The sequence below is a fragment of the Adiantum capillus-veneris genome, chromosome 21 (genome assembly GCF_014529385.1).
Source record: "Adiantum capillus-veneris isolate H3 chromosome 21, ASM1452938v2, whole genome shotgun sequence".
NCBI classification, from domain to species: Eukaryota; Viridiplantae; Streptophyta; class Polypodiopsida; order Polypodiales; family Pteridaceae; genus Adiantum; species Adiantum capillus-veneris.
In genome coordinates this window covers 85,821,766-85,965,944 of record NC_140951.1, presented here as the reverse complement: position 1 = coordinate 85,965,944, position 144,179 = coordinate 85,821,766, and the positions used below count along the sequence as shown (strand labels likewise).

At 43.1% G+C, this 144,179-nt stretch overlaps 1 protein-coding gene and 1 pseudogene across 3 annotated transcripts; both read left to right on the top strand.

Moving 5' to 3' along the window:
• The first annotated feature begins 13,940 nt into the window (after nt 1-13,940).
• On the top strand, nt 13,941-14,435 carry LOC147431283 (small ribosomal subunit protein uS19 pseudogene; annotated as a pseudogene).
• Nucleotides 14,436-50,883: 36,448 nt separating this feature from the next.
• On the top strand, nt 50,884-124,309 carry LOC147431282 (uncharacterized). Of its 3 annotated transcripts, none has more exons than XM_086493889.1 (9): nt 50,884-51,020; nt 51,357-51,438; nt 51,547-51,659; nt 121,643-121,688; nt 121,788-122,607; nt 122,685-122,786; nt 122,952-123,017; nt 123,103-123,168; nt 123,635-124,309. In XM_086493889.1, the coding sequence occupies exons 4-9, from the start codon at nt 121,654-121,656 to the stop codon at nt 123,953-123,955; spliced, it is 1,410 nt and encodes a 469-aa protein (XP_086350015.1). In that variant the 5' UTR covers nt 50,884-51,020; nt 51,357-51,438; nt 51,547-51,659; nt 121,643-121,653; the 3' UTR covers nt 123,956-124,309. The 3 variants fall into 3 exon arrangements, with proteins under 3 accessions (XP_086350015.1, XP_086350016.1, XP_086350017.1); XM_086493890.1 differs by lacking the exon at nt 50,884-51,020 and adding an exon at nt 51,043-51,125; XM_086493891.1 differs by lacking the exon at nt 50,884-51,020 and having other exon boundaries at nt 51,132-51,438; nt 121,646-121,688.
• The last annotated feature ends 19,870 nt before the right edge of the window (nt 124,310-144,179 follow it).

Sequence of the window (144,179 nt, the reverse complement as noted above, 5' to 3'; positions counted from 1 at the left end):
GCATGTCTCTCATGTCCCTAAGCATTTTCATATAGGGTTAGACTATTTGTTGGTCATTGACTGTGGAGAGCCTACCTGCTACCAAGAGGCTATTGAGATGGAAGATAGCGTGAAGTGGGAACAAGAAATGCAATTTGAGTATAGCTCGATGATGGCAAATGAAACTTGGGAATTGACAGAGTTACTAGAGGGCAAACAAGATTTGCCTTGCAAATGGGCGTATAAGAAGAAGTACAGGGTGGAAGATCCTGAACCTAAGTATAAGGTTAGATTGGTTGCTAAGGGTTTGAAGAAAAAGAAAGGCATGGATTTTGATAAGATTTTCTCTCCTGTAGTCAAGATGACTACATTGCATATTGTGCTTGAATTAGTAGCAATTGAGGACTTGGAACTTGTCCAGATGAATGTGAAGACAACTTTCCTTCATAAGGATCGCAGAATGTCTACATGAAACAGTCAGAGGGTTTTGAAGTCAAACCTAAAAAGCCTATGAGGGCAGAACAAGCGTGTAAATTGCATAAGGCATTGTATGGACTAAAGCAGGGCCCCGGGGCAGTCACTTATCAAAAGACCCCTATATCACGTGCGTTCAAGAGGTAATTGATAATACCCCAATATACATACTATACTTACACTATGAGCCTATTTAAAAAACCCCCACCCCCCTCTGTATGTATACATTTTTATACATTTTGGTCTTTTAATAATCCTCTCCAGTTAACTCACGTGATATCATACACATTCTAAAAAGTGACCGCCCCGGGAGCAGGGCTCAAGACAATGGTACATGAAGTTTGACAAATACATGCAGTTAGAAAGATCATTGCTTGTATACCAAGAAGTTGACTTATCATCTTGATACTCTATGTTGATGATATGATCATTGCTAGGAAGTCTTAAGATGAGATTACCATCTTGAACAAGTCACTTAGCACGCAATTTTTTATAAAAGCTTTGGGAGATGCAAGTAACTTTCTTGGTATGCATATCAAAAGGGATAGAAAATGTGGAATACCAGAGTTGTCACCGAAAAAGTATATCCACAAGGCCTCGCAACATTTTAATATGCAGGGGGGAGGCTACATTGAGTACCCATATGCAGGCATATGAAAAACTTAGCAAGAATGATGCTCCCAAATCTTATGCTGAGAAAGAAAAAATGGCCAAGGTTTCATATTCTTCAGCAGTTGGTAGTCTTATGTATGCCATGGTAGCCACGAGATTGGACATTGCTTTTGCAATGGGAGTGGTTAGCAAATTTATGGTAAATCCAGGCTGAAAGCATTGGGAAGCAGTGAAGCACATTTTTAGATATCTAAAAGGTACGGCACACAAGTGCTTATGCTTTGGGAATAGTGATGCATCCATTGTGGTTTGCATAAATGCGGATTGTGTGGATAGTCGAAGATCCACATCTTGCTATGTTTTCCTATTTATTGGAGGAGTCGTGACATGGAAATCATGTCTCCAAAATTGTACGTCATCTTCCACCATTGAGGCATAGTATGTGGAAGTTTGTGATTCTAGCAAGGAAGCTATATGGTTAGCTCACATAGTGGGAGATCTTGGCATTATGCAGACTCCAGTGCTACATTGTGATAGCCAGAGTGCGATTGCTTTAGCGACGAATAACCCTATGTTTTTCTCCAAGTCAAAACACATAGAAGTCCATTATTGTGTGATACAAGACATATGGGGTAGCAAGTGCCTTGAGCTAGTCTAGGTTCATATGGATAACCCTGCAAATGCTCTCGCAAAGGGCCCACCCACCGAGCCGTTTGCACATTGCATGGAGATGATGGGTGTAGAGTGAATCCACTTGGATGCTTAATGGTTGTACATATGTACATGCTTACACATAGGCCGCGGGCCACGTTGGCCTTCAAGTGGGAGATTGTTAGGGCTCACGCCAATTGGTCAGACACTCATCACACTTACCGTACTAACCTTATCTATTCTTTTGATCTATAGAATAATGAGTAGTGAAGTAATTCCAAACCCTCATTCAGAGCTCCACCCACATCGTGCTCATGTCTACTTCTTCTTCTCCCTCGCACTCCACATGCACTGTGCACTCTTCAGTTAGACATTGATGTGAAGTATTGAATTGAAATTTTCTTTGATAGATTAGTTTTAAAAAATCCATTGATTTAAGAGCCTCATTTGGGTCCATCCCATTGAATTACTTGAGAAGGAAAATTAATGTATTCACCAAGGGGTTATTGGAGCATTCTAGCCTTCCCCCTATAGCCTACAGGTTCACAGGAGCAGGGAGGCTCATAGTGTGTTCTGCATTAGGGCAAGGCATGTGCATGATCGATTGAAGGGAGGTTTCTCGCATCGGCGAGCAGCGGCCTACTCTAGAGTGAAGAGGTGAGTTGCCCTTCCATGTACTCCCCTCATGGCTCTTTATGAGCATGGAGGTGATGTATGACTTTTTGTTTATAATTTATCACAATTCACTCTCTTGAGTGAGTACTACTTTTAAAAAAAGAAAATTGTTTGAAAATGCCAACATGACCTTTCATCTTGTTTGTGTTAATGTATGTGCATGCGTGTAGGTAGTTGTTTTACTTAGTGACAATGATTAGTATAAAAACAACTCATTCTTAGAATTATTTATGTACATGGCTATAAGAATGAGATCTCATTCTAGTGTAAAAATACAACAACTGATCTAAAAAGTATGTCCCAAATAGTAGTAAAAGTGAATGATGTCACAATACTCATTTGCTTCAAGCCAAAAAAAATCCATTAAAGGATACAGTCCTCACCTGCATCCATCCAAACAAGACAGCAGATATGTTAGCCTTGGATGTGTTTTACAAGTGTGAATGGATTATATCAGTTGTTATCCATCTCCAACTTACAATTTTTTCAACTTAAAACTATTGTTTGAAGTGTTCATGTATTCCAGTTCTTTATTGTTTTGAAAAAAATTATCCCAAATATTTATGAAAGTATTTATAGGTATGGTTTCTATATAGCCCCGTTTTTTAGACTTTTTAAATAGATAATAGCATACATATGATTCTTGATTAGAAGAATACCACCCCTTCTGATCCAAGTGTCATAATCCCCCAATCATCCCATAGATCAAGTTTTTTTAGTTTTCAAAATATATTGCAAATTTATCAAGCTCAACTTCGTCTAGCTTTTCCAAGTACCATAAGTCATAAAAAGTCTCTAAATCCATAGCTTTAGAAAAAAATTCCATTGATAGTTTCAAGGTAACCAACTTGGCTAAGCAAAACCAAATCCCATACGAAATCTACCGTTCCACAATTAGTATGCCAAATGAGATGAAGACCTTCTAAATTGAGTCAAGTTGTCCTTATCAAAGTTGAAACACTACAACATCAAAGGTAGCCCCCATTAATACGCTTGTATCTTGCTACGAGCTCGGTATTTAGAAGGAACAAGAGTAACACCATGGTGTGCAGTCAAGAGACCATTAGTCGCCCCAAATCCACCATCTACTTTTCAAGGGTATATTACACCACCCTACTATTTTAAAAACCAATTTTCAGGCACCGTAAAGCATGGACAGAGATTCTATGGTAGAAACCAAGCGTGTGTGTGCGTGTGTGTGTGTGTGTGTGTGTGTGTGTGTGTGTGTGTGTGTGTGTGTGTGTGTGTGTGTGTGTGTGTGTGTGTGTGTGTGTGTGTGTGTGTGTGCTGAGAGTGGGCAAGAGCAGCATGTAGCAACACAGAGGAGTGTTGCCCAGAGAGTGGGGGAGAAAAGGACTTGTTGCACGGTCTGCTTCTTAAGGAGGAGAAAATACTCACCCCCCCCCCCCCCCCAACAAGGAGGGGATTTTTAATGTCTCCGGACCGATACTAGGCACTGGTACTCGTACCTTTGTGTGTGTGTGTGTGTGTGTGTGTGTGTGTGTGTGTGTGTGTGTGTGTGTGTGTGTGTGTGTGTGCACGTGTGTGTGTGTGTGTGTGTGTGTGTGTGTGAATATATGGGTGTCTATGTTCATCTATATACCGCCAACCTTGACGACGAGCTATCACCATACAATGAAACCTTTTGTTATGGTTGAATAGGTCTGAATGAGTGTCGACAATCACATGTCATTTTTGTAGTGGTTTAATATAAAATGGTATTGTCCATTATACAAATATAGTCACAAATGTCCTATATATTGTTGGGTTTTCAATCTCAAATGGTACCCGTGGGAAACTTCTCTTGAGGCATGTAACTAACACCACCAATTTAGCAAAGAGTTCCAAAACGTTGTCTTGCACAAGCGGCATCTCAAAACGCACCAGGCGGGTGAAGCCAAAAGCCCATCAACGACAGGCATATAAAAACACATTTTGCTATAGTTGTTGGTAGCTTTTAGCATATTAAAATGCTCCCTTGATGCTATTCTCTGAGTTAGTAACACACAATTTGAAACGCTACCCAACAATAGATTCCCTCAATGGCATCCACCCTAGCCATGCACACAACATATATTATTAAGAACCTCGCTTAAACAACAAGGTGAAAGGCTCACATTGCGATAGGTTCTAAATTTAAGGGGGTTTTACCTTTCTAAAGAAGGGTTAGAAAAAAGCTAAAGTTTAAACGAATTGCAAGTTGTATACCCTTCCACTTTGTATAGAATGAAAACGGGAGTTGTTGTACCCAATGGGCCTAGCTTAGTTGGAAGAGGGTTGGACTTGCATCACCACAGTGGTGGGCTCAACCCACACTAAGCGGCACCATTGGCAGTATCTCAAGGCAAAGGATGGTCTTGGGTACCCCGCCTGATGCACGGTGTTGGTGGAATAAAAATGCTGATTTGTCAGTACTTTTTTTTTTTTTAAACGAGAGTTGTTGTAAGGGCTTCAAAATGAAGTCAAGTCATTATTTAAATGAGAGGGTTAATTGGCATTCTAAAACAATCAAAGGAAAGTATTGTCCATTATACATATATAGTCACAAATGTCCTATATATTGTTGGGTTTTCAATCCCAAATGGTACCCATGGGAAACCGCTCTTGATGCATTGTAATTAATACCACCAGTTTAGCAAAGAGTTCCAAAATGTTGTCTTGCACAAGTGACATCTCAAAATGCACCAGGCAGGTGAAGCCAAAAGCCCATCACTGGACAGGCATATAAAAACCCATTCTGCTACAATTGTTGGTATCTTTCAACATATTAAAATGCTTCCTTGATGCTATCTTTCAACATATTAAAATGCTTCCTTGATGCTATTGTCAGAGTTAGTCACACACAATTTGAAACGTTGTGAACAATAGATTCCCTTAATGGCATCCACCCTAGCCATTCACCCAACATATATTATTAAGAGCCCAGCTTAAACAACAAGGTGAAAGGCTCACATTGGGATAGGATCTAAAATTAAAAAGTTGCAATACCCTTCTAAGGGGGGTCTACATTTCTAGAGAAGGCTTAGGAAAAAGCTAACCTTCAAACAAATTGCAAGTTGTATACCCTTCCACTTTGTATAGAAAAAAAACGGGGGTTGTTGTACCCAAGGGGCCTAGCGTAGTTGGAAGAGGGTTGGATTTCAATCACCTAAGTGATGGGTTCAACCCCCACTAAGATCCCTTGAAGGCAAAGGATGGTCCTAGGTGCTCGACTTGGTGCACATTTTTGGTGGAATAAAAAACCAAATTTGTCAACACTTTTTTAAAAAATATTGAAAAATGAAAAGAAAACGAGAGTTGTTGTAAGGGCTTCAAACTGAAAAGTAAAGTCATATTTCAAATGTGAGGGTTGATTGGCATTCTAAAACAATAAAATGAAAATTAAGAAAATAAAAAAATAAACAAAAGGACCTGTTGACAAATTAAAACAAAAAATATTATAATACTTTTCATAAGAAAAGTTAGGTCTAGTAAGCATAGAAAATAACAAGGTGAGGAGGCACTAATGCATGCTAAGTCAAGAGGGGAATGAGAAATATGGAGAGTAAGTAGTAAGTCTAAACGAGTGCTTACAATCACGTGGATTTTTTTCATATTATAAATTATCCATGCATTATCACAAATGGTTTATATATTACAAAGGCCCGGTTAAACAATATAGTGAAAGGTGCACATTGGACATTATCTATAATAGTGAAAGGTGCACATTGGACATTATCTATAAGGCAAAGGGCAACTCAAGGGGTCATGGACCTAGGCTAAGGGCCTTGACGGCTTAGATGTGGATTTAGGATCTAAACTAGGCTAGGGCTAAGAGCCACATAGCTTATATATAGGGTGGTAGGGAGGTGGATCTCTGAAGCCAGTTTCCTGGGTTCTTGCAGTGGTATTACAGCCAGGTTATTTTTGGGGGAGGGGAAAGGGAGTGGTCCTGGAGTCACTTTGTCACTTTTACATGCTCATGCAATTGGGGGAGAAGGTGAAGGCCGTGTGCAAGACCTCCTAGGTGAGGAACGAGTTGAGGCTCGACCTCCACCAAATTGCGAGCATACCACGGCTCGTTTGGAAGAGCGAGGACATGGGGGTGAAAACCTGTACAGGGTGCAAGCCTAGCACAACGTGGCCTCTCTTTCTCTCTCTCTCTCTCTCTCAATCTCTCTCCACCTTCGCTGCAACAGAGCCACCATCGTTTTTGGGCTGGAAGAGGGTACTCCTTTTTCATTGTGTCGCTCGTCTCTAGTGAGTTTTCAGGCCAATTAATCCAAGGGAGGGTGCCCCCCCCCCCCCCCCCCCCCCCCCCAATCTTCTTCTATTTTCCTTGCGCAAGAAAAAACCGGGCACAAGAAGTACAAGCAACCAAGGCCAAGGATCAAGGGCATCCCAAATTTCAAAAAACTTATTGAAATTACAGTGACCTCAAGCCAATTGCAACATACTCCAAGAGCCCTAATTATTGATTTTCAACATAATCGACAATTGGAGGGATATACACCGATGTGATTAATCGGCCAGCAGTCGCATACTGCAAGCACTAAAGTGGTGCGATTTTCATTTTGGTGAGCGGATCAGACAAGGCATGCTCTTCTCTGACAAGTGCAACATGTTGGTCAAGAATCAAGGTGCGTTGACGAAGGCTACGGCCTTCTGTTTGGCCTCGATATCATCTAGTGGTGGTTTCTACTTGGTACGGCCAAGGGCAATAGCTTCAATATCACTACTTATCTCCGATTTATTGAATAAATTAGCAAGGCTAATTACTTGCACTTGCTAGGGTTCTTTGGCGGTTTGAAACTGTTCTCAATTGACGATTTCTTTAAGGTATTTATTTCTTTCAATTTAGTAAAACTATCCATCATGGACCCCATTGTTTGACTCTTTGGACATGGAGCTGCCTAAGAATCGTCTTTTTGATTTTGAAATTTCCTCAAGGGAATCGACTCCTCCTCCGAGAATGTGCTCAAACTTCTAGAGGATACTAGCAATTTACCTGAAGCAAAGGAGTACATCACGCATCATGACCTTCAAAAGTTTGATGATCGATTTCAAAATTGAGGTTCAAGTTCAACTACTGATTACTCATTTGGAGCAGCTTACGGTGTTGATCACCTCATCCATCTTGCAAGATGTACTCACTTTCATGGTTGGGTAAAAGGTTGAACAAGTCTCGGTCGATGTGGCCAAGAGTAAACTTTCACTTACAGAATTTAAGAGAGCGAAATTACAAAAGTATGCTTTAATTGCATAGGACAATACTAGATAAAACATTGTCTCCATGCACCGAACTCATAGGACCTTAATGAATGTCATTAATAAGCTGTCAACTATATTTTTAAATGTCATTAAGTAGGTATCTATTTGTTCAGCTCTTTGTATAAGATACAATAGACAGATAGATATAACCTATGTAGTCTACAAATTGCAAATGTTGCTTTCTGCTCTCTCTCATACGGGTTGACTGCTACATACACATGGTAAATCAATAAGATATGGTATACATATGCTTTTGCAAGCACGGCCTTCTAAACCATGTACACTTTCTCCTACCCAGTGCATGATAGTTGAATATTTGTGAATGCAACACAAAACTACAAGCACAGTCATTTCTTGAAATTCTTACGGTAAAGCAAGGCTTCTAGCAGCATGGCTCCATATATATGTGTCTGCATTTTGATGCATAATTATTCCACAACAATCACAACTTGCCAGAGTGCAGGATGCTCCGACTATTGATGCTAGGGGTGATGGTCACAAAAAATTGGTAAGAAACTTAAATTTAAGTTTGAATTTTGAGCTTGTTTCAGTTTGTAGGATTTTCTACAATGTCAACTTAACAAGCAAATGTTCCTTCAGCAGAGTTTGGTAATTTTCTACCTTTGATAGCTACGCCTCAAGAGCTATCTCTTTTAATATTGGGTAATTTAAGGAATCTCAATAAGATGCACGATTCGACAAGGCCGATTTTCTCAGTGGAAACTCGACAAGATCAATTTTCTACTACATTGACATTACTTTGTTAGTAGGAGAAGCTGTTAGATATGAACATCCACTCCATCCTATCTTATCTTCTTCGTGTATTTATGTGACACAAGGCTTCAATTTAGGTTACAATACGTAAAAGTTTCCAAAGTTTGGAACATGCTTTTAGCATACGGATACCTATTTGTATTCGAAGGTCGGTATGAACCAAGCCCCGAGGGCATACAAGGTACATCTGACAACTCCAAATTTATCAGCATGCATGGCTAGGAGCCACATTTAGGCGAAGGCAATTGCTCTCAAAGGGGCGACAAGGTTAGACGATTTTAAGTTCTACTTGTATTTTTGTCTTTCAATTTTCATTTGAATAAGGTTTCTTTGTTGTGCAAATCAAGGTGCTTTAACAAACTTACTTTGAAGCAAGGCTTCTGTTCCATGCCACAATACTATCTATTGATTTAGGGTCAAGGATAATGGCACACAAGTTCGGCAATAAGAGGATATAAGCTCACAATTATGGTTTGCAATGACCAATTGTGATATATCCATGCTACTACACATCGTGCAAGGCACATATGGCATATGCTTACATTGGGGAGACCGTCATTGAAGTCAAGGGCTTAATCACACTATTTTTTTGCTATGCATGCATGGCATGCCAATATTGGGACTCATTCCACTAAAGCATAGTTTACGCTTCTACTATAACATTGTCTGCTCCGTTTAGAAAGAGTTGAGTCTGGTATCATTGCTTGTGATGGTTATATATGATTACAGCGATGAGCAATTTCTATGCACAAGGTGCTAGCAGTACATATGATTTTTTTGAGTAGCGAGTAGGCATGGCCTCCCTATCAAGCACATCGTTCATGGGACAACATGAATAGATTAAGAGAGCCTCCCAATAGGTAATCTCTTATTGAAAATCCAAGAAAATTTAGTCTAACTACTTTCTCTGGGACGTCAGGAATCACTTGTGTCTGTTCGTGGATGGTATGGTTGGGTGGTTATGAGCATGTGGGTGTCCACAGTCTCTTACGCGGGTATCTGAGCTCAAGGAAAGAGGGGAGGGTCGTGGCCATGCGTGAAGCATGCATGGATTCTCTCTCTCTCTCTCTCTCTCTCTCTCTCTCTCTCTCTCTCTCTCTCTCTCTCTCTCTCTCTCTCTCTCTCTCTCTTCTTTGGATCTCATTGAAGCTCCCACGGCAGGCAGGCTCACACAAGAAACAACCCTTGTATACAAGGGATTCAAGGTGGGGCCAACAAAGGAAAGAGGGCCATGGTGGGCATGCTCATGTGTGATGGGAGAAACAATCGATACATACAAGAGATTCAAGGTAGGGCCATCAGAGGACAAAGGGGGGGTTGTGGGAGCCGTCCCTTATAGGCACAAGGCACCACTGGCAAATTTGCACCAAAGATGGCAAGACTAGGACCAAAGAGGGTCACGCCGATATGAATAGCAAGTTTGTCTTCTTCAGCAATGATTGAAATGGCTTTTGCAGGTAGTTTTGATTCTCTCCTTCTCTCTCTTCACTACCTGTGATGTTGCCATGGAAGAAGCTCTTCTTTTTTCACATTTAGGATGCCCTATACTGGGCACCCCATCCCCAGATTTCTAGGAGACCTTTCCCATGGCCCATTTAGATTATGAAGCCTATAGCCTTGACTTTTGAGATTTTTTCAAGTACAATTTGCTCTATTGCAATTGATTTCCACAAGCCGAGATCATCCTATTCCTTCCTTGCAATAAACTTTCACAAGCTTTGGCATGGGCTGCAAATCAGGCAAGGCCCTTGGCAAAAAGCATACTCGAAACATTCAACAAATACTACAAATTGAATTTGGCAAGGCCAATTGTGTTATATTAATAGCTAGGATCTCATCGGCCCTGGAGCAAGGCTAGTTCGGCTTGGATTTTCATGGAACACCATGGCCAAATCTTCTCCAAGGACAAATTCAACATGCAATCATAGCATGAAACCATAACTGTCTCCTACGTTCCTCTGTAATTCAACTCAACATCCTGCATCAAAAATCAACTATGGTGCTAAGCCACCATGCAAAGGCAAGGAAGACTGGCAATGCTTTAGAATCTTGAGGAGAAAGATTTTGCTTCAGGGTGGTCAAGGATAATCAACAACATTTGGTAAATCATCTAGTTGCAATAAGGCAAGGTAAGATAAGGCCTGTTGTTGGCAAGGTAGAGCTCTTTCCATTATTCCTTTGCATGATAAAGGAGGCAAAGATGCTCAGCATGGTAGACAATTTGTTACGGTTCAAGAAGCCGGCATGAGTCTCTCTCTCTCCATCTTTGAGTTTTGGGTTTGAATTTTTGCTAGGGCATGGCTCCTATGCAAATTTTTTCTAAGTTAGATGCAATCAAAAAACGACCATGTTTGATTCTTCATAGACTTGAAGCTTATTAAGTCCGTTAAGAAGGAGTCTTACCATAGCCCGAGCGATATTTTCCAAGCAAACTAAAACCCGAGCAAAGATTGGGTACCGGTGTCGAAGAAGTCAACCCATCTTGTGCTCTCAAACCATCACATCAACAATAGTCGAGTACTTTCCACAAGAGAATGGAGCAACTGCTCTAGGTTGAGCTCCTACTTGGAACTAGGGGACTACGCTCCATACCTGCCCCACAAAGATTTCCAGCTTTGCTGGTAGTTTTATCCTTTCCAAGTTGGAGGGGATTAAAGCCATAGTCATTGAAAAGAAAACCATCAAGCCATTCAAGATCGACAAGTTTGCCACCTCCCTAATCCCAAAAAGCCACAACATCTTTCTAGAGGATCAGGTAGAGACCTTCTTGGTGACCATGCAAATAAAGAAAAAACCAATGGAGGGGGTGAAGGAGAGGGAAGGGAAGCACTTCAAGGAAAAGGATGTTGATGAAGAGGACGAGCATAGGGAGACACTATGCAAAGACGAGTTGGATGAATATCTTGCTACAATGGCCACAATATCTACACACAAAAGCAAGCTTGCCAACTACCTTTCCTCACTCTTTCACCTGCAAGTAAACTCCTCTCTCTCTTTCTCTCTCTCTCTCTCTCTCTCTCTCTCTCTCTCTCTCTCTCTCTCTCTCTCTCTCTCTCTCTCTCTCTTGCTTTCTTTCTGCCTCTCTCTTTGCACATGAACTCACATGGGAATGTGTGTGTGTGTGTGTGTGTGTGTGAAAGATGGAGTAATAGTGAACCACAACCTCCCTCCCCATATACTCTGAATCCATCTCTTCCCTCTTGCTACCTTGCCCCCTCTTTCTTGATCCTTTTCTTGGACCCAAATGTGGGTGTTCTTCCTTCTGTGTGTGTGTGTGTGTGTGTGTGTGTGTGTGTGTGTGTGTGTGTGTGTGTGTGTGTGTGTGTGTGTGTGTGTGTGTTTGAGTGAGAGAGAGAGAGAGAGAGAGAGTGCACTGCGCTGCCAATGCCTATACTTTGCTAATGAATCACTTACAAAAAAATTTGGCACACCTATGATCATATGACAACATGTGCTCGTCTTTGAATCTCCATGAAGAGATTTGTATGAGCTTCATCAATTTTCTGTGTGAGAAGGTATGAATGATGATTTGGGCATTCATAACCCATATGCAAGCAAGTCCATTACATGCATATATAAAAGCTAGGAGGTGCAACACCATGGGTAGCATAAAATAGAATAACTCAATAGGGAGTTCAAAGCCGGTCTCTCTCTCTCTCTCTCTCTCTCTCTCTCTCTCTCTCTCTCTCTCTCTCTCTCTCTCTCTCTCTCTCTCTCTAACAACCCCCATGCCCATGCAGCCAGAGGCACAGAACACGTAGAGAGAGAGAGAGAGGGACTAGTCATTGGTAAGAGCTGAATTCTTTCTCGCTCAAACACACACGTGCACACAAAATCACAACAAGAGAGAGAGAGAGGCGTATTGATGTCACAATGACAATTAGTGTTCGAAAAAATGTGAACTTAATATTATGTCCCTAAATAGAGAAGAATAGTGTAATTTTTTCAAAAATAACCGAGTTTTTTGAAATCTCCTTTCGGAAATTCATGGAAAGGAATTTTGTATGTTTGGGAAAATGATTTTTCCCTGACACTAGCGACAATGAAGGAGCTGTCCATCGCCAAAAGTTAAAGAGAAAGAAAGAAAATCTCTTGTGCCATTGCTTACTTTGGGATACGAATCCCTTCACGAAGATCGAGTTTCTCCACCCTGGACCTCCCTACACATTACCTCCCTCTAGGACTGCACGCTGGCACGCATCACTACACGGAGAATGTGATTCTTTGATGTGCTGCCACACTGAGGGTTTTACTCGTTGGTGCTCTCTGTGCAACAGTGTTTGGAAAAAATCAATTTTACAAACAAACAAAATTCCATTTAAGATAAATTCAAAGAAGAATTCCCTAATGATGTGCACCGTAAATGAATACATCTTTCATAATCACGTCACTCATTTTATCAACACGTGAGGCTTCAGTCAGTTCATGGATTTTTGCCCTTGAATTGCTGGCACCTCTATATGCTTGATGTAGTGATCGTGAAAATTCATTTTACCAAACAAAGAAAATTCTCTTTCTCGAACTATCGAGAGGAACTTTTAGAAAATTAGATTTACTTTTTGAGTTTTTCCACTAATTTTCTATTTTAGGAGGGAATTTCTCATCTTCCCCTTGCCTTCAACCAGCGTTTTTGAAATTGAAAATGGCATGATATTAAGTGGAGACACATTTTTCCGAACACTGCTAATGTCTCTCTAGCACCGCGCGCCGGCGCGCGCTGCTAGAGAGAGAAAGAGAGAGAGGGAGACTGCTATGGCATACTCCAAGCTCCTTCTTTGTCTTCCTGCTTTTCCTTCTACAGAATGCAGTGCACGACCCGGCGCGCGCTGCTAGAGAGAGAGAGAGAGAGAGAGAGAGAGAGAGAGAGAGAGAGAGAGAGAGAGAGAGAGAGAGAGAGAGAGAGAGGGAGACGGGGGCTCTTCGTCGTGTTTTCTGCAGAGGGTTGTAGTCCAGCGCGTTTCTGCAACTATGGCGGATGTGGAGGAGACGGGGGCTAGAGTGTAGTCGAAGAAGAGAACGTTTAAGAAGTAGAGGAACTTTTAGAAAATTAGATTTACTTTTTGAGTTTTTCCACTAATTTTCTATTTTAGGAGGGAATTTCTCATCTTCCGCTTGCCTTCAACCAGCGTTTTTGAAATTGAAAATGGCATGATATTAAGTGAAGACACATTTTTCCGGCACGCGGTGCTACAGAGAGAAAGAGAGAGAGGGAGAAAAGAGAGAGAGAGAGAGAGAGAGAGAGAGAGAGAGAGAGAGAGAGAGAGAGAGAGAGAGAGAGAGAGAGAGAGAGAGAGAGCTATGGCATACTCCAAGCTCCTTCTTTGTCTTCCTGCTTTTCCTTCTACAGAATGCAGTGCACGGCCCAGCGCGCGCTGCTAGAGAGAGAGAGAGAGAGAGAGAGAGAGAGAGAGAGAGAGAGAGAGAGAGAGAGAGAGAGAGAGAGAGAGAGAGAGGGGGGGGGGGGGGGGGGGGGGGGGGGGGGGGGGGGGGGGGGGGGGGCTCTTCGTCGTGTTTTCTACAAAGGGTTGTAGTCCAACGCGTTTCTGCAACTATGGCGGATGTGGAGGAGACGGGGGCTGGAGTGTAGCCGAAGAAGAGAACGTTTAAGAAGTAGGGGTAGATCTCGATGCCCTCCTTGACATGACATCTGATGAGCTGGTCAAGCTCTTTCATTCCTGTGCGCGCCGAAGGTTTCAGCGGGGCTTGAAGAGAAAGCCCATGGCTTTGATTAAGAAGCTTCGCAAGGCGAAAAGGGAAGCACCTGCTGGGGAGAAGCCCGAGCTTGTGAGAACTCACTTAAGGAACATGATCATTGTGCCTGAGATGATCGGTAGCATTATTGGCGTGTATAATGGAAAGACATTCAATCAAGTTGAAAATCAAGCCTGAAATGATTGGCCACTACTTGGGAGAGTTTTCCATCAGCTACAAGCCTGTGAAGCATGGAAGGCCCGGTATTGGTGCCACCCACTCTTCTCGGTTTATTCCACTGAAGTAGTTTTTGATGATGGCTATGAATTGTGGAGAGACTTGGAGTATTATTGACACCTTTTGCTAATCAAGACTTAAGAGCGAACTTTTTGTGTCAACAATGTTCGCTTCAAGGTGTCAACTCTTGTTGGATTTTGAACATGTAACCTAAGCTATTGACAGAGGGGTTAAAATTTTGTCTATTAGGACCAATTTAAATGAGCTTTTTTTGCTTTGCTCGATGTGCTTGATACTTCAGTACTTAATTCTTGAAGCAAGTATTTCCATTTCAAAAAGAGAGAGAGAGAGAGAGAGAGAGAGAGGGAGAGAGAGAGAGAGAGAGAGAGAGAGAGAGAGACTTCTGCGTGGGGAACTTGGAGGGACTTGGCTATGGATGAGGAGAAGGAGATTGTTCCAGAACTCCAAACGAAAAAAACGGGTTCCATGTATTTCAACCGTTTGTAATGATAAAACCCTAGTTAGATTTTGAGGTTGCATTTGGGAAAATCAAGAAATTTGCACAAGTCTTAGTGTAATTATGGCTAAAAGCTTCAAATTTTGACCTAAAAACTAGGAGAGTTTCAAGTTTTCCCTTATTTTCACTACTTAGGAAAAATGTATTTTTCTAGCCCTGAGGGGTAGAGGGAAATAGAGAGAGAAGAGGTGATAACATTCTCTCTAGAAATCCACGTTGGTGTGTGCCGCTAGAGAAAGTCTATCTTTTGATGGTTTAAGATCATTAACTGATTGAGAGAGAAGAAGAGAAAGAGAAACTCTAACTTCTTAGAGAGAGAGAGAGAGGCCAAGTGGGATATAATTGAGTAATGCAAGAGGCGGGTCCATCAAGTTCTTGTTCTTTATAAATTAGCCTCTCTAGCACTTCACACTAATGTGGTAACACACAGAGGCACAGAGAGAGAGAGAGAGAGAGAGAGAGAGAGAGAGAGAGAGAGGAGAGGAGAGCCAAGTGGGATATAATTGATTAATGCAAGAGCTAGGTCGATCAAACTTTTGTTCTTGCAAAAAATGAACTCTCTAGCACTTCACACTAACATGGAGAGAGAGAGAGAGAGAGAGAGAGAGAGAGAGAGAGAGAGAGAGAGAGAGAGAGAGAGAGAGAGGCTTGGCCTGCACACAAGGGAGCAAGGAGGTGATGTTGTAGCCAATTCATATCATGCTCGCAACATCTTACATCTTATAAAAGCTGCACCACTCAAACCCATTTAATTGCAATGCATAGTTCCAAAAGTTCTAGGAATCCATATCATGCTCGCAACATCTTACATCTTATAAAAGCTGCACCACTCAAACCCATTTAATTGCAATGCATAGTTCCAAAAGTTGTTGCACATTTCTACTATCCTCAAAGTCTTCTCTCACATGACCACCAAGGCATAATTATTAGAAGAAGTAATTGATAGTGTGACCTGCTCTAAACTTGTTCACAAAAGGTAGTAACAAATATGTTGCCTGGCCTATGCCTAAATGGTTGTCTCAAAATGAGAAGGCTTGCAAATGAAGTTGTTTAATAGTACGATGCCAGAATTCTTTACCACACATGCATACGACTATGATCTTTCTGGCAAGGCTATAGGCATTGAGCCTACGAGAAAATGTAATTATCCAGCTTACTTGCATGATATGAAGCTCATATTCCTTCACCCTCCTACAAACTAATATATTAAAACAAGACAAAGATTTTATATACGAGAGATTTTTGGTATTGGAGGGATAGGGTCTTCAAGTTGTGAATATACATTTTCTTTTTGAATTGTCCACCGTGGTTTGAGAACATCCATCAACTTTATTATGTTGGCGATCAAGGCCTAACCTCTAACAAAAAAAGTTTGAATTAGATAGAAACACATACTTTCACCCTCTCATTATGATGCTTAAAAGTAATGAAAACACCCTCAATGCTTTGTGATCGCTGATGTATACTTTTTACTGTGTTTCGCTCAGTTTAGGGATTGCTCGAGAAAACTCGCTCGGAGTTTGAGATTCCTCATTAAGAAGCAATTGTACATGGTGAAACACGGCTTCTCCACATATGAGGCAGCATGCAGAGTCAAACCACACCACATAGTGATACAAATCGAGATGCCAAGGGTGATTCAAGTCTTGGTAGACAAGAAGGAACATCAAGATGACATGTGGCAATTTTTTAAATTTTTTATTGTTTCAATGTGTTTTCTATCTTTATTCTATAGAGAATCATAATGTGGTAAGCAAGCTGTTTTGAAAGCAATAAAGTCAAGCAAGCTAAGGATACCTTCTACGAGGGACCATCAGACAATTTAAGGTACGCTTTGGGAGTGCAATTAAGATTTACATCAATTGCAGGCACTTTTATGATTCTTAATACGATGTACCATTCGGCAAGGTCAATTATCGATAAATGATCGACACGTTCGATTCTATTTTCTTGTGACATATACATGTCGACATAAGCATTTGTTGGCTATGAGCACAGAAGCTCCATCGTGTTTTCTTATTACAAAGATACTTATGAGAAGCAAGGCTTCAATTTTAGGCATATTGCATAGAAGCTTCCAAAGTTTGGAATATGTTATCAGCATACGAACTTGGGGGGACTTTGCAACATGTTTGAATGGTCTTTTACTGGGTTTTGGCATGAACAAGGCCAAAGGCCTTATATGGTACATACAACCGCTTTAAGTATCAAAATCCATGGCGATGAACTAGATTCGAACAAGATTGCAAGATTACACAAACAATCAATCTCAAGCAAGTCCCGATTTTAAAGCAATTGACCACAATTGGGAGACAAGGTTAGACAATTTCAAGTTCTTCCTATTCTGTGTTTTTAAACTTCAAATTGAAAGATCTTCTACTTTTTGCAAAGCAAAGTGCTTCAGCAAGGTTTCAACCCCGTTTTAAGTTACTACTCATTGATTTAGGATCAACTAGTACAAAGCACACAAGTTTGGGGGATTGGCAATATGGGGATATAAGCTCACACTTTACATATGGCAACATTGAATTGTGATGTATCCATGCTAGTATAGATTGTGCAAGGCACTTATGGTATCAGATCAAACTATGGAAGCTGTCATTGTAGCCAAGGGCTTATCACTCTATTTTTTTTATTAGCATGCATGACGTGCCAGTAGGTGGAATTAATTACACCCCATTGTTGTTTATGCTTTCGCTATAACACTAGCTTCTCTGTCAAGGACAATGTAAGATCTTGTTTGTTTCCAATTATTTTTCTTGATGCTTCTCTTGTCGAGGGTTTTGCAGGAAGTACCCATAGTTGTAACCTTCTACTCAGTAATAGTTGAGTGCAATATATTTCTTGTGTTCATTGCATATGATTGCAGCATTGGGCATTCTATATCATTGGTTACATGCACAAGGTGCATGCACTACACAATATGATTTTTGTATGTAGCAAGTAGACATGTCCTCGCTATCAAGCAACTAGTTCATAGGATAACAAGAATCTACCAAGAGAGTCTTAGGGAAACTAATCTTTTTTGTTTGCGGAATCTTTCTCTTTTTCAATGAGGAGCTATGATTGTTTCAAGATCCATTCGTGAAAAAGATTCCAACTTGAGAGGATTTGTTACTTGGTCTATAGCATTGATCGTGTATGTAGTAGCAGGAGTGGTTTTTTCAAGGGTATGACCCAGCTAATGACAAATCCCTTCATAAGTATTGATGGTCATTGATTTGCCTTGCAAGTTTGTGAATCATACTTGTTCAAGTTCTTATCACAATGGCTTTCAATATGGTCCAAATGAGAACGCTTCGTATATTAAACGTGCAAATGATGTACATCTTGTCATTGTAGTCTATGTAGATGACATGTCACTCATGAGGGACATGGTACTGATTTCAATACCTCATTCAAAATGTTAGATTTGGGGCTTTTGTGTCATTATTTGTGCATAAAGTTCAAGTGATGTGATGAAGGTATTGCTTTGTGCTAAAGAAAGTACATCGAAACTTTCCATGCAGATTCAACCTTAAGGACTGCAAGCCTATTGCTACTCTTCTAGTGACATATATTGGAAGCTAATCCTTTGTAATGCATGAGATTACTTTGATGTTACTTTGTATCGTTAACTTGTTACTTGCCCTATACATGTGCATTATGCGGCAAGGCATTTAGTATACACTCTCACATTTGCGTAGAGTTATACAAAGCCCCCAAGGTCTAGGCATTGGAAAGCACTTAATTCATTACTTAAGAGTCAGTATTTGCCTTGGGTTGTTTTATCCAAATAAATAATCATTATTGCCAACTTTATATGCTTTTTTGCACTTGAATAGGGCTGGTTGCTTAGGCATGTGGGTGTTAACTCGGTGCCTTGGGTTGTTTTATCCCGTTGTTGCCGAATTTATATGTTTTTTTGCACTTGGATAGGGATGTTTTCTGAGGCACACATGTGTTCACAAGTGGGTTTTGTTTCACAATATCTTGGATGAGAAAGAAGCCACCTTGTGAGGCTGAGAATATAGGATACCTTTCATTGCCACAATTGAGTGCTTTTGGCTTAGATGCCTAGGGCTGACTCGGGTGTTGGCTACCACCACTATCGTCACAAATAGTCAAATTGCATTGGCAATTGCAAGAAAGACAGAGTTTCATGCTCACATAAAACACATTACCATTATTTTTGGAAGAGACTCTTTGTGGAAGAGGTCAACGTGGCTTATTTGCCTATGCAAGTCAGCCCTTCAAATATTTTTACAAAGGCCTTGCCTTGTAAGAAGTTCATAGCCGGAGTTCAAAGCTTTTTGCAAAGCTTTGAGTTTACTCTCCCTTTGGATTGATCACATTAGGGTCTACCATTTTCCTATGCATGAGTGCTTGCTTATGTGCGTTTCATCACTCCTAGGGGATTTCTGACCTAGAGACCAAGAGATGCTAGTGATACATGTCTATGCATATCTATTCCCATAAAAACTATCTAAAAACAAGCAACTTCAATATCCCAATACCATAAGCGTAGCCTCTAAGTTGATAGAAAATTTGGGTTCTCCATGAACTTATTACAATTATAGCTTTCAATCTCCCCTTTTATAGACCTACTAAAGGAATTTTTCCAAGACGACTCTAAGGTTGGGTTCACAAATTCAATAGGAGAAGCAATATACATAGTCTATGGACACATAAAGTATCATTTCTATACTGTGCGCGAATGTCGCACATGTCAATGCAAGGAACTTGCCGATACACCGCGTGCGAGCCACAAATGGCTCCAAGCACACAACAAGCCTAAACTAGTAAGCTCAAAGATGCCGATGGTGTGTCACTCACTGCTCTACACTTGCTTTCGTGGAGGATTCCTTGTCGCGAAGAAGAAGGAGACGCCGCTACGTCGTGCTCAACCACTTCACCACCGCCGAGCCGTCATCGTAATGCTCGATCGCACTCTCTCTCTCTCTCTCTCTCTCTCTCTCGCATACACACACACAAGGAGATGAAGAAGAAGAAGATGGAGATGGAGCAAGACCACTCTTCAATTGCACAAATGAGAGAATGAGTGAATTTTAGGTTTAGTTGACTTTTATATGAGCTCACCCCATTCACACTTGGGCGCCCATGCTTAGCCAACTAATCCTTTGAATGTTCCAGTTAGAGTGCGCCTCTCATCGGCGATCACTCTTACCCTTTTCCTATTGGACCGACAAGCCCGGTACTTGACTCTACCAAGTAAATAATACAACGTCCGTCGTAGGTGATATGGTGTCCGTGAGCCGTGAGGGTTAACATGCCCCCCTTTCTGATGTAGATTTCGTCCTCGGAAGCTATTGAGTTGAAGCTCGTTTGTCGAGGTGGAAGAGCATTTGAGATGAATGTCCTTAGCCTTCTTCAGTCAACGCTGCAAAATCAAACAACATTGGCACAGTAATTGCATTCTCATAAGCAATTAAAAAGCATATGCAGTTGTAGGCAAACAATTTGATTGGTAACAGAATTTTAAACCTTTTGTCAGCAATAAACATTAAATTGCAATATAATCAAACGCATAAACAGCTGTAAAGGTAATAACAAGTATGGGGTCGCTAATTTAACGATCGAAAGGCACTAAAGATCGACTATTAATACCATGGGTAAGCTTCTTAATTTTCTCTGGTCAATTAAGTTGTTTCATCGCGAGAGCCAAGTATTTCATGTTCGAGGGCTGTCTAGAGGCTATACCTAGAAGACCTTGTAGTTAAGCTACAATAAAAGGAATTGCTCATGAAATCATCGCCTGATTTATTTTCTTTTCTTTGACCCCCCAAAAGTTTTTTCACATTGATTCAATTTTGATGTGTTTGCTTATTTTGTATGCCTTGGGTTTTTTGCTTTTCAAGGAAAAGCGTCCACATTGGGAACCTCTAGGGTTCTAGTACCATAGGCGATACATGTGATTGAAGTACCAAATCAAAGCTGAGATTTCTCTTTCCGCTTTAGATTTTGCATTGTGGCACTTTGATTTTTTGTTTTTTCGTTTTCAGCATTTTAATTTTATAACTTTGGGGGGTCATATAACACTGTTACACCTCCCCAGGCTCATCACACTAGTAAACTCCCTTTATAATACTTAAGCTAAAGGTCAATAGGGTCAAGCCCACTAGAAAGCCCCAGTACATTTCACACAATTCTGTATGAATCGGATTAAGAACCTAAGTAGCCATTGATTATTAGGAAGGCATTTCCCATGGTATTAAGAGAAGATCTGTAACACCTAACTTGGTCAAACTAGCTTAGTCAGACTGCTTGATTTTTTAACCTAGACAAGTGATTATGAAAAAAAAATACATTGAATTTAATGTTTGGTACTAAACAAAGGCACTAAATATTATGCTACCAATCACAATCAAAGCAAACAAACATAGATGCAAAAAAGATAAGGGGCATTTCTAATGGACAAGAAACACCTGTTTGTGTTGATGGTCGCGCTTGATTTGAAGAGTGAGTCGAGATAAAGATTCCATGAAGATCCAAATCCTAACAATAGCGACACGCTCCTGTATACACTAGGAAACACAAGGAATACCTCTAGGAGGCACATCAGTGGGAAAAGGTACCAACACTTATTGAACACAACAAAAAAAAAACATAAGGAACCCTAACCTAAATATTTGCACTCCCCATAGACAGTCAAGGGAATAGGATATTGTAGAGATTGGGGGGAAACCCTAAGGCTAAACCCCTATCTTCGTCGTCGAGATAAACAAAGTCATCATCCATGAGACCATATGTGCCATCCGTGTAGTCATGTAAATCTTCTTCTTCATCATAGGTACCCATGTTTACTAAGAAGGTCACTAGACGCGTATAGTCATCTTGGTCAAAAGGGTAGGCTTGTGCAATGGGAGATACACTCTCTACTAAGTATGGATCAGTCGTGGTCAAGAGACATATCAACCATTTTAACTCCTCGAAATTCCTCTCACATGCTAGCGTATCTACCAAATCCCATTCATAAGTATGGATCGGTCGTGGTCAAGAGACGTATCAGCCATTCTAACTCCTCGAAATTCCTCTCACATGCTAACGTATCTACCAAATCCCATTCACATGCAAGCACCGGAAAGACCATGTGGAACATTTGTGAAAAGTAACGAGGGTACCTCTCACCCAAGGCAGGAGCAGATGACTCTAGCGTACTACCCATATCTGTACACGCAAATAGATGATGGTTAGAGTGCAAATATTACAAGGGTCGTGTTCTTGTGCATAATGTGTTTTTATGATTTTGTGTTATGGCTCTTGCTCTTTTACTTTTTTATCTTGCTTTTGTGAGTATAAGGCTTTATATATACATTCCCTAAGATTGAAGATTGAGAGATCATGGAGGAAGGTTGAGGGGGAAGCAAGTGAATGATGGATGTCAACAAACACTCCCCCCTTCTTTGGGTAGATCATACCTTTTGGAATGATGTCGTCACCTTTTGAAACCAATTGTTCCAAGTTGTTATGGGTGAAGGCTTCGACCAATAGTTTTCGACCTCCCTATGCATTTCATCTAGTTGCAAGGGTGGTAAGGTACTCTCCCATGATTTTATTTGCAACATTGTTGTAAGCGGTGAACTTACAACGGGAGGTGCAAACTCTTTCTTGCTTGTATGGATATGTACAATGGTAGGTGGAGGTTGTGTTGAAGCTTCTATTTCTCTATAGGACCTACATGAAGAGCAAGAAGCTTCATTTGATTTCGTTGTTCCTGAGCTAGAGGGAACAAATCGTTCTTTCTTCGGTACCCAAACTAGCTCTAGAGCGGGTGTGTAACATTCCGTGATTTTTTCCTTTCCGCGATCTTCAATTAGTTTTGGAGCCACAAGATTGAGCTCACATGGGCCCGGTGACAAGTAAGAGCACAATTTACGTTTTGGCACCCATATTTGATCATTTCCTTCATAGTAGCCTTGGGCTTCCAATAGTTTTTTAGGAATCCAACGCAACATTTCTTTACATTTCTTGGGGCGAATGGGACGTCTCTTACCAGGCTCCTGTCTTTTAGCACTGGCTATGGTCGCTAAAGAAGCTTTGGAGACCCACTTGTATGTTTTCTTTGTTATATGGGGATGGGTCTTGTATGTCTCAAGCTTTATTTCAGCTACATTAGTTGAAGCTCTAGAGAGTTGGGCTATGGGGACATATGGTTCAAACTCTTGCACATGCAATGTTTTGGGTTTTATTTCCTTAAGAGGCAATATCTCAGGGACTATGGCTTGAGTGCCAGGGCTAAGAGTTGGTTTTTGTGTTGTGACACCCCCTGTCCCCCAATCAATAGTGCATTTGGTGGCTATCATCCACGTTCGACCTAGATTTATATTACCATCCATAGTTCCAACAAGCATGACCAAAAAGTCTTGAGCTACAACCCCATTGTCATAACTGACAGAAGTGTGCCAGATTCCAAAAACCGCAGTTTTTTTATTGTTGACACCCTTGACTTGGATAATACTCTCAAATAGAGGTGGCTTCCCTAACTGACACCACACCCAATATGATAGCAGATTATATTTAGCACCCGTGTCCAATAAGGCGTTATATAGCACTTTTCCATAGGTGTTGTTTAGCTCAATAGGGTATCGTAGAGGTGTGTCAGAGTCCAACCAATCCTCGTCGATTTCAATGTGGAATGCATGTGTGACTCCAAGGTTAGACTCTCGTTTTTGTCTTATACGTTGTTGTCGCTCCTTAGCCTCAACTTGAGCTTGTATCTTCTTCAATTCTATTTGTGCCTTGGTTGCCTTTTTTGTATGGATGGCACGCAGCTCCTCTTGGCTTAAAGGATCATAGTATCTTTTAAATTTTCTCCCATTGAGGAATCCAATGGTTTCAACTCCATCAATAGTCTCCACACGAATGGTTCCTTGTGGGGTGATCTCACATACTCTATATGGTCCTTTTCCCGCATATTTCAAATTTTTCTTTTCGTTACACACTCCATACATAAGGACTTTATCACCAACATTGATATCTTTGTTCTTTAGATGACAGTCAAACCATTTTTTCCTCCTATCTTTCTCCACAAGTGTATTTGGCACAGCTAATTGCCTCTCTTCATCTAGCCTTTCAAGGATATATAATCGCTCAACTAAGGGGTTACAATCCCAACCTTCTTGAGAAGCTACTTGAAGACTAGGAACGACAAACTCCCATGGCATAACCACTTCTTGGCCATACACCATCTTGAATGGTGTGCGATTAATGGCAACTTTGTACGCAGTACAATAAGCCCATAGAGCTGATGTAAGCTTTAAATCCCAATCTATGCGATGAGCTTCCACCGTTTTAGTCAAGATAGAGATTAAGGTCTTGTTGGTGCTCTCCACTTGGCCATTTGCTTGTGGATAATAAGGTGTGGACTTATGGTGAGCTATCATAAAGTTGGTAGTGAGTTCTTTTATTACTCCATTTATAAAATGAGTACCATTGTCACTCACAAATCTCAAAGGGACAACCAAATCTTGTAATAATGTTCTCAAAGAGAAACTTGGCAGTTGACCTCGCATCGGCCTTACGTGTCGCCTTGGCTTCTGCCCACTTTGTCACATAGTCAGTGGCAACGATAATATATCGAGATTGAGTGCTACAAGCTGCCGGACTAATTGGGCCTACAAAGTCCAAACCCCATTTTTCAAATGTTTGAGTCACTTTAACAGGATGTAAGGGCATCCTATCCTTTCGTTGTGTGATCTTATAACGTTGGCATTCATCACATCCTTTTGCAAAAAGTGATGCATCCTTAAATAAGGTTGGCCACCAATCGCCTGATTGCAACACCTTTCTAGCTGTTAGTTCCCCCTGAGAAATGTCCTCCGGCTATACCCATGTGGGCTTCTTGCAGTATACTCATCCTCATGGGCACAACGTCTAAGAATATCATCCTTCCCTAGCATGTAGAGAGTTCCTGCAATGAGAGAGTAAGGTTCGCATTCTTTTAATAGTTTTCGAGCTATGTCTTTATGAAGCTCTTTGGGTGGAAAACCATTAACTAGAAAGTTCACAATATTCTCACTACATTCAAGTATGGTTTTGACTAGGAATAGAGAAGTATCGGGCAACTCATCATCGACTCTAGTAGGGGCTTCACCATTGGGTATGCGAGACAAATGATCCGCCATGACATGTCTTTTACCATGTCTCACCACAACGGTAAAATCAAACTCAAGGAGAATTAACAACCATCGTGTAATTCTTCCCGTGGAACAAGGTTTATTTACTAGATACAACAAGGCTTGATGATCAACATAGAACACAAACTTGTTGGCCAGAAGGTAGTAGCGAAATTTCTTCACTGCATAAATCATACATAAACCTTCTCGCTCTGTAGTGGTGTAGTTTCTCTCAGCATCATTCAACTGACGACTTGCAAAGCTAATGGGGTAGTCCAGTTTATGTTCTCCTGGTTGAGCTAGAACACACCCAATAGCAAAGTTTGATGCATCAATATGCACATGAAAAATTACATTCCAATCGGACACTCGTAGAATAGGAGCACTAGTCAAGGTCTTTTTCAATGACTCATAAGCATGGTCAACACTCCGCAGTCCATTGGAACTCAATAAGAAGCTTGTACAAAGGACGAGCTATCTCAGCAAAGTTTAAAATAAACCGTCGGTAATAACCAACATGGCCCATGAACCTTTGAACTCCTTTATAGTTTGTAGGTGGTGGCAATTCAGCAATGGCTTTAATATTTCCCTCATCTGTGGAAATCCCATTTTTTGCCACTATATGCCCTAAAATAACTCCATGTTTAACCCAGAATTGGCATTTCAAAGGGTTTAAGGAGATGCGATACAATCTACACTTCTCAAACACTTTTCGTAAGCATGATATATGTTCTTTCCAAGAGGAATAAACACAAAGGTCATCTAGCAAGCTTCACAAAACTCCCTCAAATATTCTCTAAAAGCAGTGTTTATTAATCTTTGAAAGGTAGCCGGGACATTGGTTAAGCCAAAAGCCATAACACGAAATGCGAACACTCCAAATTCGGTTATAAAGGCTGTTTTAGCTTGGTCCTCCAACGCGATTGTGATTTGATTATAGCCAGAGTACCCATCTAAAAAGCTATAAGCTTCCTTCCTTGCAACTCTTTCAAGCACATGTTCTGAATATGGCAAGGGGTAATAGTCCCTCCTAGTGGCGGCATTGACCTTCTTGAGATCCACGCACACTCTGAGTTTCCCATTCTTCTTTGGCACACTATTGGAGACACCCATTTTGAGTGCTCAATAGGGTATATGAATCCGCATTCCACAAGCTTTTCAATCTCTTCTTGAACGATTTTTGCATATTTAGGATTCATGGGGTAGGGTCGTTGCTGAACTCGTTTAGCCATGCTATTCATGGGGATTGTGTGTTGCACCACGGAACGTGGAACACCTTTCATATCATGATATGTCCATGCAAATATATCCCTGAATTCCTTGAGAAGTTCTTTAAGTACACACTCCTCAGTCTCGGTCAGATCCTGGGCAATGAAAACAGGTTTAGACTCTTCTCCTGGGTCTGCTAACTCTATTTCCTTAACTATCGCTGGACCGTCATAGACTCCATTGCTCCCATCGATAGGTTTTCTTTGAGCCTTTGTATACACAACCTTACGTTCCTCTCTGGTATAGGATTTGAAATGTTCAGGTGCAGGGTGTAAGTTTGTGGGGTCATGTTGTTCTGTAGACTGTGATTTCATTTCCGATTCCTTTTGTTGTTGAGCTAACTCTTGATTTTGTCGTCTCCTTACAGTACGGCTCAACTTTGGCTTCTCTGTAGCCTCTAGTTGTGCGATGTCAATGGGTTGTGGACTACACCACATAACGCTTTGAAGGTATTCACCCAGTTATCTACCAACTTTCGATGAGCATCACATGCCCCTATATAATTAAGCCACTCTGCGGTAGATTTCTTTTCATTTATTCTAGCACGCACATTTGCTCGATATCGTCGCCTCTTATATCTCTTACTCTTCTTGTTTAATTCTCGATTACGGCCGATCTCTAGTGAAGAGCCACTAGATGAATCACTACTTGTGTCTTCTGATCCCTTGGATAGATTGTCATCTAGGTTACCACTAGGCCCTAAATGGTTTTTCCCCACATTTGCACTAAGATTTAATTTAGATTCTTCATCCTCGGAGTCAATTTCAACTGATGATTCTGACCCCAAATCGTGTGGGCTATAGTCTTGTGAGGCGCTACTGGTTCCAATGCCAGTCAAACTTTCATCTTGTAGGTCATCAGAAGCTATATGCATTGCTTCTAGCATGTTTAAGGGTACGAGTGGTGGCATTTCATCCCCCTCAAGTGTTACCCAAGTCGTCCCCCTATTTCCCCAAGTGTCTATGGTTGCTACTAGGTGGACCCAATCCACATTGTCAGACTCAGTCATCCCAGGTAGTACATCCATATAAGGAGAATCTTCCCCAACATCAGTGTCCGCTTTACACGTATAACAATACTGCAATGGGGCCGAGTGAACTGTGGTGTCAGATCTATGATCAATTATAAACCTATTTCCTAGAGGATATGCTCGACCCGTCACAAGATCCACTCGAATGACAGAATCTTGGAACTGCAGGTAGACACGGTTCTTAGACCAGTCATGCACAATTTTTTCTTCCCTCATGAAAGGATGTCCTAAGATCATCTCCGATGCCATAGTGTGTTTGGAGAAATCCATAACAATGAAGGTAATCCTTATTTTATGTCCAAAGACCTTGATCTTGAGATCTTCTAGCATCCCAATAGGTTTAACAATAGACCCATTGGCCATCTTCACTACTATGGTTGTGGTCGCAAGGTGAGGTCTTCCCATAGTTTCCCATCAATTTTTAGTCACAATGCTAACCCCAGCGCCACCATCAAGGATTCCCTTCACAGTTAATCCCTTAGTAGTGTTTGGTATGGTCGCATTGGATTCATCACCCTCAAAGTATTGTCCCAACTTGTTAACAGGTATTTCTATAACAAGGTTCTCATCTAGGTTGGGTTGTGGATCTAAGTGTTCCTCCTCTATTGGCATCTCCCCAACTCCATCCATCTGTGCAAATTGTGGTAGCCCAAACTTTAGTTCTCCATTGAGGAAGGCTCGAAGAGCTAAGACTAGCTCAGGATCTTTATATAGTTTGGACATGATTGTGGTTCTAACTTCTGAAGACATGAAATCCATCAATTTGGCAATGTTTAATGGCACCTTTTGGACTTCAGTCCCTTGACGTGGGGAAGATGGGATCTCCATTTCTTCGATAGGATAAGGTAGTCCCTCTGTAAACATTCTTTCCATCAAGAAGTGAGTACACCCACTTTCCCATTACTTTAAGTCACTTTCTTCTTGGATGACACTAGGTATGGCTAAGGGTCTATGGTCTTGGTGAGGTTGTTATAGCGTAGGGAACACGGTGTCTGTAATCTGGATTTGCCTAGGTGCTAGTTCTAGATCCCTTTGGGTATCTTCTACCAAACTCCTTAATTGCTTGACTCGCTCAATCTCCTCTGTAGGGTTTGGATAAGTTCCTATCTTCTTCTTGGATCCCTGCCATTGTGGCTCATGAAGATCTTCCTTGTTGGCTTCTATCTTAGTGGTTGTTTTGGTCTCCATGGTTTCTCCTGAATCAGAAACTTCTTCAGTGTCATTCATATATACGGGGTCGTCACCAGTCGCTATGTTGGTCTTTGAACTGGGGTCTAACTTCGCTGCTTTTTGCGATCTCTTCCTTCGTGTTTTCTTCTTTTTCTGAGATTGGGCAATTGATGCCGTGTCTCTTTCCTCAAGAATATAATTTTGTTTTTGGAGCACCGATCGTGTGAGTACGTTTACTGGTACCACATGTGTACTTTGTGATGGCTCCTCGGTAACTTCAATCAAGTTTAATGGCGTGATCTTTGATGCATTTGGATTATTTGGACATTGGGCAATCAAATGATCTATGCCACATCGATTACACATGAGTATTGGCATTGTAGACATGCTCGCTTGATTGGTTTGCATAAGTGTGGCGTTCTTTTGTAGCCTAATAGGACACTCGGCTACACGATGTGGACCTCCACACTCATAGCATTGAAGAGGTGGTCTCTTGGCAGTGTAATTGATATTTTGGCCTCTTGCCACAAGAGCAGTTACTTGATATACAAGTTTGACTTGTCCCCAATAGTCCTCCATGTAGTATTGTGGACTTTCTTCAAGTACATCCAGCCCATATGCAAATATTAGGATCTATATCTTCCTCACAGCATTCCAAACAAGAAATAGATGACTCACAACCCACTTGATTCACAGAAGTGATTCTCGGATGTGGTGGTTGCAGTCCTAGCACTGGAGGTGGTAAGGGTGTTGTTTGAACAACATTTTGGGCCCTAGGGACCATGCATTGTGATGTTTGTTCAAGAGGTGCGGCCGGCATCAATGCAGGCACTCGAGGTGTGTCTGTCCATGCTAAGGTTGGTCTATTGGCCATCGCACGCTTAAATACTATGCTATCCTTAGCTTGATGACCATACCTTCTACATGCATTGCAATTCCATTGAATTTTACTCTAAAAGTAGGGCATTCACTAGTACTATGCGGTCCATAGCATACTGAGCACCATTGTTGCTCCCTTCTTGGATACATATGATTGTTTTGCGGAGCACGATTGTCTCTAAGACTCTCTTGAATAGCCTTGTTGAGATCTACTAAAGTCATCTCAGATATCTTTGGATCCTTAGCAATAGGCTTTAGGGCCATTGGCTGATGCCCTGATGCTTGTGAGCTAATAGATTTAGACTCAACAAACACTCTTTCTCCTTGAATCATTAAATTATCCTCCAATTGGATCGCATTGGTGGTGACTGCTTCCCAAGTGGTGATACCTCTAATGACTAGGCCATTGTAGATATCCTCATGTCGTAATCCCCAAATGAATCTATCGAGCAATTGGTTATTGTTGACGCGTTCATTTGGATTACAATGAGAATTCAAATGCTTCAAGCAACTAATAAAGTCTCTCACCGACTCTCCTTCCTCTCGTTGGGCTTTCTGGAGACACCCCAAAGCACTCCCTCTCGTATGTATTCTTTCAAGAACAGTCTCCTAAGAGTAGGGTAAATCATTTTTTCTTCCACCCTTAGGGTTCTGTACCAATCCCCAGCCTTTCCACTTAAGGTTAGGCTTAAAGCATTGCTCTTATGTAGGTCATTGTGTTCTCCTAAAGAATTGCATATTTGTTCAAACACTTCGATATGCTTTCTCACATCCCCGTCTCCACTAAATTTTTGTGTGAGCTTGGCTATTTGTACTGCCTTACTTCTAGGCTCTCTATCAGGCGCATTATGCATATTCTCAGCAATAGATCGACCGATAGCTTGACCAAATGTTGCCAAGTCACCTAAGTGAGCAGGCACCGTGGGTGGAGGTGCTCCAGAGACTATATGTGGAATAGGTATTGGCATCGGGCTTGGAGCATAGGAAGCCCTTGGGTTCCACGTTGGGTACGATGTTGTGCCATGTGGTGGTCCATAGTTCATATGTGTGGCCCTAGGCATAGCAGACGTCGGATGTGACATGCTAATGCTAGCCGGTATAGTCCCATGGAAATAAGAACTTGGGTGTTGTGGTTGTGGAGCATAGGTAGTTGAAACAATGGGAGGGGTAGGGACTACATGAGTACGAGGACCCATGGGTGTATACAATTGGTACACACTTGTAGGTACTGTTGCAGGCATTGAGCTACCATGTATCGGTGCTTTACTAACAAATGAGGTCCATGGCATGTTTCTCGGCATGCCCATCATTGGGGTAGGCATGGTAGCCGTGGTGTCATCAAGGGAAAGATGAGCTAGACTTGGAAAGGTGAAGCTATCACTTGTGGGCTCAGATTGCACTGAGACCCCTGGCGAAACAACATATGGAGGATCCATCGGACTTACCGAGGGAGTCTCCATTTGCGATAAGTTCGGTTGTTTAGCCTTCCCTGTAACCAAGAATCTCATGAGACCCGTTGAAGGCATGTTGATCCCCTTGTTCTGTCTCTCTAACTCGATAACCCTATGGATGACCTCACAAACTCTTTGTTGTTGATCCTCCACACTAGTAGCACCCATTGTGGATTGTAGGACATCTAACCAACCCACGTGATAGGTGTGACCTGTGTATAGGTCGCTCTGAGTTTCCGTTTGTAGTTCGTACTCCCAGTTCTCATTTAAGAACACTCCATCTAGGATTGAGGTGCTAGGGGTGTCCTTTGAGCTAGATGCAATGTTGCTTTCTAGAGGTTGCCCTTTAGCAGTTGCTAAGTCAAGAGCACTCGATTGCTCTCTTAGCAAGGATATTGACATAGGGGATTTCGCTTTTAACTCTCTTCGTTGCTCCGCCTTGCATAGCTCTCGACTTCCTTTTCCCTCGCTGCAAGGATATATCGCTCAACCTCTTGCACTTCGGCAAGGCTTCTACCATCGGGTAATATGATCTCGGAGGGAAATAACTCTGAAGAGTCAGGAGGTGCAGTGAATGAAGTATTTACGTGCATATTCTCTAACGGTATAGGGTCTACGTTGGTCACGAATGGAGAATTTACTTCCCCACCCCCCTCATTTACATCATTAGCTCCATGTTCGGAGCGAGTGGCTCTACTAAAGGTTTCCTTTAGGCGGCTAAGCACGCTCGGCCCAGACCGCAAGCCCATGACATGCATGTCTTGGCTTGAGCTATCAGGATTAGGCATTGAAAAACCCTCCATGACATCGTAGTCAGAGGAAGAGTCACTAGCCGCTATGTTCGGGTCTTGGTTTGTACTACCTTGGGTCCCCGCCGAGGGCCCGGAACCTAAAGTAGGTGGATATTGAGAACTCGCATAAGTCGAAATTCTCTCTAGTTGCTCCGTCTCTAGCACATGACCAGAGCACACATGCATGTTCCTTTGGCACCCTAGAAGCGTCAGTGAATAACCTTGAAGGTTAACCGCTTACCTTTTTTAAGCGTCCGTTTTCACTCGTGTTTTTTACGTTTTTAATGTTTGTTAATGCTTTTTAATATTTGATTTAAAAAAAAAATTAAAGTGTGTGATAGCTCGACACGAGCGTATCACTTAGAGGGTCGTTGTGTGCTTTACAGCACAATTTTCGGGCATCTGAAGTTCCGTTGGTCCTCAAAAAATCGATTTTTAGCTACGTGTGAAGCTAAAATTCGTAATTTTAAAAGGCGACTGAGGCCTGGGCCTGAGTGTGAGCTTGGGCTTGGGTCTGGGAGATATTCCTGATCCCGGTCCTACCTTTACTTTTTTTAAAATTTATTTTTTTAAAGGATAAGGTCGTCGTGGCCTGCACGAGAGCACACACTAACACACTCTATTAACTCTCACAGATCTACTTCCTACTTACTGTACATAGAAAACTAACAACCTTAGTACACAGAGAATAAACACAGTACCTTTGAAAACTCCATTAACAAAGAAAACTAACAACCTTAATACACAGAGAATAAACACAGTACCTTTGAAAACTCCATTAACAAAAAAAACACACAGTATAACACCAAATCCCTCTTCTCAACACACACACCCTCCTTCCTTACCTTTCCTACAGTAGAAATTGCACCACAAAAGAAGCACAGAGTGCCATTCAAGTTTAGTATAACACCAAATCCCTCTCTCTCACGCACACACACACACACACAAGGCGATGAAGAAGAAGAAGATGGAGATGGAGCAAGAGCACTCTTCAATTGCACAAATGAGAGAATGGGTGAATTTTAGGTTTAGTTGACTATTATATGAGCTCACCCCATTAACACTTGGGCGCCCATGCTTAGCCAACTAATCCCTTGAATGTTCCAGTTAGAGTGCGCCTCTCATCGGCGATCACTCTTACCCTTTTCCTATTGCACCGACAAGCCCGGTACCTGACTCTACCAAGTAAATAATACAACGTCCGTCGTAGGTGATATGGTGTCCGTGAGCCGTGAGGGTTAACATATACTAAAACCCATCCTACCTACAATACTTCTACTATTGAATCCACTAAAGAAATCAAATCTTTAGTCCAAGCCTTTTTCCATAATGGGTTTGAGAGAGCTAAGCTTTGGAGCTCAATCAAGCTATGGTGAAAAATAGCACCACTTCGAAGCACACGTGTAACACACTTGTAGATGTTGGTGGGAAATAGGATCCCTAATGGGGGGGACATAGAGCCCCATCCTATCTGTAGATGCACGTAGGACAGAGGACCTCTATATTTTCACACGTTAGATGAACCATCTCTTAGGAAAAGGTAAAAGTAAAGAGAAATTGTCTTATGAAGTAAATCACAAGATATAACCGTTCATTTTGCCATGCAAGAGTAATATTTACACCTCATAATCACCGGAAACCACTCACATTGTGGGTGCATATGTAAGAAGAAGTTCTTTTAATAATTCAAAAGTGAAATTTAATAGTAAAATAGACATAAAAGTGTCCTTTTAAAGGATTGGAGAAATATCCAATTCTCCTAGTAGATGTCTCATTTTTAGGAAATAAATACTCAAGCTAGAAGCTCAAAGAACACTCCTAATGGTAAAATAAGAAACCTTCAAAATTCATCACTATTTGGTCATTGTAGGCTTCTAAAGTCAACCTAATATTGCACCTTATTGAAAACAACAACTTCTCTAGGTCAATCCCATAACAAGGATTTTTAGACCACCAACCTGATTTTCCCACAAACTTAATTAAAATTTTCATTAGATTTATGGTTGTTGAAGCCCCACAATTTTTATTCTAGACATAGAATTTGGTACAAAAATATCACATTTTTCTCATTTTGTTGACATATCATCGATGTTCATATGGCTACACTCATTATTTGCACTAAAGTATGTATTTTTGTGTAGTTTTCTCGTTCACGTTCCTATATACCATTAGGTCTCCCCAATCTCGGAAAAATTAAAAGTATTTCAAAACATCTTAAGTGTGTAAGTGAAGGGTGAGTTTAGGAAATGAAACGACACATGAAGTTAGAAAGTCAAAAGACATACAAAGGTGGAAAGTCAAAAGACCTTTTGTGTCCATATAAAGAGGTGGTCGACATCACATTGGTACATTTGTGTTTCTCTTCTGCTTCATTTTTCCTTTAGTGTGTTTTTTTCTTTAAAGTGTCCTCTCTCTCTCTCTCTCTCTCTCTCTCTCTCTCTCTCAATGTTGTATCCGTCCTTCTCACGTCCATATCCGTCCTTCTCACGTCCAACCAATACTGTTGCAAATCTACGTGCGTCGCCATTGCACCCGTTGCTACATGCTATAGACTAGTGCATTGTTTTTGTTGTTTTTTAAAGAATCTTTGAAGTAGAAATACCTTTATTTTTTTTAAAAGCCATTAGAAATACCTTTTGATGTCACAATCAGCCCCCCACTCTAGAAAAAATCAAAATGCTTTCAAAACATCTTAAGTGCATAAGTGAAGGGTGAGTTGAAGAAATGAAAAGACACATGAAGGCAGAAATTTAAAAGACTTGTTAAAACACATCTCAACGTCCTTTTTGATATACATTTTAATTTTTTTAAAGCCATTAGGAATACCAATAGAAAGTGTGAAATATTTCAAAAAATTTATTGTAGACAAGTATGAAGTACTAAAACCGCATGCATGAAAAAAATGGCTTACATAATGTGGTCTTTATATTTCCTTGAAAAGCTATCAACACATGGCCAAGTTGAAGAATTCTAATGAAATTTTTACATAAGTTACACATTTACCATGTTCCCCCTATCAAGTAGGCAATACTAAATTAGATGTATCTGTGTCCCAAATGATCTTGATTCTATTGAAAGCAACATATAACCTCAACATTGCATTGTTCACTCTATGGGGTATTAGGTGTCCCAAAACTCAAAAAAAGAAATTTTATATGATACGGAATCCATATGCTTCATCAAAGTTGTGTTTATATTGCATCTAAGATGCTAAAAATTTCACCAAAGTACAAAATTTGTCAATAAATCAATACAACCACTTTTTCATAAATAGGCCATAGCTTGAAATACAAACATATCCTATTACTTGAAGCATGCAAACACGTTAAAGACTACTATTGCAAGTCTTATAGCACTGTAAAGCTAACTAAGATGATTTTTAGGATGTTCTTTTGCTAATATTAAGAAATATTGGCAAAAATAGCACACATTTTTTGATATAGTTTAGGTTGAAAACTCCTTTGCAAGCACAAAATTGAATGTGGAATCTATAGCCCAAAAGAATGCCAAGTTTTTTTTCAGCTCATAAGACAAATTTGTGGATATAAAAGACTTCAAAAATCAATTTTAATCTCTCTAAATAATTCTAGGAAGTCACTGAGTTAAGAGGACGTAAAGTGTTTGAAGACACAAAAGTGTCCCATTACCAATCTAGTGTTTAAAGAGCTTGCTAAAGAGGAGCCTTACTATTTAAGAATAGTGAGTGGAGACACATCTTAGCAATCTTTCGGAGAAGTTGCTTGGCCCTTATACCTTCTCCACTTTAAAAGCTCACATGGAAGTCCCTACTCAAGTGATCCCTTCATCTATTACTATCTATGTGTGAAATTGGTGGACATCTGTAGTATGTGAGACACCTATTTTCTTCAAACTAACTCATGTCATTGGTGTTTTTTTAATGATGGTAGATAATAGGCCCCTAATCTTGCCTTTTGTATGAATAGGTGGATACGAAATTTGAAGAAAAAGTGCATCTTTGATCTCTTAATACTTGCTATTGGTTTGTACCTGCTTGTTAATAAAAAAAATATTTCTTTTGTGGCTTCTCTTAATTTGGCCTTTTTCTCTTTCCATAGTTGGATAAAATAATTTGAACAATGAGTTGTCTCTATAAACTAGTAGCTTATATGGGAGCCAACGCTTAGGTAAGGGTCACTCTATAGTTTAGAGTAAAAACTCTTAAAATTTCTACACATGGGATATTATCCCTTAGTGACCTCATAACTAGGAAAGGATGCCCATAGAAATTCCATCATAAAAATAAGATCTCCCAAAATCCTTGGAAGCTCCAAAACCTTACGAGCCACCCATATACCATGATGGGAGAATTGCCCATGCAAATACTTAAAGAAGCTTCCCTCTCGAACCCACCTACCCCTGCAAGAAAGCAAGGATGGCAAGTATAGAGCTTATCTTCCAAAACCTGGCAAAGGTGTAGCACTATTGTTTAAGAGTTCGAGCAAAGGATGTGAGAGCAAGCAAACTCATAATGAAGCTATTTGGCTCTTACAATGCATCCATGTGGCTTGCCATGGAGCAACACACTCAGGTCATTTCTAAGATTTTTTTGCTTTCCACATAGTGTGAGAATCAATAACACGTGGAAAATATCCTATTGAAGCCTGCCTTTCATATCTTTCAAGCTAACGCTTCTTGTTTGTTGTGGTGTAATGGTGGTAGGTAGGAGGGATCTTTCTTGCCCTGTATGGAATGCTTGAACAATTTAGAATCTAGTCTTGCTTATATATTCACATACTAGCACCTACTTTGGTTGTCATCCTATGGCATCTAATGTTAAATGAAACAATGGTGAGATTTATTCATCTCTATATTATTCTCATCCCCTTGTTAATATATTTTCTTGTCCAATGGTCTCCTACACATACACATAGACAATGTGACAAAAAACTCATCATATCTTGGGTTGTTAGGAGAACATAAGTATGGTACATACTCCTTACAAAACACATGTTTTTGATTACATATGAGTAGCTGTGTGGGGGAATTGCAAAAAAAGAAGAAGCAAAAAAGCAATCCTGCCATGCTTTAGACATGGTGAGGCTCAACCAAAAAAGAATAGAGAAAAAAAAATCTTTTATTGACTATAGATCCATTATAGAATTCTGGTAACTTAAATGACAATTGCTTCACTTACATCCTTTTCTCTCTAGGTAACTAGGCCTGACCAACTTCATCCTTCAGCACTTGCATAATAGTTTGTTGATATAAGAGAGATTTAGCATTGGGGATGCAGCTCGGATTAAAAGCTTGTCTAGCTCTATGAGTGGGTTCTTAGGGTTACCCAGATGACTAAAAAAATTAAGTGTGTTGGTGTTTTGATTAGGCATTGGTCAGCTGCTAATAGAGTTTGCAGGGCCAGCCGAATGCCATGCATAAGGGTTGAAGGGTATATTTGGGGCTCTTTGTAGGGTTAATGCCTTAGTGAATCCTTGATGGGAATGGTTATGTCCTCTAGCAAGTTTGGTGCCCCTTTCCTCATGGTTGTGTCCTCCATGCAACATAGCAGCCTTTTGGTGGATAAAGAGCTCCATCTCAATCATGCCGCTACTAGATCGTGGTGGTGCAGGTTGGAAGAGTGAGAAGTGCAATCTCCTTGGGTTGTATTAATTCATCATCTACAAAAATTTAATAGGTAAGGGCTTGAGTCATACTGAATCCCAAGCCCCTACATAGGAAGCTTTTGAAGAATTAAGCTTAGAAGTAATGAGAATTATAGATTAGCAATTCATAAGGATCCGTCCCAACACTTTTTTGGGAATTTTTTTTATGCTTACTTCATGATGCAACTACCATAGAAGCAGTCTTTTAGGTACTCCCTTAGCAAAGCAATTACACTACTCAATGAAAGGTTCCCAATGTGTTGACAAGGCACCTAATAACCCTACTTTTATCTATAAGAAGTTCATTTGTGAACAAACTCATAGCAGGCCATTAGGGGAGGACTTTGAGAATTGTAGTGAGAATGCAGAGGATAGACTTTGTAAATCAACCAAGTACTTGTAGTGAGAATGCAAAAGACATACTCAGTAAAATTAACCAAGTACTTGTAGTGAGGATGTAGAGGACATACTCTATAAAATCAACCGAGTACTTAATTTATATCATTGCCAAAAATCCCTACCTCTACCCTACCTAACTTTTGCATATAAAGCTCACAAGAAGGTCTATAGATGGATTACAAGTGAAGATACGTGTCGCTATTTAGAAATTCCCTTTTTCTAACTTGTATTTTAAAGTCTTGTATCTCTGCATTAAATAGTAAAGCTAGAATACCCAACAACCTCCACATATGATCATGGAATGTTGTAGAGTCCATATAGGAATGTTTCCTAAGCATGCCTCAACATGCTTCTATGTCAATGTCTGGGGACATTAAGAAATGTCATGAGAATATTCTTCATAAAACAAAAATCCACATCATGAACCATTTGAACACGATGCATTTAATTCTTCTCATGGCAAATTCATATCCTTTAAGAACTTTCTTAGGAAATGCCAGGAAGGCATATGAACCAACCATAAATACAAAATAGGGATCTCAAAAGACGAGGTTGAGACCATGCATCTCAACATTTCGCTAATAAATAACATCCATATACAAAATCAACAAGAAATCTATAGGCAAGCAAATGGAATGCCAATGGGATTGGCATGCTCACACACTTGGTGCAATCTATACTTAGATGCACTTGATAATCACATCAAACAAATGCTAAATGAAAAAAAAAAAGTTCATATTACAATATCGCAACAACTCTTTTAGTTTCTTTGTGTTGGAATAGGGTTTCAGGGAAACACATACAACTTGGAGAAGATGAAGAAGCTCAAGGAACACGATAGAGAGTGTATTTCTTAGTGCACAATTAAAGATAAGTTAACCCTAGAATGACAGGCGTATATGCAATGCATGGGGGGGGGGGGACTCCTAGTGAGGGAAAAAATGCTCTGGTAGTCCTAAGTGTGTTCACACACGTCACTACCACATAAGTATGGTAACAAATCCCCCTTGGGAGTGATGCAGTGAATGAGGGCTGGCACCTAGTGTAAAGGGATGTGCCATGCCCAAAGGACATGATCAATCCACCAAGGGGAGTAAGCCCAAAGCTTTGCAAAAAGCTTCCAACTTCTCAAAAGGCAATGCCTTTGTGAAAAGTTGTGCAAGGTTGTCTTGTGTCGGCACATAAGCCTCTCTTATCTAGAGTATCTCTTTGACATAGTGGTAATGCACCTCAATGTGATTTGTGCAAGGATGAAAAATCGGGTTCCTTGCAAATGCCACTGCGCTCTCAGTGTCAGTGTAGATGATGTTGGCAGTGTCCTGTACAACACCTAAATTAGCAATAAGGCATCTGAACCATACACACTCAACCGTAGCTATGAAGACTGCCCTGTACTCAGCCTCACAACTGGAAGTGGCCACAGTAGGTTGCTTCTTGCTCAAACATGATATGCATGAACTACCGAGCATGAAAAAAAAACCAATCATGGATACTCGTGTGTCATAACAACCAACCTAATTTGAGTCTAAAAAAACATGTAAATCTGGTAGCAATGATCTCCCTTCGGATAAAATCACCCAAGATGTAAAGTGCCACTTAAGTAGCGAAAGATCCTCTCAACATCCCGCTAATGCTTAGACCTTGGACTATGCATAAATCTGTTGAGCTGATGATTCGTAGCATTTTCAGAAACCCCCATAGGCTGTACATTTGCCTCATTCAAATTTACATTCAAGTTTCCACCAATAAAAAGAGGAAACAAAATGTCATAAATGTCATGTGATCTTACATTATTCTCTCGAGTACATAATAACAAAGGCTGAATAAAGTCTTCCACAAACGCAACATCTCGTGAAACCAAGATACATTTTGTTGGTGGATGGTATAACCTGTAACCCTTGCTTTCAGTACCGTAACCAACAAAAATGCATTTAACAACCTTATCAGCAACCAAAAACGTGCATGTGATCAATAGATGGCTTCTTATCATGCCATGCTTCATAAGGAGTCATAGATTGCAAAGCTTTTGTAGGACACCTATTAAGTACATAAGTAGCACACATGATGGCCTCAAGCTAAAATGAATGTGACAAAGCTTGACTCTTGACCATACATTGTGCCATCTTTGTAAGCAACCCATTTTTCCTTTTAGCAACACCATTTTTCTGAGGTGTATATGGCATTGCACAGTGGTGTTTTATCCCACGACTAGCTATAAATGCATTAAACTCATGAGACATACATGCCCATAGTACATTTAGAGACATTTTCAGCCATAGCCAAAATTTTCTTGAAGCACAAGAACACTTTGGACTTATCTTCAAGCGGAAATACCCATGCATGCCCGGAGTAATCATCAATGAAAGTCATGAGGTAATTGCCTAAGGGCGGAGTTTGCATAGGCCCACAAACATCACTTTGCACACGTTAAAATCTGCATGTAGCCCTTAGTGGACTATCCTTTGGAAACTTTGAACGCTACATTTTACCCAAAATACATCCTTCACAAACATGCTTCAAAGGTGCTTCAAGAGGTGGCAAGAGAAGCAACCATATCAAATTTCTGTAGATGTAGCAAATTGGCAAAATTTAGATGCCCAAAATGTGCATGCCAAAGTTTTGCATCTGAAATAGGCTTTGAATCCACAACTACATTTGCAAAATTCTACCCACACTTGTCATACAAAGTGAGCTTATACAACCCATGGTACAAAATACCAGATGTAACAATTTCATCACCAACATTGAGAATGAATTGTACATCTCTCATCCACAAATTTCACAAGACCAAGTCTAGCTAGTGCAGATAAAGACAAAAGGTTTTTTTTTAATCGCAGGTACACAAAGTGCATCAACAAGTGTGAAAGAACTACCATTTGAAATAGTCATCACAATCTTTCCAACTCCTTGGACCGGATAAGAGGCATTGTTGGAAGAAGTAACTGTTTTCCCATGAGAACAGCCTCGAGAAAGGTAAACAAGTCACGATGTGATGTAATGTGTTTTGTAGCACCACTATTAAAGTACCACACTTGAGAATCTGCAGCAAAGGACGTACATGCATCATGGACAGAAGGATCATAAGTGCATTTTGCACTAAATGCCCACTCTGCATCGAGATCAACATCACAATCTCCTTTCATAGAAGATTCTACACTCTTTCTTCTTGGCCTAGCTTTGAAATAATGGCAACGCATCTTCTTTTTTCCTTTTCACCAAAATTCCCAGATGAGGTGTTCCTAGTGGAAGCATTAGGAATTGGTGATTTTCCACCACTGAAGAACCATGAGAAGTGGCTACATTGTTGTTGTTTTTTTCGAGAAAAAGATCCTTCTATTAGTTAATGAAACTGCCCATAGGGCTACAATCACCTCTTCAAGAGAGGGCTACAACAACCATGATGGGGAGACTCTCCCAATGAAAAAACAGCATATGTATAATGAGGCTAAATCAAGAGATGAGAGGAGGGAAAAGCCACATAGGTGGACATTAGTGCCATTTGAGTATACCCTGGACCATGGTGAAAAAAGGCCCAGGACACTAGAGTCGAAGGAAAGCCTCTCTGCGCTCCCGCATGCAGTTGGAGCTGCCTTGGAGTCTCTCGAGATGTCCTCTGAGAGTGTGAATGAGCTCTAGCTAAAGATCGTGAACAGTCTCTATTGGTGGTACAGGGCGAGCCTCAAAGATGCGGAAGCAACAGGCCCGCCAAATGAACCAGAGTGTCATGCCACTGATGAGCTCCCAACACTCCTCTCTCTCACTGGACCACTCCTGTGGAGTAAGCTCTGTGGTGGCAGGCTGGAGTGTAGGTCACCCCCCCTGCTTCACTATCATCCTGCTGGTGGAAGATAGCTCAAACTAAAGTGCCGGGCCCGTGAGAGTGGACCAAGCAGTTGCCCCCCCAAGTGTACTGCTGAGCCGTGGAAAGAGCAGGCATCAGCCGAAGAACAGGGAGCCACACCTGCTGTGCCAAAGGACAGTCCCAAAGATAGTGACGCCGACTCTCCACAAGATGGTCACAAGCTGCACATGCAGTTGAGAGACCACTATGTACAAGCCAACTCCTAACTGCTGTAGCCCTGTGTGCGACCAGCCACACTGAAACAAAGTCACTTGCCTCGGCTGTTTGGAGTCCCAAAACCTCTCCCAAAAAGCTACCAAGAATCAGTTGTGAGACCCTCCTCCTGCCAATGAGGTGCTGCAGCAGCAGGGCGAGCCTCTCTCTGTGCTGCCAGTATGTGACGTCCCAGTCAAACAGTAACTGAAAGAAAGGGACACCAAGGTGGTCTGCAGAAGAGAAAGGGTCCCTTCAATGCCACTCTTCAGGATCCCACTATACTCGTGCTAGTGGACAACTCTCCCAAGCCCACAGTCTCCAATGTCTAGTCTCAAGAGCTGTTGGGTTATGATCGATGACACAAGTCCTCCCACAGATGCCCACCACTCAGATCCTCTGAAAACAACACTCTACCACCTGCGGGGCCTCTACTGCAAATCACTGTAAGCGTCCCTCACCCTGTAACTCGAAAAACAGGGAGGGTACAGTCTCTAAGCAAGCCAGAACTGAGATGAGAACCTCCAATCACGTGAAGGCTCCCATCCAGCGGGGCACTACTAGCTCTAGAGGTGTGAGCCGCTCAGATGGTACTACCTCTGAGATGTCATGGCACATGCTCTGCACCCCTCTCATGCCCTGTAGGCTGAAAGCCCTGCAACTCCTCTGACAAACCTAAATACTATAACCAGCCACCTAAAGAGCGTGTTGGCCCCATTGCCATGGGACCCCAGGAAACATGAGGCCGACTACCAACTAAGTGGCCTCTTTGAGTGCTAACCATGGGGTTCCAAACAAGGGGCTGTCTCAGGCGCTCCTCCGTGCAAGTAGGTTGACGCTGCTCCAGGCCTCGTCGCAAATGCTCCCAAGGTCGAAGCAAACTCACAGCGAAGCGATCCTCAAGTCTCCTGATCAAACCAACTCTGCGCATCTCTGTGACATCTGGTCAAACGTCTACAGGGGCCTCCAGCCTGAGGCACCCTAGCACAAAGCCGTTGTAGCAAGAACTCCTTCCAAGGATCCTCACCTGGAAGAAGTTCTCTAACGATGAACTTCTCAAGAAGGGCTTTGCTCTGCCGTGCTGGGTCTATGATCCCAAGCCCTCCCTGAGAACAAGGAAGAGTGATGACTTGCCAAGCCACTTTGTCCCGGGCTATCTGAGTGTCACGCCCTAACCAAAGGAAGTTCCTGATCAGCCTCTCTACCTGGCTGATACAAGAACTCGAGAAAATCCAGCAAGAAGTGATGTACCACATAGTAGCCAACAACACCTGTTGGCCACTACAACTCTGTCTGCTAGAGAAAGTCGTGTGGAGCTCCAATGTAACAACTTCCTCCTAATAGACAGGAGGAGGGGAGCACAGCCCAAGTACCGAAATGCGGTCCATAGGGGAATCCATTTGAAACCCTCACCTGGCATCCAATCGGGCATAGGAGCACTACCAATCGAGAAAGACACTGTCTTTCTCCAGTTGATCAATGCGCCAGATGCACAACAGAAGGTCTCTAGAGCCCGCTCACACCTGTGAAGGTTGGTCTCCTGGCCATCCAAGTACAAGGCTGAGTCGTCTGCAAACTCAATGTCCAATAGCTCATCTCCCAAAATAGGAAGTGCTAAGCCGAGTAAACCAACCTGCTGCAACACCAAAAACCTGCTCATTGCCTCAACATAGAACAGAAAGAGGAAGGGGGCAAGAGGGCAGCCCTGTCTGACCGAACGTGTGAGCATGAAACGATCACCTCTACCTCCTCACAAAAGTACCTGACTGTGTGCCCGTCTATACAAAGCTGACACCCCTCTGATCCAAGCATCTGAGAAGCCCATCCTGCGTAGAGTGCCCTCTAGAAAGTCCCAGTCAACTCTATCGTAGGCCTTCTCAAAATTGAGAAGAAGAATCATCAAATCCTCACCATGGAGCTGCGCTAGGGCAGAAGCCTCCCAAAAAGTAAAGATGTTGTCAAGGATACTACGCTCCTTGACAAAACCTGTCTGAGTCCCATGCATAAGGCTCTCTGAATCCTCAAACTCAGAGCCTTGGCAAGAATTCTGTAGGCTAAGTTGAGGATGGTGATGGAACGCCACTATCGAATCTCATCCAAGGAGCCACCCTCCTTGGGAATGAGGTAGATCAGGCCCTCACTCATGCTCTCATGCATCTCTCTTGTGTGCAAGATGTAATGAAAAGCACTACAGAGATCTGGGCCAAGCAAGTCCCAGTACTCCAAGAACAAACTGGAAGTCAAGCCATCCTCACCTAAACAGCTACCACGCGGGAGTGCACTAAGAGCCGTGTGCAACTCCTCAAGCTAAAGTGGAAGCTCAAGCCTTTGACGCATCTCCTCAGTCACAAGACAAGGCATCTGGTGCCCACACCTACTCCCTGCATGCATCCTGACGCTCTGACTGAGGCTCTGCAAACAGTAACTCACGGTAGAAGTCAGGCAACTGCACGCATGTCCTCTGGCTCATAAGCAAATGACCCGTCAGGCCTCCTCAATTGACTAACATTGGCATGCGTATGCCGAGGTCCCGTTGCCTCAAAGAAAGCACTAGTCACTCTTTCACCCACTTGCGTCCACTGAGATGCTTGTCGATGGAAAGCAAACTTATGGCGTCGCTCCTCTGTGCTAACAAGCTCCTGGTGAGCCTGTTGTAATTGCTCCTCCAACCAAGGATTGTCTGGATGCTGCTCCTGCATCCTCTGCAAGGAAGAAACCCCCTGTCGGAGACGCTGCTCCTCCTCTCTCGCTGCAGCCAGGCGAGCCAAAGACTCCTGGAGAAAGAATCGACTAAGCTGAGCTAGTCTTTAGGCCACTCTGTCAGCAGGATAATCCTGCATGTCTAAGCTCTCTTTCCAAAGAGCCTCCACTCTCTCTCTGAGTGTAGAGTCTAGCAAGACCCTCTCAGGGATGCGAAGCATCATGCTCCCCCTCCTTTGCCTATCTGCCACTGTGAGGATCACTAGTGCATGGTCCAAGAAGGAAGTCCCTGCCAACATGCAAAGGGAGAAGTCTGCACCTGTAAAGGGGGTCGCAAGGAAGGTTTTCCCTCTCTCACCAAGCAACTCATGGCAAAGGCGCTTCCAAGAGATCTCCTAGCAGCCGAGGATGGCCCTGCCCCCTAGGTTGACTGTGGGACTGGAGCGGGAGAGGGGGGGGGGGGGGGGGGGGGGGGGGGGGGGGAGAAGAGGGGCGAGGTGGATCGGCAAAGGTAGATGGGAAAGGAGGAGAGGCGGTGGGAGCAGGAGGCAGGGGGGGGGAGGGGGGGCTATTGAGGGTGAAGCTGAGGTGGAGGTTAGAGCAGGGACCTCATCCTGCTCAAGAGGACCAAATCGGTTCCCTGTGGGAACCCACTGCTGTTGGGCAGGCACCTGAGGACCACTCTGAGTGCCAGGCTGTCGATGTGGCCCCTGTCATCGTCAACCACGAACTTGCCGCCATCCCTCCTCCGTTGGAGCCCCAGGCTCGGGGGGTGGCTCTGCCTGTGTGCTCTGTGTCTCTGCCTGTGGTGGCTGTTGTCCAGCCCTTGAAGGCTGGGGCTGGGCCTGTGGTGGTCGCGGCCTCCTCCATGGACAGGCCTTCGCAAGATGGCCCATCTGTCGACAAATGAAGCATTGATTCGGGAGGCCCAAATAATCCACTCTCTCTCTAAACCAACCCCCACTCACCCGAGGAAGTAGGATGACCTTTGGGAGAGTGTGAGTGTCCCTAACCAGAACGCGAACTGAGGGAATGTTGGCCGCCTTGGCAGCTATTGAGGTTGCCGTGCGAGGTGTCTCTAGTACAGTCCCAATTGTTGAGCCTATCCTGGACAAAAGTGGTAGGTCCTCCCTCCGCAAACTAGGAAAGCAGATGGAGATGGGAATGTCTTCCTCCTCTACCAGAACATCTGAAGCAGGGTCAAAACCATGTCTCCACTGTAAAAAATGGGCTCGAACTGCTTGGATGGTCAAGGGGCTCATGGCGATGACCTTGGATGCCATCTCAGTAGTCTCAAACTCTATCTAATAGTAGTCGCGTCCGAGGAACTACACATCCAAGATCTTACCCACCTCTGTGAGAAGGTGGGCCTGGAGAAGATCATGCAGCTCTCCTCTGTTGGGCCTGGTGCTGAGAATCTTGCAGATGACGGAGGTCGCCTGGAGGCGCTCCACCTCTGCTACGAGGCTTGCTTGCTCTGTCGGTGAAAGAGCAAGTCTGATGGTGGGCTATGCGCAAGGTCGGGCGAGGGGGACTTCTGAGGAGTCCCTCTGCGGCGGAGCATGAGCCTCCATTTGTGTCTGATGTGCTGTGTAGGAGGGGGAGGGGGAGGGGGGGGGGGGGGGGGTAGCGATGGCAAGGAGGGAAGCGCACAGCAGTAGCGAGCCTCTATCGACTACATTGTTGCTACCATCTTTTCTTTGAGCAACAATAGAAGCTTGTTCAACTGCACACTGTTTAGCCCTATTTTTTCTTAAAAGTGACGAGTGCAACATGAATGTGCATAATGCATCAAACTTGACAACATCAGGATTTCCTTGGGTCATAAGTCTTCAAGACTAGCAAAAGTCTATTAAGAATCTGGCAATGCATCAAGAACGGTCTGCACAAGTGGACTGTCAGAAATGACCTCTCCTACAGAAATGAGTTTCTCATTAATATCATTGATACTAGCAAGGAAATTGTCCTTGACTCAAGCTCTTTATAGAGCAATGCAATTTTAGCCTCATTGCAACTTGCATAAAGGCCAACCAGAATATCCAAGCTTGTTACCTGATTTAATTGAGCAAATGTGAGGAGTAGGGGTGCGCTTCATAGATAATGCAATTGATGCATGAGCCTACGCATGTCTAACATCCCAACGAGCCTGCTCAGCCATAGGCAAAATAGCTCTAGCAGCAACAATCCTACCGCCAAAGCATGCAACATCCTCAAAGCACCTGTATCCACAGAATCTGGATATACATCAATGCCCTGCACAACATTCCAAACTTCCTTTGACACGAGAACATGTTGCATCATGTAACCCCACATTGGGTAATTGTCCCCATCCAATTTATCCTCAACAACAAACATCTTGAACACATCTGTGTTGTTGCTAGCCATGATGAGTGTCTACGCTTGATGTGAAAACTACCCAGAAAGAGGTAAAACGAAGTAGGACCGACACGTGCTATATAGCACAACCCAAGAAAAGACTGTAAAGGACCTATTCTGTAGAAAATTGCATTGATAGAAATTCTGCACGAAAGGACAAAATTGCCTGCACAGTATTGCCTATAGTGGAAATGGAGGCCGAAATGAGTCCGATAGAAATTTTGAGTAGACCGAGCTCTACGAGTTTTCCCGAAGTATTTTTTCGACCTGTTGATGCTCACCAAAGCTCACCCAAATCGGAGAATGTGAACAGGCGGTTGGCAACACTGACGACTATGCTCGGAAGGATGCAACCTGCTCCAATACCAATTGTTGGAAATAGGGTTGCAAGGAAACACGCACAGATTCGAGAAGATGAAGAAGCTTAAGGCACACAACAAATTGTATATTGCTTAGTGCATAATGAATGATAAGTTAGCCCTAGAATGATGGACATATATACAATGCATGGAAGAAAAAACTTCCTAGTGAGGGGAAAAATGCTCCGATGGTCCTAAGTGTGTTTACACACATCACTACCACATACGTATGGTAACACTTTGGTTATATACTTTGAATTGAAAATCATGGACACTAATACTTCCTAATGGAAGAACCAATCTATCCACAAGAACTCTTGATAGAGTCAACTATAGAAACAAGTAAAAAATTCCCTATCTAGAGCTTACATGTAACGATGGGGAACTCTCAAAAGCTTGGGTGGAAAAAGAGTCAAGATTTCCATTTATAACAATCATATATTTACATAGAAGTAGAAATAGACCCACACTAAGGGCACATAAAATTCTTCCCTCCCAATCTATTTTTTGTAACACCTCTTACAAAAAAATCATTGACCAATGCTTTTTTCCAAAAAGGGTTTGAAAGAGACTTACTATGGAGAATCACTAAGAAATACCTTAGTAGATGCAAAGAAAGTAGGTACATTCATAATCCACGAGGTGTACTAAAGCATGTAGAGCTTGGTGAGCACTAGGGACCCATATTGAGGGGCCTACTACCCCTAATAGCTAGGAATCCTTGGCGTGAGAAGGCTTGCAGGCCACCTACACATGGGAACCAACCCTTAGGTAAGGGTCACTATATAATTTAGAGTAAAAACTCTTAAAATTTATACACATGGGATACTATACGTTGCCGACCTCACAACCAGGAAAAGGATGCGCATGAAAATTCCATCATTAAATAAGATCTTGCAAAATCCTTAGAAGCTTCAAAACCTTACGAGTAACAACGGGCCATGATGGGAGAATTATCTGCACAAATACTTAGAGAAGTTTCACTCGTGGACCCACTTGCCTAAAGCGAAGATGGTGGCTAAAGAACTTATCTTCCAAGAACTAGTAAAGGTGGGAGTAGTAGCAACGGATGTGAGAATAAGCAAACTCATAGAGAAACTAATTGGCCCTACACTACATCCACATGGCTTTCCATAGAGTAACACACTCATGTCATTCTCTAAGCATTTTTTCTTTCCGCATAGTGTGGACATCAATAACATGTGGAATATCGTGTTGAAGCTTGCCTTCAACATCTTTCAAACTAAATTTTCTTGTTTGTTTTAGTGTGATGGTGGTAGATAGCAGGGATCTTCATTGCCCTTTATGGAATGCTTGACAAGTTTATAATTTCTTATTGTATATTTACATACTAGCTCCTACCTTGGTTGTAATCCTATGGCATCTAATGTTTAATGAAACAATGGTGAGGTGTTTCTATCTTTGTATTATTCTCCTCCCCTTGTTAAACTATTATCATGTCCAATTCTCTCTCTCTCTCTCTCTCTCTCTCTCTCTCTCTCTCTCACACACACACACACACACACACACACACACACACACACACACACACACACACACACACATGTCAATTTCATCTATAGCTTACTATTCTGAGAATGGATATTTGCTGATATTTAACACTACATGGATGGTAGATATAAGTTAAAAAAGATTTAAGTAGGACATGGATAACAATTGATAGGTTTGTTGACACATGTAATACATATTCAAGGCTAACAAATTTGTTGTTTTGTTTATATGGATGCAGATGAGGACTCTATCTTTACTTAGAATCTTTTTGGCTAAGCTGTTGTCCATCACTGTTGAACCTGACCTCTTTCACTTCAGAATAAGCTGTTCATGACTATCTTATGTGCAAAACACTAGAATGATACCTCATTCTCACTATGATGTACAAAAATGAATAAAAGACTGAGTTGTTTTTGTGCTAATCTTTGTACTTTGTCTAAAGCAATTGTCTTTTGAATTGTTATGTTCTTTTGTGTATAAGGATACGTCTAAAAACAACAAAACACACACACACACACACACACACATGCATGCACGCACGCACGCACGAACACACTGAACCCATGTAACTCCAACCATAGACCTTCCAATGGAAAAGACCTTCCAAAACTTGGAGGCCCAGCACTACCCCATGGTCGAGCCAAAATCTCCATTCATTTGAGTCTTCAATGTAACTACAAGTTGTGAATAAGTTTCAACCAAGATAATGCTCCATCATTGTTTTCAACTAGTTGTTGAGTGCATTTCTATTGTGTGGAAGGTGGCCGCGAAAATCTCCCTCCCTTTGAATCTTCATTGCCGATGCATGTTGTCCTTAAGCTTCCAATGATAAAATGCTCTCTCATTCTTCTCAATTGGTTGTCAAATGTGTTTCTACTATTTTGAGGGAAGTTGTAGTCTAAGCATGCCAAGATCACTCTCCCGTCGAGTCTTCACCACATTTGCAAGTTTTCTTTAAGCATGCTCCCTCATTGTTCCTAAGTGCAGGGGTCGTTTCTAGTGTGTGGAAGGTGGTTGGACCAACCACCTAGTCTATATGAAAAAGTAGAGACAATACTTTTGGTAGAATGAATCTTCCTCTAAGAACCTTTGTAGTGTGAGTTAGACCTTACCTTCAAAGGAAAATAACAATGCCTTTAAAGGGCCCTTTCTAGGGAGACAACCTCATCAGTGCTATCTCTTTCTTGCATTTGCAATCTGGAAGGTGAGGGTGATTCAACCAAGCAAGATGTTTCCCCTTTATGGATTGTTTCTAGTCGCTTGGGTTGTTAGATGAACACTGAAAGGTGAGTAGATGTAATTGCTCGCCCACATTGCAAGACAAAAATTACTTGAGTATAGTTGGTCTATGGGAAAGGTTTGCTTCAACTTAGCCTAGAGCTCGTTAAAATCCAAACTAGTTGATTTCAACTTGGTGAAAGGAAGAAATACCGATTAAAATACATGACAATAGTTAACAAATTCTACAATCTTGCATTTCTTTTACTAGTAGTTTTGGTTCATATCTTAATAGGAAGGAAGCATGGTTGTTTAGGAAACAAGACTTTCTCGTACGTTGCTTCCCATTTGTTACTGTTAATGAGCAACATCTCATGCAAGGGTGCAAAGTTTCCTCTTAGTGCAATAGCCAACTGGCTCTTCATTTTTTTTGGAGCATTTGGCCTAAGCAATGAGGTCAATTTAACCTTTTGGTTACAAGAAGTAATGGAGGGTAGGAGCCTGCACGTCCTCGTCACTAATTAACACCTCCATGGGAGGTGGGATCAATGGCCCACATTAGGCGTTGCGAGGCAGGAGCAATCTGGGCAGTCGGATCACATTTTTGAACTAAGTGTTTGTGAACTTGATTTAAACAGGGTGTGAACTTAGTGTGCAATACACCAAAATTGGTGTGAACTTGGGAGGGAATGTGCACCACACTAAGCGTAGATTCATGCGTGACGATTGGAACTGTAAACTTAACACACACATTCCTTTCAACAAGTACGTGATAGCTTAGCGATTAGAGTCAAATTCAAGGGTGAATAGTGCATGGGTTCAAGCCCCAAATTCTAGACCCTTGAGAATCTTTTGAATTTCCTAAAGAATCCAACGATCATGGATCAACGAGTGATCGTGAGTAGTCGATTCCATATGCCAAAGAGAGGTCGATTCCATCTGCCAAAGAGAGGTGTCAATTAGTGACATAGCCTGTAGCCATTAAAAAGATCAAAGCAACCTGAGAGAAAAGGGGAGTTGGGGGAAATTCTACAGCGTGGGGAAATAGAAAAGGGTTGAAGGGTCCGAAAGTGGAAAATGCCAAGTGTGCCAATGAGAGCTGGAAGCTTGAGAACTAGAAGGTTCAACGCTCAAACCAAATAGCGAGTACGGCAGAAGGCGGGGTTCGTGCAAAATCAATTTCACGATTGACCACATTGCAAGATTATCAAGAGAGGTATGTATGCGAAGATTCTCAATGATGAGAAATGACAAGCACCCGCAACAGTTTTCAACTTTTGTGAGGGAGAGAGACACACCCACAGTCCCCCCCACACAACTGGTTCTTCTCTTCCTACACATAACTGGTTTATGGAATGCACCCACAAGCAAATTTGTGTGTGTGTGAGAGAGAGAGAGAGTTATAGTTGAAACAGAGCTTTGCGAGAGAGACACGCACATAGCACAGAGTTGGTTTGGGGAGAGAGAGTGAGAGAGAGAGAGAGAGACCGAGAGAGACCCACCTTTACATACATGCTCACACGCACGTTATTCTTTTTTTTGGGTTCTGTAGTATCCTTCTCAAGTGCAAAAGAGGCAAAGCAAAGCTAGAAAATGATCTGGATAATGTGGGTCACTTCTTTCAGCGATCCATGGTGTGCCATCCTCATGGTTTTCTTAGTTGCTCTGTTTGGATAAGAGGAATATTTGAGGTATCTTGTTTCAAGGATTTGAAATCTCTCGGTTACTCATTTATTGAACAGTGCTGCTGAAAAGGGTATCGAGGTCCACCATCATCAGCTCTTTGTTGCAAACACCTTCTTCCTCTCTTGGTGCTCTTCTTTCTTTCAATAAGGGACTTTGCAGAGTATATCTGGTGAGTAGCTTCTCTTTGTTACTTTGCACACTGTGTCGAGATGCTACATGACCATTGCGCACCTCTCTCTTCATGCGCACATGTGTAGGAGAGAGCGCGTGCGTGCGCACGCTCACACTGAGTTGGAATATAGTGTCTTACTTAGCAGTTTTCTTAAACTATGAGCCGCAATGTAGTTGCAATTTTGTACCACTATGTGTTGATGTATGTGCATATGGTTTTGGGAGGGACTTGGTAAACATGTCATGGATTTTCAATTGCAAACGTGTACTATCTTGCTTTAGAACCATGTATTTCTTTTAAATTTCTTTGTCCAACGTAAAAAAAGAAAGATTGCTCCCACATGGTGCAATACAAAACAAAGTAATAGCTAAACTTCTTGTTTGAAGAGAGGCAAGGGTGTGATTACTTGGCTTTCGTTTTAAAAAAAATCACTTAAAAATGTCATGAAGATGGCATTTGGCTGTTGCATGATCGTAAATCGTGCCAACATAAATTGGGCTGTGTATAATGAATGAGTTTAGTGCGAACGAGAGGTTCGATTCAAGTCCCCCATGGCACTTTGAGTGTTACATTGGCAGGGCCCTTCTCTTTTTTACAAGAATCACACAAAGAGTATCCATAATATCCTATTGTGATCTCCTCATGTATCCGAGCATGTACTATACTTCGTGGTGATTGGAGATGCCCAAGCATGGCTTTTGTCTAATGGTATGTGGCTTTGACACATGATATCATTTTGAAGGGGGAATTTACACCATATGGTATATGGTTATGATACATGTGGAATGGAGATTTGTAAACGTGCTTGTAGGCCCCTTGTTGTGTATGAGTATTCTCTCAGTTTCGGGGCACAAGTTGCAATGCTGAGTGTCGTCGCTGGTGTCTCCTTTTTGCAGGGAGCTATAGTCACTTCCCCATCGGTAAGTTTGCTGCTATAAGTTTATGAAAGCACCCATCTAACGGGAATAGGTTGTACTAGGGATTATACTTTTATGCTTTGTAGAAGCAAATTGTCTTGTTTAGGAGAGCTACCTAGTATTTTGCCTTCAAACCTTGCCCTTGAAGGAGCAAACATAATCTGTAAAATATTTTGACGGTTTTGAATTTATCATAGTTGAAAAGGCCAAGAAAGATGTTTTTTCCAACAAAGTTATCGTTTTCGTCCATGTATTCTTGGGCTATCCGTTCCTATCTAGAGATGTTATGTCACTTTTCATGTTTATGTATGGGATCAAATAGAAATTCGCGAGTTGTGTCTTGCAGTGAATTGAGGTTTTAAATAGATACAAGAATCATGAAGGGGGTGGCTTTACAACACTTTCTTGGATACCTCTACATCACAGGAGCCTCCATGTACATACTTGGAGCCATGATAGAAACAGAGTGCTTGGACCTTGATTTTCATGTAAAGTGTAGCAAACGCTGTCGTATTAGACAAACACGATCTCATACTTGGTTCCTTCCACTTAGAGAATGTTCTTTACCCTTATGGAGTTGACTGAGTTGGAGATCTAGGGTTGAGGTGTGTTAAGGGAGAGTGAGAGACAAAAGAAGTGAATAGCACCGTGATGGCTTCTCAAGCAACCCAAAGAGAGCCCCCAATCCATTTGAGAGTGGTATGTTTCGTAAATTAGATCCTATTCTAGTAGTTTGAAAACTTCGTCTATGACTTTGGAGATCAAGGCTGGCAACAAATTTGGGTGAACGTTGTTAACAAAAAAGAGTTGATACTCAGAAAATCCTTGGCTGAAGGTTGCACTCCAGGTGGCTCGATGCCAAAACTGTTTGGATGCTGGTTTTTAGCATTGCGGAGGGGTGGTGGCTGGTTTTGTGCCCACCCGTGAGTGCATCATGTGCATCGTGCAATATGGATTGCTTAAGAGAAGGTAACACAAAGGTGACAACGACAATTACAAGAGACCATCACGGATGAGATAGTTGTTTGGCCCTTGTGTGACAAGAGCTTGCTACCATTGCTTACCAAACTCGGAATTTGCATATTGATTTTTCATGCTGTCAAAAGATGTTAGATTTACACCACTATATTGCTTCACACAGGTCTAGGGCACTTCATTGTACGGCTAGTGTCTTCGGGTTGGCCACCCATAGTCTAGGTTGTACCTTGTCCGACTGCCCGAGTTGGGGGCCGGCCGCTGACTTGAGCTGGGCGCCCAACTTGGGCACTCCTATATATGGGGCGAGGGGAGTACCCATTTCATAGATAGACTGACATTGTATTGATACGTCTATCATGCTTTGGTAGTCAGGGGGGCTGATCGCCCCCTCTTCCCACACCAGCTTCTCTCTCTCTCTCTCTCTCTCTCTCTCTCTCTCTCTCTCTCTCTCTCTCTCGCGCTTCCGCACACGCGCACTCTCACATGGTATCAACAGCGAGCTTTCATGGTCTTGAGACAAGGTGCATCATCATTTGCATCAGGTTCTTCTCCCAGGAGTCAAAACAGCCAGCCGTCATAGCCTGAAGGGGTGGTGCCATCTTCTGGACAGCATCCATCGGGAAGGCATGCTCAGCCACCTTCGTTTTTGCTTCTTCCACTGGCGATCATTTACAGCCAGCGCTGGCCTTCCTAGGCCTTTTCGTCGCGGAAAACCCCCTCCCTACCACCTGCATTTTTCAGCCAGCACCTGCCTTTTTGGCAGAACTGCGTTTTCAGGGCTGATGTACCTGCGTTTTTGCAGATGAGTGGGAGCCCTAGCCTTGGCCCATCTTGGATCTTGCCTTCCTATACCCGGCTTGGCATCCAGTGCCTTGCCGGCCCTGATCCTCTTCGTTTCCATCAGATTACAACCATATATACTTTCTGTTTTCTCTGTCTTCAGCCTATCAGAGGTCGTGACTTTGATTCACCACCCTTCCCAGACTCTCTTCACCGCTCCGGACCATGCCGGGAGCGTATGAGCATGTTGATAATCGCTGGACAGCAGCGTTTCATCACCTTGCAGTTGTGTTTTTGGGTGGACAACGGCCTCTTGGCTTGAGTTGTTTACAGAGGATGAGGTTACCTCCTGCGAGGACACCATCTGGTGGTGGTCCATGCGGTTTCTCAGTGATTGCTGCAGTATACGGTATCGTCAACACTGGCTTGATCATACATGGGTGTACGATCCTTGGGAGATCCATTCATTCCAGCCATCATTCGCGGTTGCGCACTCCAGAGGCGGTGGTGACTTGTGATTTGCTATGGACATACCTTTGCACTCATCAAAGGAGTTCACACGAGATATGTCCACCTTGACACGTCAGATCACTTGCTTACACAGGAGCACCTACATGGATCACTTTTTGGACAGGTTAATTGCTTGGATCTACAGATTGGTGTGGGACTTTAGTTCTTTAGACTTTCTTGGAAATATTACCTGCAAGATGTGAGAGATCATGCATCATCATGCGACTACATCCGGAGTCACTCGGAGCTTGGCTTGGATGGTAGTGTAGTTTCTCTTCTACACTCTTGATCATTTGGATTGCTACTTCAAAGTTGCTTACACTCACCCTCGGTAACCTTACAACAGACTTATTCCCTGACTTGGGCAATAGGCCACTCCTTGCTCATTCACATTGAGAGCTACATCGAGTCGCGGTTTGGCGGTGGCATTGGCGCGGACTCTGGAGTTTGTTTTGGTTGACGCTGGGGGGATGGGAGGCAGGAGATACAAGCAAGATGGCGTAGACAGATTGGTGCGGCCTTTCCTCTTCTTAGAGATTATTCACAACGCAGATTGCTCAATCTGGCTTCCCTACTTCTACAAGATGATTACGGTGCAGATAGCTTGGTCTGACCACACCTCTTCTCAAAGGCCCTTCACGGTGCAGATTGTTGAGACTGGCTTTCCCCTCACCTTGGATTACCCTACCTAATAACCTATTGACTAGACACCATCCGATGGTGGTCCGTGCGGTCTCCCGGTGATTGTTGCAGCTTACGGTAGCTTCTACAGTGCAGACTGTTTAGTTTGGCTCTCTTTGTTTTGGAGGACGTTTACGACGTAGATTGCTACATCTTGCCTTCTTGGAGTTTTTAATAGCTTAGCCACTGGCCGGCCACCTTGGGTTGCAGGTTCATGCATTGACAGGCTTCTGGTCATACTCATGACGGTTCTTGTGCTTCCCCATTTTCTCTAGACGGTTTGACTATAGACACCACAGATCCTATTGGACAGGACACTTGCAGGTCTATTGGCACTTATTTTACGACAAGGAGTTGTTTTCACGCTTAGTTCGGGATCTTCTCGCAGTATCTTCACCTTGTATCGACGGAGTACAACAGTTTACACTTTACCATGGAGATCTTTCGGAGTTTGGGACTCCCCAGACTGCTACTACACTCATGGAGTATCCTTCAGTGGACATTGCACCAGACATCTTCATCATTTGCCTCACATCTTCGGCTTCACGCGGTATGTTGAGCATCAGGTGCTGAGAGGGGGTGTTAGATTTACACCACTCTGTTGCTTCACACAGGTCTAGGGCACTTCCTTGTACGGCTAGTGTCTTTGGGTTGGCCACCCATAGTCTCGGTTGTACCTTGTACGACCGCCTGAGTTTGGGGCCGGCCACCCACTTGAGCTGTGCGCCCACCTTGGGCACTCCTATATATGGGGCCAGGGGGTGTCACAAATTGATGATGTGGCATGACCACCCGTGGATAGTCAGGCTGTTGACGTGGCATTGTACGGCCAGACTGACGTGGCAGCGGTATGGACAGGCTGACGTTGCACGCTGTACAGATTTTCGAAAATCACGCTGATTGATTGACGTGGCACAACGTACGGATTTCCCACTTTTTGTGTTGACATGCTGACGTGGCCATGCGTACGGATTTTCGCTTTTTACGTTGGCTGTTTTTGTTGGTAGATTTGAGAGCTAATTGCTTTTGGGAACCAAGAGCTTTTGAGTTTTTGCTTTTGGGGGCTCTGCTTTTAGCATCCCTATGTAAGAATAAAAGGGACCCAAGGGCCTTACTTCTCAGGCCATCTAGACGCAGAGTCTGAGAGCTGAGGACCCACGGAAGTTGTACTTTGCTCAAAGATTAATTAAAAAAAAAAAACCAAAAGGGCACTAGTCTTTGGGGCCAATCTCTCTTGGCACGGGTCGATTCAATAAATTGTGAAGTGTTTTAAGTGAATATCTCTTGTGTTGCGATAGAACCTAGACTTGGGGTGCCCAAGTTTGTTATAGTGGTATCAAAGCACGACCGATTTCTCTTCTACCGGGAAATCAGATCCTTCTTCTCCCGGCACCTATGGATTCCGAAAAAAATCAGACGACTCCATCTACCACCTCTGAAGCGGGAGGCAGTACGAGAAATTCAAGCGGATTATCGGGAGAATGAGTACGGGCCACCTCCTCCCTTGCAGTATAAACTCATGGAGATGCAACGTCAACAGCAGGTTGATGAGTGCGCAAAGCAGATGCTTTAGTTTGCCAAGGATCCTCAATATGCCAAATTTTTGACATGGCACCCGATGGATGCAGTGCATACTTTTTGGCAGAAAGCCATTGAGACACCAATCAAACCGGCAATCAAGAAACCTCCTACTCTGAGGATGTTCTCTGAAAAAGAACTCCATGATGTTGTCGAGACCCGAATCAATTAACTTCTAGACATGAAGAAGTCATTGAAAAAGCAATTGAAGAAGCGCAACAAGGGGACTGACTACCTCGGTTACTTGGGCCATCAATCTTCTTTTGCAACTGCTCAAAAACAGAAGAAGCATGTGCGTTTTGAAGGACTACCTAGTTCTTCTTCCTACATTTTTTCTAGCTCTTCCTCTGCTGACTCGAGCGAGGAGGACAAGAAGGGCAAGAAGCGAAGCAAGAAACAAAGTTTTGGAAAGAACAAGAAAAAGGCAAAGAAGATCAAATTCCGACTAGTTTCTGACAGTTCTACGGAGGAGTCATCCTCTGAGAGTTCGGACTCTAACGATCACATGTTTTATGCAAAGAAGAAACACTTTTACAGAGCCAATTAGTACACTTTCTTCAAAGACAAAAACAAAGAGACAAAGGAATTTAAAGAGGGTGGACAATTAGTGAAATTTGAATCCTTTTCCGGATTCCGAGATGCTCCGCAGGCTTTGGCTTTCATTCAGCAGTTTGATATAGCCTTCTTTGGAGGACACTACTCAGAGCTCTTCAAGATTAGGAGGGCAGCATCGTTTTTGAAGGGAAATGCACGAACATGGTGGTCCACACTTAATCTCAGGAAAGAAACCCTGACCAAGTGGTTAAAGTTCAAACGGCTCTTTATTTCTTCTTGGTTGACCCAACATAACGAACGAGATGTGAGAACCGCTTTGAACCATCTTTGGATGACCAAGGGTGACACTTTAGACGCATATTGTTAAAGATTTTGGGATTCTTTTCTACCGACTTCTTTGTTTAAGGTCACTTTCAAAGGACAGATTGAGCGGTTTTGCTGCAGACTCCCTAAAAAGATCCGAGATTACTGCCTTGAGCAAAATCCGAGTCTATACAACAACTGATGGGACATGCAAAGAGGGGTCTCAATACATTTGGGTAACTTGACCTACCCCACTGATGAAGTTTTGACACAAAGGACCGGATAGAACTCGACAAACGACAATAGCAAGAAGAAGAACTCCTAGAAAAAGAAGGATGCACGACTCCAATTGACTGCAGAACAGATAGCAGACTATTTCAAAGAGGGGAAGTGTTTTGGTTGCAGGGAACAAGGGCACATCTCCGCAAAGTGCCCCAAAAAGGCACAACGAGGACAAACTGAAGAAAGGCCTGAGAGTTCTAGAGCAACAGAAGAACGTGGCAGAAAAGGCAAGATGAAAGCAGGATTGGTACCAGATTGCATGGGAACCGACCCAAGCCAGATGGATGAAACTACGAAACTTTGTCGTGCATGGGACAAAGTAAAAGATTAGGAAGCCCTCATTTTTAATCGATGGAGGAACCAAGGCCAACTTCATTTCACTTGAATTGGCGGCTCGACTCAAAATTATGCCCGACAAGATGGAGCCACCGGCAGAGGCAGTTCTAGCGGTGCTCGGACGGGATGTAGCCATTACACCTGTCATTGGCAAACTTCGTTTGCATTGTGAGGGATATTTAGGGCACGAGGACTTTTACATCATGCCTTTGGAATGGTGTGACGTCCTCCTAGGAATCCCTTGGTACCACAAGAACAACGCCGTGGTCGACTATCTGTCACGTGACACATCCAACCCTATGTGTCCGTGGACAAGCTACAACATGACAAGGGTTCAATTCAATCAAGTCAGTCTAGAATAAGAAGTGATCTGGCACTTTTGTGAGTCTGTTCGCAGACCGTGCATGTCCAGACACTTAGAATAGATGCATATCCTTTGGTTGCACACAACATGATCATCAGATTTCCATCAGAACCCATCATGAGCATTTTTACAGTGCATTGACCTATTTTTCCTATTTTTGACATTTTTCACTTATTATTTTTAAGTGACTTTTGTTGGGAACTAGGTAGGGCAATTATGCTAAGTTTGTATATATAGAAACCTAGCGCTAGCACTTTCTGGGAGTAGAGGCAGCAGGAACACTTGCTCAACAGGCACCTTCTCAACAAGACCCCACAAGACAACATGCCTAGCGTTTTCTGCATCAGCATTGACCTAGCATTTTGCACCAAGATCAGCCAGCGTTTTTTCATTGCAGCAACCTGGCGATAGTACGACCTCAGATCAGCCCTAGCGTTAGCAGAATCCACAGCGGCAACAGAATTCAGCCCTAGCATTTTTGGAGCAACATAGTAGCCAACGTTTTGCAGTTCCGTCGCGACAAGACATCAAGGACCAGCGTTTTCAGTTTTCAGCAGTCAGACATCGTAGAACAAGTCCCGAACCTCGAAGATGTCACCTTCCCGCAACAGTTCCTCGTCGCATGGTCGGATTCAGCATAGTTTGCAGATTCAGCTCGAAAAACACAGATTTCAGCATTTGCGTTTTCGACGCGTCGTCGTCGCATCATCGCCATCGACATAGAGTCAGAATTCAGCAGATAAAGATTTCCAGATTTCAGCCATTAGCATTTTCAGATTTCAGCCCATCTCGTCATCGTCCTCATTGTCGTCGACATCGTCGGCAAGTCCAAGCATTGTAGAAATTTGTGCAATCAATAGTAGACGGCTCTCGCCATAGAGAGTGGGGCCTTCGGAGGAGGGTTTGACAACATTCTGGTGTCGTATTCTTCTCTCTCTATCTCTCAGTCTCAGCACCTTCATTCACAGTGTTCACCACTTTGTTTGTGTCCATTGCACTCTCTCACTAAAGGAACGGAAGGCTCTCCCTTCCGTAAGTAAAAGGAACCCTTGAGCACAATTCGGAGCATTCATCTTGAGCAAAGTTCAACATTCACTTCCGCTGCATCTTACATTGGTATCAGAGCTTTTGCAGTGTTCTGTATCACTCAAGGAAAGAACCACAAGAACCACATAATTTTTTTTTGCTTGTTGCGGTCACACGTAACCCAAGATTTCTTGGGCGTGTCGATTCCTAATCGTGTTTTTGAAGAGTGACAGAAACCCAAAGAAAGAAGGGCTTGTCCAGCCTCCCCTTGTGCCTCTTTTCACTCATTGAGAGCGGACCGTGCACTTAGCGGCCGGCCAATCGACGTGAGGTGGGAAAAAGCAACCTTGGTATGAGCACAAGGCCGCCAAGGGGTGCGCCCGCGGAAAAGAGTAGAACTCGGGTGAAGAGAAGATCCTTCTCTAACATAGATTGCAAGTGAAAGAAGAACCTCAAGACCCTCAAGAACTCAAGAACCTCAAAGCACTCAAGAATCAAGAACTCAAGACCCTCAAGAACCCAAGACCCACGAGAACCCAAGTTCCGTGTGAACTTAGGAACCCACGACTTCAATGGATGGTCATCACCTGAAGCGGTATGGATACTTTGCATGGAGGTGATGAGCATGAGGGTGGCAAAGAAGAATTTTTCCCACCAGGCGTGATTTGAATGACAATGATAAGCATGATGATTTGAATGATAATGACAAGCATGATGAATTGCATGATAATGACAAGCATGATGATTTGCATGAAGATGATAATGACAAGCATGATGATAATGACAAGCATGATGATAATGACAAGCATGATGATTTGCATGATAATGACAAGCATGATGATAATGACAAGCATGATGATTTGCATGAAGATGATGTGATTGTTCACAAGGATGATGTGTTAGTTGATACTTTCTCTAGTGAAGCTAACATCATTGTAGAGACGATTAATCATGAAGCACCGATCTTGGCTCTCGAGTCGAGGTCTAAAGAACCCCCTCATGAAGATGTAACAGACTTGGACACTCCAAGTCAAGAATCAATCACCACAACACTAAATAGCCACTTCAAAACAATTCACAGATCACAATAGATTTGCACTGACCCGACGCAGTTCCGTGCCTAGAGTTATTGGCCCCAAAGACTGGTGCCCCTTTCGATATTTCTATATTGTATTAAATCAATGTCAAAGTACAAGAGAGCGGTTAGGGTTTCACTCTCAGACTTTGCGTCCAGATGCTCTGCAGAGTGAGCCCTGAACCGTTTATTTAAAGATTACAAGGATGCCCAAAAGCAGAGCCCCAAAAGCTTCCAAAAATAAAAGCAAAACTTCTCTCTCTCTCTCTCTCTCTCTCTCTCTCTCTCTCTCTCTCTCTCTCAAGAGAGTAAAATAAAGCAAGTATTCCCTTCTCTCTCTATCTCCAAAGCGTAGAGCCCAAAAAGCAAAATTGTGTCGCTAGGTTGGCTTTTTTTCAGCTCCGAAAAATCCAGAAACATCCGTACTGCTACCGGGTGGCATTTCAGCCGCCAGGTTAGGGTTTCAGCTTGCAATTAGCGTTAGGGTTTCTAGAAATTAGGGTTTTTACAAATTTGGGTTTCTGGCAAAAATTAGGGTTTGCAAGAATTAGGGTTTGTAGGAATTAGGGTTTACAGGAATTAGGGTTTTCGGCAGTTTCTGCTCTCGATAGCCACGTCATCACTTTGTGACATAACCCCCCTCTTGAAAGCATTGTAATTGCCCTCGATCACGCCTGCAAAACCGACAAAAGCCATAAACCGTCTTAACAGACACTGACTGTTAGTACCTACGTACTAGGAACACACATCTAGCACATGTACCAAATCAACAGTCACATCACAGGACATCACTAGACATCATAGGACATCACATGACATTCAACATTTATTCAGATCTTAGACCATGATTTATCGGCAATGTAGCTAGCAATCGCATCTAGATCCAATCGGGACCTCATCGATGTCCGATTGACTAACCCCTATTGCAACCATGTCTATTCGAGATCAATCAGACCAAAATGCTGCAGTCATTTCGTCTATCAGTTCCTGCACTTAAGAGAAGTCAAGAACAAATCAGTATCATAATCAGGAATTCCATTTCATAAAGTCATCCAGCAGAATACTGTCAACTCTCAATATCCCTGAAGCTCAAAGAGAAGAGACATCAATGACTTTAGTATCAAAATCAAGGCATCTGTTGACAAAGGAGCGGAGTGACTCCCCTGTTGTGCATCCCACTGCACCATATCTCCGGCCAAGCTGAATTCTGGGTTTCGTTTGGAGTAGACTATGCTAAACCAAAAGCATTGAGGTAAAGTTTCACAATCTGAGGAGTATCTGCTAGGTCCTCCTCCTCCATCCACTTTGCATCCAATGCAGGATAGTTCTTGAACTTAACCAAGAACCGCCTTCGGACTTTACCTTTATTCTTCGTATCCTTATGTGCCAAAATCTGTTAAGGAACAAGGATCTCCTCGTTTTCTTCCACTTCGGGTTGCTCATTAGGCTCCCCATGATGAGGCACATCACCCTTAAAAGGTTTCAAGAGACTCACATGAAATGCATTGTGAATCCTCCAAGTATCTGGCAGTTTCAATTGGAAGGAGACATCATATATCTTTTCAGTGATCTGGAAAGGTCCGTAGTATCGCATACTAAGCTTTGGAAAAAGCCTCTCCTTTCCCTTTTTCTTTCTTCGGCGTGCCTTCTCAAAACGTAAGAGCACCCAATCATCCTCCTTCAATTTCAAGTCGCGACGATGGCGATACGCTGCCTTTTTCTATCGTTCTTGAGACTTTTGCAAAGTCTCGCGAACCTTGGCAAAAGCTGTATCCAAATCTCGTGTATATTCATCCGCTTCAAAAATCTTATCTTTCGTGCTTAGGAAGGGTGGAACCTTTGCAACACTTTCAACAATCTCAAATGGCGTCTTCCCCGTCGAAGAGTGTATCGTGTTATTGTAGGCAAATTCCACCAAAGGTAAGTACTTTTCCGATTGAGTCTTCTGATTCGAGATACAAGACTTTAATAAATCAAAAACCACTGAATTGGCAATCTCAGATTGCCCGTCAGTTTGCAAGTGGAATGATGATGAGAACTGCAACCGCGTGCCAATGTTCTCCCAAATTGCCTTCCAAAACAAACTCGTAAATCTGGGGTCTCTGTCGGAGACAATCGTCTCAGGCATGCCATGTAATCGGAAAATCATCGTGACCATTCTGTGTTCTCGGGAGACCAAAAATGAAATCCATTGCAGGGGCGGGTGGGTATGGGTAAGAAGGCTGTAACAATCCTTGTGCTTTATACCTGTCAAAACTTGACCTTCTGGCATACTGCGCACAAACTCTTCCACATCCTTCTTGAGTCTCGACCAAAATAAGTATCTCTCTACCCCTTTCAAGGTGGTAGCAATGCCGCGGTGACCCGTAAATGGTGGACGGTGGCATTCAGTCATAACCTTTTCCCTCAACGGCTGTGCAATGCTCAACATGGTTTTCTTCATCAAGTAGCTATTCCGAATGGAATAGTCCGCTACCATCTCCCCTTTCTGTATTCAACGGAATACATCTGCAAAATCTATATCTGTGGCGATACTGACCAACCAATACCTCGAAGTTTCTATGATGTATCGCGGAAATAGCTAGAACCAACGGTTTTCGGGACAAAGTATTTGCCACCAATTTCTTCTGTCCATGCACATGGACAATCCGGAAGTAAACCGTGACAAGATGTTTGCTCACCGCATTTGCTTTTTCAGATAATTGCTTTCGTGACAAGAAGTAGCGTAAACTCCCATCATCTGTAAAAATTGTAAAACCGACTCCGAGTAGGTAATGTCGCCACTGAATAAGAGCATGGATAGCCGCCAAAAGCTCTTTCTCACATATCTGTACTGTTAATTCCGGCCTTGAAAACAATTGGCTCTCATAGGCAATGACATGGCCTTCTTGCATTAAGACCGCACCCAGACTATGACCACAAGCATCACAATATACTTCAAATGACTTCTGCAAGTTCAACAAAGTCAAAACTGGTCCTGTAGTCGATTTCTCTTTCAATGTCTGAAAGGTAGTCACCTCTGTGGGTCCCCACGAGAAAGGTACTCCTTTTTGTGTCAAGATATGCAAAGGGGAAGCAACCTCTGCAAACTTTTGAATGAACCGCCTATAGTACGAACACAGTGCCAAGAAGCTTTCAACTTCATGGACATTCTTCAAATCCGGCCAATCACGTATAGTCTCTATCTTGGCAGGATCCAGTTGCACTCCTGCTGTTGAGACAATGTGTCCCAAAAAGTGTATCTCTGGTAGGAAAAATTCACTTTCCTTTGCATTAATCACTAACTTGTGATCTCGTAATGCCTGAAAGACGTGAAGCAGATCATCTCCGTGTTTTGCCTCATTCTTGGAGAAAACAATGATGTCGTCAAAGAAAGTGCCAACAAATAGTCTGTACTCTCGAAAAATCCTGTCCATCATTCGGTTAAATGTCGCAGGAGCATTGGTTAAGCCAAAAGGCATCACCAAAAACTCAAATAACCCAAAAGTCGTCCGAAAAGTTGTCTTGTAGACGTCTCCCGGCGCGATTCTGATTTGATGATATCCACTCTTCAGATCAATCTTGCTAAAGCACGAGGATCCCTGTAATCTGTCGAGTATATCATCAATCTTCGGAATCGGAAATCTGTTCTTGATGGTGATTTTGTTGAGAGCTCTAAAATCGATGCACATTCTCCAAGATCCGTCTTTCTTCAAAACCAACAACAGTGGAGAGCAATACGGTGAAGTACTAGGCTGGACAAGACCCTTTTCCAAGAGGTCTTCCGATTGGTTCATAATCTCTTCATTCTGTGCTCGGCTCACACGGTAAGGTGGCCGGTTCGGTGGCGTGCTTCCAGGTATCAGATCAATGGTATGATCTTCAGGCCCTCTAAAAAGCAATCAGCATGAGTGTGGAGAAAAAAAATCTTGGCATTCTTTTGTTCAGGTCAAAACATATTCGACATTTATCCATCGTTCAGTTCTCTCCCAAAAGAATGAGTAAACAAACTGAAGTTCATAAAGTACAATCTCTGAGCCCTTCATTTGTCAAAGTCGCTTTCTCGGCCCGGTAGTCAACCATGGCGTAGTTCTTGTGGTACCAAGGGATTCCGAGTAGAACATCACTCGCGTGCCCTGAACACCCCTGAGCATTGCAAACATTGCAAACGAAGTTTGCCAATGCTCGGTGTAATGGCAACATTCCGTATCCGGGTGCCAGTCGAACTACCTCCGCCTGTGGCGTCAGTTTGTCGGGCGTAATTCCAAATCGAGCCACCAATTTCAAGTGAGAAAAAGTTGGTCTTGGCTCCTTCAAAAGAGCTTCTTGATCCTTCACTTTGCCCTAAAAGCGGCAAAGTCTGTACTTTCATTCATTTGATTTGGTGCAGGTCCCACGCCATGTGGTACCAATTCTGCTTTTTATCTGCCTTTTCTGCCATGTCTCTCAGCTGCTTTTGAACTTTCTGGCCTTTCTTCATCTTGTTAATTCGGTGCCTTGGTTAGGGCACTTCACAGAGATATGTCCATGTTCCCTGCAGCCAAAGCACTTCCCCTCCCTGATGAAGCGAGCTCTCTCCTCAGGAGTAAGCTTGGGTCGTACATCCTTCTTCTCTGGGTTGCTCTTTTTCTTTCTACTTTCATTCCCAGAAGTGTGTTCAGCTCGTTGTGTCATGGCCTCATCGGTGGGGTAGGTCAGACTGCCAGAGTGAATGGCAAAACCACGTTTCGCATGACTCATCAACTCTTGAATAGAAGCTGACTTCTGTTCCAAGCAGTGATCTTGGATCTCTGTAGGTAGACCCAAGGTAAACCGCTCAATCTGTTCTCTGAATGAGATCTTCTTGAATGAAGAGGCGGGTAGAAAAGAGTTCCAGAATCTCTCGCAATAAGCGTCCACTGTATCTTTCTTGGTCATCTGAAGATGGTTCCAAGCAGTTCGTATATCATGTTCATACTCTTGCGTCAACCAAGAAGAAATAAAAAGCTTCTTAAATTTCAGCCATTTAACTGGCGCAGTCTTGTTTAAAAGAAGCGTGGACCACCAAGTGCGAGCATTCCCTTTAAAGTAAGAGGCAGCTCTCCGAATCTTAGAGTGCTCGAAGTAGCGTCCTCCCGCGAAAGCGATGTCAAACTGCTGTACAAAAGACAGCCTTTGAAGCATCTCTATATCCCGAAATCGTATCAAATTTGATCGAGTGTCCACCTTCCTTAAACTCTTGGACTTTCGTTTATCTTCCAGAAAGTCATACTGGTTGGCTTTATAAAAATTCTTCTTGTTCGCATAAAAGTTTCCTTCATCAGAGTTTGAACTGTCTGTAGACGAGTCCTCAGTAGGACTGCCAGTTCTAGGCGAGATTTAGCCTTCTTTGCCTTTTTCTTGCCCTTTCCGAAGCGTTGTTTCTTGCTTCGCTTTTTGCCTTTTCTGTCTTCTTCGCTGGAATTTGAAGAGCTAGAAGAACTGTCAAAAGAAGAAGAAGAACTGGGTACTCCTTCAAAGTGAACACGCTTCTTCTGCTTCTTTGCTTTGTCAAATGTCGACTGACGACCCGAAAGTCAGTGCCTTTCTTCTGCTTTTTGCTGTGCTTTTTAGCTTTGTTCTGCGCGTCAAAAAGCTGAGCAATCCGTGCATCAACCACCTCTTCTAATACCTTCTCTGAATATTTCTTGTGAGTAGAAGGTTTCTTGAGAGCGGGTTTCGAGGGTGGTGTAGTGGTTTTCTGCCATTGCTCGTGCACTTCCTGAAAAGAAGTCTCGCTCATATATTTTGCAAATTTTGGGTCCTTCGCAAAATTGAGCATCATCTTTGATGCAGCGCCAATCAATTGACGACGCTCCATCTCTCGTCGCTCCGCCTGAGTAGGCCGAGGCGGGCCATACTCTGCCAGAATCTTCGTTGTGATCCTTTCCCGCATCTTCAGATGCAGAGGGAGTCGACTGATCCTTGCGTGAAGCCATAGGTGCCTCGGAAAAAAAATTGGGCATCGAATTTCCCGTAGAAGAGAAATCGGCCGTGCTCTGATACCACTGTAACAGACTTGGACACTCCAATTCAAGAATCAATCACCACAACACCAAATAACTACTTCAAAACAATTCACAGATCACAATAGATTTGCACTGGCCCGGCGGAGTTCCGTGCCTAGAGATATTGGCCCCAAAGATTGGCGCCCCTTTCGGTATTTCTTTATTGTATTAAATCAATGTCAAAGTACAAGAGAGTGGTTAGGGTTTCACTCTCAGACTTTGCGTCTAGATGCTCTGCAGAGTGAGCCCTAAACCGTTTATTTAAAGATTACAAGGGATGCCCAAAAGCAGAGCCCCAAAAGCTTCCAAAAATAAAAGCAAAACTTCTCTCTCTCTCTCTCTCTCTCTCTCTCTCTCTCTCTCTCTCTCTCTCTCTCTGTCTCTCTCAAGAGAGTAAAATAAAGCAAGTATTCCCTTTCTCTCTCTATCTCCAAAGCTTAGAGCCCAAAAAGCAAAATTGTGTCGCTAGGCTGGCTTTTTTCAGCTCCGCAAAATCCGGAAACATCCGTACTGCTGCCACGTGGCATTTCAACCGCCAGGTTAGGGTTTCAGCCACTCTAGGGTTTCAGCCAGCAGTTAGGGTTAGGGTTTCCAAAAATTAGGGTTTTTGCAAATTTGGGTTTCTGGTAGAAACTCGGGTTTGCAGGAATTAGGGGTTTTGGCAGTTTTTGCTCTTGGTAGCCACGTCATCACTTTGTGACAGAAGAACCGATCTTGGCTCTCGAGCCTAGGTCCAAAGAACCCCCTCAGGAAGAACCTATCTTTGCTCTCAAGCCTAGGTCCATAGAAACCCCCACAGGAAGTATTATGTGCTCGAATGATTAGTCAACACGCATTGTTCGAGTGTTTTCATTCGTGATGCTTTCTTGTATTTTAGTCACCGTCCCTATGTGATCCCTTTTCATAGGCATGACATATTGTACGTTGAGCACGATTCACTCATGAATGAGCATGAATGTATGCGGATGATTCATGAAAAGCTGAAAAGTATGCATTCAAGGAAGTCACATTCCATGTCTCTTCCTTGGCATGACACAGTATCAGAAAGAGCACAAGAAAGATTGACCATCAAGCATGTGCATGTCCATTGTGATTTGCCACAGTTGATTGATTTAGATCAGAAACACAAGATTCGATCTCATTGTTTGCATGTGTGTGGTGAACGGGTTGGCACTACGTCTATTTGTTCATCTACATTGCATGCACAGTCTTTAGAGAAGACGAGATTTTTTCCAGTCACTTTTTGCATGGAATGGATATGTTCATGTTTTTGTGTTGGAAGTGCTTTCAGGAATTTTCATCCTCAAAGATTGTTGAAGAAGGAAGACGCATGACTATAAACGAAGTGGAAGCATTGCAGGAGCCATAGAAGACTGTGTCGCTTTTGGCTCGGCCCAAAGAAGCAAGCGTTGCATACCTTTATGAAGTTCAAGTATCGCACGATCCACGCATTAGAGTGGGCCGGTGAAGAGTCCTTTCCAGGATTCTAGACTCTGTTGGCGATCTCCCTCGAGCCGTACAATTCAGTACCAGTACCTCACTTTGAAAACAAGGGGATGTCACGTGACACATCCAACCCTATGTGTCCGTGGACAAGCTACAACATGACAAGGGTTCAATTCAATCAAGTCAGTCTAGAATAGGAAGTGATCCGACACATTTTGTGAGTCTGTTCGCAGACCGTGCATGTCCAGACACTTAGAATAGATGCATATCCTCTGGTTGCACACATCATGATCATCAGATTTCCACCAGAATCCATCATGAGTATTTTTACAGTGCATTGACCTATTTTCCCTATTTTTGACATTTTTCACTTATTATTTTTAAGTGACTTTTGTTGGGAACTTGGTAGGGCAATTTTGCTAAGTTGTATAAATAGAAACCTAACGCTAGGACTTTTTGGCAGAAGAGGCAGCAGGAGCACTTTCTCAACAGGCACCTTCTCAGCAAGACCCCACAAGACAGCAGGCCTAGTGTTTTCTGCATCAGCATTGACCTAGCATTTTGCACCCAGATCAGCAGCGTTTTTCATTGCAGCAGCCTGGCGACAGTATGACCTCAGATCAGCCCTAGCGTTAGTAGATTCCCCCGCAGATAGCAGATCAGCCCTAGTGTTAGCAGAATCCACAGCAACAACATAATTCAGCACTAGCGTTTTTGGAGCAACATAATAGTCAGCGTTTTGCAGTTCCGTCGCGACAAGACATCAAGGACCAGCGTTTTCAGTTGTTAGCAGTCAGACATCGCAGAACAAGTCCCGAACCTCGCAGACCTCACCTTCCCGTAGCAGTTACTCGCCGCACGGTCAGGTCCAACGTAGTTTGCAGATTCAGCCCGAAAAACACAGATTTCAGCATCTGCGTTTTCAGCGCGTCGTCGGCGCATCGTCGCCATCGACATCGTCATCGACATAGAGTCAAATTCAGCAGATAAAGATTTGCAGATTTGAGCCATTAGCATTTTCAGATTTTGGCCCGTCTCGTCATCATCCTCATCGTCGTTGACATCGTCGGCAAGCCCAAGCATTGTAGAGATTTGTGCAATCAATAGTAGACCGCTCTTGTCATAGAGAGTGGGGCCTTCAGAGGAGGGTTTGACAACATTCTGGTATCGTATTCTTCTCTCTCTATCTCTCAGTCTCAGCACCTTCATTCACAGTGTTCACCACTTTGTTTGTGTCCATTGCACTCTCTCACTAAAGGAACGGAAGGCTCTCCCTCCTTAAGTAAAAGGAACCCTTGAGCACAGTTCGGAGCACTCATCTTGAGCAAAGTTCAAACATTCACTTCCGCTGCACCTTACACTATCGGGCCAAGAAAGCGATTTTGACCAATGAGAAGGGCAGGAATATTATACTTGATGTCAAATTGAAGGGCGAGTCTGTTCCTATTGTATCGGCTTTGGCCATTTCAAAATTAATGAAATCCAGTCTTTTTGTTTACTCGATCTATTTGAAAGAATTGAATGATGAACAAACAACGAACATGTCTGAATTGGACAAAGAACGACAAGAATTTTTGCACACATGTTGACTGTTTCTGAGAAGGCCTACTAGGCGAGTTACCTCCATCTCATCTTGAGGATCACACTATTGATTTGATCCTTGGAACCACACCACCGAACCGTCCACCTTATCGTGTTAACTGAGCCCAAAATGAGAAATGATGAACCAAGTGAAAGACCTTCTTGGAAAGGGTCTCATTCAACCTAGTACTTCACCTCACCGTTCTTTGGTTTTACTAGTACTAAAGAAAGACGGATCTCGGAGAATGCGCATTGACTATAGAGCTCTCAATAAAATGACCATCAAGAGCAGATTCTCGATTCCAAGGATCAATGATAGTCTTGGCAGACTTCAGGGATCCTCTTGTTTCAGCAGGATCGATTTGAAAAGCGGATATCATCAGATCAAAATCGCTCCGGGAGATGTCGACAAGACAGCCTTTCAGGCAAGCTTTGGTTTATACGAATTTTTGGTGATGCCCTTTAGACTTACCAATGCTCCAACAACTTTCAACCAAATGATGGATAGGATTTTTCGAGAGCATCGATCTTTTGTGGGCACTTTCTTTGATGACATTATAGTTTTCTCCAAGAATGAAACAAAGCATCGATATCATCTGCTACAGGTCTTTCAGGCATTACGTGATTATAGATTGGTTATTAATGCCAAAAACAATGAGTTTTTCTTGCCGGAGATACACTTTTTGGGACACGTCGTCTCAGCAGCAAGAGTAGAGATGGATCCGGCCAAAATTGAGACTATCCGCAATTGGCCTGATTTGAAGAATGTTCATGAAGTTCAAAGCTTTTTGGGTTTGTGCTCTTACTACCGGCGGTTCATTTAAAAGTTTGTAGAGATAGCTTCGCCTTTGCACTTATTGACTCAAAAAGAAGTCCCTTTTTCGTTGGGATTGACAGAGGTGACTGCTTTTTAGACACTTAAGGAAAAATTGACTATTGGATCATTTTTGGCTTTGCCAAATTTGCAAAAGCCATTCAAAGTTTGTTGCGACGCTTGTGGGCGTAGTCTAGGAGCAGTCTTGATGCAAGGCCATGTCATTGCTTATGAAAGCAGAATGTTTTCAAGGCCAGAATTGGTAGCCCAGATTTATGAGAGAGCTATTGACAGTACACTATCCATGCTCTTACTTAGTGGCGACATTATCTACTCGGAGCCGATTTCACAGTTTTTACAGATCATCAGAGTCTACTCTACTTCTTGTCTTAGAAGCAGCTTCCGGAAAAGCAGATGCGGTTGGCTAACATCTTGTCACAGTTTCACTTCCAGAATGTCCATGTTCAGGGACATAAAAATTTAGTGGCAGATGCATTGTCTCAAAAGCCCCTAGTCTTGGCTATTTCCGCGATCCATCACAAAAGTTTCGAGGATATGGTTGACCAGTACGCCACAGATCCTGACTTTACCGATGTTTTTACTCGGATACAGAATGGGGAGACAATTTGAGGATATTCCATGCAGGATTGCTACTTGATGAAGAAAACGATGATGTGCGTCACACAGCCTTTGACGGAAAAGGTCTTGACAGAGTGCCACTGTCCACCGTTTACGGGTCATCGTGGCATTGATACCACCTTGAAGGGGGTAGAGTGTTATTTTCTATTGGCCGAGACTCAAGAAGGATGTGGACGACTTTGTTCGCAGTTGTTTAGCATGCCAAAAGGTCAAGTTTGATAGGCATAAGGCACAAGGATTACTACAGCCTTTACCCATTCCCACCCGCCCTTGGGAAAGTATTATTATGGATTACATCTTTGATCTCCTGAAGACACAGAGTGGGCACGATGGCATTTGGACTGTCATTGACAGATTTAGCAAGCAATCTCACTTCATTCCAATGAAGAAAACAATTTAGCGAGACTGTTCATTGCACAGATATTTCGGTTACATGGCATGCCTGAGACACAGTCTCTGACAGAGATCCTTGATTCATGAGTTTGTTTTGGAAGGCTATTTGGGAGAACATTCAACATTGGCACACGGTTGCAGTTCTCGTCATCTTTCCACCCGTAGACAGATGGTCAATTTGAGATTGCAAATTCAGTCGTACTGGATTAATTGAAGTCTTACATTTTTTATCGAAAGACTCAATGGGACACACGAACAGAAAGGTCATAATCATTGAACTTTAATGAAAAGAGAGAGAGAGAGAGAGAGAGAGAGAGAGAGAGAGAGAGAGAGAGAGAGAGAGAGAGAGAGAGAGAGAGAGAGAGAGAGAGAGAGAGAGAGAGAGAGAGAGAGAGAGAGAGAGAGAGAGAGAGAGAGAGAGAGAGAGAGAGAGAGAGAGAGAGACGGCCTGGCGTAGATCTGTGCCCAGAGGTATTGGCCCCAAAGACTTGGGCCCCTTACGGTGCTTCTTTTATATTAATGCTTGATCGAAGTACAACTCCCGCGGGTGCTCGCTCTTAGACTCTTCGTCCAGATGCCCTGAGAAGTGAGCCCCCTTGGGTGACTTATAAACATTACAAGGGATGCCAAAAGCAGAGCCCCAAAAGGTTCAAACTCAAAAGCAATAATCCCCAAAAGCAACCGGCTCAAAATCTGCCAGTAAAAGCAATCAGCGTGATTTGCAAAAATCCGTACAGCCTGCCACGTCAGCAGTTGTCAACGCAAAACGCGGAAATTTGTATTGTCTGCCACGTCAGCATGCCAGCGCAAATTCTAGAATTCTGTATTGTTGCCACGTCAGCCTGTCCGTACAGTTTTGTCCACGTCAGTAGGGGCTGCTGTCCGCAGGGTCATGCCACGTCATCAGTTTGTGACATACCCTCCTCTTGAAAGAATTGTAATTGCTCTCGATTACGCCTGCAAAATAACTGACTCTTAAGTACCGACGCACTAGACACGACAAATCTTGCACTTGTACAAAGACGACAATCATATCACAAGACATCACAGGACATCACATGACAAATCAATCACATAAAAATTCAATCCAAATCTCAGACCATGACTGCAAGCAACGTATTTGGTAACCGCATCTAGATCCATCTCGGACCTCACTGATGCCGGATTAACTAATCCTTATTGCGATCATGTCTATAGAGATTTATGAGACCGAAATGCTGCAATCATTTCGCTTTCAATTCTTGCACTCAAACAAGTTAGATGAGAGAGTACAAATCATTCATGTTCAATTTTGGGAATTTCGTTCATAAAGTCATTCATCAGAATAATGTCAGCCTAGCAGTATCCTTGAAACCCAAAGGGACATCAGTGACCTTATTCAATCGAGGTAATCTGTTGACAAAGGAGTGGAGTGACTCCCCTCTCGTGCAATCCCTCTGCACCAGATTCTACCTTGTTGAGTTCGGAGATCTATCGGAATAGACGATGCTAAACCGAATGCTTCAAGGTAAAGTTCAAAAACCTGAGGAGTATCTGCTAGGTGCTCCTCCTCCATCCACTGCGCATCTAATACCGGATAGTCCTTGAATTTAACAAGAATCGCCGAATCACTTTACCTTTTATCTTTCTTTCCTCGTGTGCCAAAATTTGTTTAGGAACGAGTATCTCCTCGCTCTCTTCCACTTTGGGTTACTCATCAGGCTCCCCATCAACTGACACCTCACCTTTAAAAGGTTTCAAGAGACTCACATGGAATGCATTGCGAATCTTCCAAGTATCGGGCAGCTTGAGTCGAAAGGAGACATCATTTATCTTTTCTTTAATCTGGAAAGGGCCATAATACCTCATGCTAAGCTTTGGAAAAAGCCACTCCTTTCCCTTTCGTTTCCTTAGGCGTGCCTTCTCAAAATGTAAGAGCACCCAATCGTCTTCCTTTAATTTCAAGTCTCGTCGATGTCGATCTGTTGCCTTCTTATGTCGTTCTTGAGATTTCTCTAAAGCCTCGCAGACCTTGGGGCAAAAGGAGTGTCCAAGTCCCTGTTGTACTGGTCCGCTTCAAAAATCTTATCCAGGGTTTGGTGATTGTTCTGATTTACCAATTGATTTCCTTTTTCCTTTCTTTCCTTGTGCCGTGGGACCTACAGGTAGCGTCTTTTGCTTCCCCTGTCCATTGGCACGTCAGAGTCAATCATTGCAATCCTGAGACGCACTATCATCTGATTCCTCTTTCTCCGGAATCTTTTGATAAATTTGCATCTGGTTCCCTTAGTTCGTCGGAACTCCAAAGCTGTCCTTTGGTTCCCTTGTTGCATTCTCTTCATTGGCAATCTCTTGCCTTATTGTGGTGGATACTATCCTGTCCGTCGCATAAATCAGTGAGTCGGCATGCATTCTAAATCGTGGCTTAGTCATGTCCCATAAGTCTCTGAATGGAGTCAGACTTCTGGTTTAAAGCATAGTCTTGAATCTCTTTAGCAAACCGTAGCAAAACCGCTCAATCTAGTCTTTCAAAGTAATTTTTCGAAACGAAGACATTGGCAAACAAGTATCCCAAAACCTTTGGCATTTTTCATCCTATATATCTTTCTCAGCCATTTTCAAGTGATGCCAAAGTCGTGATGACATCTCTTGCATATTCATCTAATATCCAAGTTGACGTGAAAAAAAAGAATTTTAACAACGTCTCATGTGTTTCTCTGCGTAACAACAGAGGAGATCACCATGCCTCCACTATTCCTTTCAAGTAAGATGGTGCCTTTCGCTCCCTGGAATATTTTGAGAACCGCTCTCCAGAGAAGGTGACGTCAAACTGTTGTACAAACTCACGGGCTGGATGGGTGTCCTGGTAGCCTGAAAAACGTATGAACCTGACGGCGTGATTCCCTTCCTTGAACTCCTTGGTTTTCTTGTTGATTTGGTCATTGTTAAAAGAGGATGAGCTCTCCTCCTCTGAACTGCTAGATGGCCTTATATACCTTCTAGACCTTTTTTTTTTTTTTTTTCAAAAATCTGCTTCAAACAAATCTTGTTTTGGTGCTTAGAAATTTAGGAACCTTCTTGGCACCTTCGAATACTTCAAATGGCGCCTTCCGCGTGTGTTGTTGTAGGTAAACTCCACCAAGGGCAAATACTTTTCCCATTAAGTCTTCTGATCCAAAATACAAGACTTCAACCAATCCAAAACCATTTAATTGGCTATCTCACATTGCCCATCTGTCTGCGGGTGGAACGAGGATGAGCACTGCAACCACATGCCAATGTTCTCCTTGATTGCCCTCCAAAACAACCCAGTGAACCGGGGATCTCTGTCCAAAGCATTGGACTCAAGCATGTCATATATTCGGAAAATTTGTGAGATGAACAGTTTCGCCAAACGATTGGACTTAATTGTCTTCTTTACCGGAATAAAGTGGACTTGTTTATTGAATCTGTCAATGACCGTCCAAATGCCATCATGCCCACTTTGAGTCTTGGCGAGATCAAAGATGAAATCCATCGTAATGCTTTCCCAGGAGCATGGGAATGGGTAAAGGCTTTAGTAATCCTTGTGCCTTATGCTTGTCAAACTTGACCTTCTGGCATACTAAACAATTGTGAACAGAGTCATCCACATCCTCAGTCGTCCACATCCTTCTTGAGTCTCGGCCAAAAGAAATAACGCTCCACTGCCTTCAAGGTGCTATCGATGCCGCGGTGACCCGTGAATGGTGGACAATGGCACTCTGTCAAATTTTTTTCCTCAACGGTTGTGTAATATACAACATTGTTTTCTTCATCAAGTAGCTATCCCGTATGGAATATCCTGGCACTATCTCCCCATTCTGTATCCGAGTAAAAACATCGAAAAAAAAACCCGTATCGATGGCGTATTGGTCAACCATATCCTCGAAGCTTCTATGATGGAATTGCAGAAATAGCCAAGACAAGGGGCTTCCGAGACAATGCATCTGCCACTAAGTTTTTCGGTCCTTGAACATGGACAATCTGAAAGTGAAATTGTGACAAGATGTTAGCCCACCGCATCTGCTTTTCGAAAGCTTCTTTTGTGACAAGAAGTAGCGTAAACTCTGATGATCAGTAAAGACCGTGAAATTGGCTTCGAGTAGATAATGTCGCCACTGAGTAAGAGCATGGATCACTACCAATAGCTCTTTCTCATAAATCTGTGCTACCATTTTTGGCGTTGAAAACATTTTACTTTCATAAGCAATCACATGGCCTTCTCCCACACTACGACCACAAGCATCACAATAAACTTCGAATGGCTTTTGCAAGTCTGGCAAAGCCAAGACTGGTCCAGTTGTCAGTTTTTCTTTAAGTGTCTCAAAGGTAGTCATCTCTGTCGGTCCCCACGAGAAAGGGACTCCTTTCTAGGTCAATAAGTGCAAAGGGGAAGCTACCTTTGTAAACTTCTGAATGAACCGCCGGAACACAAGCCCAAAAAGCTTCTAACTTCAGGAACATTCTTCAAGTCACTCCAATCGCGGATAGTCTTAATTTTGGTCGGGTCCATCTAAACTCCTGCGGTAAAACTCTTTGAAAATCCCAAAAGTCGTCCTGAAAGCTGTCTTGTAGACGTCTCCAAGAGCAATTCAGGTTTGATGATAACCACATTTCATATCAATTTGGCCAGTAGAATTTTGAAGTCTGTCGAGTATATCATCGATCTTCGTAATGTGGAAATTTGTTCGGGTTCATTGTTTCTTTATTTTAACTCTGTAAGTTGGCCGGTTCGGTGGTGTATTACCAAGGAATCAATCATGTGATCTTAAGGACGTGAAGGAGGCAACTCGCTTAGTACGTCTTCAGAGAAACAATCAGCCTCTATTGCAGAAAACCTTGTTGTTCCTTTTCGAGGTCAAACATATTCGACCTTCAATCATCATTCAGTTCTTTCAAGAAAATCGAGTAAAGAAAACTGGATTTCATCAAGTACAATCTCTTTGCCCTTCATTTGTCAAAGTCACTTTCTTAGCTCGATAGTCAACCACGGCGTTGTTCTTGTGGTACCAATGGATTCCTTGGAGGACATCACACCCTTCCAAAGGCATGATATAAGAGTCCTCGTGCCCTAAACACCCCTGACATTGCAAACGAAGCTTGCCAATGATCGGTGTAATGGCAACATCGCGTCCGGGTGCGGCTAAGACTGTCTCCGCCTGTGGCCTCAGCCCCTATCCAACGTAATTCCAAGTCGAGCTGCCAATTCAAGTGAAAAGAAGTTGGCCTTGGCTCCTCCATCCAAGAAAATTAGGGCTTCCAGATCTTTCACTTTGTCCCATGTGCGGCAAAGTTTTGTGCTTTGGTTCATCTGATTCGGGTCGGTTCCCACGCAATGTGGTACCAGTTCTGCTTTCATCTTTTCTTTTCTTCCGCACTCGACTGATGCTCTGTAACTCTCAGGTTTATCTTCTGGTGGTCCTTTGGTTCATCTTCTTTTCAGTTTTTGCGTACAAGCTTGAGAAGGATAGGTACAAGGCATTGCTAGTAGAATAGTCAGCCTTGAACTTTGACTTCTTATGGCTGAAAAGTAAGAATGTAGATGTAGACAAAGGAAGAAAGAGATTTACCAGGATTGTAGATGACATTGACATCATATCTTGGTTAGATTTTCTTTTGGACAATTTATACATAACCATCAGCGACTCTCTTTTCACGCAAAAAATTGGTATCCCTATGAGCACCAATTGTGTTGTTTTTTTTGCTAATTTCTATCTTTTTACTTATGAGTTTGATTTTATGGAGTGTCTTGTCCTTGCTAACACTTGCCCAAAATTTTTGCACAAGTTATGCAATGAAAGACGCTTTGTAGATGATCTTTTTGTTCCTGACGTTTCTTCTTTTTAATATTTTATGTACATCAAAGCTTGAACTCTTGCTGAAAATTCTGTAGATTGTGTTGACATGCTGATGTGTCAAAAGTGTATGGATTTCCATGATTTGCGTTGACATGTTGACGTGGCACTGCTTATGGATTTCAACAAAAAGCGTTGGCAAATTTTGGGAGTTTTGCGTGAGCTTTTGGTGACAAATGCTTTTGGGATCAAGTGCTTTTGGATCTGATGCTTTTGGGAATCCCTTTTAAGTTTATAAGTGCCCTTGGGGTCACTCTTCCGCAGAGCATCTAGATGCGGAGTCTCAGAGAGTGTTGGACCCTCAGGAGTTGTACATTGCGAGCATAAAAATGAAGAAATAGCAAAAGGAGTGCTAGTCTTTTGGGCCAGTGTGTCTTGGCTCGGAACTTAGCCATGCCATGTTGACTCTCTTTCTCTATTTAAGTCCAATAATTTTGTAGTCTCTGTTCATGTGTTGCTATTGATTTCTCGCTTGTAGTGGCCAAGAGCGTAATAGATGAAGTGATTGCGATCGGGGTGGAGATCCAGATGGACAATGTTTGATTACAGGTTACACCTTTTCTTGTGGTTCAATAGCAAGTCTAGCTCTCTTACCTGGAGGTGGCGTTGGGGTTTTGTCGATTGTTGGTGCGGGCGTCGGCTCCGCTGTTCTATCAGTGCGATGGGGATAACTAGAATGGTTATGTAGTGTTACTGTGTTTGAAAGCATCCAAAGCATCAGCCTTCTTGTAGTAAGGTGTCTCGTTGTTGAGGCGTCAAACGAGGCCTTTGCGGTTAAATTTCATGAGACTCTCGAGAATTTGTTCGTTGTTGCCGAGAGTTGTGGTTAGTGGCCGGAGGTTCTTCTGTGGTAAACTCTAGCTTTCCCTTCATCAATTTGTAGCCGACCGTGGCATGGTCCATAAGCTTTTGCATGGTGGAGACTTGTTTGGAGAGAGAATATTTTTGCAATGGTGATGGTAGTAATGGTGTATCGCTCGCATTGGGCCTCCAAGGGAACGAACCTAAAGAAGGACATCGGAAGGTACACGTCGAGAAACCTTTGGTTACAGTCGTCCATGGTTTTGATGACAAGCATTTTCAAGTTGCCCCTCTTTGCCAAAATCCGAACTTCAAAGAGAGAAGTCATGTGACTGCGTGCAAAGACTGTTTTGAAAGCTTGCCAGGTCCTTGGAGCATGCGGTTGTGTCGCGATTGAACTCCACCACTGCATAGCATTATCTTTAAGAAATCCTGTTGTTTGAGAAATCTTGGATTCTTTCGTATAGTTCCCCAAAGCATAGATGTTGTTGAATTGCTATAGGAACTACAATGCTTTCTTTCGATCTTTCACCTCGAAAAAGTGAAAAATTTGATTGTGGTGTTTGTCATCCTTGAAATTTTTCGGTTGGTTAGGCACATATCCTTGGTACGGATAATAGGGGTACCCATATGGGCTCCAACCATTGTAGCGTGGTGGCGGTGGTGGTGGGAGAGGTGGTTGCACGGGGTCAGGGTCAGATGGATGCACCATATTCTTGAAGACTCCCCCGATCGGAACAGACGGTTGGGAAGGTTGCCGGTTGGAAGCTCTTGTACTTTTTGGTGCTGGAGGAGGAGGTACCACATGGGGAATCAGAGGGGGTAACATGTAATTCAAAGACTGTTGAAAACTTTGCAGCATCGAAAGATTCTGCTGAGGATGCCGCGAAAGAATGTTACGAAGCTCGTTGAGGAGAAATTGCAAGTATTCTGTTGAATCCATGAACGCCATGTCTTGGGTTCTTTATGGCTTATGCCTTGTAAGACCGAGCGTTGAAGACGGGAGCACGCCCGATGCGCATGAAGTAAGGGTGGGAGTGGCTAATAAGTCCGGGGTCAGAGCACGAAGATTCTTCGAATAAAATTACAATAGACTTTGGAAGCGTTGGTTTGCTTTGTCCGCTCTTTTGTAGAACCGGTATGCTTTCAGAAAAGCGCACACCTGATGCTCTGAGACCACTATCACGAGACGGGCACCACGTGCCAATAGAAAAGAACAGACTGAACAAACTTCTAGCACTTCAATAACCACTGAATTGAAAGAGAGAGAGAGAGAGCACACGCGACACAGAGTGGAGAAATTCCACCCCAGAGAGGATTGGCCCCAAACGTTGGCGCCCCTTTCAGTATTTCTTCATATTGCTTCAATTGAGTATAATGCCAATACTCCAATCCCTGCACCTTCACTGAAGCATGCGAGAGACTGAGCCCTTTGCACATATTTAAAGGCCCTTCGCCTATGAGAAGCAGTTTACTTGAAAAGCTACAAACTCAAAAGCAATTGGTCCAAAGGTTGCCAGCGCAAAAGCAAGAAATCCGTACAATTGCCATGTCAACAATCGAATTCGCAAAAATCCATACAGGTTGCCACGTCATCATTGGTTGCGCATGTGGGTTCTGCTTATTTTCTCTCTTTGTGTCACTTGGGCCCCATTGGACGGGGTCCCTTAAGTTGGTAGGAACTCTTCTCTAAAAATAGGCCACTCTGTAAGACTTTGTAAGTCGGTAAAACTTCTCCTATTGCTTCAGCTTCTTCACTTAGGGTTTAGGCCTTTAAGCGGGATCTATTGGTTGGCTCCGTTCTTCAATGGCTTGACACGTTAGTAGTTTGTGACATGAGGTGGGTATCGCGCCCTAACCAAAGAAAGTTCCTGATCAGCCTTTCCAGCTTGCTGATGCAGGAGCTCGAGAAGATCCAGCAAGACGTGACATACCACATAATAGCCAACAACACTTGGTTGCCCCCTACAATTGTGCCTGTCAAAGAGAGCCGTGCCAAACTCCAATGCAGAAGCTTCCTCTTAATGGAGAGGAGGAGCGGAGCAGTCTGTTGCTCAAGGGACAAGTCCAAACCAACCTGACAACCCAGATATTGTACTGGAGTCCCTTGGCGGATCCACTTGAAGCCCTCACCTGGCGACCAATCAGGCGTAGGAGCAGTGCCAACCCAAAAAGCCACTGTCTTCTTGCAGTTGATCAGTGCGCCTGTTGCACAACAAAACACCTTTAGAGCTTGCTCACACTTGTGCAGATTGGCCTCTTGGCCCTCCAAGTACAAAGCTAAGTCATTGGCAAACTCAACGTCTAGTAGCTCATCTCCCCTAATAGGGAGCTCTAAACCACGTAAGCCAACATGTTGTGAGGCCACAAATGTGAGGATTGCCTTAAGAGGTTGGGGTTGTGTCTGTGTCGAAGGTCTGGGCCTCCTCTATGGGCAGGTTTTTGCTAGATGGCCCATCTGTCGACAAATAAACCATTGGTTCGGGAGGCCCGAGTACTCCACAATCTGGCGAAGCCAACCACCACTCACTCGAGGTAGTAGAACGACCTTCGGTAGAGTGTGTGTCACGAACCAGAACGCGAACTGTAGGTATGCTAGTTGCCTTGGTAGCTACAGAAGCTGCCGTGCAAGGTGTCTCCAGGAGAATCCCAATCTCTGAGCCCATCTTGGAAACGAGCGGGCGGTACTCTCTTTTTTGGGCCTAAGAAGCAGATTGAGATGGGAAGGTCTACCTCCTCAACAAGAACATCGATAGCCGGATCAAATCTATGGTGCCTGGCTAGGGGGCTCATCGCAATGACGTTGGACGCCATCTCGGAAGACTCAAACTCTATCTGATAGTAGCTACGCCCGAGAAGTTGAACGTCGATGATCTTGCCCACCTCCGCTAAAAGGCGGGCCAAAAGGAGGTCTCACACCTCCCCCCTGTTGGGTCTGGTGCCGATAATCTTGCATATAACAGAGGTGGCCGACGGAGCAAGCGAGGGGGACTCAATGGAGGTGGACGACAAAGGGACTTGACTGAGGTGGCCGCGAGGGGGACTTCCGTCGAGTCCCTCTGTGGCGGAGCAGAATCCTCCATCTGTGTCTGGTGCTGTGAAGACGAGCGAAGGTGGATCGAGAGCGTTGAAGAAGCTAAATTAGGCGAAGGATGAGTCGTTGTTGCTGGGAAACACCACCCTAGAGAGCGACAAAAGGGGAGGGGGGGCAGGCTAGGAACAATGCGTGGGGAAGTTGGGGCAGGTAGCGATGGCGTACGGACATCAGCGTCAAACGTCACTCGATGGTCCTATTCTTACGTCAAGTAACCTTGGTGATATCTTCACCAAACCCTTACCATAGGCGACATTATCCTTTATGTCAACTCCCTTTGATTGGTTCCTTGTTCAACAGTTGGGAGGGGTGTTAAGAGTCTCAGCTTCTGTCCGATGGTGGCTCTAGTATGATGATATGATAGTATCTCTTAGGAGTAGATTAGGGAGTGAGGGCTGTTTTGTAGCTATGCCTGGCTGTATTTGAGATAGATGTATCTTTTTCGATGATACAAGCCATGTATGTGTCCACCCGGTAGGCTGGTGAAACCGGCCCGTAGGGCGGTAGACTTTGGCTTTCACCCGAAATTCTTTACTTTAGACACACAGAGAGAACTTTGGAAAGGTAACTTGTGATGGGAATTAACACTTAAGCACACACACGGCTTGGAAGCTAGAATGCTCCGAGCAGACGTCGACACCCTGTAGGCCCCAAAATTGGTGCCCCTTTTGGTATTTCTTTATACTTTAAGAGGGTAAATTACAAGAAGAGTCTTGGGAATTCTTTACGTGTATCCAGCTAGATACCACCTGTTTTGGCAAAACTTCGGCAGCATAACAGCCCCAAAACTTGCCCGAAACCAATCCCCTTGTTGGAACTTACTTCCACTGACATAAACCCTCTGATTTCTGCCCAAAAACAGTAAATTCAGCACGCTGTATTTACTGGTTTTTGCCCTATTTTCAGCCCTAAACAGTCCCTGAACTGTCCTCTAACAGTGGGGCACTGTTCCCAATGGTTTTTGCATCCGTATGGCTGAAAAACAGTCCAAATTCAGTGCATAACTAGCACTGAAAACACACCTGTACGATGAGGTTATCACCCTCACCGTTGCCTGCTTTTGGAGCAGCAGTTAGCTAGTCCTGTTCTTGCTCAGAGAGGCTCTTCCCTCAACAAAAATGCATATGACCACATAGCTGTACATGAGTCAAATGAAGAGCCCTTTATGGGGCATCACATTATTGCACGTAGAGAAGAGAAGAGAGATTGTGTGAGGTGTGCAGGACATGACTTCTTGCACCACATTGTACATGAGAGGGAAAGCTTGCAATCAATAGCTCTTAACCTGTGACAGCTTGCAAATGAAGCCTTCCCAGCTAGAAATCGAGCGCTACCTTCTTCTGCATGACGAAAGTGCACGAGAGAGTGCCACTTGGCACATTTACAAGCAATTTCCCGTTTCGTGCTTGCCGCTTAAAAATCTCCCGACTGCTTGCCCAGTTGACTTTGCAGCAGAGTTCTAAAATGTTCCCCTTGTCATTCTGGAGGTAAGTATGTGAACAGATTTTATGGTCCAAAATAGCAGTGCGACAGGGGACCTACATGATCTTGAATTGAGCCTAGACATCCTTTTACTATACTAGTTCCAGTGCCGATCAACTTTCCGTCTGTAGATGAGCTATCGTTCACATTGGCCATACAATGTCCGACCATTTGCAACTTCAAAAAGAGGGTCTCAAAAATTAAACAAAAATCATTGGAAAGAGACCAACAACTAAGGTTAGTAGTTGCCATGTCTTTCTGACATAGTTAACAGTTGCCACGTCCTCGCGACATACCCCCCTCTTGAAATCGCAAACGTCCTCAATTGCATACCATAAATACATGCCATTGATGATCTTGTGTTGTTAGCACACTTTTATCATTGCATGTATCCGCAAGAAAGGTCGTAACACATAGATACAAATGACTTAATGAGACCTTCATACTTTTGTCATTTCCATCTATTACACTGAATTCATATGTACATTTGATGTGCTAAAAAATTACGCGAAGCCGACGTTGTTCGAGGAAATGTATGACAAGATATGCAAACTGAGTATATTCCTCGAGAACCAGATATCACAAACTGATGACATGGCAGTGCCCACTCACACAGACACAAGCTGACGTGGCAGCCAGTACGGATGCCCGTGTATAGCGCTGACTGAATGCTGACATGGCAGCCTGGATTTTGCGTTAAAAATTGCACCGTAGTTTACGTTGACGATGTGGCAGTCCGTACGTTGTACGGATCTCTGCAAATTACGTTGGCTTCATTATGGCTGAGTCTGCCCTTGATCTTCGGAGTCATGACAGAAACTCAGCACGTTGAACTTTATGTTGATGTATGCTCATGTGCGTGTGCGTGTGCGTGTGGTGTGTGTTGTGTTTGGGAGCATATGTTTGTACCTAGTTCTACACCCACTATTGGGCATTAACGACGTTAGTGGGGATGTCGTGGTATTTAGTCAATACTATGCATGATGGAGCTGATGGTTATATTGTCTTGTGGGTGACTACCATGAGTCTATACCTTGCACTTTCCTTCAAGGGTGAATCTGGGTATATCTTGGATTCATCTAGGTATATTTTTTAGTCGTATAGCGGACATGCAGACCTCACATTGTGAAGTTTTCGTCCGAGTTACGACCATTTGATATTGTGCTAATTCTTTCTATCTTTTGTGGTGCATATGCCCTATCAACTACCTTTTCTTTTGTGCTAATTTTTCCAATTTAACGCTTCTCTTAGTGCTAGGCTTCATTATGGCTGAGTGTGCCCTTGATCTCCGGAGTCATGACAGAAACTCAGCACGTTGAACTTTGTGTTGATGTATGCTCATGTGTGTGCGCGTGTGGTGTGTGTTGTGTTTGGGAGCATATGTTTGTACCTAGTTCTACACCCACTATTGGGCACTGACGACGTTAGTGGGGATGTCGTGGTATTTAGTCAATACTATGCATGATGGAGCTAATGGTTATATTGTCTCGTGGGTGACTACCATGAGTCTATACCTTGCACTTTCCTTCAAGGGTGAATCTGGGTATATCCTGGATTCATCTAGGTATATGTATAAGCTTTTGGGATGATGCTTTAATTTGAGAAGCTTTTGAGTTGAGAAGCTTTTAATTTTAAAAGATTTTGGTGCTCTGCTTTTGGGCATCCCTTGTGCCAATAAATAAGTGGGCTAGGCCTCATTACTCAAAGTGTTTGGACGCAGAGTCTGAGAGTGAGCGCCTGCCTACTCTCTTGTACTTCGAACACAGATTAATATAAAAAGAAATACCGAAAGGGGCGCCAATCTTTGAGGCCAATATCTTTGGACTGAACTACTGTTTTGAAGTGAATCTCTATTGTGTCGTGGTAGAATCTTGACTTGGGTTGTCCAAGTTTGTTACAGTGGTATCAGAGCGCGACCGATTTCTCTTCTACCGAGAAATCTGTAACCGGCCCGTTAACTTCAAAAAGGGCGGTAGACTTTACTTCAAACCTTGATTTAGCTTTCACCCATTATTAGTCGTCTATTCTACCTGTGCTATAATGACACAAGAGAGGGGAATGGGATACAGATGCTAGAATGCATCTGTATGCGAGTCAGACACCAGATTGGCCCCTAAATAGGCGCCCCTTTCGCTATTTCTTTATTCTTAAAAGAGGGAATAAAAGCTGTGGTTCCCTACAAGCTGCCTTGCACAATCTGGGCTGAATTTCTTCGGTTCTGGCCCGATTTCGGCAGCATAACTGTACTAGGACCCTTCACAGTCAGTATTCCCACGCATTGACTGAGTTTCCCGACGCATACGGACACTTTGCAAAACCTAGCGAGAATATGCAGCACGCTGAATTCTCTGTTTTTTGCCCTGAAAATGAGCCAGATCACCTGTACAGCGATCCCCTTGCGTCCATGAACCTCTTGGGGGTATTAGGGTCCGTTTAGGGCCAAAACCCTAAACCTGCAAAAATACACAGCAGGCTGTAATTCACTGTTTCGGGCTCCGTTTCGCGTGCCAGTCGCATCCGTAGCAAGTCCTCGAGCTCCCGCAGCTGTAGGGCTACTTGCCCTTTGAATCGGACGAGATTTCGCACGTGAAACCTCTCCGAATCACCTGTACCTGTGGGGGATTAGCTGCTAGCTAATCCAATACCTGTGCAAGAGGCTCTTGCCTTGGCAATCGCGCATGAACCCACACAACTGTACATTGGTCAATTGAAAAGCCCACTAGAGGGGCATAACTATAAAGAATAGGGGAGAGAGAGAGAGCAGTGAGAGGTATGCAGGTCATGACATCCTGCACCTCACTGTACATAGAGGGTAAGCAAGCACTCCATTGAAGCTCTCCCACCTTTGACAGCACTCCAAAAACGAGCTCACAGCTGAAAATCACGTTTTTGCCTTCTCTTTAAGTAGTAAACTGGCCTCAGAGTGCCAAGTGTCACTCATTTGTGCATTTTCCCGCTTTAGAACCTCGGGTCTAAAAATATCTCACCTGCAGTCTCTGTTGACTTGGCCACAAAGTAACAAAATGATCCCCATGTCAAACTGCACGTAATGACGCGAAGACATTTTGCCGTCCAAAAATAGCAATCCCTAAAATTTAGGAGTTTCTGCCATTACATTCTTCTAGGTCATCTGACCCTCTTTGTACATTGCAACCACACCCAGAACTGAAATGTAGCCTATGTAGCAAAGGATTCCGCTTTGGCTGGCCAATGACCCCACTTTGGCTAACCATAGTCCTTGTCCAACCTTAGTGCTCTTTAGCCCTCATGCATGGACTCTCTCTGAACAGTTCCACACTGGCTATGCAATGCAGGGCAGTTAGATTTCCAGAGGGGTGTTTCCAAAAGATAAAACAAACGAAATTCCCCAAAGAAAGAGAAAATAAACAAAAATGGAATTGTCACTGGCTGGTGACAAAATCTTATCCTTTTCTCGTGGCACTATGGATTCCAACAAGAATCAGTCGACTTCTTCTGCATCCGCGAATGTGGGAGGAGATCATGAAGAAGATTCTCATGATCAAACAGAGGAAGAGTACGGCCCACCTAGGCCTATTGAGTTCGAACTTGAAGAGATGGAACGTCGACAGTAGGTTGACGAGGCAACAAAGCAGATGATTAGTGAAGGATCCGAAATTTGCATAATTTTTGTCTCAGCAATCCATCGCAGACGTGCACACCCAGTGGTAGAAAGCCACAAAACCACCCATCAAACCGGCAATCAAGAAACCTCCTTCTCCGAGGATGTTAATAGAGCAAGAATTACAAGAGGTGGTTCACACACAGATGAGCCGGCTTTTGGACGCTAACAACAAATCCAAAAAGCAAGAGAAAAAGCACAAGAAGGGGACTAACTTCCCCGGTTATTTGGGTCGTCAATCTTCTTTTGCATCAGCAAGAAAGCAGAAGAAGCGTGTACGATTTGAAGGACTACCCAGTTCTTCTTCTTCTTCCTCTGAGAGTTCTTCTAGCTCTTCGAGGAAGATAGAAAAAGCAAAAAGCAAAGCTTCGGAAAGGGCAAGAAAAAGGCAAAGAAGCCTAGATTTCGCTCAGTTTCTGACAGTTCTACAGAGGAGTCATCCTTTGACAGTTCGGACTCCGATGATCACATGTTTTATGCGAAGAAGAAGCATTTTTACAGAGCCAACCAATATGACTTTCTCGAAGATAAAAGCAAGAAAGTGAAAGAATTCAAAGAAGGTGGACAATCGATTAAATTTGAATCCTTTTTTGGGCTCCGAGATGCTCCGAGGGCTTTGGCCTTCATTCAGCAGTTTGACATAGCTTTCTCTGGAGGGCGTTACTCAGAGCACTCCAAGATTAGGAGGGCTACATCTTTCTTAAAGGGAAATGCTCGAACATGGTGGTCCACCCTTCTTCTGAGGAAGGAAGCTCCAGTTAAATGGCTGAAGTTTAAAAGGTTCTTCATCCATTCTTGGTTGAATCGGGAGTACGAATGAGATATACGAACCGCTTGGAATCATCTTCGGATGACCAAGGGAGATTCTCTGGACGCTTATTGCGAGAAATTTTTGAACTCTTTTCTACCAACCTCTTCCTTTAAGAAGGTCTCGTTTAAGGAACAAATTGAGTGGTTTTGCTCCGGACTTCCTACAGAGATCCGAGACTACTGCTTGGAACAAAAGTCAAGTTCTATTCAAGAATTGATGGGTCATACGAAACGGGGTTTTTGCGATACATTCGGGAAATTTGACTTACCCCACTGATGAGATCTTGACTTAGAGAACCCAATAGACTTCTAACAATGAAAGTAGAAAGTAGAAAGAGAAAGAGTTCCCAAGAAAAGAAAGACAAGGATACACAATCCCGACTCACTCTTCGAGAGAGGGCCAATTACATCAAAGAAGGGAAGTGTTTTGGATGCGAGGAACAAAGGGACGTCTCCGTGAAGTGCCTCAAAAAGGCACAACAAGAACAACATGAAGACAGGCCAGAGAGTTCGAGAGCAGCTGAGGAATGTGGCAGAAAAGGCAAGATGAAAGCAGGATTGGTTCCATATTGCATGGGTATTGACTCAAGCACGATTAATGAAAGTACAAAACTTTGCCGAGCTTGGGGCAAAGCGAAAGATCAAGAAGCCTTGATTTTCTTTGATGGAGGAGCCAAGGCCAACTTCATTTCACCTGAATTGGCGGCGCGGCTCGTGATTACACCCGATCGGATGGGACCACCAGCAAAGGCAGTTCTAGCGACACTCGGATGGGACATAGCCATTACACCTGTCATTGGCAAACTTCGGTTGCATTGTCAGGGGTATTTGGGGCACGAGGACTTTTACATAATGCCCTTGGAAAGTTGTAACGTTCTCCTTGGAGTCCCTTGGTTCCATAAGAAAAATGCCGTGATCGATTATCTGGCGGAGAAAGCGACTTTGACTAATGAAAAGGGCCGAATAATTGTACTTGATGTAAAACTAAAGGGCAGGTCGGTCCCTATTGTATCGTCTTCGGTCGTTTCCAAATTAATGAAATCTAGTCTGTTTGTTTACTTGATCTACTTGAAAGAGTTAAATGATGAACACAGAACGAATATGTTTGAACTTGATACAGAACGCCAAGATTTTCTCCACACTCGTGCCGATTGCTTTTCTGAGGGCTTGCCAGGCGAGTTGCCACCATCTCGTCTTGAGGATCATACTATTGATCTGATTCCTGGAAGCACACCACTGAACCGGCCACCTTATCGTGGGATCTGAGCCCAGAATAAAGAGATTATGAACCAAGTGAAAGACCTTTTGGAAAAGGGTCTTATCCAGCCGAGTACTTCACCCTACTGCTCTCCGGTGTTGGTTTTAAAGAAAGACGGATCTTGAAGAATGTGCATTGATTATAGCTCTCAATAAAATCACTATCAAGAACAGATTTCCGATTCCGAGGATCGATGATATTCTTGACCGACTCTAGGGATCCTCTTGTTTTAGCAGGATTGATTTGAAAAGCGGATATCATCCGATCCGAATCGTGCCGGGAGATGTCTACAAGACAGCTTTTCGGACAACGAGCTTCGGTTTATACGAATTTTTGGTGATGCCTTTTGGCCTTACCAATGCTCCAGCGACTTTCAACCGAATGATGGATAGGATTTTCAGAGAGTACAAATCTTTTCTTGGCACTTTCTATGATGACATTATAGTCTTCTCCAAGGATGAGGTAGAACATAGACAACATCTGCTGTAGGTCTTTCAGGCATTGCGAGATCACAAGTTAGTTATCAATGCCAAGAAGAGTGAATTTTTCTTGCCGGAGATACACTTTTTGGGACACATCGTCTTAGCAGCAAGAGTACAAATAGACCCGGCCAAGATTGACACTATACGTGATTGGCCAGATTTTAAGAATGTTCATGAAGTTAGAAACTTCTTGGGCTTATGTTCTTACTACTAGTGGTTCATTAGAAAGTTTGCAGAGGTTGCTTCCCCTTTGCACATTCTGACACAGAAAAGAGTCCTTTTCTTGTGGGGACCCATAGGTGATTGCCTTTCAGACTTTGAAAGAGAAATTGACTACGGGACCAGTATTGACTTTGCCGGATTTGCAAAAGTCATTCGAAGTATATTATGATGCTTGTGGTCATAGTTTGGGTGCGGTCTTAATGCAAGAAGGCCATGCCATTGCCTATGAGAGCTGATTGTTTTCAAGGCCAGAATTGATACTCAGTGGCGACATTACCTACTCGGAGCCGATTTTACGGTCTTCACTCATCATCAGAGTTTAACTTTACACTACTTCTTGTCACAGAAGCAGCTTTCCGAAAAGCAGGTGCGGTGGGCTAATATCTTGTCACAGTTTCACTTCCAGATTGTCCATGTACAGGGATAGAGGCAGATGCTTTGTCTCGGAAGGCGGTCTTGGCTATTTCCGCGATTCACCATAGAAGCTTCAAGGACATGGTCGATGAGTACGCCACAGATCCATATTTTTTTGATGTATTCAATCGATTACAAAATGGGAAGGTAGTAGTGCGATATTCCATACGGGATGGCTACTTGATGAAGAAAACGATGTTGTGCGTTACATAGCCGTTGAGGGAAAAGGTTCTAACTGAATGCCGCTGTCCACCTTTTACGGGTCACCGTGGCATTGACACCACCTTGAAAGGTGTGGAGCGTTCCTTCTTTTGGCCGAGACTCAAGAAGGATGTGGACGACTTTGTATGCAATTGCTTGGTATGTCAGAAGGTCAAGTTTGACAGGCATAAAGCACAGGGATTGTTATAGCCTTTACCCATTCCCACCCGCCCCTGGGAAAGTATTGCTACGGATTTCATTTTTGATCACTTGAAGACACAGAGTGGGCATGATGGCATTTGGACTGTCATCGACAGATTTAGCAAGCAAGCTCACTTCCTTCCAGTGAAGAAAACAGTTAAGCCAGATCATTTAGCGAGACTGTTCATTTCACAAATTTTGAGATTACATGGCATTCCTGAGACAATAGTCTCTGATAGAGATCCCCGATTCACGAGTTTGTTTTGGAAGGCTATTTGGGAGAACATTGGCACACGGTTACAGTTCTCGTCATCTTTCCACCCACAGACAAATGGGCAATCTGAGATTGCAAATTCAATCGTACTAGATTTATTGAAGTCTTGCATTTCTGATCAGAAGACTCAATGGGAATTTTTTTTGCCCTTGGTGGAATTTGCCTACAATAACACGATCCACTCTTCGACAGGGAAGTCGCCATTTGAGATTATTGAAGGTGCTACGAAGGTTCCACCCTTCCTTAGCACGAAAGATAAGATTTTTGAAGCGGACCATTACACGAGGGACTTGGACACTGCTTTTGCCAAGGTCCGGGAGGCTTTAACAAAATCTCAGGAAAGACATAAGAAGGCAGTAGATCGACACCGTCGCGATTTGAAATCAAAGGAAGACGATATGGGTGCTCTTACGTTTTGAGAAGGCATGCCTATGAAAGAAAAAGGGAAAGGAGCGGCTTTTTCCAAAGCTTAGCATCAGATACTATGGACCTTTCCAGATAAAAGGAAAGATAAATGATGTCTCCTTTAAACTGAAGCTACCCGATACTTGAAGGATTGAGTCTCTTGAAGCCTTTTAAAGGCGATGTGCCCGATGATGGAGAGCCAGATGAGCAACCTGAAGTGGAGGAAAGCGAGGAGATACTCGTTTTAGAACAGATATTGGTACATAAAGATAGAAAGATTAAAGGTAAAGTGATTAGGCGGTTCTTGGTTAAATTCAAGAACTATCTTGCATTGGATGCGAAGTTAATGGAGGAGGAGGACCTAGCAGATACTCCTTAGATTTTGGAACTTTACCTTGAACCATTCGGTTTAGCATAGTCTACTTCGATAGTACCCCCATTTCAGCATGGGTAAATCTAGTGCAGCGGGCTTGCACAAGAGGGGAGTCGCTCTAACCCTTTGTCAACGGATTATCCCGATTTTTGATATTGAGTCAGTGATGTCCCTTTGGGTTTCAGGGATGCTGTTGGGCTGATAGTATTATGCTGTATGACTTTATGAACTGGAATTCCCGAAAATGAAAATGATACTGATTGATTTGTACTTGACTTGTTTGAGTGCAAGAACTGAAAGACGAAATGATTGCAACATTTCGGTCTCATAAATCTCTATAGACATGATTGCGATAAGGATTAGTTAATCGGGCATTTGTGACCAGCGTGTGACTACTATCTATCCTTTTTGTTGATTTCTTTCTTATTATCTATTTACTTTCACTTTTTGGAAACACCCCTCGGGAAATCTAACTGCCCTGCATTGCATAGCTAGTGTGGAACTGTCCAGAGGGAGTCCAGGCATGAGGGCAAGAGAGCACTAAAGTTGGACAAGGACTATGGTTAGCCAAGTGGGGTCATTGACTAGCCAAAGTGGAATCCTTTGCTACAGAGGCTACATTTCAGTTCTGGATGTGGCCACAGTGTACAAAGAGGGTCGGATGACCTAGAAAGATACAATGGCAGCATCTCCTAAAATTTAGGGAACTACTATTTTGGGACCTGAAAATGTGTTGACGTCATTACCTCCGGAATGACAAAGGGAACATTTTCTTGTTCTGCTGCAAAGTCAATTGACGCACCAGTTGAGATATTTTTAGCCGGGAATGCCCAAAGTCGGAAAATGTGCCATGTGGCACTCTGTGAGCATTCTGCTACTCCTGGCCAGAGAGGGGGCGCCTAAAATGAGAGAGGAGGCTGATTTTCAGAATTTGTCACAGGTTAAGAGCTATGGAGTGCTTGCTTTCCCTCCTATGTACAGTGCGGTGCCAGGAGTAATGCCTTGCACGCTACGCACTGCCCTCTCTCTCCCCTTTGGCAGTATGTTATGCCCCACTAGTGGGCTCTTCATTTGACCAATGTACAGTTGTGTGGGTTCATGCGCGATTGCCGAGGCAAGAGCCTCTTGCACAGGTACTGGATTAGCTAGCGGCTAATCCCCCGCAGGTACAGGTGATTCGGAGAGGTTTCACGCTCGAAATCTCGTCCGATTCAAAGGGCAAGTAGCCCTACAGGTGCGGAAGCTCGAGGGCTTGCTACGGATTCGACCGGCACGCGAAACGGAGCCCGAAACAGTGAATTACAGCCTGTTGTGTATTTTTGCAGGTTTAGGGTTTTCGCCCTAAACGGACCCTAATACCCCCAGGAGGTTCGGGGACGCAAGGGGACCGCTGTACAGGTGATCTGGCGCATTTTCGGGGCTGAAAACAGAGAATTCAGCGTGCTGCAGATTCTCGCCAGGTTTTGCAAAGTGCCCGTATGCGTCGGGAAACTCAGTCAATGCGTGGGAATACTGACTGTGAAGGGTCCTAGTACAGTTATGCTGCCGAAATCAGGCCGGAACAGTTGAAATTCAGCCAAGTTTGTGCGGGGCAGCTTGTAGGGATCCACAACATTTATTCCCTCTTTTGAACAATAAAGAAATACCGAAAGGGGCGCCTAAGTTAGGGGCCAATCTGGTGTCGGTCTACTCATACAGGTGCAATCTAGTAGCCTGTATCCCTCTCCCCTTTGTTGTGTCTTGAAAGTACAGGTAAAATAGACGACTAATTATGGGTGAAAGCTAAATCAAGGTTTGAAGTAAAGTCTACCGCCCTTTTTGGATTGAACAGGCCGGTTTCATGGTTCCATTGACGGGATTAAATCACTTTTTCCCATAGAAGTGAGCCTTGGTCAGTTTTGGGCTTGCAGACACAGGGGATACACAGGGAATTGCAATTATGGCTGACAGACCAGATGATGTGACTGAAGAGGTTTCCTCTTCACAAGGTCAACAGACACATGAAGTGGGTGAGTCCTCAAGACCACCACAGACAGATTACGATATATTCAGGACCCAGTTGACGACTGCTGTGGCTATGTTCACACAAGTAATGCAGAACCCGAGGTTTTTAGCCTTTCTACAACCTCCTGTTCCGTCTCAGCAAGTTGGGTCACCGGATCATATTCAAAAGCCTATTAAGGCTCGAGCACAGGTGATTCATATTGCACAGTCAATGGAAACACCTGTACACTTGACGGAGAACATGCAGTCTCCACAACGTGTGCCTAAGGTGCAAGAACAGGTGGCTGAGATGCCAGTCTTTCAAGCTGTACCAGTTCAACCCGCCACTTTTCAGCAGCCTATAGCTGGTTCTAATGGGCAGGGAAGCAACCTACAGGCTATGCAACAGGTCTTCCCACCACCTTCAGTACACCCTGGCTATTTTGGAGGTCGATCGGTATTCCAGAGCATGGCTGGTCATGCACCTTGAAATCAGTTTTACACGCCAGGAACAGTGTTCGGGGGTGCTCAAACGATGATGCCTAACCCCATGTATGGTGTCACGGGCATGCTACCAGGGTTTCAGAGCACTCAAGGCCAATTTGGGATGCCACAAGCAAATTTTGGTATGGCTGGAATTACAAATCAGCAGCCAAATATGGCGTTTCCAGGTCAACTTAATAGCGGCCAAGGAACACAGATGAACCCTAATAGTGTTCCCATGTTCCAGTCACTTCCATATGACAATTTAACGCCGCTGGAGAGGCCAACTTCGTACAAAGAAGGTGGCAAAGGTGTGTCATTCACGACTTTTATAGGGTTTGATGACAGGAAGAAGGCACTTTCATTCCTCCAGCAGTTTGACAAGGCGTATGCAGGGGGAAACTTTACAGAGGCTTCAAAGGTCCGCAAGGCAGCCACTTTCTTGACAGGGAATGCGAGACAATGGTGGACAACTTTATTGCTTCAATCAAGGGCAAGCTCCGTCCACATGGATTTACTTCAAGCAGATTTTTGCAGCAGCATGGTTATCTGATGACTTTGAAGCAGATGTCATGACAGAATGGCACCAGCTTAATGCTGCTACTTGCAAGAATCTGGATGATTACAATCGGAAGTTTTGGAAAGCTCTACTTCCAGTAACGTCCTATAGGTTTGTGCCATTGACAAAACAGATTGAAAAATACTGTTGTGGCCTACCTAAAGGCTTGAGAAAGTACTGTACGAAGACAAAAGTCACTACTTTGACGCAGCTCATAGAGGAAGCAAACATTGGCAATGTTTTGCTCAAGGGAGAAGATTGTGAATTTAACACTGGCGTCAAGTCAGGATCAGGCAAGAAAAATTCAGCCAAGAAGCACATTCCCAATGAGGCTCCTAAAGGGACTCAGGAGTCAGCCAACACAAGGAAAGATAAGGCTACGGTTGAATCAGAAAAGGGACCAGCGAAGAAATGGAAAAGACGTTTTCCTCGCAAGTCAGAAGAGCAAAAGAAAGTCCTGAGAACAGAGAACAAATGCTTTATTTGTGAGCAGCCTGGCCACATTGCTTACAATTGTCCTACAAAGAAAAGGCCAGCTGATTCTGATGACAAGGAAGACAAGAAAGGAAAGAAGCCCATGGCTGGTCTAGTGCCAGATATGGTGGACGACAAGCCAAATTCAGATGCAAGTGAGCTTTGCATAGCGTGGGGAAAGCTCAAGGATCAAACAGTGCTAATCTTCTTTGGTCCAGGTGCCAAAGCCAACTTCATTTCCCTAGAATTGGCTTCAAAGTTGGGAATCAGACCTGAAGAGATGGGGTATACAGCAGAGGCAGGTTTGGCATGTCCAGGCCATACAGAGGCTGTGACACCCATCATTAGAAAATTGTGCCTACATATCCTGTCCTATGTAGATGCTGAATAATTTTACATCATGCCACTGGACGGATGTGATGTGTTGTTAGGTATTCCTTGGTTGTTTCGTGTACAGGGAATCATGGATGCCTACAACAAAAAGATCACTGTACAGAGCAGGGGAAAGACTCACATTCTGGATGTAAAGCTTAAAGTGGAGTCTATTCCCACTGTATCAGCTTCTGCTATTACTTCTGTAATGAAAAAGCATCTTTCTGCGTACTTGGTTTTTGCACGTGAAGTGTCAGATTGTGATGAATCAAATTTATCTGTGCTAGATAAAGAAAGGTCAATGTTTTTACAACAGTACAGTGACTGTTTTTGTGATTCATTACCATCTCAATTACCGCCAGAGAGACCCGAGGACCATGCGATAGATTTGGTGCCAGGCAGTAGCCCACCAAATAAGCCTCCGTACAGGGGTGCATAGACTACCGTGCACTTAACAAGAATACCATCAAGAATAGGTTCCCTATACCTAGAATTGATGATATTATGGACAAATTACAAGGAGCAGCTATGTTTGGCAGGATAGATCTAAAGGGTGGGTACCATCAGATCCGCATTAGATCAGAGGATGTGCACAAGATTGCTTTTAGATGGACGTTTGGCCTTTACGAATTTTTAGTGATGTCCTTTGGTCTCACAAATGCTCTTGCTACGTTCAATAGGATGATGGACAGAATTTTCCGTCCACACCAGCAGTTTGCTGGTACATTCTTTGATGACATGATAGTCTACTCAAAGAATGAAGAGGAGCATAGGCATCACTTGGCCATTGTGTTCAAAGAGCTACGCAGTCATAGGTTGCTCATCAATGCAAAGAAAAGTGAGTTTTTTCTGGAAGAGATTCACTTTCTCGGACACATTGCCTCAAAGGATGGTGTCAGAATGGATCCTGCAAAAGTTGAAGCGATCAAGTCATGGCCAGATTTGAAGACGGTGCATGATGTCCGAAGCTTCTTGGGACTATGCTCCTATTACAGAAGGTTCATCCGAAATTTCGCTGAGATTGCTTCACCTTTACATGCTCTTTAAAAGAAGGCAGTCACCTTTAGATGGACACAGAAAGAGATTTCAGCCTTTAATCTCTTAAAGGAAAAGATGACTTCAGATCCAGTCATTGTGTTGCCAGATCTTAGGAAGTCGTTTGTGGTCCAATGCGACGCCTGTGGTAGTAGCATTGGTGTAGTGCTAATGCAAGATGGCAGGGTAGTAGCCTATGAGAGCAGAATTTTGCAAGGGCCAGAGATGACCATGCAGGTCTATGAGAAAGAGTTACTGGCTGTGATTCATGCGCTCTTGAGACATTCTTTTATTGGCCTACATTGAGAGGAGATGTGGATGCCTTTGTGCGAGAATGCCTAATTTGCCAGAAGGTCAAGTTTGACAGGCAAAAGGCACCAGGATTATTGCAACCACTACCTATTCCAGATAAACCATGGGAAAGTATTGCTCTGGATTTTATCTTTGATCTTCCGAGAACGCAGACAGGAAACGATGGTATTTGGACCATTATTTGTAGATTCAGCAAACAGGCTCATTTTATTCCTGTCAGGAAGAAGATAAAGCCAGATCAAATGGCACGCTTGTTTATGAGCAATATTTTCAAGTATCATGGCATGCCACAGTCGATTGTTAGGGACCGTGATCCACGCATGACAAGTTTGTTCTGGAGAGGCTTGTTTGAGAATATGGGCACAACGCTCAAATTCTCTTCGTCATTTCATCCTCAAACAGATGGGCAGTCAGAAGAGGCAAATTCTACTGTCCTAGATCTGCTGAAGTGTTATGTGTCAGAGCATAAAGGAAAGTGGGTGCAGTATTTGCCATTGGTGGAGTATGCATACAATAATACAGTGCATTCATCAACTGGCAAGGCACCTTTTGAGATAGTAGGTGGTGGCAAGAAGGTTCCTCCCATACTGCATACTAAGGACAAGATATTTGAAGCAGATAAGTATGTTCAGGACATGGATGAAATGTACAAGAAGGTCAAAGTGGCCTTGGAAAAGACTCAGGCAAAGCAAAAGAAAGCAGTTGATCGTCACCGTCGTGAAGTGGTATATTCACTTGGTGATTGGGTGCTTTTATGCTTTGAAAAGGCAAGGTTAAAGAAGATGAAGGGCAAGGAAAGACTGTTTCCAAAGCTCAGCATGCGTTACTATGGGCCTTGTCAAGTGTGCGATATAATCAGTGATGTTGCTTATAGGCTGAAATTGCCTGACAGTTGGAAGATTCACAATGCGTTTCATGTGAGTCTTCTCAGACCCTATGTGGGTGATGTGCCAGAAGATATGCCAGCTGAAGATCAACCGGAAGTCGAGGAACTTGACGAGATCTTGGTCCCCGAACAGATTTTGGCACACAAAGAAAGGAAAGTGAAAGGCAAGGTTGCTGGGCGTTACTTAGTAAAGTTCAGAAACTATCCACCAATGGATGCTAAGTGGATGGAAGAAGGTGAACTTGCAGAGTCACCAACTGTGTTATCACTTTACCTTGAAGCCTTTGGTTTGCAACCTACCTTGACCCCTTGAGTTTCAAAGCTACATGTATTGTCAGTGTGACAATGGCTTCTGAAACAAATGATGTACATGGTATTTAAAGTGAGCTCAAATGAAATACCTGTTACACGAATGTTAGAGCTGTACAGATTGTCAGTTTGGCAATTGCTCTTATGGAATGTGTCACAAAGTGATGACGTGGCGGATAGCAGAAACCCTAATTTCTGCCAGAAACTCTAAAATTCCTGCAAACCCTAATTTTTGCCAGAAACTCTAATTTTCGGAAATCGCGGAGGGGGATTATTATAATAATAATAATAAAAAATTTTGGAAAATGATGAGCAACACAAATTTCGCTTTTTCTCTACTTAAATGAGAAAGAGAGAGAGAATGCTTTTGCTTTCATGTTTTGACTCTCTGTGAGAGAGAGAGAGAGCAATTGCTTTTGATTTGAAGCTTTTGGGGCTCTGCTTTTGGGCATCCCTTGTAACCTTTAAATAAGTGGTGAGGGCCTCACTTCTCAGAGCATCTGGACGCAGAGTCTAAGAGTGAAACCCTAACCGCTCTCTTGTACTTTGATGATTGATTAATATAAAAAGAAATACCGAAAGGGGCGCCAGTCTTTGGGGCCAATATCTCTAGGCACGGAACTCCGCCGGTCCAGTGCAAATCTATTGTGATCTGTAAATTGTTTTGAAGTGGTTATTTGGTGCTGTCGCGGTTGATTCTTGACTTGGAGTGTCCAAGTCTGTTACAGTGGTATCAGAGCACGGCCGATTTCTCTTCTACGGGAAATCCGATCCCCGAATTTTTTTTCCGCGGCACCTATGGCTTCAGGCAATGATCAGTCGACTCCCTCTGCATCTGGAGATGCGGGCTGGGATCACAACGAAGATTCAGGCAGAGAGTATGGCCCGCCTCGGCCTACTCAGGCGGAGCAAAGAGAGATGGAGCGTCGTTAGTTGATCGGCGATGCAACAAAGATGATGCTCAATTTTGCCAAGGACCCGAAGATGGCAAAATATATGAACCAGACCTCTTTGGAAGAGGTACAGACGGAGTGGCAGAGAACCACAACCCCACTCCCGAAACCCGCTCTCAAGAAACCTTCTGCCTCCAAGAAATATACGGAGAAGGAACTGGAGAACGTGGTTGATGCACGGATTGCTCAGCTTTTTGACACGCAAAAGAAAGCCAAAAAGCACGGCAAAAAGCAGAAGAAAGGCACTCACTTCCCGGGATATTTGGGTCACCGGTCGACATTTGACAAGGCAAAGAAATTGAAGAAGCGCGTCAAGTTTGAAGACCTACCTAGTTCTTCTTCTTCTTCTTCTTCTTCTGACAGTTCTTCTAGCTCCTCGGATTCGAGCGAAGAAGACAGAAAAGGTAAAAAGCGAAGCAAGAAGCAACGCTTTGGAAAGGGCAAGAGAAAGGCAAAGAAGGCTAAATCTCGCCCAGAGACTGACAATTCTACTGAGGACTCGTCTACAGACAGCTCAGATTCCGATGACGGAAAGTTTTATGCGAACAAGAAGAATTTTTACAAAGCCAACCAATATGACTTTCTCGAAGATAAAAGCAAGAAAGTCCGAGAGTTTAAGGAAGGTGGCCACTCGATCAAGTTTGATACTTTTCAAGATACTCAGATGCTTCGAAGGCTTTGTCGTTTATACAACAGTTTGACATCGCTTTCGCGGGAGGACGCTATTCAGAGCATTCCAAGATTCGGAGAGCTGCCTCTTACTTTAAGGGGAATGCTCGTACTTGGTGGTCCACGCTTCTATTAAGCAAGACTGTGCCAGTTACATGGCTGAAATTCAAGAGGCTTTTTATTTCTTCTTGGTTGACTCAAGAGTTTGAGCGAGATATACGAGCTGCTTGGAACCATCTCCGGATGACCAAGAGCGATACAATGAATTCTTATTGTGAAAGATTCGGGAGCTCTTTTCTACCCGCCTCTTCATTCAAGAAGATCTCGTTCAGAGAACAGATTAAGCGGTTTACCTTGGGTCTACCTACAGAAATCCGAAATCATTGCTTGGAACAGAAGTCTGCTTCTGTTCAGGAGTTGATGAGTCATGCGAAGCGGGGCTTTGCCATTCACTCTGGCAGTCTGACCTACCCCACAGATGAGGCCATGACACAACGAGCCGAACAGACTTCTGGGAATGAAAGTAGAATGAAAAAGAGCAACCCAGAGAAAAAAAAGGATGCACGACCCAAGATTACTCCTGAGGAGAGAGCTCGCTTCATCAAAGAGGGGAAGTGCTTTGGATGTGAGGAACATGGACATATTTCCGCAAAGTGCCTTGATAAGGCACAGAAAGAACAGAATGATAAAGACGACGACAGATCTGAGAGTTCGAGAGCAGCTGAGGAATGTGGCAAAAAAGGCAGATAGAAAAGCAGAACTGCTACCACATGGCGTGGGACCTGCACCGAATCTAATGAATGAAAGTACAACCTTTGCCGCTTTCGGGGCAAAGTGAAGGATCAGGAAGCTCTTTTGAAGGAGCCAAGGCCAACTTCTTTTCACTTGGAATTGGCGGCTCGATTTGGAACTACGCCCGACAGACTGACGCCACAGGCGAAGGTAGTTCGACTGGCACCCGGATGGGATGTTGCCATTACACCGAGCATTGGCAAACTTTGTTTGCAATGACAGGGGTGTTCAGGGCACGCGAGTGACGTTCTACTCGGGATCCCTTGGTACCACAAGAACTACGTCGTGGTTGACTACCGGGCCGAGAAAGCGACTTTGATTAATGAAGGGCTTAGAGATTGTACTTGATGAACTTCAGTTTTCTTACTCATTCTTTTGGGAGAACTGAACGATGGATAAAAGTTGAATATAATTTGACCTGAAGAAAAGAACGCCAAGATTTTTTTCTCCACGCTCATGCCGATTGCTTTTGAGAGGGCCTGAAGATCATACCATTGATCTGATATTTGGAAGCACGCCACCGAATCGGCCACCTTATCGTGTGAGCCGAGTACAGAATGAAAAGATTATGAACTCAGTGAAAGACCTCTTGGAAAAGGGTCTTGTCCAGCCTAGTACTTCACCGTATTGCTCTCCAGTGTTGTTGGTTTTGAAGAAAGACGGATCTTGGAGAATGTGCATCGATTATAGCACTCTCAACGAAATCACCATCAAGAACAGATTTCCGATTCCTAGGATCGATGATATACTCGACAGGTTACAGGGATCCTCGTGCTTTAGCAGGATTGACTTGAAGAGTGGATATCATCAGATCAGGATAGCGCCAGGAGATGTCTACAAGACAGCTTTTCGGACGACTTTTGGGTTATTTGAGTTTTTGGTGATGCCTTTTGGCTTAACCAATGCTCCTGCGACATTTAACCGGATGATGGATAGGATTTTTCGAGAGTACAGGCTATTTGTTGGCACTTTCTTTGACGACATCATTGTTTTCTCCAAGAATGAGGCAGAACACAGAGATCATCTGCTTCAAGTTTTTCAGGCATTACGAGATCACACATTAGTGATTAATGCTAAGAAAAGTGAATTTTTCCTACCAGAGATACACTTTTTGGGACACATTGTGTCAGCAGCAGGAGTGCAAATGGACCCGGCCAAGATAGAGACTATCCGTGATTGGCCCGATTTGAGGAATGTCCATGAAGCTAGAAGCTTCTTGGGACTGTGTTCGTACTACAGGCGGTTCATACGAAAGTTTGCAGAGTTGCTTCCCCTTTGCATACCTTGACACAGAAAGGAGTACCTTTTTCGTGGGGACCCACAGAGGTGACTGCCTTTCAGACATTGAAAGAGAAATTCACTACAGGACCAGATTTGACTTTGCCGGACTTGCAGAAGTCATTTGAACTATTTTGTGATGCTTGTGGTCGTAGTCTGGGTGCGGTCTTGATGCAAGAAGGCCATGTCATAGCTTACGAGAGTCGTTTGTTCTCTAGGCCGGAGATGACAGCACAGATTTATGAGAAAGAGCTTTTGGCGGTTATCCATGCTCTTACTCACTGGCGGCATTACCTACTCGAAGCGGATTTTACTGTCTTTACAGACCATCAGAGTTTGCGCTACTTCTTGTCACAGAAGCAGCTTTCGGAAAAGCAGATGCGGTGGGCAAACATCTTGTCACAGTTCCACTTCCAGATTGTCCATGTGCACGGACAGAAGAATGTGGTGGCAGATGCTTTGTCTCGGAAACCGTTGGTTCTGGCTATTTCCGCGATACATCATAGGAGCTTCGAGGATATGGTCGATCAATGTGCCACAGATACAGATTTTGCAGATATTTTCACACGGATACGGGATGGGGACACAATAGCTGGATACTCCCTTCGGGAAGGCTACTTGATGAAAAAGACTATGTTGTGCGTTACACAGCCGTTGAGGGAAAAGGTTATGACTGATTGCCACTGTCCACCTTTTACGGGTCACCGCGGCATTGCTACCACCATGAAAGGGGTAGAGAGAGATTTCTTTTGGCGGAGACTGAAGAAGGATGTGGAAGAGTTTGTGCGCAGTTGCTTGGTATGCCAGAAGGTCAAGTTTGACAGGCATAAGGCACAGGGATTGTTACAGCCTTTACCCATACCCACCCGCCCCTGGGAAAATATTGAAATGGATTTCATTTTTTTTTGATCTCCCGAGAATACAGAATGATCACGATGATTTTCCGATTACATGGCACGCCTGAGACGATTGTCTCCGATAGAGACCCCAGATTTATGAGTTTGTTTTGGAAGGCAATTTGGGAGAACATTGGCACGCGTTTGCAATTCTCGTCATCGTTCCACTTGCAGACTGACGGGCAATCTGAGATTGCCAATTCAGTGATTTTAGATTTATTGAAGTCTTGTATCTCGCATCAGAAGACTCAATGGGAAAAGAACTTACCTTTGGTGGAATTTGCCTACAATAACACGATACACTCTTCGACGGGGAAGATGCCATGTGAGATTGTTGAAACTGCTACGAAGGTTCCATCCTTCCTGAGCACGAAAGATTAGAAATTTGAAGCGGATGAATATTCGCGAGATTTGGATACGGCTTTTGCCAAGGTTCGCGAGACTTTGCAGGAGTCTCAAGAACGACAGAAAAAGGCAGCGGATCGCCATCGTCGCGACTGGAAACTGAAGGAGGATGATTGGGTGCTCTTACTTTTGAGAAGGCACGCCTAAGAAAGAAAAAGGGGAAGGAGAGGCTTTTTCCAAAGCTTAGTATGTGATACTACGGTCCTTTCTAGATTACTGACAAGATAAATGATGTCTCCTTCCGATTGAAACTGCCAGATACTTGGAGGATTCACAATGCATTGCATGTGAGTCTCTTGAAACCTGTTAAGGGTGATGTGCTTGATGATGGGGAGCCTGATGAGCAACCCAAAGTGGAAGAAAACGAGGAGATCCTTGTTCCTGAACAGATTTTGGCACATAATGATACGAAGAAAGGTAAAGTCCGAAGGCGGTTCTTGGTTAAGTTCAAGAACTTTCCTGCATTTGATGCGAAGTGGATGGAGGAGGAGGACCTAGCAGATACTCCTCGGATTGTGAAACTTTACCTCGATGTTTTGGTTTAGCATAGTCTACTCCAAACGGAACCCAGAATTCAGCTTGGCCGGAGATCTGGTGCAGTGGGATGCACAAGAGGGGAGTCACTCCACTCCTTTGTCAACAGATGCCTCGATTTTGATACTAAAGTCACTGATGTCTCTTTGAGCTTCAGGGATACTGAGAGCTGACAGTATTCTGCTGGATGACTTTATGAAATGGAATTCCTGATTATGATATTGATTTGTTCTTGATTTCTTGTGAGTGCAGGAACTGATAGACGAAATGGCTGCAACATTTTGGTCTACTTGATCTCGAATAGACATGGTTGCAATAGGGGTTAGTCAATCGGACATCGATGAGGTCCCGATTGGACCTAGATGTGATTGCTAGCTACATTGCCGATAAATCATGGTCTAAGATCCGAATGAATGTTGAATGTCATGTGATGTCTGGTGATGTCCTGTGATGTCGTGTGATGTGACTGTCGATTTTGTACATGTGCTAGATGTGTGTTCCTAGTACGTAGGTACTAACAGTCAGTGTGTGCTAAGACAGTTTATGGCTTTTTTCGGTTTTGCAGGCGTAATCGCGATCGATTACAATGCTTTCAAGAGGGGGGTATGTCACAAAGTGATGACGTGGCGGACAGCAGAAACCCTAAAATTCTTGCAAACCCTAATTTTTGCCAGAAACCCTAATTTCCGGAAATCGCGGAGGCGGATTATTATAAAAATAAAAAATAAAAAATTTGGAAAATGATGAGCGACGCAAATTTCGCTTTTTCTCTACTTAAATTTCGCTTTCGCTTTCATGTTTTGACTCTCTGTGAGAGAAAGAGAGAGCAATTGCTTTTGATTTGAAGCTTTTGGGGCTTTGCTTTTGGGCATCCCTTGTAACCTTTAAATTAGTGGTGAGGGCCTCACTTCTCAGAGCATCTGGACGTAGAGTCTGAGAGTGAAACCCTAACCGCTCTCTTGTACTTTGATGATTGATTAATACTAAAAGAAATACCGAAAGGGGCGCCAGTCTTTGGGGCCAATATCTTTAGGCACGGAACTCCGCCGGGCCAGTGCAAATCTATTGTGATCTGTGAATTGTTTTGAAGTGGTTATTTGGTGCTGTCGCGGTTGATTCTTGACTTGGAGTGTCCAAGTCTGTTACAGAATGTCCAAAAGTTTGGTTAGTGCTATAGAAGTGAGTATTTCTTGTCAGTTTGTCAAGGATACAGTAGTTGCTTCTATCAAAGAGTACATGTGTAACTGCATTCTTAAACTGTCGGTTTGGGTATACTCGAAAGTGTTTCGGGATCCAACGTGTACTATAAGATAGTGGCAAAATGTGCAGCTACCATTTTGTCATTGGAAAGTTAGTGACTCAAAGCAATGGCAGAGTGCGAAGCTACCACTTTGTCATTGGGACAGGGTTCACACGCAGGCAATACATGAGTCGACGAGGTGTTGAATACACCAGGGTTGACAATGAGCATGTATGTGTCGTACATGTGTCGACAGGTGTTGAATACATCACTGTTGACTAGGAGCATGAACGACATAGATGCAAACGAGGACGTTTGAGATTTCAAGAGGGGGGTATGTGACCAGCGTGTGACTACTATCTATCCTTTTTGTTGATTTCTTTCTTATTATCTATTTACTTTCACTTTTTGGAAACACCCCTCGGGAAATCTAACTGCCCTGCATTGCATAGCTAGTGTGGAACTGTCCAGAGGGAGTCCAGGCCTGAGGGCAAGAGAGCACTAAAGTTGGACAAGGACTATGGTTAGCCAAGTGGGGTCATTGACTAGCCAAAGTGGAATCCTTTGCTACAGAGGCTACATTTCAGTTCTTGATGTGGCCACAGTGTACAAAGAGGGTCGGATGACCTAGAAAGATACAATGGCAGCATCTCCTAAAATTTAGGGAACTGCTATTTTGGGACCTGAAAATGTGTTGACGTCATTACCTCCGGAATGACAAAGGGAACATTTTCTTGTTCTGCTGCAAAGTCAATTGACGCACCAGTTGAGATATTTTTAGCCGGGAATGCCCAAAGTCGGAAAATGTGCCATGTGGCACTCTGTGAGCATTCTGCTACTCCTGGCCAGAGAGGGGGCGCCTAAAATGAGAGAGGAGGCTGATTTTCAGAATTTGTCACAGGTTAAGAGCTATGGAGTGCTTGCTTTCCCTCCTATGTACAGTGCGGTGCCAGGAGTAATGCCTTGCACGCTACGCACTGCCCTCTCTCTCCCCTTTGGCAGTATGTTATGCCCCACTAGTGGGCTCTTCATTTGACCAATGTACAGTTGTGTGGGTTCATGCGCGATTGCCGAGGCAAGAGCCTCTTGCACAGGTACTGGATTAGCTAGCGGCTAATCCCCCGCAGGTACAGGTGATTCGGAGAGGTTTCACGCTCGAAATCTCGTCCGATTCAAAGGGCAAGTAGCCCTACAGGTGCGGAAGCTCGAGGGCTTGCTACGGATTCGACCGGCACGCGAAACGGAGCCCGAAACAGTGAATTACAGCCTGTTGTGTATTTTTGCAGGTTTAGGGTTTTCGCCCTAAACGGACCCTAATACCCCCAGGAGGTTCGGGGACGCAAGGGGACCGTTGTACAGGTGATCTGGCGCATTTTCGGGGCTGAAAACAGAGAATTCAGCGTGCTGCAGATTCTCGCCAGGTTTTGCAAAGTGCCCGTATGCATTTGGAAAGGCAATCAATGCGTGGGAATACTGACTGTGAAGGGTCCTAGTACAGTTATGCTGTCGAAATCAGGCTGGAACAGTTGAAATTCAGCCAAGTTTGTGCGGGGCAGCTTGTAGGGATCCACAGCATTTATTTCCTCTTTTGAACAATAAAGAAATACCGAAAGGGGCGCCTAAGTTAGGGGCTAATCTGGTGTCGGTCTACTCATACAGGCGCAATCTAGCAGCCTGTATCCCTCTCCCCTTTGTTGTGTCTTGAAAGTACAGGTAAAATAGACGACTAATAATGGGTGAAAGCTAAATCAAGGTTTGAAGTAAAGTCTAGCGCCCTTTTTGGATTGAACAGGCCGGTTTCAACATTTGTGAGGTCCCGACTGGATCTAGATGCGATTACTAAATACGTTTCCGATTAGTCATGGTATGAGATTTGGAATGAATTTGAATGTGGTTTGTCATGTGATGTCTTGTGATGTCAAGTGATATGATTGTCGATTTGTACAAGTGCTAGATGTGTTGTGCCCAGTGTGTCGGTACTAACAGTCAATGTCTACTAAGATAGTTTATAGCCTATGTTTGCGATTACAATTCTTTCAAGAGGGGGGTATGTCACAAACCGATGATGTGGCAGTGCCCACACACACATAGACACAAATTGACGTGGTAGCCAGTACGGACGTCCGTGTATAGCGCTGACTGAATGCTAACGTGGCAGCCCGGAAATTGCACCGGAAATTACATTGATGACGTGGCAGTTCGTACTCTATACGGATCTCCGCAAATTACGTTGGCCAAGCTTTTGAGTTGAGAATCTTTTAATTTTAAAAGCCCGGAAATTGCACCGGAAATTACATTGATGACGTGGCAGTTCGTACTCTATACGGATCTCCGCAAATTACGTTGGCCAAGCTTTTGAGTTGAGAATCTTTTAATTTTAAAAGATTTTGGGGCTCTGCTTTTAGGCATCTGAAACCGGCCTGTGCAATCCAAAAAGGGCGGTAGACTTTACTTCAAACCTTGATTTAGCTTTCACCCATTATTAGTCGTCTATTATACCTGCGCTATAGTGACACAAGAGAGGGGAATGGGATATAGATGCTAGAATGCACCTGTAAGAGAAGACCGACACCAGATTGGCCCCTAACTTAGGCACCCCTTTCGGTATTTCTTTATTGTTTAAAAGAGGGAATAAATGCTGTGGATCCCTACAAGCTGCCCCGCACAAACTTGGCTGAATTTCAACTGTTCCGGCCTGATTTCGGCAGCATAACTATACTAGGACCCTTCACAGTTAATATTCCCACGCATTGACTGACTTTCCCGATGCATACGGGCACTTTGCAAAACCTGGCGAGAATCTGCAGCACGCTGAATTCTCTGTTTTCAGCCCTGAAAATGCGCCAGATCGCCTGTACAGCGGTCCCCTTGCGTCCCCGAACCTCCTGGGGGTATTAGGGTCCGTTTAGGGCCAAAACCCTAAACCTGCAAAAATACACAGCAGGCTGTAATTTACTGTTTCTGGCTCCGTTTCGCGTGCCGGTCGCATCCGTAGCGAGTCCTCGAGCTCCCGCACTTGTAGGGCTACTTGCCCTTTGAATCGGACGAGATTTCTGGCGTGAAACCTCTCCGAATTCACCTGTACCTGCGGGGGGATTAGTCGCTAGCTAATCCAGTACCTGTGCAAGAGGCTCTTGCCTCGGCAATCGCGCATGAACCCACACAACTGTACATTGGTCAAATGAAGAGCCCACTAGTGGGGCATAACATACTGCCAAAGGGGAGAGAGAGGGCAGTGCGTAGCGTGCAGGGCATCACTCCTGGCACCGCATTGTGCATAAGAGGGAAAGCAAGCACTCCATAGCTCTTAACCTGTGACAAAGCTGAAAATGAGGCTCTCCCCCTCCTAAATTCAGCGCCGACTCTTGTTGCATGAGGCAAGTGCACCAGAAGGTGCCACTTGGCACATTTACAAGCATTTTCTCGTTTCGGGGTTGCCGCCTAAAAATCTCCCAACCGGCTGCCCAGTTGACTTCACGGCAGAGTAAGAAAATGTTCCCTTTGTCATTCTGGAGGTAATGACATCAACACATTTTCAGGTCCCAAAATAGCAGTTCCCTAAATTTTAGGAGATGCTGCCATTGTATCTTTCTAGGTCATCCGACCCTCTTTGTACAGTGCGGCCACATCCAGAACTGAAATGTAGCGTCTGTAGCAAAGGATTCCACTTTGGCTAGTCAATGACCCCACTTGGCTAACCATAGTCCTTGTCCAACCTTAGTGCTCTTTTGCCCTCAGGCCTGGACTCCCTCTAGACAGTTCCACACTAGCTATGCAATGCAGGGCAGTTAGATTTCCCGAGGGGTGTTTCCAAAAAGTGAAAGTAAATAGATAATAAGAAAGAAATCAACAAAAAGGATAGATAGTAGTCACACGCTGGTCACATACCCCCCTCTTGAAATCTCAAACGTCCTCGTTTGCATCTATGTCATGCTTACTGTCAACACTGATGTATTCAACACCTGTCGACACATATACGACACATACATGCTCATTGTCAACCCTGGTGTATTCAACACCTCGTCGACTCATGTATTCCCTGCGTGTGAACCCTGTCCCAATGACATAGTGGTAGCTTCGCACTCTGCCATTGCTTTGAGTCACTAACTTTCCAATGACAAAATGGTAGCTGCACATTTTGCCACTGCCTTATAGTACACGTTGGATCCCGTAACACTTTCGAGCATACCCAAACCAACAGTTTAAGAATGCAGTTACACATGTACTGTTTAATTGAAGCAATTACTGTATCCTTGACAAACTGACAAGAAATACTCACTTCTATAGCACTAACCAAACTTGTGGACATTCCATAAGAGCAATTGCCAAACTGACAATCTGTTTAGTTCTAACATTCATGTAACAGGTATTTCATTTGAGCTCACTTTAAATACCATATACATCATTTGTTCCAGAAGCCATTGTCACACTGAGAATCCATGTAGCTCTGAAACTCATGGGGTCAAGGTAGGTTGCAAACCGAAGGCTTCAAGGTAAAGTGATAACACAGTTGGTGACTCTGCAAGTTCACCTTCTTCCATCCACTTAGCATCCATCGGTGGATAGTTTCTGAACTTTACCAAGTAACGCCTAGCAACCTTGCCTTTCACTTTCCTTTCTTTGTGTGCCAAAATCTGTTCCGGGACCAAGATCTCGTCAAGTTCCTTGACTTCCGGCTAATCTTCAGCTGGCATATCTTCTGGCACATCACCCACATAGGGTCTGAGAAGACTCACATGAAACGCATTGTGAATCTTCCAACTGTCAGGCAATTTCAGCCTATATGCAACATCACTGATTATGTCTCATACTTGAAAAGGCCCATAGTAACGCATGCTGAGCTTTGGAAACAGTCTTTCCTTGCCCTTCATCTTCTTTAACCTTGCCTTTTCAAAGTGTAAAAGCACCCAATCACCAAGTGAATATACCACTTCACGACGGTGACGATCAAGTGCCTTCTTTTGCTTTGCCTGAGTCCTTTCTAAGGCCACTTTGACCTTCTTGTACATTTCATCGATGTCCTGAACATACTTATTTGCTTCAAATATCTCGTCCTTTGTATGCAGTATGGGAGGAACTTTCTTGCCACCTTCAACTATCTCAAAGGGTGCCTTGCTAGTTGATGAATGCACTGTATTATTGTATGCATACTCCACCAATGGCAAATACTGCTTCCACTTTCCTTTATGCTCTGACACATAACACTTCAGCAGATCTAGGACAGTAGAATTTGCCTCTTCTGACTGCCCATCTGTTTGAGGATGAAATGACGAAGAGAATTTGAGCGTGGTGCCCATATTCTCAAACAAGCCTCTCCAGAACAAACTTGTCATGCGTGGATCACGGTCGCTAACAATCGACTGTGGCATGCCATGATACTTGAAAATATTGCTCATAAACAAGCGTGCCATTTGATTTGGCTTTATCTTCTTCCTGACAGGAATAAAATGAGCCTGTTTGCTGAATCTGCAAATAATGGTCCAAATACCATCGTTTCTTGTCTGCGTTCTCGGAAGATCAAAGATAAAATCCATAGCAATACTTTCCCATGGTTTATCTGGAATAGGTAGTGGTTGCAATAATCCTGGTGCCTTTTGCCTGTCAAACTTGACCTTCTGGCAAATTAGGCATTCTCGCACAAAGGCATCCACATCTCCTCTCAATGTAGGCCAATAGAAGAATGTCTCAACCGCTTTAACTGTAGCATCGATACCACGATGCCCTGCATACGGTGGGACATGACTCTCTTCCATAACTTTGCGTCGCAATGGCTTTGTGACACAATCTGCCACCATGCAGCATCATGAACCCGTCTTTAAGAAGATAGTGTTCATGACGTTGTCCATCCATTAGTTGCTCGAAGACCCTTGCAAAATCTTCATCATTTGCATACTGTTCTCTCATATCATCAAGTTCATGATGATAAGGAATTGACACAGGACACAGCTAAAATTTGTGGCTTCCTTGACAAGGCATCAGCCACAACATTCTTCTTGCCTTCCACATGCACAATCTGAAAATGGAACATGGACAAGATATTTGCCCATCGCATATGCTTCTCAGATAACTTTGTCTGTGTCAAGAAGTAGCGCAAGGTCTGATGGTCCGTTTGGACAACGAAATCTGCACCTAGCAGGTAGTGTTTCCAACTTAAGAGCGCATGAATCACAGCCAGTAACTCTTTCTCATAGACCTGCATGGTCATCTCTGGCCCTTGCAAAATTCTGCTCTCATAGGCTACTACCCTGCCATCTTGCATTAGCACTGCACCAATGCTACTACCACAGGCGTCGCATTGGACCACAAATGACTTCCTAAGATCTGGCAACACAATGACTGGATCTGAAGTCATCTTTTCCTTTAAGAGATTAAAAGCTGAAATCTCTTTCTGTGTCTATCTAAAGGTGATTGCCTTCTTTTGAAGAGCATGTAAAGGTGAAGCAATCTCAGCGAAATTTCGGATAAACCTTCTGTAATAGGAGCATAGTCCCAAGAAGCTTCAGACATCATGCACCGTCTTCAAATCTGGCCATGACTTGATCGCTTCAACTTTTGCAAGATCCATTTTGACACCATCCTTTGAGACAATGTGTCCCAGAAAATGAATCTCTTTCAGAAAAAATTCACTTTTCTTTGCATTGATGAGCAACCTATGATTGCGTAGCTCTTTGAACACAATGGCCAAGTGATGCCTATGCTCCTCTTCATTCTTTGAGTAGACTATCATGTCATCAAAGAATGTACCAACAAACTGTTGGTGTGGACGGAAAATTCTGTCCATCATCCTATTGAACGTAGCAGGAGCATTTGTGAGACCAAAGGGCATCACTAAAAATTCGTAAAGGCCAAACGTCGTTCTAAAAGCAGTCTTGTGCACATCCTCTGATCTAATGCGGATCTGATGGTACCCACTCTTTAGATCTATCCTGCTAAACATAGCTGCTCCTTGTAATTTGTCCATAATATCATCAATTCTAGGTATAGGGAACCTATTCTTGATGGTATTCTTGTTAAGTGCACGGTAGTCTATGCACATACGCCATGAGCCATCCTTTTTCTGCACCAACAACACTGGAGAACAGAATGGAGATGAGCTGGGCTGAATCAGCCCCTTTTCTAACAGCTCCTGTACTTGGCCCATTGTCTCTTTCTGCTGAGCCGCACTAACCCTGTACGGAGGCTTATTTGGTGGGCTACTGCCTGGCACCAAATCTATCGCATGGTCCTCGGGTCTCTCTGGCGGTAATTGAGACGGTAATGAATCACAAAAACAGTCACTGTACTGTTGTAAAAACATTGACCTTTCTTTATCTAGCACAGATAAATTTGATTCATCACAATCTGACACTTCACGTGCAAAAACCAAGTACGCAGAAAGATGCTTTTTCATTACAGAAGTAATAGCAGAAGCTGATACAGTGGGAATAGACTCCCCTTTAAGCTTTACATCCAGAATGTGAGTCTTTCCCCTGCTCTGTACAGTGATCTTTTTGTTGTAGGCATCCATGATTCCCTGTACACGAAACAACCAAGGAATACCTAACAACACATCACATCCGTCCATTGGCATGATGTAAAATTCTTCAGCATCTACATAGGACTGGATATGTAGGCGCAATTTTCTAATGATGGGTGTCACAGCCTCTGTATGGCCAAGACATGCCAAACCTGCCTCTGCTGTATACCCCATCTCTTCAGGTCTGATTCCCAACTTTGAAGCCAATTCTGGGGAAATGAAGTTGGCTTTGGCACCTGGATCAAAGAAGATGAGCACTGTTTGATTCTTGACCTTTCCCCACGCTCTGCAAAGCTCACTTGTATCTGAATTTGGCTTGTTGCCCACCATATCTGGCACTAGACCAGCCATGGGCTTCTTTCCTTTCTTGTCTTCCTTGTCATCAGAATCAGCTGGCCTTTTCTTTGTAGGACAATTGTAAGCAATGTGGCCAGGTTGCTCACAAATAAAGCATTTGTTCTCTGTCCTCAGGACTTTCTTTTGCTCTTCTGACTTGCGAGGAAAACGTATCTGGCACTAGACCAGCCATGGGCTTCTTTCCTTTCTTGTCTTCCTTGTCATCAGAATCAGCTGGCCTTTTCTTTGTAGGACAATTGTAAGCAATGTGGCCAGGATGCTCACAAATAAAGCATTTGTTCTCTGTCCTCAGGACTTTCTTTTGCTCTTCTGACTTGCGAGGAAAAAGTCTTTTCCATTTCTTCGCTGGTCCCTTTTCTTCGCCCACCATATCTGGCACTAGACCAGCCATGGGCTTCTTTCCTTTCTTGTCTTCCTTGTCATCAGAATCAGCTGCTGGCCTTTTCTTTGTAGGACAATTGTAAGCAATGTGGCCAGGCTGCTCACAAATAAAGCATTTGTTCTCTGTCCTCAGGACTTTCTTTTGCTCTTCTGACTTGCGAGGAAAACGTCTTTTCCATTTCTTCGCTGGTCCCTTTTCTGATTCAACCGTAGCTTTATCTTTCCTTGCGTTGGCTGACTCCTGAGTCCCTTTAGGAGCCTCATTGGGAATGTGCTTCGTGGCTGAATTTTTCTTGCTTGATCCTGACTTGACGCCAGTGTTAAATTCACAATCTTCTCCCTTGAGCAAACCATTGCCAATGTTTGCTTCCTCTATGACCTGCGTCAAAGTAGTGACTTTTGTCTTCGTACAGTACTTTCTCAATCCTTTAGGTAGGCCACAACAGTATTTTTCAATCTGTTCTGTCAATGGCACAAACCTATAGGAAGTTACTGGAAGTAGAGCTTTCCAAAACTTCCGATTGTAATCATCCAGATTCTTGCAAGTAGCAGCATTAAGCTGGTGCCATTCTGTCATGACATCTGCTTCAAAGTCATTAGATAACCATGTTGCTGCAAAAATCTGCTTGAAGTAAATCCATGTGGACGGAGCTTGCCCTTGAAGCAATAAAGTTGTCCACCATTGTCTCGCATTCCCTGTCAAGAAAGTGGCTGCCTTGCGGACCTTCGAAGCCTCTGTAAAGTTTCCCCCTGCATAGGCCTTGTCAAACTGCTGGAGGAATGAAAGAGCCTTCTTCCTGTCATCAAACCCTGTAAAGGTCGTGAATGACACACCTTTTGCCACCTTCTTTGTATGGAGTTGGCCTCTCCAGCGGCGTTAAATTGTCATATGGAAGTGACTGGAACATGGGAACACTATTAGGGTTCATTTGTGTTCCTTGGCCGCTATTAAGTTGACCTGGAAACGCCATATTTGGCTGCTGATTTGTAATTCCAGCCATACCAAAATTTGCTTGTGGCATCCCAAATTGGCCCTGAGTGCTCTGAAACCCTGGTAGCATGCCCGTGACACCATACATGGGGTTAGGCATCATCGTTTGAGCACCCCCGAACACTGTTCCTGGCGTGTAAAACTGATTTCCAGGTGCATGACCAGCCATGCTCTGGAATACCGATCGACCTCCAAAATAGCCAGGGTGTACTGAAGGTGGTGGGAAGACCTGTTGCATAGCCTGTAGGTTGCTTCCCTGCCCATTAGAACCAGCTATAGGCTGCTGAAAAGTGGCGGGCTGAACTGGTACAACTTGCAAGACTGGCATCTTAGCCACTTGTTCTTTCACCTTAGGCACAGGTTGTGGAGACTGCATGGTCTCCGTCAAGTGTACAGGTGTTTCCATTGACTGTGCAGTATGAATCACCTGTGCTCGAGCCTTAATAGGCTTTTGAATATGATCCAGTGACCCAACTTGCTGAGACGGAACAGGAGGTTGCAGAAAGGCTAAAAACCTCGGGTTCTGCATTACTCGTGTAAACATAGCCACAGCAGTAGCCAACTGGGTCCTGAATATATCGTAATCTGTCTGTGGTGGTCTTGAGGACTCACCCACTTCATGTGTCCGTTGACCTTGTGAAGAGGAAACCTCTTCAGTCACATCATCTGGTCTGTCAGCCATAATTGCAATTCCCTGTGTATCCCCTGTGTCTTCAAGCCCAAAACTGACCAAGGCTCACTTCTATGGGAAAAAGTGATTTAATCCCGTCGATGGAACCATGAAACCGGCCTGTTCAATCCAAAAAGGGCGGTAGACTTTACTTCAAACCTTGATTTAGCTTTCACCCATTATTAGTCGTCTATTATACCTGCGCTATAGTGACACAAGAGAGGGGAATGGGATACAGATGCTAGAATGCACCTGTATGAGAAGACCGACACCAGATTGGCCCCTAACTTAGGCACCCCTTTCGGTATTTCTTTATTGTTTAAAAGAGGGAATAAATGCTGTGGATCCCTACAAGCTGCCCCGCACAAACTTGGCTGAATTTCAACTGTTCCGGCCTGATTTCGGCAGCATAACTGTACTAGGACCCTTCACAGTCAGTATTCCCACACATTGACTGACTTTCCCGACGCATACGGGCACTTTGCAAAACCTGGCGAGAATCTGCAGCACGCTGAATTCTCTGTTTTCAGCCCTGAAAATGCGCCAGATCGCCTGTACAGCGGTCCCCTTGCGTCCCCGAACCTCTTGGGGGTATTAGGGTCCGTTTAGGGCCAAAACCCTAAACCTGCAAAAATACACAGCAGGCTGTAATTTACTGTTTCTGGCTCCGTTTCGCGTGCCGGTCGCATCCGTAGCAAGTCCTCGAGCTCCCGTACCTGTAGGGCTACTTGCCCTTTGAATCGGACGAGATTTCTGGCGTGAAACCTCTCTGAATTCACCTGTACCTGCGGGGGGATTAGCCGCTAGCTAATCCAGTACCTGTGCAAGAGGCTCTTGCCTCGGCAATCGCGCATGAACCCACACAACTGTACATTGGTCAAATGAAGAGCCCACTAGTGGGGCATAACATACTGCCAAAGGGGAGAGAGAGGGCAGTGCGTAGCGTGCAGGGCATCACTCCTGGCACCGCATTGTGCATAAGAGGGAAAGCAAGCACTCCATAGCTCTTAACCTGTGACAAAACTGAAAATGAGGCTCTCCCCCTCCTAAATTCAGCGCCGACTCTTGTTGCATGAGGCAAGTGCACCAGAAGGTGCCACTTGGCACATTTACAAGCATTTTCCCGTTTCGGGGTTGCCGCCTAAAAATCTCCCAACTAGCTGCCCAGTTGACTTCACGGCAGAGTAAGAAAATGTTCCCTTTGTCATTCCGGAGGTAATGACATCAACACATTTTCAGGTCCCAAAATAGCAGTTCCCTAAATTTTAGGAGATGCTGCCATTGTATCTTTCTAGGTCATCCGACCCTCTTTGTACACTGCGGCCACATCCAGAACTGAAATGTAGCCTCTGTAGCAAAGGATTCCACTTTGGCTAGTCAATGACCCCACTTGGCTAACCATAGTCCTTGTCCAACCTTAGTGCTCTTTTGCCCTCAGGCCTGGACTCCCTCTGGACAGTTCCACACTAGCTATGCAATGCAGGGCAGTTAGATTTCCCGAGGGGTGTTTCCAAAAAGTGAAAGTAAATAGATAATAAGAAAGAAATCAACAAAAAGGATAGATTGTAGTCACACACTGGTGACAGCATCCCTTCTACCAATAAATAAGTGGGCTAGGCCTCATTACTCAGAGCATCTGGATACAGAGTCTGAGAGTGAGCGCCTGCCTACTCTCTTGTACTTTGAACATAGATTAATATAAAAAGAAATATCGAAAGGGGCGCCAATCTTTGGGGCCAATACCTCTGGGCAAGGAAGTACGCCGAGTCGTGTCGTCTTTGTGAACTGTTTTGAAGTGAATCTTTGTTGTGTTGCGGTAGAATCTTGACTTGAGGTGTCCAAGTTTGTTACACCAGAGGCTGTTTTGGATCATTGTACCGATCATTCGCACCAAAAAGCTTATGATGAGTACATAATGAAATGGATGGGTCAATCTAAAGGTTTGCTACTTGGGAATCAATTAGAGCTTTAAAAGCTCAATATCCCCACTTCATTGATGACGGCATTAATGGTTCTTAAGGGCAGAAGTATGTTATGTCTTGCTTAAATGGGAGGGGATCTGGTCTAAGACACCGTTGGGATGGGCGTTAGGTGTTCGGGCGGACGACCCGACGCGTGTGGCCGGACACTTCTAAAAAAGTGAGGCCAAGGCCTCATTTGCAGTTATCGACCCCCACTGGCAGAGTGCTAGTGGTTAGTTCGTGAGGCTAGGAGTGCGCGAGGTCACCTCGAGGAGGCGAGGCCGGGTGATATGGGATGCTCGGTCTTATAGGTGCATGCCTACGTCCTCGAATGCTGGTCCTAGCATGGGGGTGTTGTCGGGTGGTGGGGTCGTTCGTCCGACTCGTGTCTATAGGCGGTCTGTGTAGCCGGGAGATTTCTTCGAGTGTTCGTTTCAGATGACTGTACAATCTTGTGCGTTTTATGCACATTTGCCAAGGCAGGTGCCTTTTGAATAGGAACCCGATTAGCTAATTGCTAATTCCTGCAGGTACATAGTTCCATCGCGACAAATTCTGAAAATGGAGAGTTTTCTCACGTGAAAACTCGTCCAAATCAAAGGGGAAGTGTCCCATTGCGTGTAAGAGCTCTTGAGACACAGTAGACGTGTTTGCTGTGCTCAAACGATCCAAAACAGAGAATCACAGCTTGCTGTGTTTATTTGTTAGGTGCAGCGGAATGAATGTTGTATTTTGTCAAGATTAGTGACCTTTATTGCTCAAGGTTCCTTTTAGTTCTTTAGGGAAAGAGAGAGCTTTCCGTCTTGTAGAGTGTTGTGGTCACGAACAAAGTGAGTGGAATGTGCGTTCAAGTGAATGAGACTGAGAGAAGGAGAGAGAAGAGATACGATACCCGAGAGGTTGTAAAACCCTCCTCCGAAGGCCCCACTTTCGTCGGCGAGAGTGGTCTATTCTTTGATTGCACAAGGTGTACAATGCGTATGCAATGGACTATGCAACTTGGTCTATGCCAATGACGACGACGACGACGACGATGACGATGACGATGACGACGACGACGACGATGGCTGAAATCTGAGATCTTCTAATCGCTGAATTTCGGGACTGTTTCGGTGGCTGAAAATGACTGTTTTGGCTACGTTTTCTTGGCTGAAAAATGAGGTTTCTTAGGGCTGAAAACTGACGGTCTTTACGGGCTGAATCTGCTACACTTTAGGTGAATAATGCCGGTCTTTATTTGCTGCTGAAATCCAAAAACGCCAGAGGCTGAAATTGGTCCTTCTGTCGCTGGGGTTCTGCAAATGCAAAAACGCTAGTGTCGTGATGACACCGGGGCTGATGTGCTGTGCACAAATTGCCAAGGCTGATCTGATGCAAAAACGCTAGGTCTTCTGTGGAGAAAACGCCAGAGTAGTCGCAGGGGTTGGTCTTGCTGGGAAGTTGCCTGTTGAGCAAGGTGCTCCTGCTGCCTCTTCTGCCAGAAAGTGCTAACTTTGGTGTAGCTTGTCCACGGACACATAGGGTTGGGATGTGTCACGTGACATTATTTACAGGTTTAGGGTTTCACACCTAAACCAAGATAACACCAGGGAAGCCTCGAGGAAGCCTTGGGGTGGTCATATAGGAGTTTGGGCACCTGTCAGTGACCAAATAGAAAATTTCAGCATGCTGGAATTTCACCGGGAAGCTTCTAAAATGCAAGGGAATGCGTCCTAGGCTTGTACTTTTGATCCACATAGATTCTGGTATAGTTATGTTGCCGAAATGGGCCTTGGGGTCGAAAACCTGCAATTTCAGCCCTTGACAGGTTTGGACAGCTTGGTGTAAGTGTTCGGGTCGTTTGTTTGCAATTGAATAGAGAAATACTGAAAGGGTGCCAGTCTTTGGGGCCTACAGGGTGTCGGTCTTTGTGTGCGTAGTGACATTCTAGTCGCTGGATGCATATGTTTTCTCTCTTCCTCTCAATCCTTTGCGTAAAGTTAATAGGTGATTGAATTAATACCGCCCTCTCTTGTGTATTGGCCGGTTATAATTGCTCGTTTGCACTTGGTCTGCAATCACTGGTCACGATCTGACGTGTTAGAGAATTAGTTTAGAGCGCTAGTCCGTGAGGCATTGTTTCTAGGTTGGTCCATATGCGCGGCCAATGTGGATGGTAGCTTGTTGTTTTTTTATTAGAGTGGGCATCCATGATGGGTTCGTGATGTGGGGTGTAGTTGCATGGCTTTTGCAATTTCCGGGGCCACACACCTTTTTCTAGGGCCTGTCGAAAGATACAGTCTTCATGCTTACTCCCTTAGGATATAGACCAGACAATGTACAAATGATCCCAGAGGTAGGTCACTAGTTGGATTTCTGCTAGCAAGAGTTTTCACCCCGATATGCAGCATTACGCTTTGGACCATGTGGAAGGCTCAATGTGTCTCATCAACTGCTGATGTGCCAAGCCACTGTAGGCATGAGTCGACTTGCAGATCCCGGCCGAAGGGCCTAAACCCTAGAAACAGTAGAAGAAGAAGAAGTTCTTATCAACTTACAATTCCTCATTGAGTGGGCCAAGCGGTTAAAGATTTCCCAGTCTACAGTTTACCAACTTATGGGATTTCCGTCCGATGGGGCCCAAATGACCAATAGACAATAATAAAGCAGGACACATACAAACTTTTTTGGCGTGAAACCTGATGATGTGGGAGTTGTGCAGACACCCCATGTTTTGTGTCAATTGCCACGTGGCACTGTACGGATTTCCACGTTCTGCATTGATTGTTGTTGACGTGGCAGATTGTACGGACATCCCTCTAGGGCTAGCTTTGGGATTCAAGGTGCTTTTAGATCAGATGCTTTTCATGTACAACTTTCCAAGGCCAAGGGCCTTTAAATATGTGCATAGGGCCCATTCTCTGTTAGTTTTTCCTACGTGGAAGTGCAGAGCAAAGGGGTTCCGGCATTATACTGAGTTCAAGTAATATCAAAAAACATCGAAAGGGGCGCCAAGGTTTGGAGCCAATGCTCTCTTGGGGTGGAATTCCGCCACTCCCCGTCTCGTGTGTCGTGCACTCTCTCAGTTCAACTGTTTTGAAATGCTTACAGTTGTCTCGTCTGTTCTTTTCTGACGGCACGTGGTGCCCTCCCGTTATAGTGGTATCAAAGCTCTAGTCGTGTGCTTTTCTGAAAGCATACCGGTCCTACCGAGAATAGATAGAGCAGAATGGCGTTCATGGATTCGGCAGAGTACCTGCAATTTCCTCTCAACGACAAGCTTCGTGACATAATATCACAGTATCCTGAACAGAATCTCTCAATGTAGTAGTGTTTTCAACAATTTCTAAATTACATGCTACCCCCTCCCATGCACCAGGTGGTACCTCCTCCTCCGACACCAGAAAGTACGAGAGCTTCTAACCGGCAACCTTCTCAACCGTTTATTTCGATCGGGGGAGTCTTCAGGAACATGGTGTAGCCGTCTGACCCTGATCCAATGCAACCGCCTCTACCACCGGTGTTGCCCCCACCTCCCCCACCACCACCGCCACCAAGATACAATGGTTGGAGCCCGTATGGATATCCTTAATATCCGTACCCGGGGTACGCGCCTAACCAGCCGAAGGATTTCAAAGATGGTGGCACAACAATAAAAATTTTCACCTTTTCTAGGGTGAAAGACCGGAAGAAAGCATTGCAGTTCCTACAACAATTTGACAACATCTATGCCTTGGGCAACTATACGGAAGAATCCAAGATTTCTTGAGCAGCGGGATTTCTTAAGTATAATGCTATGCAGTGGTGGAGCTCAATCGCGACACAACCGCATGCTCCAAGGACATGGCAAGCTTTCAAGACAATTTTTACACGCAGTTACATGACTTCCCTCTTTGAAGTCCAGATCTTGTTGGAATGGCCGGCTGGTTGCAATGGATCTGCCCCTATCAACCACCCCGGAAGGGCGAAGGTTGGGGTGGGTTGTAGCGGTTTCTACAAGCGCTAGATGGCTTACACGCTTCTAAACCTCTTATCGGATACTGACTTGAAATGTGATCCCAAGAGGTCCTTAAATACTGAATTTGGGAGGTTTTCTGATCTTAGAAACTGTTTAAACTGCCTGTGCCAAGTGTTTGAGCTCCCCCCTGAAGGGTAAGAACACCTTACTACATGTTTTACTATCATCTATGCGAAGAGGGTTGTGCATGGCATAGTTACCCGGAACAGGAAATCGGAACGGGGAACGGCAACATGCATGAAATGCCATTCCCTGTTTCGGATACTCACGTTTGAAACACGGAATGAGGAACCGGAATGGGAAATTGGGATGGGAATGGGGAACGGGGACCTGAAAATGGCCATTCCCTGTAACTATGGTGAATGGGTAAGAACACCTTACGACACCTTTTACTACCATCTATGCTAAGAGGGTTCTGCATGGGTAAAAACTGATCTAGCAAACTACTCGACATGTAGGTCCCACAAGGTTTCTGGACACCATCTCCTAGGGTTTCTTAAATTTACCTTGGCTTTGAGGTCGTAGTACCATCTCCGCATGGTGCACAGAGCGAGTATTCATGTGAGAGTATTTGTATGCAACTGGGGTGAGTTTATGGTATGTGTGAGCATATGTTGATACCCAGTTCTACGTTTCCTATTGTGCACAGCTGAAGCTAGGGCAGATGTGTTAGTACTTTGCATGATGGAGGCATCACCATCCCTATATGATTGGGTGATGTAGTTTGTAGTCAAGTATACGACTAGGTCATCACCACGAGGTAGTCCCTCTCCTTTGTTATGGCTGGGAAGCACTGTAGGGCCTCCATCCCTCTTGCATGTTCATGTGTGAGGGCTTTGAAATAGGGATGGATTTAGGGCTTATTTTCATGCCACATTGACGTGAACCGTACATGCAAAATTATGAGTAGCCTCTTGTCCAAGTAAGGGGTGCAGCTAAGGAGTATTCTCTAGAATTTCGTTTTTGTTGTTCTCAAAGGAGCCTTATCAGGTTGTGTGAGTATCAAACAGACTTGGATTCACTCAGCTGTGGCTATGCTTGATGGCAGTTTAAGTGAATAGTACTACAAGAGAAGCTTTTGGGTGTTAGACCTACTCATGCACATCTATGTAGTCAAAGCTCATTGGTTTTCTTTTGCACCCCTCAATGCAGCAGGAGTTTCAATGCAGCCCTCCAATCAGCAAGGGGTATCTGACAGGTCTACCTCTTTTATGTGGGATGCATTTTGTCTTAAAACAGGAGTGTAAGTACGTCAAAGATGAGTTAAAAGTTTATTTTTGTTTTAACACATGGCCAGATTTGGTTGGCGTCTTGAAGAGCTTTGCTGGGAGAATCGACAGTTATTAGCGGCTACTTCAATTCAAAATACTCACAGAGAAAAGGCAACTGCAGGGTCAGCAGCTTCAAGTTACACCTTATCAGTGCAGATGAGAGAAAATGATCATGCTTTGAAAGTAGCGGATGTTGAGGATGAAAGGCTAGCAGAAGCTACTGCCTTCACTCCTGGTGTTGATCTTACAGATTGGCTGGATAACTTGGATCCTGGAGGGCCAATAGCTATGCAAAGAAACACCCTGCCTCCATCACTTATAAGCTCTCAATCCGATAGGCCTTTCACAGACATCAAAGGTGGAGACCCTTCACCACACCAAATGGCATCAGTAAGGGGAGAACTTGAAGATCTTGCAAGACTTTGTGGGCCTTCATTACAGAATGGGCATCTTAATTTAGATGCAAGAGTCGAGAGGTCTGCTATCCCGCCACTACCATTCACCATAACGCAGGACGATCTTAGCAAAGTCAGTGATGCCATGTTGAATCGTATCGCTTCACGTTGTATGGGTTCTTCGTCATTGCAGTCGCTAGAGAATGCCCATTTAAATCATAGTGTGGGGGATGCAATGGCATCAAATGCACCATTAATGAATCCAAATTTACCGGGCTCGTCAAACACCAATTCACATTCGTCCATAGAGATAAGCCCAAGCTCTGATTTGGAATCAGTTTTACTAGATTCAGGTGGTTCTGGCTTTACTCCCAACCAAGGTGGAAAAATTGGTGAGGTTTTGGGTGGTAAGAAAGCAAGGGCAATAGATGATCTTGACTCTGATAGTGAGGTATGTGCAAATCCAAAACTATTTATGACAAGTATCTTGAGAGTATACAATGTCTTTATTGCTGAGTGGATTTGCAGGGTTCATTTGATGATGTAGTGGCTCCACGTAAACCTCGTCAGGAACAAGGGCCTTCCAGCAAGAGGATGCGAGCGGCTGAAACTCACAATGAGTCAGAGAGGGTTTGTATTTCATTTTATTATCATGTCCTTCGTTTTAAATGATGTGTCGATAGATGCATGCATCTCATGAAATGAGTGGTTTCAAGGCCTAAACACAGCTGATTGCTCATGTTTGTTTTATATCTCTGCATGTAAGTTGCAATCGAGTGCCGTGTTTGTTTACAGAAACGACGAGGTAGGATAAATGAGAAACTGAAAGCCCTTCAAGAACTCATACCCAATGCTAACAAGGCAAGTATATTGCACCAAATTCTTGTTTCTGTGGCGTGTGCATGCAAAGACTTTGCTTGAAGTTCAGTTTATTGGTGTTGTGCAGACTGACAAAGCATCAGTATTAACAGAAGCCATCGATTACCTGAAAAAGTTGAGGTTGCAGCTACAGGTATTTTAACTGAAGAGTTCGGACACACCCTTTGTTAGCACGTTTCTGTTGCGCTAAGCCCATGGTTGAACTTATGGAGCTGGTAGGATTTTAGATATGCCATGTTGTTTTTGTTGGTTTCAGTGGGAGTTGCACTTGAGAGGGTATTTGGTAAAACATGAGCCTGTTATGAGAGCTCAACATGATAAAAAACATCTCATATTTGAAGTCTTTTATAGTGAACACAACCCCGCCCCCCCCCCCCCCCCCCCCCCCCCCCCCCCCCCCCCCCCCCTCCCCCCCGGCCGGCGGCGCCCCCTCCGGTCCACGTCCCTGGCAACACAAGAAAAAAACAGAGAGAGAAAAAGAAGGTAGTTGCATTTTGAAGGGGGTATGTCTGGCAAATCATGTAAATGCTATCTTTAGACCCACACCTGGAAAGAAGCCTTGCGTACTCAAAAGCTGCTACTGGGTTTGTATGGCACAGGTAATGTGTTGTCGGAATGGCTTCCTTATATCTCCATTACTGGTTTCTCAAGGGATGCAACACCCACAGATGCCGCATGCGGGGGCAAGTTTAAATGTTGAGAGAGATGCAGGAGTAGCTTTGGGAGGGAGTGTGCGCTTACCCTTGACCTCAAACACGGCTGCCCAAGAACGCTCTCTACCAATGGAATTGCCGGCATTCAATGGAGCTCCATTTGTACCCCCTACTACACTTGTTCCCTCTTCAAGAGCAGAAGTTGTCTTTGAGCCCACTGCTGATTTAAGTCGACCGGTTTCCTTTCCTCACCCATTTCAGGTGTGACTGGGATGCTTTCTGAATTGGTGTAAACTCCTTTTGAGTTCAAAAGAATGGACGCAATAGGGGCTTCTTCTCTCTCTCTCTCTCTCTCCTTCTCTCAAGCATGCGAGGCAACTTTGTTTAAACCACATTGTTTGAAAGGATTCTTTCCCATATATACTTATGAGCTCAGAGTCTTTTCCTTTTCTCTAGTGCAGAGGGATTTGTATTTTGAATAGGGACTCTACACTCTTTTGATCTGGCACTCTTGTTAGTGTTCAAGAAGAGCGTCCCATAAAAGCAACTGAAGGGAAAATTCTCCACTTTAATTTTGTGAAAATGGATGGTTCGGTCGACAGAATTACTAGTTGTTTTCTCTATGCGTTAGTTTTTTGGTCAATGGCTTGTTTCGATAAGATGCACTCATGCGCGTGTGGTTGTATCTTGCTAGCTCACTCACTAGTGGTTTCACATTGACTATTTTACATAATCATATTATGTTGTATTTCCCACTTATATTTTGTAGAACTGATCATCAGTCGAAGTTGAAATCATCTTGCTTTCTTTTGGCTTGCCAACTTTTTGTGCTCGAGTAATTTATGAATGTGCTACAAAGTGCAAACATCTCTTTTAGCTGATGCAACATAGTAAATATGCTTTGTTGTGGGGGGGTGGGGGTGTGTGTGTTTACTTTACATATTTCTCTATGTCACGTGCAATCAGAGCCTGATAAAAAAACTTTCTTTACACCTTTTATGGATTAGAATAAAACTACCCCTTTCATCATAAACTTGTAATTGTTTCTAGAAAATTGAATTAAAATTTCTATCTTCCACGTGTAGAACTGTAATAACTGATATGAACTATAATACACTTTCGTGTCCACGCTTGTGATACCACTACATACCTACAAGGTGCACTCCTTGGGTATATATGTAGTTAAAATGTAGTAATGATTGGTCAATATTTTGCATGAAAGAGTTGTCTTTGTATTGTAAAGTGAATCACTACCTTTGAGTCCATAAGTTGCAATCTCCTTAATGGGTAAATTTGGGTGTTTTGTAAAGTCATCTAGTTACATGCTTCCAGTGATATGAATGGACGTTGTTAGTTTACATTGTAGAGTTTTCATATGTAATTGCAAAGATGGAACCAAACTGTGACGTCATGAGACCAAGCACTATATAAATCATTGTATGAAAACATAGTAACACATTAGATGCAAGCATTTGACGAGGCATATTTGCCTTACAATGAGAACTTGTTACTTTGAGAAGGATCTTCCAATCACCTGCCTGAAAAAAAATTTGACCTTTCATGTGAACTCCAACACCTACGTGGCACAATGTGGTCATTGCCAATGGGAGCGAGTATCAACCACTTACGATAAATTGTCTTTAACTCCTAGCATTAGTACACACACTGGAAAAATGGTGGCAATGATTTTGTTTTGGACCATTATGTTGGGTGGGAGATTTGTTACATTGTGCTTGTGTGTGAACAACCTCTACCCATGGGGAAGCTTATGTGACCTAGGTCATGTGATAACCCATGTGATAGCATGTGGTTACTTTCCACCCATGATGATGATGTATATGTTGAGATTTCACCCCATGATGTAGCCATGGTGTCGCCCTTTATGATGCCTATGTAAGAGGTTTGTAATATTTGTTTTCTAATGCATAATCTAGTGATTACTTTGAGCTTACATTGAGACTCTCTTTGAACCCCCCCCCCCCCCCCCCCCCCCCCCCCCCCCCCCCCAAAAAAAAAAAAAAAAAAACCCCAATGCTACTCTCTTGCAATACCTTGATCCTCTTAACATATATGTTAAAACCCCCTTAATGTGTAAGCCATATGTGCAAATCCATGTGATTGTTGTGTGGAATCCTAGCCAACCATCACTAGGTAAGACCATCTCACTCACAAGGGTGTGCATCATCATGGGCAAAGAGAGGAACTAACAAGCTCAAAGGCCAAGGGGTTTACATATGGTAGGCAAAAACCAAGGGCTAGTTAAAGTTCAAACAACCATGGTTAGTTGTAAAGCCACTCATTGAGGGGGAAAGAGTAGAAACGAGTCACATTCTTGTCCAATTTTCACCTAAAGATGAGAAAAATCTTGGCATTTTTCTCACTTCTTTGGACTACAACTTTGTGGACTATCATGACGATTGCACCACTACTCATAGTGGACACATGTAGGAAGACCAAGTTGATGAAAAAGCTATCATGGACATCCCAATAGAGGATTCTTAAGGAAAGGCTCAACAATCTTTACAAGCTTTTTGCGCTTACGATTATAACTACAAAGAAATGTACAACGTAGTCATGGCATGAGTGGTTTGGTCACCTAAATATTGTTGTGCTTAAAGAGATGAAAAGATCTTGGATGGTTGCATACATGCCTCAAATCTTTAGATATAATGAAATATGTGAGGCTTGCATATGGGCAATCAACAAAAGAAGGCATTTCCACGAGAGATTAAAAATCAAGCCTAATCTTCTCTAGAGTTGGATGTCTGTGCTACTTATGCTTTGAGTGGATCTTTTTATTTTTTGCTATTAATGAACGACTTTAGTAGAAAGATGTGGGTGTATTTCATTCTTGAGAAGTTTGAAGCTTTTGAAAATTTTAAAGTGTGGCACAAGCTTGTAGAAAACGAGACAGGAAAGAAGGTCAAGGAACTTCACACAAATAGAGGGGGAAATATTTTCTGAGATACTAAGGCTATATGCACATGCCATTAGTACTATGTCTGGTGGTTGATGGCCACGGATGGTGGGTTGGCATAGTCAATATCGTGCATGCACACACACACACACACACACACACACACACACACACTTATCTACCACCCACCCATATCACTATATAAGTAGGCCATTGCTATGAACCAATATAGAAGGATAATCAATTCCTTGCCTTGCATACTAGCTCTAGTTGTCTATATTGCCATCCAAGCTCTACTTTAAGAGCGCATGGGTGATGACGTCATCACTTTGTGATAGTGATAATCAAAATTTTGATTTTCCACTAATTTACTTTGCATTGTATCTATCTCTACTCTCCTTGTTACAAGATCCTATTTTGTTCTACATTTCTTACATGAGAGACTATCTCTCTCTCAATCTTAGATGGCACCCCCATGAAGGCATTCATTAATGGATATAGAATCAAAAGATATTATGAGCTGCTAATTGACAATTTGTTAAAGCAGTTGCATGTAGGGAGAAACAAATTGGAGAAAGAGACATTGATGAAGAAAGAAGCCCAAGAGAAAGCGACAAAGCGAGCACATCAAGCTAAGCTACGTTGATACCAAATCAATTGTCTCAAGACGTTTGCAGGGACTAAATTGGACCCCCATCTACTAATCTAATTCAAGACACACAATCATGCTATCATTTCACTGTTAGACTATGGCACCAACACCTATGTTCTCTCCCATTAATTCTACCAAAAACTCAACTTGACACCAGACTACACCTCTGCAACAACCTTGTACAATTTTTCCATTGCACCCACTACAACCTTGGGCACAACCGCTCTAAACCTAATCACAAACCAGTTCACAAGTTCATGTCTTTTTCAACCTTCTCAATGCACTCACTCTGCAATATTAAGCCGCTCTTGGATGACAACAAAAAACTATAACATTGATGTGATACAAAGCATACTACATTTTAAACATTGCAAGGAGTGACTTGGGTTCCACTACAAAACACTGACAAGAACACTCCACCCATCGCACTTTTTGGCATCTCCAACAACACCACTCTCAATACATCAAGAGCTATCTCTCTTCCTAAGTGGTAAATATGATGCAAAGGGATCCATCTCAATATCTACTCTCAATCCTCCACCCATAGAGCCTAGGAAAAAGCTGGAAATAGAAAAGAATGTGCACCATCCTACTTCCACACCAGTAACTCCATCTTGCCTTTATCCACAATTTCATTTCCACTACACAAAATGTCCAATGATGGGTGCCCAAAATGCTCTTTCAACCACAAAAGTATTATGAAGGCCAATCCAAAATCTAGATTCCAAAATGCCCAATTTGCTAACCGCCTCATTTTCACCAATCAAAATGCACTTCAAAGGGTCAAGCTACTTTTTAACACTTTCCCTCTCAAGTAGAGCATGCCAACGAAACAACCATCGCAATTTTCTCTCCTAAAGCGCGGTTAAGAGTCAAGATTCGGGTAACTTTCTCCAAAACTAAGTAAATCCTAAATCCAACCGATATCTATCTAGTTAGAATTTCCTATGCTTGCGTGTACTTATAACGCAAGTTTTCTTCATCTTGCATGGTCTATCAACTTGACTGGATGAGTAGGTTCTATTAAGGTTGCCCATCCATGATCCATGAGCATAAGAGTCTAAAAAGAAAAGAAGATAGCTTATAGGGTAGAAGCCTCAACACCACAACTACATTGACCCCTCACTTTTTATTCTTTTACTCATCATCCATCATATCAGCATATCGATTCAAGGCTTGCGTTAGGCACTCTTTTTCTCTTTATTCGCATATATGCACTCACTTGCATACACCTAAGTATGGTGTCGGGACTGCACCTAGTATCAACAAGAAGCAAATATCAATCAAAGACTAAGAAATAGGAGAAACATAGAAAAAACCAAAGCAGAAACATAGCAGAAACCAAAGCAAGAGCAACCAACCAAATGCCAGCAAGATAAATTTTCAAGGTTCTATTAATTTTTCTCATGCATGATCCATGAGCATAAGAGTCTAAAAGAAAAGAAGATAGCTTATAGGGTAGAAGCCTCAACACCATAACTACATTGAACCCTCCCTTTTTATTATTTTACTCATCATCCATCATATCAGCATATAGGGTCTTGCATCATTCAAGGCTTGCGTTAGGCACTCTTTTTCTCTTCATTTCCATATATGCACTCACTTGCATACACGATGGTGTCGGGACTGCACCTAGTACCAACAAGGGGCCGGTATCAATCAAAGATCAAGAAATAGAAGAAACGTAGCAGAAAAACAAAGCAAGAGCAACCAACCAAATGCCAACAAGATAAATTTGCAAGGAAAAAAAGGGGACTAAAATAAATCCAAGAAGTAGAAGAAAAGACCAAAAGTTTCAAAGAACATAGGAGGAATCTACACCCACAAGAAAAGAGAAAAACATGAATATTTGGGGCTTGCAGAGCCCAAATAAAAAATTGAGAAGACCACAAAGAAATCTAAAGGAAAGACTTCATAACATAGCTCCAAGATTAGCAGTATGACACACATGAAAAAAGCTGATATGAGCCAATTTTTACCAAATGAAGAAGGTGAAATAAAACCAAGCATAACATTATGCTTCCAGACACATGCTAAGACATAACATTATGCCAAGGCAGAATTTTTGGGCCTAGAAAAAGCCCTAGGAAAAAAAAAATAGCAATAGAGGAGGTTGCCAAGGCCCAAATCAGCTAAAAAATTGCATCTAGATAATTCAAAGGAAAGGTGATTTTTGTAGACATAATTTTGGGTCAAGAATTGGTCGCGTAACAAAAAACAATCTAAGCCTATCTAGGGGTGTTAGGGGCGAAATCTAGAAATTTAGATGACACCAGTAGACTCAATAGACCCATTTTACTTGACGGGGGAGACCCGATTACAAAAATAGAATTTGAGCAAAAAAATAATTGACATCGGGGTTTAATGTTGATTTAGGGTTTTGAAGGGAGAGGATGGGATAGTTTTGTTTTTTTAAAAATCAAATCCTACTTGGAGAAGTAGTGAGGTGCTTTTGAATGGCTGGTGCTCAGTCTCCGGTCCTCAGTCTCTTAGACTCTAGTCTTTGCTTAGAGCATCTCTACCCGATTCTGCTCAAAGGGGATCGAGGGGAGGTAAAGAAATAATTGTTTCCTCATAGTACCAAGCCGTATGGGCTTATATGATGTTGTTGCCATATACGTGGTAGTGATGTCTGTGAACACACTTAGGACTGTCGGGGCATTTTTTCCCCTCACTAGGAGGTTTTTTCCAATATGCCCATCATTCTAGGGCTAACTTATCTTTCCATTGTGCACTAAGCAATATAATCTCTAGTGTGTGCCTTGAGCTTCTTCATCTTCTCCAACATGTATGTGTTTCCCTGCAACTCTAATTCCAACATTTAGTATTAGAGCAGGGTGCGATGCGTCCTTCCGGGCATAGTCATCAACATCGCTAGCACCCGCCTACTCCCTTTCTTTGATTTTGATGAGATTTGGTGAGCATCATCACATCAAAAAATAATTTGGGCAAGTTTAAAGAGCTTGGTGTGCTCAAAATTTTGATTCGGTCTCATTTCAGCCTCAATTTCCACTATAGGCAGTACTGTGTAGACAATTTTGTCCTTTTGTGCAAAATTTCTATCACTACAATTTTTTGCAAAACAGATCACTACAGTCCTCTTTGGGTTGTGTTATATAGCACTTGTTAGTCGTGCTTCATTTTCCTCTTTTCGAGCAGTCATTACATTAGGTGCAGTCACTTAATGTTTTCATATATGTTTGCTGCTGAGGATAAACTAGATGGAGATAACTATCCAATGTGGTCTTACATGATGAGTCATGTTCTTGTGTCAAAGGGTGTTTGGAATGTTGTGTAGGACATTGATGTACGTCCGCCTTCTGTGGACACAGGCTTTGTTGAGGATGGTTAAGGTTTTGGTAGGTATGTTGCTGCTAGAGCCTACAACTGAGCAATCTTGTTTGGATGTTAGAGATGCGCATGCTCATGCATTGATTGAATTATATGTGAAACACACTATTAATACTCACATTCGCTCATCAAAATCATCCAAACAGGCTTGGGATATTCTTGCTGGTCTTTATGCAAGTTGCAATGAGACTAAAATTGCATTACTACGTAAAGAGATGGAGTCGAACATTATGCAAGAGGAAGATGACGAGGAAACTTTACTTGCTCGTATCAAGGATAGTAATGAGAAAAGTCATTTATGCAAGAGGCAAAGTTATTTTTGACAGTTCACTTGTGCAAATTGTCCTTGATACATTGCCATAGTTTTACCAAACTTTTGCTAGTATTTGGAGACTTATGACTCAAGGAAACCCTCAATCTGTCAAATTTGATGCATTATGCATATTGCTGTTGCAAGAGTCACTTTCAAGAAAGAAGAAGGCTAAACAACGTGCAGTTGAGCCATATTTTGTTGTTGATTAAAGAAAAGGTGGTAATAGCAATACAACCACTTCTCATGGTTCGGAGCAAATCATCTGTTTCTAATCCTTTTGCTGACATCACCTTGTCTAAGAATTTTGGTGAAAAAGGTGAAAATGCATTGCCATTATTGCAAGACCAATGGTTAATCGATAAAGCAGTGTCCTAAATTAAAGGCAAAAGAGGCCAAGAAGAAAGAGGTTGGTTCCACTACAAATGCAACTATTGTAGAATCTTTTGGAAAAGGAGATTGTGATGCTGATGGAGATGTAGAGTGGGCATTTAGTGCAGAGTGCACTTATGGTCCTTTTGTCCATGATGCATGTATATCAATCTACTATAGATTCACATATGTGGTACTTTGATAGTGGTGCTACAAAGCACATTACTTCACATCGTGTCTTGTTTACCTCTCTTGAGACTGTCCCTCATGGGAATACAATCACTTGTGCCAACAATGCCTCTTATCTGCTGATCACGGGAGCTAAAAAGATTTTGCAGCAACAAGACTTGGTCTTGTTGTCAAATTTGTGGATTATAGATGTAAAATTCATGATCTCAACTTTGGTGATGAAATAGTTGCATCTAGCATTTTGTACCATTGGCTGTACAAGCTCACGTTTTATGAAAAGTGTGGGTAGAATTTTTGAAATGCACTTGTGGATTCAAAAGCTATTTCAGATGCAAAACTTTGGCATGCATGTTTTGGGCATCTGAATTTTACCAGTTTTCTGCGTTTGCAAAAATATGATATGGTTGCTTCTTTGCCACGTCGTGAAGCACCTTCTAAACATGTTTGTGAAGAGTGTATTTTGGGGAAGATGTAGATTTCAAAATTTCCAAAGGATGGTTCAGTAAGGGCAACATGTAGGTTGCAACTTGTGCATAGTGATGTTGTGGGCCTATGCAAAATTCATCCTTAGGTAATTACCTATACTTTGTGACTTTTGTTGATAATTACTCTAGGCATGCATGGGTGTATCCTCTTAAAGCTAAGTCCGAAGTGTGTGTGCTTCTACCGCACGGGTCGGAGATTGAGGACTTGCTGAACACTATGTGTGAGCCACGAATGGCTGCAAGCACACAACCAGACTATCCTAGTAAACTTAAAGGGGGCATGGTATGTCACTCACCACTCTATGCTTGCCGTCGTGAAGGATTCTGTGCCGCGAAGAAGAAGGAGCCTCCGCCGCCGTGCTCAACCACCTTGCCGCCGCCGCAATGCTCGATCACACACACACACACACACACACACACACACACACACACACACACACACACACACACACACACACACACACACACACACACACTCGTGAGCACACGATGGAGAAGAAGGTAGAGGTAAAGCAAGAACATTTCTTTAGCATGCACCTCAAGAATGAGGATTTTAGGTCAAAATGGACCTTTTATATGAATTTGACCCATTCATAGATGGACACCCATAGTGGCTGGTCATAGCAAAAATAATGTAAAAATGAGGTAAGTGGTGCGCCTCTCATCGGCAATCACCTAAGCACCTTTAGGACCAACAAGCCCAGTCCATGACTCAAATAAAGTGATAAGGCATCCGTCAAAGGTGATAGGGTGTCCGTAAGTGGTTAAAATGCCCCCTTCCTGATGTAAATTCTGTCCTCGGAAGCTAGTGAGGTGAAGCTTGTTTGTTGAGGTGGAAGAGCATCTAAGATTGAATATCTTTAGCTTTTTTCAAACACTGTAAAATCAACCAAAAAGGGTACAGTAATTGCATTCTTATAGAGCATATATAATTAAAAAGCATATGTAGTAAAAAGGCACACAAATTGATTGGTAATAGAATATGAAATAATTTTTGAGCAGTAAATATTAGATTATAATATAATCAAACGCATAAGCGCTTGTAAAGGTCAAAAAATAAATAAGTCTAGAGTCACTAATTTAACGGTCGAGAGGCACTAGGGGTCAACTATTAATACCATGGGCAAGCTTTTGAATTCTCTCTGATCAAGTAAGTTGTTTAATTGCGAGAGCAAAGTATTCATGTCTGAGGGTTAACTAGAGGCCATACCTAGAAGACCTTTTAGTTAAGCTACAATAAAAGAAATTGCATATGAAATCATCGCCTGAATTTTTTTCTTTGTTTGACCCCCCAAAGTGTTTTCCACATTGATTCAATTTTTGACATGTGTGCTTATTTTGTATGCCTTGGGATTTTTGCTTTTCAAGGAAAGGCGCCCACACTGAGAACCTCTAGGGATCTCGTACCATAGACAATACATGTGAGTGAAGTACCAAATCAAGCTGGGATTTCTCTTCCAGCTTAAGATTTTACATTTTTTGGCACTTTTGTTCTTTTGTTTGTTTGTTTTTCACTGCATTTCAATTTTGTAACTTTGGGAGATCATATTGACAGTGTTACCCTCCCCAGGTTCATCACAATAGTAAACTCTCTTTATAATACTTAAGCTAAAGGTCAAGAGAGATTAAGCCCACTAGGAAGCACTAGTCCATTGTACAATGCTTCATAATATCGGATTAAGAACTTAAAGTAACCATTGACAATTAGGAAGGAATTTCCCATGGTAGTAAGAGAAGATCTCTAATGTCTATCTTAGTCAAACTAGCTAAGTCAGACTTCTTGATTCATAAACCTAGACAAGGGACTATGAAATAAAATTATATTGAATCTAATGTTTAATACTAAGCAAATGTGCTGCATATTGTGCTACCAATCACACTTAAAGCAGATAAACATGGATGCTAAAAAAGACAAGAGGAAATGATAATTGACAAGAAACACATGTTCGTGTTGATGATCGCGCTTGATTCGAAGAGTGAACTAGACAAAGATTGCATGAAGTTCAAAATCCCAACCACTGGATGCGTTCTTGTATACACTAAAAAACACAAGGAATACCTCTAGGAGACACATCAATGGAAAGAGGCACCAACCTTTATTGAACACAATCAAAACAACATAAAGAACCCTAACCTAAGTATTTGCACCCCCCTAGAGGGTGAAGAGAACATGATATTGTATAGATGGACGGGTAGTCCTAAGTCTAAACCCCTATCCTCGTCATCATCAAGAAAAATAAAGTCATCATCACTAAGACCATACATGACATTCGTGTAATCATGTAAATCTTCCTCATAAGTAGATGCACATATGTTCACTAAGAATGTCACTAGGTGGATATACTCATTTTGCTCAAAAGGGTAAGCTTGTGTAAGCGGAAAGACGTTCTCTACTAAGTAGGGATTAGTCGTGGTCAAGAGATGTATCAACGATTCTAATTCCTCAAAATTTTTCTCACACGCTAGTGTATCTACCAAATCCCATTCATAGGCAAGCATCGGGTAAACTATGTGAAACACTTGTGAAAAGTAAAGAGGGTACCTCTTACCCAAGGTAGGAGTGGAGGACACTAGCGTACTAGTCACATTTGTATACATAAATAGATTTTGGTTAGTGTGAAAATATAATAAGGGTCATGTCAAAAGATCATGTCCTTGTGCATAATGTGTTATTATGATTTTTGGGTCATGTACTAGAATTTGTAGGTTTCAAGCTTTTTGTTCGGTGGCTCTTGATCTTTTACTTTTTTATGTTTGTTTTCTTGAGTATAGGGCTATATATATACATTCCCTAATATTGGGAGATTGAGAGGCGAGGACGGAAGGTTAAGTGGGGAACAAGTGAATGATGGATGTCAGCAAACACTCCCCCCTTCCTTAGGTAGATCATACCTTTTGGAATGATGTCGTCACCTTTTGAAACCAATTGTTCCAAGTTGTAATGGGTGAAGACTTTGACCAATATTTTTTCACCACCTTAGTCGTTTCATCTAGTTGCAAGGGTAGTAAGGTACTCTCCCATGATTTTACTTGAAACATTGTTTTAGGTGATGAATTTACAATGGGAGGTGCTATTCTTTCCTTGTTTCTTTGTACATTTTTGGTGATAGGTGGAAGTTGTGAAGAAGTTTGTGTTTCTGTAGAAGAAATACATGAAGAGCAAGAAGCTTCATTTGTTTTTTCTATGTTTGAGCCGAGCGATACAAGTCGTTCTCGCTTGGGTATCCAAACTAGCTCCCGATTCGGTGTATATTCTGTAATCTTTCCCTTCCCATGGTCTTCAATCAGCTCTATCATTACATGATTTGACTCACATGGGTCTATAGGTGACAGGTACGAACACAATTTACGTTTAGGCACACTTCATAGTAGCCTTGGACTTCCAATAGTCATTCAGGAATCCAACGCAACATTTTCTTACATTTCTTGGAGCGAGTGGGACGTCTCTTACAAGGCGTTTGTTTTTTAGCATAAAAATGTCGCTAAAGAAGATTTAGGGATCCATTTGTATGTTTTCTTTGTTATATTACAATGAGTCTTGTGTGTCTTATGCTTTGTTTAGCTACAGAAGTTGAAGCTCTAGAGGGTTGGGCTATAGGTATAGATGGTTCAACCCCTTGAACATGCAATGTTTTGGGTTTTTATTTTCTCAGGAGGTGATACCTCAGGGACTATCACTTGAGTGGTAGGACTAAGAGTTGGTTTCTGTGTTGTGACACTTACTATCGCCCAATCAATAGTGCATCTATTCGCTAACATCCACTTGCATCCTAGGTTTATATTGAATTCCATAGTTCCAGTAGGCATGGACAAAAAGTCTTGAGCTACGACCCCGTTGTCATAAAAACTGATAGAAGTGTGCTAGGTTCCAAAAACAATAGTTTTTTTCTTGTTGATACCCTTGACTTGGATGGTACTCTCAGATAGAGATGGATTTCCTAACTGACACCACACTCCATATGATAGCAGATTATATTTAGCACCTGTATCCAATATGGTGTTATATGGCACTTTCCCATATGTGCTATTTAACTCAATAGGGTATCATACAGATGTGTCAGAGTTCAACCAATCATCCTTTGTTTCAACTTGAAATACATGTGTAACTCTGGTATCTTTTAAATTTACTCCCTTGAGGAATCCAATGGTTTCGACTCCATCAAGAGTTTCCACACAAATGGTACCTTGTGGGTTGATTTTACATACTCTATATGGTCCTTTTTCCACACATTTCAACTTTTTCTTCTCGTTACACACTCCATACATAAGGACTTTATCCCCAATCTTGATATCCTTTTTCTTTAAACGGTCAAACCATTTCTTTCTCCACAAGTGAATTGTTACCATATACATGTGGTAGTTATGTGTGTGAACACACTAGGACCACCGGGTCATTTTTTCCCTCTTTAGGAGGTTTTCCCCCCCGTGCATTGTATATATGCCCATTCATTCTAGGGCTATCTATCTTTCCATTGCACACTAAGTAACACTCTCTCTATTGTGTGCCTTAAGCTTCCTTCGTCTTCTCCAAGTTGTGTGCGTTTCTCTGCAACCCTAATTCCAACAATTGGTATCAGAGCAAGTTGCGTCCTCCCGGGCTTAGTCCTCGCCGGCTGCTCCATCACACGCCTGCTCACTTTCTTCGATTTTAGTGAGGTTTGGCGAGTGATCGCAGGTCGACAAATATTTCAAGAGCGGTCGACCTGCTCAGATTTCTGATTTGGGCTCATTTCGGCCTCCGTTTCCACTACAGGCAGGTTTGCACAGTCAATTTTGTCATTTTGTGCAGAATTTTTGTAAGTGCCGTTTTCTGCATAATAGATGCCTTACAGTCTTCTACACTTTGTGCTATATAGCACGTGTTGTTCCTGCTCCGTTTCTCCTCTTTTCGGGCAGTTTTCACATCAGGTGCATCATTTACCATGGTTGACAACAACACAGATGTGTTCAAGATGTTTGCTGCCGAAGATTGGTTGGATGGTGACAATTACAGTATGTGGGCTTATATGATGCAACATGTTCTTGTGTCAAAGGGCATCTGGAATATTGTGCAGGGCATTGATGTAGGTCTTGGTTCTGAGGATGTAGGCAATGTTGAGGATGTTGCAGGTCTTCCTGGCTGCAAGACCTGCAACATCAAGGATTGCTGCTATTAGAGTTGTTTTGCCCACGACAGAACAAGATCGTTGGGATGTAAAGGATGCACAGGCTCATGCATTGATTGTGTTTTCTGTAAAGCGCACCATTGTTCTTCATGTTCGTTCAAGAAAAATCTGCAAAACAGACTTGGGATATTTTGGTTGGTCTTTATGCAAGTCGCAATGAGGCTAAAATTGCTTTGCTGCGTAAAGAGTTGGAGTCGAAGATTATGCATGAGTAAGATGATATGGAAGCTTTTCTTGCTGGTGTGTCAAGGATATCAATGAGAAACTTATTTCTGCAGGTGAAGTCATTTCAGACAGTTTCCTTGTGTAGACTGTTCTTGATGCCTTACCAGATTCTTACCAGACTTTTGCTAGTACTTGGAGACTTATGACCCAAGGAAATCCAGAAGTTGTCAAGTTTGATGCATTATGCACATTGTTGTTGCAAGAGTCACTTTCCAGCAAAAATAGGAGTAGGCATCGTGCAATTAAACATGCTTTTATTGCTTCTCAAAGAAAGGGTGGTAACAACAATGCAGCCACTTCTTATGGTTCTGCTGCGAGTGGCAAAACTTTTGATCCTAATGCTTTTGCTCTGGAAGCACTTCGTCTGGCAATTCTGGTGATAAGGGCAAAAAGAATATGCATTGCCATTATTGTAAAGCTAATGATCACTTGATCAAGAAGTGTCCTAAGTTGAAGGCCAAAGAGGCTAAGAAGAAAGAGGGTGGTTCCACTGCAAATACTAGTTCCAAATGCAGCCATTGTTGAGTCTTCTATAAAAGGAGACTGTAATGTTGACGTTGATGCAGAATGGGCTTTTAGTGCAGAGTGCACTTACAATCCCGTTGTCCATGATGCATGCATGTCAGTTGCTGCAGATTCACATGTGTGGTATTTCAACAATGGTGCTACAAAGCACATTACCTCACATCGTGAATTGTTCACCTCTCTTGAGTCTATCCCTCATGGAAATTCAGTCACTTGTGCCAACAATGCCTCTTATCCAGATCAAGGAGTTGGAAAGATTGTGCTTACTGCTGCAACGCCAGTTCTTTCACACTTGTTGATGCACTTTATGTACCTGGGATCAAGAAGAATCTTTTGTCTGTATCTGCACTTGCTAGATTTAGACTTGTAGTCAAATTTGTGGCTGACAGATGTACAGTTCATGATCTCAGTTTTGGTGTGATTGAATTGTTGCATCTGGCCTTTTGTGCCGTGGCTGTATAAGCTCACTTTGTATGACAAGTGTGGAAAAAATTTTGCAAATGCAGTTGCAGATTCAAGGGCTATTTCAAATGCAAAACTTTGGCATGCATGTTTTGGGCATCTGAATTTCGCCAGTTTGCTGCGTTTGCAGAAATCTGATATGGTTGTTGCTTTGCCGCCTCTTGAATCACCTATCAAACATGTTTGTGAAGGCTATATTTTGGATAAGATACAACATTAGAAGTTTCCAAAGGATGCTTCAATTCGGGCCACATGCAGGTTGCAGCTTGTGCATAGTGATGTTTGTGGGTCCATGCAAACTACATCCTTGGGCAATTACCTTTACTTTGTGACTTTCATTGATGATTACTCTAGGCATGCATGGGCATTTCCACTTAAAGCGAAGTCCAAATTTTTTATGTGCTTCAAACAATTCCTAGCTATGGCTGAAAATGTATTGAAATGTACTATGGGCACCCTCCGTTCCGATTGAGGGGGGGAGTATATGTCTCATGAATTTAATGCATTTCTGACTAGTCGTGGGATAAAACACCAATGTACAATGCCTTATACACCCTCAACAAAGTGGTGTTGCTGAGAGAAAAAATAGGTCACTTACGGAAATGTCACGATGTATGGTCAAAAGTTAAGCTTTGCCACACTCTTTTTGGCTTGAGGCCATCATGTGTGCCACTTATGTACTAAACAGGTGTCCTACGAAAGCTTTGCAGTCTATTACTCCATATGAAGCATGGCATGATAGAAAGTCTTCTATTGAGCACGTGCGTGTTTTTGACTGTTTGGCATATGCTTTGGTGCCACAAACACAGCGCATAAAATTGGATGATAAGGCTGTCAAATATATTTTTGTTGGTTATAGTGCTGAAAGAAAAGGTTACAGGTTCTATCATCCGAAACCAAAGCGTATTCTAGTTTCACGGGATGTAGTGTTTGTGGAAGATTCTGTTCAGCCCTTGTTGTCATGTACTAGAGACAATAATGTAAGCTAACAGGACATTTATGACACTTTTTTGCCTCTTTTTAGTGGTGGAAGTTCGAATGTAAATTCCAATGAGGCAAATGTACAGCCTATGGGGGTTTTTGAAAATGTTACAGATTAGCCTATTACTGATGCAGATGTACATGATGTACTTGATGAGTAAAGGGTTGAAAATGAGCAGGCTAGAGGTATGCCAAAATGGCTAGTGCATACATTGCGTAACAGTAAATTGGATGCACCTTTGTCTAGTTGTACTCGTTCAGGCTCTCGCCATGCATCTTATGCATCAAATTGTTATGCTTTGGCTGTGACTAGTTTACATGATGTTGAGGAGCCTCTGGCTTTTGATGAAGCACAAAATTCAGAAAATTAGATGGCTGCCATGCAATCAGAATATGACGCACTTATAGAAAATGACACATGGACTTTATGTGATTTGCCTCCTGGCAAAAAGGCCATTGGTATGAAGTGGGTTTACAAGTTGAAACGCAAGCCGGATGGTGAGATAGATCGCCATAAGGCTCAACTTGTTGCAAAGGCTTATGCACAAAAAAAAGGCATAGATTATGAAGAGACTTTTGCTCCCACATATCATATGACTACTGTGCATTTTCTACGTGCATTTGCAGCTCATTTTGGCTGGGATGTACATTAATCAGACATTGTTACTGCTTTCTTGAATGGTGACATATTTGAGGAAGTTTATGTAATGCAGCCTTGCGGTTTTGTCAAGAAAGGACAAGAGAACAAAGTGTGCAAATCTAACAAGGATTTTTATGGGTTGAAGCAATCTCCTCGTGCTTGGTATGAGAAAGCTGACACTCATTTGGTCAAACAAGGCTTTCGTAACAGTCCAATAGAAAGCACATTGTATGTAAAGCGTGAGGGTGATGTACTTATCATTGTGGTTCTTTATGTAGATGATTTGCTGATCACTGGACCAAATGAGAGACATATTGCTGAATCGAAGGCTGATTTGGATGTTACCTTCAAGATGAAAGATTTGGGACTGTTACATCATTACTTGGGTATATAGTTTAAGCAGTGTGATGGTGGTATTGCCTTGTGTCAGAAAAGTTACATAGAGACATTTCTATGTAAGTATGGACTTGAGGATTGCAAACCTATTGCCACTCCCATGGAAACAGGTTTGAAATTAAGTCTTCATGAAGCTGGTGATCGTGCTGATGTCACTCTTTACCAAACTGCTATTGGATGCTTCATTTATGTATGCAACACGAGACCAGATATACAGTTTGGAGTATCACAGGTCATGCATAGCCCAGGGTCTAAGCATTGGCAGGATGTCAAGAGGATTTTTTGCTACCTTAGTGGCACTTTATATCTTGGATTGTTTTATCCCAAGGGGGGATCATTGCCGCCATACTTACATGCTTTTTCGGACTCAGATTGGGCTGGTTGTTTTGACATGCGAGTGTCCACAAGTGGTTTTTGTTTCATGCTTGGCAGTTCATGTATATCATGGTTGAGCAAGAAGAAACCTACTATGGCCACTTCGAGTTGTGAGGCTAAGTACAGGGCAGTCTTCACAGCTACGGTTGAGTGTGTATGGCTTAGACGCCTTATGGCTGATTTGGGTGTTGGACAGGAAACTGCCAACGCTATCTACATTGACAATCAGAGCGCATTGGCAGTTGCAAGGAACCCAGTTATTCATGCTCGCACAAAGTACATTGAGGTGCATTACCACTATGTCTGGGAGAGGCTCTGAGCAGGAGAGATCAGCTTGGCTTATGTGCCAACACAGGACAACCTTGCAGATATTTTCACAAAGGCATTGTCTCGTGAGAATTTTGAAGCTTTTTGCAAAGATTTGGGCTTACTCCCCTTTGTGGACTGATCATGTCCTCAGGGCATGGCACTTCCCTTTACTCATGTACCAACTCTCGTTCACCGCATCACTCCAGGGGGGATTTGTTACCATATACATGCGGTAGTGATGTGTGTGAACACAATAGGACCGCGGGGCATTTTTTCCCTCTTTAAAAGTTTCTTTCCCTCGTGCATTGTATATACGCCCATTCATTCTAGGGATATCTATCTTTCCATTGCACACTAAGTAACACTCTCTCTATTGTGTGCCTTGAGCTTCCTTTGTCTTCTCCAAGCTATGTGCGTTTCTCTGCAACCCTAATTCCAACATGAAATTTTCACAACCAATTGTCTTTCATCATCTAACCTCTCAAGGATATATAAACGCTCAACTAAAGGGTTACCATCCCAACCTTCTTGTGAAGCTACCCGCAGACTAGGAATTACAAACTCCCATGGCATAACTTCTTCTTGGCCATATACCATCTTGAATGTGTACAATTAATAGCCACTTTTTAAGTAGTACAATAAGCCCATAGAGCTGATGTCAGCTTCAAATCCCAATCTGTGCGATAGGCTTTCACTGTTTTGATCAAGATATAAATTAAAGTCTTGTTAGTGCTCTCAGCTTGGCCATTTGCTTGTGGATAATAAGATGTACACTTATGGTTGGATATCTTGAAGTTTGTTGTGAGTTCCTTTATCATTCCATTTATAAAATGAGTACCATTGTCACTCACAATTTCAAGGGAACAACCAAATTGTGTAATAATGTTCTCAAAGAGAAACTTAGCAGTTGACCTTGCATCAGCCTTGAGTGTTGCCTTGGCTTCCGCCCACTTTGTAACAATGAGCTGCAGGACTAATTGGGTGTACAAAGGCTGAACCTCATTTTTCAAATGGTTGAGTCACTTTAATAGGATGTAAGTGCATCTTATCCTTTTGTTGTGTAATCTTGTAACGTTGGCATTCATCACATCCTTTTGCAAAAAGTGATGCATCCTTGAATAAGGTAGACCACCAATATTGTGATTGCCTTTCTAGCAGTTAGTTCCCCTGAAAATGTACTCCGGCTATACCCATGTGGACTTCTTGAAGTATGTATAAATACTCATCCTCACGAGCACAACGTCTAAGAATATCGTCCTTCCCTAGCTTGTAAAGAGTTCTAGAATTAGAGAATAAGGTTCACATTCCTTTAATAGTTTTCAAGCTATATCCTTACAAATCTCTTTGGGTGGAAAGCCATTAACTAAAAAGTTCACAATCTTCTCACTCCATTCAAGCTTGGTCTCGACTAGGAACATGGAATTATCGAGCAATTCATCATCGATTTCACTAGGGGCTTCACCATTGGGTATACGAGAACAAAGGATCCAACATGACATGTCTTTTACCGGGTCTCACCACAGTGATAAAATCAAACTCAAGAAGAATTAATAACCATCATGTAATTCTTCTCGTAAAACAAGGTTTATTCACTAGGTACAACAACGCTTGATGATCCACATAGAAAACTAACTTGTTGGCAAGAAGGTAGCAACAAAATTTCTTTAATGCATAAATCATAGCTAAACCTTCTCGCTGTGTAGTGGTGTAGTTCCTCTTGTTTGTCTTGTTATTGACTTCAATACCTGCATGAAGGTGGTTGCAACTGCATGATTTGGAGTAGTGTATCTTGGCGGTCTCTTTGAGAGGAAGTGGAAGTGTTGGTGATAAAGACGGACAGGATCCTCCACTTGCTTTAGAATGAGGTCGGAGAAGGTGGGAGTAGCTGTATCCTTAGTGAATGTAGCAGTTGTTTTCCTATTTCTGGCCCTCATTGTCATACCTTCATTTGGCAGCTTTAATGCTTCAGCCACTATGTCCTTGTAATGACCACTTCAATTTTTTGTCCCTGCTGATCCGTGATCTGTGATCCGTGATCTGAGCAGATCCATCCTCTTTGATTGTGGATAATAATTCATAATATCTCTGAAAATCTACTCCGCATGGCTCTTGATCGTAGAATTCTCGAAGTCCTAGCCTTTTGTTGGCTTCTTTTGTGATGGCTTCATGGCTACATCATAAATTTCTTTTGGTAGCATGTGCAATTCTACCTGATTTCCATCTTCACTCTTGAACCTGCCGGTGAAGACTGTGGTGTTGTGTTCTTTAAGCCGTTCCTTTGATAGGTACGTTACCTTGGCCGTTTTCACTGAACTCGGCTCCAACTCTTCGGGTGGAAATTCTTGCAGATTTTCTTTCTGAGTCATCCTCTTCTTCGCTTTCTCAGCCGCTTTCATTGCACCTAATAAGAGAATGCAATTTCAAAGTTAGAAAATTCCATGAATTCCGCTCTAAAATGCCCTGTCTCAATTGCTTGCAAACGATGTCCACTTTGCTTCAAATCAATTTTGGAGCATGCATAGATGCATAAAAACATGTAAAGATCAAACCATGCAATCCAGGCAAAATTTACAACCAAACTAAATAATTGCGATTATTTACAATTGGGAAATTTTTTGAACTTTTTGCATTTTTGACATCATAGGCTTGAAATATATGTTATTTAGATACTTTGAGTGAAGTGTGGGGTTCATTTGAGTGCACTGGGTGAAAATGGTGCCAGATTGAGGCTTCTGAGTCTGAAATAGTAGGTATAAAGGGATTTTGGGTTTTTGTGATCCAAATGTGATCAAAATTGATTGGTGGGCTTGTCACAACATGTACTTTGGTCCCATAAGGTCAAAGTGACATTTGAGCTTATTTTGATAAAAAAGTAAATAATCGCGATTATTAACTTTTTCATCAATTTGAACAATTTTTGTTGCAAGTTGGTTCTAGACATGCTATAGAGCCTCTGTGTGAGATATGGGATGATTTGGATAAACAAATGTGACAATTAACTCAAAATTTGGACAGAAGAGCCTTTAGTGCGTTTTTTGACACAATCTAAGATTTTCTTGATCTTTTGGGTTCAAAGTTGACCTGTGGCATGAGATAGATGTGTACAAGTGATAGGTGCAGCAAAATGATGATTTTCA

Coding starts and splice junctions, on each gene's coding strand:
- LOC147431282 (XM_086493889.1), top strand. CDS start 121,654: ATGCAGCCCTCCAATCAGCAAGGGGTATCTGACAG. Junction 123,018..123,102: donor TCATACCCAATGCTAACAAG/GCAAGTATATTG, acceptor GGTGTTGTGCAG/ACTGACAAAGCATCAGTATT. Junction 123,169..123,634: donor AGTTGAGGTTGCAGCTACAG/GTATTTTAACTG, acceptor TGTATGGCACAG/GTAATGTGTTGTCGGAATGG.